Source organism: Malus sylvestris, chromosome 17 (genome assembly GCF_916048215.2).
Source record: "Malus sylvestris chromosome 17, drMalSylv7.2, whole genome shotgun sequence".
Classification (NCBI taxonomy): Eukaryota; Viridiplantae; Streptophyta; class Magnoliopsida; order Rosales; family Rosaceae; genus Malus; species Malus sylvestris.
In genome coordinates this window covers 6,675,633-6,804,402 of record NC_062276.1, presented here as the reverse complement: position 1 = coordinate 6,804,402, position 128,770 = coordinate 6,675,633, and the positions used below count along the sequence as shown (strand labels likewise).

Genomic DNA, 128,770 nt, shown 5'->3' with positions numbered 1-128,770 from the left:
TGTAAGAGAGGAGAAAGTTTGCTATAGATGATTGGTGGTTCATTATCTTCAGTCCCTGCAAGGTAAAATGCACTATTTTGACGTCTTCTATAACTTCTTCTAGAGTGCTTCTACAGTTCAGTTTGATTCTTGTGTTTATCGAATTGTAGTTTTGATACTTGTATGATTGGTGGTTCATAAGCCTAATCTATTTGACTTAAATTCTTGATAAGTTTAGTCATACAAGAAACCAAGCAATAAAAGACATATCCACCATTAACCCAAACCAGATGAGGTAGGAAAAACATTGCCAAAAGGAAACAACAAAGAGTCTAAGATTTTGGTTGGATCTACTACTATGACCGCCAGACCAGATATTTTACAAATCTTGAGACAAAATCCAAAGAAAAAAAAAAAAAAAAAAAAAACCCTTTGTGTAAATAAGAATATATGCTCAGTTATTTTTATTGGTTACTTAATCAGCTCCTAAATTTGTTGCATATCTCCCTTGGGTAGATTAAGCATGAAATTAGTATTACATGCGCTTGCTCGGTGGGATCATCTGTAGGCTGGAGTACAGGAGGTTTACTGAGAGGAAATAGACTGTTGGTCCATGGACAGCAAAACCCTTATCCTATAGGATAGGTATCAGCCAAACTATTGCATTTCACGTTCACTCTATCTCATTTTCTTAGTATAAAGTAGCACAAAATATAATTTGCAATGAAAATAAATGACAATTATAGGGAAATGGGGGGTTCTAATGACGTGTAAAATAGTGCGTGTATTGTAAACGCAGAAAAGTATATGTTGGGAATTCTCCTTCAATTAGTCGACATGATATCATGCTCACGACACACCGAAAAACATATTGGGAGACTTTGGAAGCAAACAAAAGACAAATTGAATCAGACTTGTGGGCAATAATTGGGACTTTTCCTTCAACATGATTAAGACTATGAGGACTTGTTTATTTGGTCGGTTCGGTCATGTTGCTTTCTTCCCTTATACTAGTCTCAATCCTCGCATTTGCAGGCCGCCGCCAAGTACTCAGATTCACACACACAGTCTAGTTCAATATATATTTATAAAAACTGTGGTCATAAATCATGCACCATTTCCATATCAGATAAGTACTAATAAGATTAGCTGTGTTTGTTTTGAGGAAACTTCTGTGCATTGGGTCGATTTTGACTAGACAAGGATTGTCTGCCCTCCACTTCCGGTGTCTTTTCCGTGCCCTTCTATTTGGGTCGATTTTGACTAGACAAGGATTTGTCTTATTATATCTATAAAAAAACAATATAAAATAATATAAAATGTTGACGTGACTTAACCGTAACAACACAAAATAGGAGGGCACGGAAAAGGCACTGGAAGTGGAGGGCAGACAATCTTTGTCCATTTCGACTATTATGGCCACCAAGTACGTACCTACATATTTACGTATACTTTAATTGGCTATCCTATAAAATGTGATATTTGGAGGAGGCCGGCAAAGGAGAGTCAATCATGATGAAGGAAAAGTCACAAAATGTGACCAGCTATTCATTTCGGCTTTTGCTTGCTTCCAAAGTCTCCTATTTATTTTTCGGCGTTTGTCGTGACCCATGATTCCATGTGGGCTAATTGAAGGAGGAAGTCCAACAAAACAACTCCAGCCCATCCAAATCAGGAGGGCTATTCGGTGGGTCCAACCGTCCAACCCCCCTAAACCAAGTAATCGGGCCATTCTCGGCCGCCTGTACACTTAAAGCGATATGACGTGAGGCTGACGCGTAAAGGTGACTTCAGCATGACGTTAGTCACGGAAGATGTCGTCTTCACAACCACTTTCCCCTTTCTGCAAAATCCCAAAAACCCAATACTTATAAAAAAAATTAAAAATTAAAAAAAAACCAAATAATTACAATCACAGAACCCAATTCATTTTCATAATTTCTGCTAAAAAATAAAACAACGTAATTATCATACATCGTGAGAATCGTGGGCAGGGGATTGGCCTCCTGCGTAGCTTTCCCAAAACCAGCTTGAACATCGCTTCTTCTATCGGCTCCCAGAATATGAAAAACAACCAACTTTAAAAACCCTGCAACCAAATCGAATTTTTTCTTCGATCAGTTTCCAGATCAGTACCAGGAGTCTCTCCTCAGCACTTCCCTAGGGATCCTAGGGATCCCGCAATCTTATTCGTTCATTTTATATCATGCAGTCAGTTTTCGTTAAGTACTATTCATATTTGAATTTTAAAATTTTAATTTTAAATCATTTCTAACCGCACGATATACGATGAACGGGTATGATTGTGGGATCGATCCCTAGGGAAGTGCTCAGGAGAGACTCCTGATTCTCCAGATCACAGGTGATCTCTGTGATGAAGGTTGGACTGGTAAAGACCAAGGACGGATAAAAAGAGGGAGGAGAGGGAGAGGTTTTGCAAGATGGACCGAGAAAAAAGATAACGCCAAAAACAATTTGGATGGGTCCGGGTTCTTTAACCTTTATTAATTTTCTAATGTAAATCTAAACAACCTACTAATAAAATTATGTTTATCAATCAAAACTCCATGAAATTATTATTCTAACCTTCTTATCCAAACTTAACAAAATAAAAAGACATGGCAATTTAGTAATTACATATCACTCAAATTTTTAGTTTTTTACATGAATCTCATAGCGGGGTAAAGGTAACATATCCTATTTTAAAAAGAGAGCTTTATATATAGACACAAAAACTTTTATTATATTTCAAGAAACTCCATTAGTTTTTAAACATGCCAAGAAAAGACAAAAACACAAAAACAACTAAAGCACAACCCAATAACATGGAAACAATGTTTTAAAATATCAGTCATACCCCTAAGGTTTTAGGGTTGTTAATACAACTTAACCCTCGCAGTTCCAACAAAATCAATATGTGCCATAATCTCAACTCATCATCGATTATTTCTACATAATCAATTTTGAAATTATATGCAAAATCAGTTTGTATCCTTTATTACTAGAATCAATTTAATCTATCCTTAATCATTTTTGCAGAATCAGTTCAACTCGTCATCAATTATTTGTGATAAAAACTCTTTTTATTAATAATCATGATACATGTCTATCAGGCCCTCCCTCGGGTACTAATACTGTATGGATATTGTATATGTAACCTGACTAAATTATTGTCAGTTGAATATATAAACACCACACACACGCACAAATTGACATATGCCAGCGAGAGAAGATAATGACATGATTGGTCGAATCTCTAAATCTAATGTGGAACAAATTGATACCCTTTCGTCACTTAGTATTACGATCTAGTAGTATTTATCTTCACTTGTAAATAAGAGGTTTTAAGTTCGATTCTCGCGAAAGACGAATTTGAACTACATTATTGTTAGTCCATTGTGAGACTAGACCTCCATTTTTTCTTAGTGTAGATAATATCATTTGTTCAAAAAAAAAAAAGAAGGAAAACTAATGAAAATAGTTTGAAAATTTTGAGTTTTAACGATAAGGACAAAATAAAAGGCAAAGTGAATAGTATCAAGATTTACGTTTTAGTGTAAAAAATATGATTTTTCGTTAAAATAAACAGTACTGGAAGCTTTTCGTTATAATTTCAAAAAAAAAATGATACCATTTCTACATGTAACAGTCATGAATTTAAGAACTAAGAAAGGAAAAGAAAAAAAAAAGGGAGAACCAGAATTTAGAACTGAACTTGCTTTAATTGAGTGGTGCTATTATTGGAATGCCAATTGTGATTCGTGAACTATGTTCCAAATGGGTTGACTTTGACTCTAATGACTGCGGCAATTGTATCCAAACTTCGTCTGATAACATGTGCAGTATGATTTATTAAGAAAAATTATTGGTAACTCATTATGAGGTTAATTTTTTTTTTTTTAGTGTAGATAATATCATTTGTTAAAAAAGAAAAGTAAATAAATAAATTGATACCCTTTCTACATGTCATGATTTTAAGAACTTGAAAGAAAATGATAAAAAAGGAGAGAACCAGAATTTAGAACAGAACTTGTTTTAATTGAGAAAATTTTAGTGTTTTAAATTAACTCATGTTATAATATTTCTAATAATTTAGTATAATATTCTATCTTAGGTTCATCAAAATTCAACCTCATCGCTAGTTCGTGGATTAAGTAGTTATACTAATTCAAATTGTGTTATAGAAAGTTTAGGATCCTTACCCTTTTTTAATTGGGTTTTAGCAATGATGGATTAGAAGTTAATAATATAATAGCCTGTTTGGTGGGTTAGATGAGATTGGACTTTAGTGATAGAATTGGATTGATAGAGAGATGTTAAAATAGGACTTGTAACCCATATATAAGAATATGTTAGATAACTCATTTTATTGGAAGTTTATAACTCATCATGTCCAGTCATGTTCTCTCATATTTTGACACAACAAACAAATGATTGCATCAAGTTCATTTTAATTGATCACAACCTATCGCAACAAGTCCATCAAACAGACCCTAATAGTCACGACGAGAAGTAAATCTAAATCTAAGAGAGTGATTATGTATCCATTGAGTGGTGCTATTCTGAGAATGCCCATTGTGATACGTGAACTATGTTCCAAGTGAGTTGGCATTGACTATAATGACTGCGGCAATTGTATCGAACCATCGTCTGAGAACAGGTGGAGGGGAAATTAGTTTCCGTATGCTTGTAGCTCTCTATAAATACCATACAAATTATATGCTTGATCTGCAAGACATAACAAAAGCAAAAAACAAGTGTGTGTACCTAAGTACTGTTAGTGTGTGAGTATCTAAAAACACAATATCGCATGGATTCTCAAGAAATTTTGGTTAAGAATCTGGTAATGAAAGTTAAACAAGAATTGTTTTCACCGGATGTTGATCTTGTTTCTCTTGTTCCTCCTTCTCCTTACGACATTGCGTGGCTGTCGATGATTCCGAATCCTCACCGAGGATCAGATGGACCCTTGTTCAAAGGATGCTTGGACTGGGTGCTCCAACACCAAACCACACGAGGCTTTTGGGGAGATGATGACCATGTTCCAACCATAGAGTCCCTCACTTCAACTCTAGCTTGCATTGTTGCACTTGCCATATGGGATGTTGGCCATGATGCCATTCAGAAGGGTACGTAAAAAAAAAGTAAATGATCAGATTTCGCAAACCCCGGAAAAATTTACTGTCGGATATACCCATTTATGCATTTGGAATAATTGGTTGTTCCAATTTTTTCTTATGTTTATTGTTTAGGGCTAGCATTCATCCATGCAACCACAGAGAAGCTACTGGAAGAGCAAAATAATTCTTTTCATGAGTGGTTTGTGATTGTTTTCCCAGCAATGGTGGAACTTGCAGAGAGCAAAGGACTGGATGTTCAATTTTCTCATGGTTCAACAGCGTTGGTAGAACAAGTCTTCCAAAAGAGACAACAAATATTCCAAATGCATAGGTATATATAATTTTTAGTTTTTATAATTTATTTAGAAATAATGAGAAAATACAAGAAAGAAATTAGGGATGAATAAGGATAGAGGATTGATGGCCGGTAGAACATGGAAGAAAAACACATTAAATGATACACAACATAAAAACTAAAAACTGAAAACAATTTTATCGTAGATTTTCTTTTTAATTTTTGTTTTCATTTTCTATCGCATTACATGTGCATTTCTCCCTCCTCCCACACTACTCAAGCTTATTGAATCTAGTTTTTGTCGAAATATTTATCAAATCGACCGTAGTTAAATATTTAATCTAGATTTTGTTGGGGCAGGTTGGTGCAAAGTGGTGATCAGCAACAGTACTATTCACCAGAACTCATGCAATACCTGGAAGCTTTGCCTGCTGAAGCATATGATATTAACCTCAATGAGACTCTACTATTATGCCAAAGTGAGGAAGATGGGCTGTTAATCCAATCCCCATCAGCTATTGCATATGCTTTTATGAAGACAGGACGCAAGGAGTTTTTGTCCAAATTGAATTCTATTGTCCAAAAATGCGGGTTCTCAGGTACGTAGGACATGCATGCATTTCAACTCCATCTATTCCCAAAATTTCCCGATAATGTTTATGTTTTTTTTTTTCTTCCTATGATGTGATTGCTGGTCTACGATGCGTAGTCTGTTGTCACCTGTACAAATGTCATAAAACTTAGCCCTGGTTTGATATTGAGGTGATTCTGAAAAAAAATGGCTATAAAAAAAGCTATGTTTGGTAAACATTCAGCTTTAGTTTTTTTTCACAGTTTTTTGTGAAAAAAAGCTAAAAACACAAAGCTGCAAAACCCAGCTTTTTTTTTACATTTGTTTTACATAAAAGTTTATCAAATACTATAATACTGCTTTTTTTTTTTTTCAAAAGCACTTTTACAAAAAAATTTACCAAACACTCTGCTGCTTTATTTCACAGCACAACAGAAGCAGTTTTTTTTTCAAAGCACATCAATATCAAACCATCCCTATATATACACACATACGAGATATGTCTGAGTATGCTATATTATTCTTTCAACTGTTAAACTGTTACTGAAAATATAAAAATAACGATCTAACGTTTAAAAATTGAAGTTATCGTACACTTGGTAGCATTGTAGAATTTTTCATATACACTGTACCAAAAAACAAATATCATTAAATGAAAAATTAATAGCAAGTGGATTGTAACTTAGTTGGTTAAGAGACATTTGTCCTTGCACCCAAAGTCTCGTGTTTGAATACCCCTCCCCATATTTACAAATAAAGTATATTATTTTAGCATCTATGAAAAAATGACTAATTAACCACATGAAATCAAAAGAGTAAGACAACTCTGTTATACGTGTACAGTTCCTGCGATCTACCCCATGGATGAAAACCTTCTAAGGGTTTGTCTTGTTAATCGGACTGAGAGGCTGGGACTGGCAGAGCATTTCATGGCAGAGATAACAACTATGCTGGGACAAGTTTACAGGTGACGTCCTAATATTCATCATTAAGCAATATACGCACACGATTAACTGGTTAATTAATTAATTTTTTTAAAAAAAAAAAACAGAAGTTACATCAGTTGCGAAGAGCCAAAGAGCAAGGAAAAGCATGCCATGCCACTTCAACTATATAAAGATTCACTTGCGTTTCGACTTCTCAGACTTCACGGTTATATTGTATCTCCTCGTAAGGATCAATTAATGCTTAATTGCTGTTATGTACATGCTTTCAGATTATAATATTTGTGATGACTTGAAACCTGGTTGTTTCTAGTCTCGTTATGATGTTGTAACTCTGTTGTGAGTGTGACACTCTAGGCATGCATTGTATAATTTTGTATATATCATATCGTTTATCATCAATAAAAAAATTGTTTATTTATTAATTTACATACCAAAATTTGTTAATATTTGCAGGGAAGTTCTGCTGGTTCCTTCATGACGAAGATATGATGGTGTACATAGAAGAGCACCATGAAACTTTTCTTAGTGCCATGTATAATGTATACAGGGCGACTGATGTGACCTTTACAGGAGAAAGTGAGCTTGAGGATGTTAAGGAATTCTCTAAAAGAATACTAGAAAAGGAAACAATAAGAATAAATATAATAACAATTGCAATAAGAAAATATATTCAATCATTATAATTAGTTATTTAATGATCATCTCCTAATTAATTTTGTTGCATATCTCCCTTGAGTAGATTACGCATGAAATTAGTATTCCATGGCTTGCTCGGTTGGATCATCTGGAGCACAGGAAGTTCATTGAGACGAAATTAGAGCCTGTTGGTCCATGGATAGGAAAGGGCTTATCCTGCAGGTAATTAAATTAATACTAATTAATTGAATAGATTAAGGCAGTCAAATCTCGGATTAAGCAGTTTAATTCATTAATACCTTGCAGATTATCATGTCAAAGCAATGCCATGCTGCTACAACTTGCTATGGAGAACTATACACTACGGCAGTCCATATTCAGAAATGAATTAAAGGAGTTAGAAAGGTTCGTACTCACTCTCTACACTTTCACTAAAGAATTTCCATTTTTTTTAAATTTTAATACTGGAATTAGTTAACCATGAAAACCTTTTTCTTTTTCCGTTGTGGGTGAAAAATTAATCATGCAGGTGGTCAAAGGACATTGGTCTTGTTGACATGGGGTTTGCTAGACAGAAAACCGCGTACTGTTATTTTGCAGTTGCTTCAACAGCATCACATTCTTCCCTGTCATATGTACGGTCCGCACTTGTGAAAGCCGCAGTCCTTGTTACAGTTGCTGATGATTTTTTTGACAAGGAAGGTTCGATGAATGAATTGGAAGCTCTTGCCAATGCCGTCGAGAGGTACAATATATTAACGTATGATTATTGTGTGCATGGGTTATGTGTTGAATTTCACATGCATGTTCTAAGACGGAAATAAATAATCCACGTATAGAAATTTAAAGTAATTCTTGTTATTATTTTAACTAATTAAATGTGTACATCGTACAGATGGCAGGAAAAAGGACTAGAAGGACATGGAAAAGCTATATTCAAGGCTCTAAAAGATATTGTTGATGACATTTCTTGGCAATTCTTCAAACAAAATGGATATGACATAAAGAGTTATCTTCAGGATCTAGTAAGATTTTTGGTAAAATAATTTAGTTGAAATAATTGTAAAAAATAAAAATAAAAATAAAAAAGTGTTACTTATTCTTCTTTTTACTCTTTGCCGAATGAATTTAGTGGCATCAAGCATTTGTAAGCTGGTTAAAGGAAGCAGAATGAAGCAAAAATGGGCATCCCTTGTCAATTGTTGAGTACCTCCAAGTAGCCACAAGCTCCATTGCTTCACAGACTATTATTCTTACAGCTGCTCTTCTACTTGATACACCTCCAGGATTAGAGATCCTAAAGTCCCCTCAAAGTCATCCACTTACAAATTCACTTATGCTTTTGACACGGCTTTTGAACGACATTCAAAGCTATCAGGTTTAGGAAGAGATATTTTTTATTGTGACCGTCACACTGCCATATAATATTATTAAGGAGTAATTAGGTTTTCATCCTTATTTTTACTACTCTATTGATTAAAACCTTATTACTTTTCAATTTTTGATCAAGGTCCTTTGTATTAATAATATCATTAATTATTTCAATAATAAAATATTTTTTATTTATAAATATATTCATTTAATATTAAAAATGTTACAATTAGTATATTTATATTTATGGCTAAATTTTTTATCATATATTTTTATTTTTAGTTTGTACCCATTTTTAATTTGCAACCCTTTTTTAATTTGTACCAATTTTCCTTTCAATTTTAATTTGTACCCATATATTAATTTCTTTTTGTGCCCATATTTTTTAAAGTTTTATTTGTATTGTACCCATATTTTTTTATTTATTTGTACCCATTTTTATTTTTGCTAAATGTACCCATTTTGAAGAATGTACCCATGTTTTGATACAATAATTTTTTGGTTATTTTTTATGAATGTACCCATGTTTACACACACACACAATAGTATATTTATATTTTAATATTTTTAATCCCACAAATTATGTTTTTTATTTAAAATCTCATTAATATAAACAACTATAATTTTAATTTTTAGTTTAAAAAATATAGTAACATACATAGAAATAAATTATCAATTAATTTTAGGGACTTGGATCAAAAATTGAAAACCAACAAAGTTTCAGTCAAAGATTGTTCATAACTAGGGACCGCATCCAAAGTCTCCCTATTATTAATGTACCTATTATAATAGTAGTAAACAACTATATTGTTATATTAGGGAGCCAGAGTATATCTTTAATAAAACATGCTTTGAAAAAAAAAATTTGTGTAAATAGATTAATGATAACTTCACGTAGTGGTGGGATAATCAGAGTGAAATATCTCTCGGACGAGAAATTCATAATGACCACGTTCTTGATTAGTTGTCACCATGTTAATTAGTATAATCTTAACTAATGGAGAAAACTGAATTTAATGATTTCATTGCAGAGGGAGCAAGAGGAGGGGAAGCCAAACCTTGTTCTGCTACACATGAAGGGAAATCCCAATTTGGGGGCTGAAGAATCAATTGGGATTATACAGAAGGTATTGGATGAAAAGAAGAAAGAGTTTCTAGAACAGGCTCTGGTGAATAATGGCATCAATGGGGATGATATGCCAAAGGCATGCAAAAAACTCCATCTCTCCTGCCTCAAAGCCTTTCATATGTTTTTCAATTCTACAAATGCATATGACTCCCCAACAGAATTGCTTGCGGACATCAACAAAGCGATTTATGATCCTTTGAGGATGGATGCACAAGGAATATTAAAGAAGGATAAACCTAAAAGCTTGGCTAGCTATGGAAAATCCCAGACTACTTGTGTTGTGAAAGTCCAAGGGAACTTAAGGAAAGAATTTGTGGCCAAACCTTACTTTGGATATGAGGTCTTGTCACTTAAGCTGAGAAAACCAACTATTTTACGAGATTTCGGAATTTCAAGGTTTGCATCTATTCCGGCTACTGGGGTTAACACTCTTCCTTTGGCTTCATGCACTCGTCATGTTAGTGCAGAAATAAATTATAAATTATTTACTTTGTAAAGCAGATGAATAAAAAGATGAGAGCGAAAAAGGCTAGTTAGTCACTTTAATAGAGTGAATTCCACTGAGATGATAGACTTTGAATGAGTTAATAAATAAGTTAGATTACTCCCAGTTTCAATGTTGCCAATTAGTTTTATGGTGGAGCTTATTATATCTGGCAAAATGATGCGTATACATGGTTTTGTTGATGTATAATAATGTTTATGAGTGGAATTGTACCTCTTATATAAAATAAAAAAATAAAAAAAATTTCTTTAGAGTGGAGTTCCATATAGTATTGTACATATTATTTTGCTTGCTTCCCCTTTTTGCTAGCAAACTATTATTGGTATTCTAAAAATTCAGTGGTGCACTCTTCTTAAGATTATCTTTCATTTTAAATGTAGAAAGTTAATTTAAAGTGCATAATTAGATTATTAGAATGCCTATAACAGTCCCCTAAAAGTAAATCAATTAGGAAGATAACTTATAACATATTTTTAAATCTTGTTTTACATACCAACCAGATTTCATCTTTAAATGAAGGCTGTCTAGGTAAATATATAATAAAGGAAAACTAATGAAAATGGTTTGAAAACTTTGAGTTTTAATGATAAGGACAAAATAAAGGGTAAAGTGAATAGTAACAGGATTGACTTTTTAGTGTAAAAATGTGGTTTTTCGTTAAAGTAAACAGTATCGGGAGCTTTTCGTTAAAGTTCTCATATAATAAAGGTCCTTAAAGCCTGATTTTGTTATTAATAAAGCACCTTAAAGCACCTTTGCCCACTCAAGATATTTAACAAGTAATCTAATCAGGGTTTAAGTTTCACAAGCGAAAGATTGCTCAACATATAATTTCTTCGAATTTCCATATGCTAAGCGGTTGTAAACAGAATGTATAAAAGGGATTTTCCCTCTCTTGTAATGTACTGTTGCATTTTCTGAGAAATACAAGTTGTCTTGTATTTTTAAGTTTCTTCTTTTTGATCGTCTGCATTTCTTCTTTCTGTAATATTGGTCTTAGTGTTAATATTGTTGAATATAAGTCAACAATCTGTGATAATTTATATATGCTAATAAATAATAAATGCAATAGAAACTAACAAAATATAAACTAGAATATGAATTATAAAACAGACAACTTGAAGATCGAGGCTTGCGTACCGCAATGTCCTTGAAACAGAAATTTCGTCCCTACTCTGTGCTTGTAGTTCTACGGACGTCTGCTTCACCAGGATTCAACGATCAAGTTAAAATTCCAGCACCGGAAAATTTAACTTCTGGCGAATTTAGTGTGGTTCTCTCAGTAAGAAGGTTTATGAATGTAGAAGATGAAGTTTATTATTTCTGTGTTCTAAATGCTATGCAGATGTATGTATATATAGCAGATAGATGCCTGTTTGCAACAGGTATGAGAATGGGGTGTGACTGTTGGGAGACATCTCTTCAGAAGGGTGCTTTGCTCTGTGTTCAGAAAGAACTCTCAGACTTCATCTGAAAGGATGAGTCTTTTCATAAAAAATTAATTAATTAATTAAATTCGAATTTAATTTAAAAATAATTAAGTAAATCCGAAAAATAATTAATTAAATAATTTAATTATTAGAGCCCAAGGCCCATCTTTGGACAATTAAATATATATTAATTATATATTAATTACCAATTAATTATTACACCCCAAAGCCCAACCCCAAAGGTGAGCCCAATTTTAGTCTCCAGGCCTATTACTCCAATCACTTTCTTTAAAGGACAAAACCTTATAAAGTGATAAAATCTTTTGGGAATGGCCAATGTGGGACAAGGAAATTTCTACTCAAACTACTCAAATTTCCAACAATACCCCACATTTGAGTTGAAATTTCATTCAAACTCCAACAATGACCCCACATTTGAATGCAAATGTAAATGCAAATGTGTGACTAGGCGGCATGACTCGGCTGCCTAAAACTGAGAGAGAATAGTCATGATATGCATCGGGTGAAGTGCCTTTTGGACTTGAACTTACCCTAGTGAAAACATATCGGGTTTACTTGGTGACGCAGTGGATGTGGAAGATCTTGAACTGTTCACCGCAGTAGTAAACCAAGACAATATGCTACACACATATCATGGCTGCCACACGTCAATTCATACAGTTGTGTTCATTTTGGCCCTGAACAGATCCCTGATTTCGTAGGAGCTTTAGAGAATTTAGCCATGTCAATTCTCATAAATGTGGCCCCATTTACTCCTATATAGGTGACATTAATTAAGAATAGTCTGCCATATTCCTCTTGATAACAAGATATTAATGTCATTAAATGTATAAAACATAACCCCTCAAACGTCAACAGACAACACACATTTTATCATAAGAATGGGTAAGTTGTGTGTTCAACTTTTGAATCAAACTCAACCAGTTTGCCTATTGAACCTAGACCATGGGATCTCCAATCAGCTAGGTTAGGTTTCCGCCCAGTTCGATTCATATGGCTTAAGACCCATTCCCCTCGATGTAAATAATATTTGCTCTCTTGGTAGGCCTTTTGTCAAAGGATCAGCTATATTTTCCTTTGACTTCACATAATCAATGGATATTATTCCATTGGAGAGCATCTTCTTAAGAGTATTGTGTCGACGTCTGATGTGACGTGACTTCCCATTGTATACATGACTTTTGGCCCTTGATTGGGCGGCCATACTATCACAATGTATACATATAGCCGTTACCGGCTTTGGCCACATTGGAATATCCTCCAGAAAATGTTTGAGCCACTCGGCTTCTTCGCCAGCCAAGTCTAAAGCTATAAACTCGGACTCCATGGTGGACCGAGCTATACATTTCTGTTTAGAGGATTTCCAAGATATTGCTGCACCTCCCAAGGTAAAAACATATCCACTTGTCGACTTGGATTCTGTAGTGTCAGAAATCCAATTGGCATCACTGAAGCCTTCTACAACAGGTGGATATTTTGTGTAGTGTAATCCGTAGTCAAGTGTATTTTTCAAATACCTTAACACTCTTACTAAAGCATCCCAATGCTCTTGTGCCGGATTACTTGTATATCTACTAAGCCTACTTACTGCATAAGCTAAGTCGGGCCTAGTTGAATTCATCAAGTACATTAGACTTCCAATTACTTGAGATTATTCAAGTTGAGATTTGGCATCGCCTTTATTTTTCTCCAACTTGCATCCAGCATCAAAAGGAGTCGCAGCAGGTTTGCAGTCAAATTGACCAAACCTTCGTAATATTTTTTCTGCATAATGGGATTGTGTAAGGACATATCCTTCACTATTTCTCTTAATTTGAATTCCTAAAATGACATCGGCTTGATCTAAGTCTTTCATGTCAAAACTTGAATTCAACATTTTCTTTGTTTTGTTTATTACATCTTTATTGCTTCCCATTATGAGCATATCATCCACATACAAGCAGACAATAACACAAGTTTTATCATTACCCTTAATGTAGACACATTTATCAGATTCATTTATTTTGAACCCATGTGTCAACAAAGTATGATCAAACTTCTCGTGCCATTGTTTTGGTGCTTGTTTAAGTCCATATAATGACTTAACTAATTTGCACACTTTGCTTTCTTGTCCTTTAAGCACAAACCCTTCAGGTTGTTCCATGTATATTTCTTCATCTAGTTCTCCATTTAAAAATGTTGTTTTTACATCCATTTGATGGATATCAAAGTTGTATACAGCCGCAATCGCTATTAACGTCCTAATTGACGTTATGCGAGAAACTGGAGAATAGGTGTCGAAATAATCCAACCCTTCTTTTTGGCGATAACCTTTGGCTACTAAACGTGCCTTGAACTTGTCAATGGTTCCATCCGCCTTGAGTTTCTTCTTGAAAATCCATTTATGACCAATTGGTTTACTACCGGGAGGTAAATCAACCAATTCCCATGTGTTATTTTCCATAATGGATTCCATTTCACTTTTAATTGCTTCCTTCCATAAAGGAGCCTCAGAAGAAGACATTGCTTTTTTAAAAGTTCTAGGTTCATTCTCAGACAAGAAAGAAATGAAATCTGGTCCAAAGTTTTTAGAAACTTTGATTCTTTTTCCTCTTCTTGGTTCCACATCATTTCCTTGGACACCAGAAGAAGAGGCTTCATCATGACTATGATCATGAACTCTCTTTGTATTAGAACCAGATTCCTTTTCTTTGTAAGGGAATATATCCTCAAAGAATTCTGCATCCGCTGATTCTAATATAGTGTTAACATGTATGTCAGAAATCGAAGATTTCACAACAAGGAACCTATAAGCAGCACTATTATTTGCATATCCAATGAATACGCAATCAATAGTTTTAAGTCCTAGTTTCGTTCTTTTTGGTAACGGAACTTGCACCTTTGCTAAGCAACCCCACACTTTGAGGGTTTTATAAGTGGGTTTATGTCCTTTCCATATCTCATAAGGTGACTCGTCAATCTTTTTTAGAGGAACCTTATTCAATATGGTATTTGCAGTAAGTAAAGCTTCACCCCACAAACTGTGTGGAAGCCCAGAACTATTTAACATGGAATTAATCATATCTTTGAATGTTCGATTTTTTCTTTCGGCAACACCATTTTGTTATGGTGTGTATGGAGCCGTTGTTTGATGTATAATTCCATGTTGTGCACAAAAATCTGAGAAGGCATTAGACTCATACTCTCCTCCTCTATCAGATCTAAGTGCTTTGATTTTTCTCTCAAATTGATTTTCAACTTCGGCTTTATATGTCTTAAACATATTCAAAGCTTCGTCCTTGCTATGAATCAAATAAACATAGCAATACTTACTGCAATCATCAATAAAAGTGACATAATAATTCTTTCCTCCACGAGTTGGTGTGGATTTAAAGTCACAAAGATCACTATGAATTAATCCAAGTAATTCATTTGATCTTTCCAGAATTGACTTTCTCGTTTGCTTAGCAAATTTCGATTCTGTACATGTTTCACACTTATGATTAAAATCAATTTCGAATTTAGGTAATAAGTCTAATTTAACCATTATATGCATGGAACGAAAATTAACATGTCCTAATCTAGCATGCCAAATATTAGAAGACTCAACAATATAAGTAGAAGCATTTATTTTATTAGCATCATCAATGGCAATTACATTGAGTTTCACAAGGCTATCAGCCACATAACCCTTTCCAACAAACATCCCACCCTTGGTAAGTACAAATTTGTTGGATTCCATTACAAGTTTAAAGCCCTTAGCAATTAGAATTGGTCCAGAAACCAAGTTCCTCCTCATTTCAGGAACATGCAGCACATTCAGCAAGGTCAAACTTTTCCCAGATGTGAATTTGAGTACCACCTTGCCATATCCCTCCACAATAGATGTGGTAGAATTGCCCATATACAGCTTTTCTCCAAGGGCAGCAGGGTGATATTCTGTGAACAGATTTCTGTCAGCGCAGATGTGCTTTGTAGCATCAGTATCCATCAACCATTCACTCACATTTGAGACCATGTTAACCTCGGACACAACAGCAGCCAATTCTTCATCGGTGGTTGCAATGTTAGCATGGTTGTTGTTTCCGTGGCCATGATTTCCATCCTTGCGATGATAACAATCTTGTGCCTTGTGACCAGATTTGCCACACACATAGCAGGCGCCCTTAATCTTCTTCAGATTCTTGCCTTTAGGAGCAATGGCAGATTGCACAAACTGCTTGATTTTCGGAGCAGGAGCCTTATTCTTTTTCGGCTTAGCCTTGGAGTTTCCTCCCTCAATATAATTCGCATTGGCTTCAATGGCTGCAAACCCTCCAGAACGGTCTGCCTTTCTGTGGTCTTCTTCCACACGTAGCCTCAGTATCAAATCCTCCATATTCATCTCACGACGCTTGTGCTTGAGATAAATTTTGAAGTCATTCCAGGAAGTTGGCAATTTCTCGATTATCGCCCCAACTTGGAAATGCTCATTGATCTCGCATCCCTCAGAATGCAGTTCATAGATCAACTTCTGGATTTCTTCGACCTGAGATACAACAGATTTTGAATCCACCATTGTATATTTGAGAAACTTACCGATAACAAATTTCTTTGAACCGGCATCATCAATCTTATACTTTTTCTCCAGGGATTCCCACAACTCCTTCGCTGTCTTGCACAGAGAATAAATGTCGTAGAGATTGTCATCCAAACTATTCAGGATATAGTTTCTGCAACAAAACTCGGAATGATTCCAAGCTTCAATTGCCATGACAGTCTCTCTTGTCATTGGATTCTCATTAGACTTCGGAGCTTCTTCCTTAACAACATGAGCGAGATTCATTGTTGTCAGGAAGAACAACATCTTCTGTTGCCATCTCTTGAAGTCCAAACCTTTGAACTTCTCAGGCTTTTCTGAGTACTTTGGCACAGCGCCATTCACATTTACAGATTGTTGATCCATAAATTTCTGTTTCAAGATTGTTGAATATAAGTCAACAATCTGTGATAATTTATTATTTATTAGCATATATAAATTATCACAGATTGTTGACTTATATTCAACAATAATTAAGTAAATCCGAAAAATAATTAATTAAATAATTTAATTATTAGAGCCCAAGAGCCCCAAGGCCCAAGGCCCATCTTTGGACAATTAAATATATATTAATTACCAATTAATTATTACACCCCAAAGCCCAACCCCAAGGGTGAGCCCAATTTTAGTCTTCAGGCCTATTACTCCAATCACTTTCTTTAAAGGACAAAACCTTATAAAGTGATAAAATCTTTTGGGAATGGCCAATGTGGGACAAGGAAATTTCTACTCAAACTACTCAAATTTCCAACAAATATGGTATCTCAGAGCCACTTTGCTTGCGTGATGGGTTCTTGGTGAATTTTTTTTCCGCTATGGTGTTCTTCGAGGTTTGGTGGTCTCTCTCCTCGACTTCAGTCATCTGGTAAATTGTAAATTTTGGGATTTTTTTTTCGGATCTTGTTTCTTTGTTCAAGATTGTAGTAGTAGCTTGTCTGAATTCAAGGCCGATGCCCAGACAGCTTGATTGATTAGATCATTTCAGATTGTATGCTATTGAAGCGTTCTTGAAGGCTGATGCCAATTTACATGATTTCTGTGATGAATTAAGGTCGATAACCAGTTGTTCATCCAGTATTGTTAGTTGATTGTTCTTCTTTGTGAAATTTTGGACGCGAAATTTGAGTTTTACATCTGGGTTTTTCTCCTATGTCGGTGATTTTTTCCGATTTCATCTTCTTGGTTTGTGGTTGTGATTCTTGATTGATATTGTTGCTACTTAATCATGTCTGAGTCAATGAAGCTTGAGAATCTTTTAGGGATGTTAACAATCAAGTTGAATGATGATAATTTCATTAAGTGGAATTTTCAGTTTTGCTCAGTGCTTCGTGGATATGATCTCTTTGATCATTTCACTGGTGAATTTGTGTGTCCTCCTAAATATGTGCTTAATTTTGAGAAGGGGGTGATAAGATCCAAATCTCTAGGCCCTTAATCAACCTGCAAGTAACACGGAGGATAGAGAATGAGAGGGGAGGAGGAGAGTGAGCAGAGCTCTGAAATGTTTTTTGTTTATATTTCTTTTTATCAAATTAACCATTGGGCAAAGCCATTACACATTGGACTATTTATAATACTCCCAAACCCACTGCCAGCTAACAGATTCTAACAACTTTCCTAATTACTTGTAATGGTCCCATTTAACTAACTAATTCAATGCCTAATTATGATTAAGCTAATTAGGGTCATAACATTGCCTACCCCTTAAGAACAACCTTGTCCTCAAGGTTAAAAAAGAAGAATTGGCTGTACTTCTCAATTGCTTGTTTCTCCCCAGTGAAAGCTGCAACTGTTCTAATGGAACCAACTGTTTGGTCTACCATATTGCCAGCTTCTACATAAGCAGATTGTCCGCGTGATGATATTTTTGACATGATAGTAGCCATGATTGCACCAGCAATGACAATGGCAGGAATGGTGGCCAGCAATACAACAGTGAGGCGCCACCCTTGGACAAAAGCAATCATAAAACCACCAAGAAAAGTTGAACGAAGTTGTATATACTTCCACACTACAAAAACAATGTTGCTTGCAAGCTCATCCAATATCATATTCTCTGCATAGTTTTTAATCCCAATTTTCCTTGCAAGTAGGCGTGCTGTCTCGTGTCTTGCATTCGCAACATCACATTTTCCCCCTAAAGTAATCAAAAACTCGCACAGCGTAGCGGGGCAACCTCCTGTTGCTAACATCAATGGAGTGTATCCATTGGCCTTAGAAGCACTCACATCAGAACCCTTCTTATCAGCACGCAACTCCAGCATTATTTCCTTTATTGCTAGCTTTGTGGTATTATAAGATTTCCCAATAATGGCAGGAAGTGTGGGTGCAGAAGAAACCATAATCACATGCCTCGCCAATTCAGCCATGTATTGAGTAATGGAGCTCTCTTGTACACTGGGAACATTTGTATCAACAATAAGGAACATAGCTTCCGTAATATTACCTCCATTGTGCTCTTTTGTCCCAGATTTCCCACGCTCCTTGAAATGCATTACATGAAATAAGAAAAATAAGATTGAAGCTGTTGTTGTTCCATCCTCCTGAAAAAGAAGCTTGACCGCAATCTCTAAATTGAAGGAACTTGTGAGATTGTTGGCAACCATGGAAATGACTTTCTTGAAGTAAGAGGTCTGTGCAATCAGTGACTTCCTTAGATTAAGTGGCAAGGCATCAGATAAGTAGGCGTCATCAAGGAAATGTTGATTCATCTCTACCAAATATAACATCTCCGTAACCATGAAACAATGATCTTCAAACAAAATGGCCCAAGTCTTGATATCAGGCACATTTTCATTTGTAGCTCTCTCTCCTTTGACAATACCCACACTAGCCTTTCTTACACCCAATAGCTCCAAGAGGAATTGTAATACTATAGTATCTAGTGCAGCATCACAAAATAATATGGCAATTTTCCAAGCATTATCTTGCTCAATAACCAAGGGTAGGAAAAGAACAGTAGGAAGCAGCTTCTGGAAATTATAAGGGAATAACTTTGCCTTGATTTTGAGAGGATCATTTCGGTGTTTACGGCTGAGTATTGCAAACACTTCCTCTTCTTGTCTGAAATGTCCATCTTGATGCCCCTTCAAGTTAGCATATTCTTCCAAGAGCCTGATCAAGGATGTAACAATTTGCACCAGCAAGAGCACGATTTGACCAAAAACACGATTGTTACATGCTTCTGTAATATTTTTAGCAAGTTGTAGACCTGTGTAGCAGACCACTTCTTGATACAACACAGGTTTCAGAGTGTTGGAAAAGATCCGGAGTTTGTTATCATTTTTACTGTTCTGAACAAATATCAATACATATAGGTTCTTCCCTTTACTGATTGTAGCATTGAGAGCACTAGTAGCAGGCATAGCTGAGTCCTCTTTGTGAAACTGAACAAACCCGAAACCCTTTCTCTTCCCATTTTCTTCTACTACCGTGAAAGAGAGGAGAATGCAGGGCCTCTCCATCAACCATATTTTATAATTCCTTTGATTGAACTTGTTCCTCTGATTAAAGACAACCCTTTGATAAGATATATTATCACAAGGATCAGTGAGAGTGTGACACCAACCTGGTTGTTGGAAAATATGGTCATTCGCTACACAATTGACAAAGAAAACAGCATCGAAGTGTACATCAACCCTATTACACAATTCCTGATTCAATTTCGATAACAAGCTGGTGAAAATAGAATAGTCAAGCTGGGAAATGGCCATGACTGTCAATGCACATCTATGTAACAATGATAAGCAGAGGAACTGCTTGAAAGCATTGATATGACCCAAGGTCCCATTCTCCTCAGTGAAACTAGCTGCAAGATCTTTAGTCAAAGAACGACAAACAAGTACAACAATATCCAAAGCTTCCAGGTTGCTACTCAATGACATATTCTCCGTATTATGCCTCTTAGACATATCATCAAACAGATGCAATGCATAGAAATTTTTCTTCACAATTTCACCCACAAGATACCAATTAACCCATCCATTAATTTCAGTCAACAAAACATCATACATCACCAAAATAACACCAAGATAATACGCCAGAATAAACAGCAGAAGCCAATGCCATTTGGCCTTCCCGATTGACAAATTGTAAATCAAAGAACGCAATACCTCATGGCGATTTTCGTGGTGTTCGTATTGGTTTCCTGGTCTGCTAGTTGAGAGAGACCTGTTGATTCGGTGGCTTTTGCGTTCCGTAGAGGAACACCCAGGCTCTGCACACTTGCTGCAACTGGCATGGCTTTCTCAAGATCTAGCAGTGGAATGGTGACTGTGGTTGCCACTGGATCAGTCGCATGTGGCTTGAAGACTGATTCATTACCAACTGGTAGCAACTGTACCACTGTGGCCATCTTCGGAACTTTGGCTGCAGAAGAAGCAGTCGATTATGGCCTCATTGTCGAAGTTGCCAGTGCTTGTAACAACGGTGAGGACGAAAGCAATGGTGGGACGGAATGGACTTCGATTGGCGATGGAATTCTCGGCGGATTGTCATCTCCTTGAAGTCCGGGATGACCGAGATTAATTGATTCAGTGTCATCGGAACTCGTCGGGGCTGGATCAGAAACTCCCCCAGCGGCGAGAGCCAAATCACGGCGTAACAGAGAAAGTTCATGGCGGATGGGTGCCAGAGCAAAATCTATAGCTTCACGGAACGCAGCGCGCATCGAGCGCATCGAAGCGTCGAATGAGTCGATTGCAGCTGAGAGGCTTGCATCCATGGTAGGAAAACGGGTCGGGTGGGCGTGCACAGGAGGGAAACCAGGATTCGAGAAGGATGATACCATTGATAAGATCCAAATCTCTAGGCCCTTAATCAACCTGCAAGTAACACGGAGGATAGAGAATGAGAGGGGAGGAGGAGAGTGAGCAAAGCTCTGAAATGTTTTTTGTTTATATTTCTTTTTATCAAATTAACCATTGGGCAAAGCCATTACACATTGGACTATTTATAATACTCCCAAACCCACTGCCAGCTAACAGATTCTAACAACTTTCCTAATTACTTGTAATGGTCCCATTTAACTAACTAATTCAATGCCTAACTATGATTAAGCTAATTAGGGTCATAACAGGGGGTTACTAAAGAAATTAGCACTACTTATAAAACGCTATGAATGCTACAGATGGTCTAAAGAGAGGAATGGAAATGATTGACACTGGAGCTCCTCTAAGTGTTCCAGTCGGTAGAGCGACTCTAGGACGAATTTTCAACGTTCTTGGAGAGCCGGTTGATAATTTAGGTCCTGTAGATACTCGCATAACATCTCCTATTCATACATCTGCGCTTGCCTTTATACAGTTAGATACAAAATTATCTATTTTTGAAACAGGAATTAAAGTAGTAGGCCTTTTGGGTTAAGACAGATATGCCATTGCTTAGTCTTCTTATTGCTACACTTAGTGATGATGCTATTGAGCATGTGGTTAGGTGTAAGACTTCTCATGAAGTTTGGACTGCTTTGCAAAATAGATATATGTCTATTTCTAGTGCTAGTGTTAATCACTTAATGGCAGAGTTGCATATAATTCAGAAAGGTGGTGATAATGTGGATAAATACTTGTTAAGGTTAAAGGTTATTAAAGACAAACTTACTGCAGCTGGTGAATAGATCATATATAATGATGTTGTTATAGCAGCTTTGACAGGATTACCAGCCGATTTTGATATGATTTGAACTTTTATTCTTGCCAGAGACATACCTATTACTTTGAAAGAATTCTGAGCTCAATTGTTAGGGGTAGAGAAGAATCTTGAAACTATGATGCAATCTCTTGTTCATAGTATGGCTGCTATGTATACTAATCCTGGTTTATCTGCATCTAGTGTTGTGTCAACTGCTTTTGCATCTTTTCCAAGCTCAAGGGTTGCTTAATTATGCTTCATTTCTCCAGAATTTTGGTTTTGGGTTTGTTGCTCCTAGACCATCTAATATGGGGTTTTCCCAAGCTCCAGTCTTTTCACAGAATAATTCTTCTTCTTTTTTTTGTTTTACATCTCCTGGAAATCAGTTTAATGGACAAGGGCATAACAGTTTTGGTGGTCAAGGACAAAATAACTACAATGGGCAAGGGAATTGATGTTTTGGTAATAATAATGGATATAGAGGCAAGGGTTCTAGTGGTTATAAATCCAAGTTTAATGGTCCTAAAAATGGTAACTTTTGGTCTGGCAACACATCTAATAGAAAAAGATTGTTCCTGAATGTCAAATTTGCATGAGGAAAGGCCATACTGTAGTCACTTAAATATATAGATCTGATAACACTCAAGTGGTTCAAAAATGTCAAATTTGTGGTAAAAATTGACATATTGCTATTGATTGCAGGCATCGAGGCAATTATGCCTATTAAGATGTTTCTTCTCAATTCGTGCATCCTAATTCTATGTCTCATGCTTTCTTTCCTCGTAATGGTGGATTTCAAGGCTTTTCTCCTTCTCAAGAGTATTTTAGTAACATTGCTCCTTCATTTCTACATCAGGGTCAGTCCTTTACAAGTGTTCCAGATTTTTCTGGAGTTCAAGGGTCTCCTGTTTCTTCCTCTATGACTGCTTTAACTGCACAACCTTCTCCTAAGGGTGAGTCTTGGGTGAGTTTTGGATAGTGGATACATGTGCTTCTCATCATATGAGCCCTGATATCACTCTTAAATTCTAATGTTCTTTATAATGGTGATAAGAAGATCATTGTTGGAAGTGGTGAAGGCCTAACTGTTCAGAATGGTCATGGCACATTACAATCTCACTCTCACACTCTTTATCATCGAAATATTTTGCATGTTCCAATGTTAACAATGAATCTTCTTTCAGTGAAATAACTGTGCAAAGATAACAATAGTTGATTATCTGTGATGATTTCCTATTCTTTGTGCAGGACAAGGCAACATGGGTGATACTTTACAAAGGAAAGAGTAGCCAAAATGAGTTGTTTAGGATTCCTGTACATGTGTTTCCAACTTTACTTCCTCAAGGTGATTCTATTGCTGCTGCATTCTTGGGAAAAGCTGTCAAGACTTCTTTATGGCATCACAGGTTGGGCCATCCTTCAAATGAGATTTTGGAAGCTATGCTCAGGGATTCTAATGTGTCTGTCTCTAGTGATGTAAATGTTCATGTCTGTTCACACTGTCTTAGTGGCAACATGAGTAAATTGCCTTTTTCAGGGAAGTTAGATAGGGTTGACATTCATTTTCATAAAATCCATACTGATGTGTGGGGTTCTTCACCAGTTGTATCAGTTAAGGGATTCAGATGTTATGTGTCTTTTGTTGATGAAGCAACAAGATTTATAGAGGTATTTCCTTTAATGAATAACTCTGAAGTTTTTGGTACTTTTGTAAGATTCTGTGCTTATGTGGACAATCAGTTTAATACAAAGATAAAGGTATTACAATCTGATGGTGATGGTGAATTCTTAAGTAATACTTTCAAGGATTATCTTGCTACTTATGGGATATTGCATTTTATACCTGGTTCTTATACACCTCAACAAAATGGCTTGGTGGAAAGGAAACACAGGCATATTGTTGAAAATGCTATCACTATGTTGAATGTTGCAAAGCTTCCTCTTAAATGTTGGTACCATGCAGTTTGGAAAACTAAAATTTTGAAAATGCAATCAGAGTTTGGAAAACTGTTTGATAAGAAACCTGATTTGTCTTCTATGAAAGTATTTGGTTCTACTATTTACTACCCTTATCTCAAGCCTTATACTGGGACACAAGCTTCAACCTAGATCAAGTCAATGGTTTTCTTGGGTTATTGCTTTGGTTACAAAGGGGCAGTTTGTTATAATCCCATTACAAATAAAATAGTGATATCAAGGCATGTCATACACGATGAAAGTTGTTTCCCTTTTGACATTGGTCATTCATCTTCAACATGTCCACGGTCAGATTCAGTTCAAACTTCCAATGTATCTACGAGACCTGTTGTGGTTAATCTGATGGTTTCACCTACAAATCAAGATGCATCCTTGTCTAGGAATTTAGTTTCATCTGCATCACCTACTAGCATTTATTCCCGAGACTCTAATGTGCCAAATCATGCACATGATCCTAATCTAGATGATGTTGCTTCCAGTTCTAATGGTACTCTTTCCAATCCCTATGTGTTGCCTGTCCTTTCTTTAAGACAATTGGAAGCTGTTTTGCCATTTACTACGTCTTCAGTATCCACTGCTTCAGTACAAGCAGATGTTCTTCAGGGTATTCAAACAGGGCTTAAATTTGGAACCATCACTAGAAAGGATTACACTGCACTTGCAACAGTTTTTCCTCAAGTTCAAACTTTGAAATTACATGATTATACTCATTTTTTTGGAGGATTTACCTTTGTTGCTGATATTACAGATTCTTCTAAACCCTCTAACTTCAGGGTTGCTTCTCAAATTCCTTATTGGCAACAAACCATGCAAAAGGAGTATGATGCTTTGCAAGCTCAAAATGACCAAGATTCCTTTTAGCCAAGCCCTTAATATCAAGCTTAAGTCAATTAAGGATACCAGGGTGGAGACCAATGCACATGACGAATAATGTGAACCTTACGAGGGATGAGTTGGATACCTAAAGAAAAAATGATACAAATATCCGAACCTTAAGAGTATCTAAGAATAAACTTACCAAGATGAGTGATCCCAAATTTTTTTTGACAAAACATTTAATTGACATTCAAAGGCAATGTAGAGGAACTGTTCAATCCTTGAAACTAAACTTATTGTGTGCTTTCCAAATAGTAGTAACGATTAAAAAATCCCACAAAAATGAAGATGAAAATGGTATAAACGAAAAACTAGTTTTTAGACAAATGACAATCCACATTTGTTGAAAATTTTCTCACATATTGGGTTAAATATCTATGACACCACACTTGTGTCTCTTACATTTACAAAAGATATTGAAGAAAAAATGTGATTCTATTTAACAATATAATATGACATTTTTATATTTGTAACCAGTGAACAGTCTTCATAAGTAGTTTTTCTAGGAATGACCGTGGCTCTAATTCCTTCATGATTCCAAAGCACCATTAAGAGTGGATATGCAACAGACTCAAAACAACTCATGTTCAATACTCTGATGAAGAACCTACTATATCAACCTCACAACGATCAAACTAAAATATAGTGAGACAACCGAACTCACATATAGCAAAAAAACTCAACTAAGCGAGACTGCAAAACACATACAACTCATATTGAGTTTTCGTTATGATTAACCTACTATATCGACCTCATAACAATCAAACTAACATATAGTGAGACCACCAAACTCACATATAGCATAATTTTCCAAGATGACAAAAACTCAACTGAAGCGAGACTGCAAAACACATACAACTCATATTGGGTTTTCGTAATGGTTACAAACACATACTTATTGAAAATATCCACCAGTCTACTCCACCTCTACAATGCCGGACTAGCCAACACCCCTGACAACTTCACCACTCCCTAAAGAAATCCACAACAACCTCGAGTTAATCAAAGCAAGGCATGTTAGAATATGAACATGAGAAAATGTATGTAGTCGATTATTTGGATTCAAAATTGTGTAGAAAAGTGACACATCCCGACCTGGAGTGTCCACCTGGACTCTGAATCGAGTTGTACTGGCCGGCACCAAGAATGTAACGAAGCCATAAAGTGTAGTGATGTGGAAAATGTGAGTAGATTTAAACCTAAAGTACCTAAATGTAAGACTGCGCATGTGAGCAGGAATGAACTCATTTCACACGTGATGTCAGAGTATAAGTAAAGTACAGTAAAGGTAAAAGAGGAATTATACCGTCGATAGTATACCCACAACAACATTTTGCCATAAATCCTAGTCGACACGAAAGCTCTACCACTAATACTTGGAGGAGCAAAAAACAAGGGTGAGTGGGCCTAAAAATAAAGTTTTGTAAAAACCTTTTTGAAACATAATAACCCCTCACCGTAAAACAAGTATAGTTTCCAAAATAGATATACTACGTATAGTATGAAAATACTTACCATAGCCAGAACTATCTCAAGAATGCAATACGTCACAAACTTTTGTAAATAAACACATGACATATGTAATCATATATTCTCACATAAACAAACATATCATATCGAGTGCTCATCGACATATGCTAACACACGAGTTCATGCAGAGGTATTCTGACATGAACATGATTGGGTGTAATAATGATTTATGCTCTAGTACTACAATCACGTGAAGACTGGCGCTATGCGCATCATATACGAGTTCTAATTGCCTATAGCAATCTAGGACAGGACTGGCATCTACAATGGATCTAAAGTGAGTGTACGGTGTGATGTGAACATACACGTGAAAGACTGGCCATGGCCCCGGGCGAGTACTAACACCAATGCAGCAATGATGAGCAGATAATGTAAATATGATCATGCAACAGTAATTCAACAATTCTAGTCAATATAATATTATTCTTCACCATAAATATAATTAAGGCATCCCCTTATAGTAAGCTTACATGTCCTCCCGTAGGATTATTTCATAATTTTCCAATAATAAGACATTTCTTATAAACATTAATTTAATTATGGCAATCATGTAGAAAATTCATTAATAAATATATATGTGGAAACTAACCAATACACACACACACACACACACACACACACACACACACACACTACATGAAAGAAAAGACCCACTCACAAATCATGTCGTTGGGTCGAACCCACCTCGCAGGCATCGAAGATCCTTGCGATACATTTCACCTAGATACGAAACCATGTATGTAAATATAACATACTAATGTAATTATGCGTTTTCGTACAAAGTATGGCTAATAAAAGAACTATTTTAAAATTGTCGAATTTCGAAAAGTGGACAACAGATTTGGATTCGGCATGTCGAGAAACCTAATGAGGGACCTCGAGTTCCTCCACATGCTGTCGCATGCGCTGCACACACCAGCACCACACACGCTTCACGCGCAGCCAATACAAACAGTACTAACCTTCCTCGCAAGTTCCTGCAGTTTTGTAGGTTTTTCCCCCGATTTTCAGAGCCAATTTCTAGCTCAAAACCTAACCATTTTTAGTGTTCTACCTATGTATGTGAAGCTTGTAATGAGGAGAGTATGATCATACCATCAATGTTCCACTTGGATTCTAAGAGCAGTTCCAGCGTGGGAGCCTTCCTCCCAGGCAATTCACTATTCAATCCACCCAGTGAACAGTAACTGCCCTTAATAAACAGTAACTGCCTTTTGCATCTCCAGTGTGGGAGCCTCCCTCTTGGCAATAGGCAATAAAATATTAATATTTTTTTATTTATAAAATAATACAAAATAATTTTATTTGTAATTTCGGATAAGATTTTTAATGAGTTTTTTATTATTTGGTATGTTTATGTAATTTTATTTGGTGTGTTTTTGTCACTTGAATAAATATTCTCTTAGTATAAATAACTTACCAAATTAAATAAATTTACTCTCACTTTAAATAAAGTACTAAATTCAATAAATTGGAAACAACATAACGTACTCTATTCAATAAATAATAAATTACAACCCAAAGTGATTGGAAAATTATGGGCTCCGATTACAAAAATTACTCTATTCATCATCACTTAACCAATTTTTGGTGCTAGGATGATCTTCTCTTGTCATGCTAGGACCCTCTTCTCTTGCTCTCGCTTCTCTTGCAACAAATAATACAAACAAATATATTGTTACTTGATCCGTGTAATTTTCCCCACTTCGAAGATTAGCACTAGCTTGTGCCAAGGCGTCTCTCCATGTACTAAACGATTGGCTAGGTAATTTCCAACGACTGGACATTGATTCTTTGGTTCTTTTCCCACCCATTTTCTCAAGATAATTGGTATGAATAAGACTCCACATTTCTCACAACTGCATCTCATTACCCGTAAGTGAACTATGAGTAACTTCAATCCAGCTAGTACACAACGCAACATCTTCAAGAAACGACCAATTCATATCTGCATCAGTAGTCATTTTGTTGAAAAAAATTGGATTGAAACTTTGAGAGAAAGATAGGAATTTGATTGAAAGTAGTTGAGAAAATATGAAATTGTGGTGTAAGGTAGATGATAATGAGAAGGTATTTATAGAAAAGTAAAAACAATTTTTTTTAAAAAAAATTCAGATTTTTTACAATTTTTTTAAATTTTTATTGAACTAATTAATCTCTGCCGTTGGATTTAAAAAAAAATGAATTCCAACACTTCAGATTGTGCCACGTGTCACAATGGTAACTTTTTTTAATTTTAAAACTATTTTTTATTTATTTATTTATTTATAAAGCAGAATAATATCAACCGTCGATCTCAGATCCAACGGTTGATATTAAATAAATTTTTTTATTACTATTGCAAATCGGACGACCCATTTTAAAGAGCCGTTGAGATCGAACGGACCGTGGGAAGCCACCTGGCTTCCCAATGGTAACTGAGGCAGACTGCATCGCGGGTCCCTAGGGTCTGAAATCTGTCGGCTGCTGCGCCCCCACGTGCTTGATAGAAAAAAATTTAAAAATGGGACTGACGCCAGACTGACGTTAGCCCTACGTCAGGTCCACCTCGGGCTCGAGGGCTGGCGATTCCTCATAGGCCTGTTGCTCGGGCCTGCCCAGTCCCTCGGGCTCCCCACACTGGAGGGCTTCAGCCGGGCTATCATGCCATGTTAACATAAATGCTTATAATTATTATTCATTCCATTTTCTCATAACAATTCAAATTATTCTCATCTAATCCATTCTAGTAAATAACAACAAAAAATTATCAAAATAACAACAAATTAAAATAACAATTAGAGTGCAAAAAAAATTAATTTAACATAATATATTCTTACATTACTCAATATTATAAGTTTATGTTATATTTAATATTGTTAATTTAACATAAATGCTTATAAATAATATTCATTCCATTTTCTCATAACAATTCAAATTATTCTCATCTAATCCATTCTAGTAAATAACAACAAATTAAAATAACAATTAGAGTGCAAAAAAAAATTAATTTAACATAATATATTCTTAAATTACTCAATATTATAAGTTTATGTTATATTTAATGTTGTTAATTTAACATAAATGCTTATAAATAATATTCATTCCATTTTCTCATAACAATTCAAGTGACAAAATTAATTAATTCGCCTAAATATGAATTAATTTAACAAAAATAATAGAAATTTATCTAACTACTTAAATTACAATTTTTAAATAAATAAACTTGTGTATTATACAATTTAAAAATTAAAGAATTTAGTGATAGAAACCTGAATTATAGAAGAATTCCGTCGTCGATCAATTCTTTATGTACTTAACCAGCTCAAATAAATTCCCTACAAAAATAAATTGTATCAAAAAATTAAACATAAGAGGAGAAAATAAAAATACTACAAGCAAGAAAAACTTACCTTTGTGAAGAATGAACTTGGAAGAACTCGGGAAGGTGAAAGAGAGAGAACACCAGAAGGTTTGTAAACCGTGAGAATGAGATAAATGCAAGAGAAGAAGAAGAAAACACGGGGGAGGGTATATAAAGACCATCAATCTGTCACTTACAACCAACACCAGGTTTCAAAATATTTTAAAAAATAAAATATATGTCGCTCAGAATCGACGCAGGATTTAAAATATATAAAAAAACCAATTAGTGTCGCTTCTATATGCGACACCCATACTTTATGTCGCTTAAAAGCGACACTGTTTTATTTAAAGCGACGCCAGTATTTAAAATTATTAAAATGTGTGTCGGTTATAAGCGACATTAAATGTTTACGTCGGTTTAAAAGCGACGCAGGCTTTCTAAATCCGACGTCATATTCAGTGGGTGTCGCAACTCTCTTGTGCGCCACTATATTATATTAAACTGACGCAACAACTGACACTATAGGGCCCTTTTGTAGTAGTGTAGTGACTTCGGCTAGATTGAGTTTGAGCTATGAATTCAGCCGAACAGACTACCACAGGGGTTCCGGCTAACATATCACATTTCTATGAAATTATTCTTACCCGAATTATTTACTCTATTATATCTTGGCATGGCATATATACATATGAATATGATTATGTGAAACATGAACTGAATTGATATGATTTCATATATATATATATATGTATGTATATGCTTACATCTTGATTCTAGGAAAATTATACATGTTTTACAGCGAGGGGTTAGATATGTTGATTAGTGAAATGTTTTTGTAAAACATTTGTTTTTGCCCACTCATGTTTTCTGTTTTGTGCCCCTCCAGGTTCTAAGTAAGTTGTTGTAGGTGGCTCGGGATCGTCGGCAGTTCTGACCTATTTGAATAATAGTAGGACATTCCTGGTATTGTGTAACTAGTACTTATCCTACTGGACTGCATCTAGACTTATTATGCTCTGATTAGGAGTGTTCACTGTTGTAACTAACTCCTATCATATTCGTTTAGTAGTGCACTCTAGTAATTTGGTTTTTAATTATTCGTATATTTGCTATCTTTATCGCTTCCGCACTGTGCACATGGCTACGTCACTCTCACGTGACGGCCATCATGCCTTGACCTCGGTCGGGGTGTGTCAACCTTAAAGCCTGATTTTGTTATTAATAAAGCACCTTAAAGTGCCTTTGCCCACTCAATATATTTAACAAGTAATCTAATCAGGGTTTAAGTTTCACAAGCAAAAGATTGCTCAACATAAAATTTCTTCGAATTTCCATATGGCTAACACAATCACTTGTCTCTTTCTGTACATCCTATTCCTATCATCAACTCTTATCACTACCTAGAGTGACCATGGCAAAACAAGGGTTGAGCATTAAGCTAATCCACCACGATTCCCCCGAATCACCCTTCTACCAACCCAACCTCACTCGATCAGAAAGAACTCGAAAACTCTTTCTCCTAACCAAAGCGCGCGCCAACTACATTCAAGAAGTCATCACCCATATCATACTATTGGATATAGATGACATGTACACTTGTGCCACGTGATTAGAAGCTTACAGGATATGCTAAGCGGTTGTAAACAGAATGTATAAAAGGGATTTTCCCTCTCTTGTAATGTACTGTTGCATTTTCTGAGAAATACTAATTAATTGAACAGATCAAGGCAGTCAAATCTCTGATTAAGCAGTTTAATTTATTAATACCTCGCAGATTATCATGTCAAACCAATGCCATGCTACTACAACTTGCCAGGGAGAATTACACACTACGGCAGTCCATGTTCAGAAATGAATTAAAGGAATTAGAAAGGTTCGTATTCACTCTCTACACTTTCACTTACTTCCATTTTTTTTTTAATTTTAACCGGAATTAATTAACCATGAAAACCTTTTTCTTTTTCTTTTTATGTTTTGGGTGAAAAATTAATCATGCAGGTGGTCAAAAGACATCGGTCTTGTTGACATGGGGTTTGCTCGACAGAAAACCGCGTACTGTTATTTTTCCGTTGCTTCAACAGCATCACATTCTTCCCTGTCATATGTACGGCTCGCAGTTGTGAAAGCTGCAGTCCTTGTTACAGTTGCTGATGATTTTTTTGACAAGGAAGGTTCGATGAATGACTTGGAGGCTCTTGCCAATGCCGTCGCGAGGTACAATATATTAACACATGATTTTTGTGTGCGCCGGTTATATAAAATTAGTCATGCAATATATAAATTGTTATGTGTTGGATCTCACATACATGTTATAAGATAGAAATTATATATAATCTGCGCATAGAAATTTAAAGTAACGCATATTATTATTTTTAGCTAGTTAAATGTGTACATCATACAGATGGCAGGAAAAAGAACTGGATGGACATGGAAAAGCTATATTCAAGGCTCTAAAAGATTTTGTTGATGACATTTCTTGGCAATTCTTCAAACAAAGTGGATATGATATAAAGAGTTATCTTCAGGACCTAGTAAGATTTTTGGTAAAATAATTTAGTTGACATAATTGTAAAAAAATAATAAAATGTGTTACTTATTCTTTTTTTGTACATTTTGCCGAGTGAATTTAGTGGCATCAAACATTTGTAAGCTGGTTAAAGGAAGCAGAATGGAGCAGAAATGGGCATCCCTTGTCAATTGTTGAGTACCTCCAAGTAGCCAAAAGCTCTATTGCTTCACATACTATTCTTCTTACAGCTGCTCTTCTGCTTAATACACCTCCAAAATCAGAGACCCTCAAGTCCCCTCAAAGTCATCCACTTACAAATTCACTTATGCTTTTGACACGGCTATTGAACGAAATTCAAAGCTATCAGGTATATGAGGAGAAATTTTTAATGTAACCGTCATATTGTCATATGATATTATTAATGCATCTTTTATGGTGAACACCAAAATTATTATATTAGGGACCTAGGTTATATCACTAATAAAACATGTTTTGATAAAAATAAATAAATGCACATAAATAGACTAAGGATAACTTCACATGGTGGTGGGATAACCTCGCGGACGAGAAATTCATAATGATCACATTCTTGATTAGCATCATGTTGATTTAATATAATCTTAATCAATGGGGAAAATTGAAATTAATGATTTCATTGCAGAAGGAGCAAGAGGAGGGGAAGCCAAACCTTGTTCTGCTACACATGAAGGGAAGTCCCAAATTGGGGGCTGAAGAGTCAATTAGGATTATACAGAAGATATTGGATGAAAAGAAGAAGGAGTTTCTAGAACAGGCTCTGGGGAATAAGGGCATCAACGGTGATGATATGCCAGAGGCATGCAAAGAACTCCACCTCTCCTGCCTCAAAGCCTTTCAGATGTTTTTCAATTCATCAAATGTATATGACTCCCCAACAGAATTGCTTGCTGACATCAACAAAGCAATTTATGATCTCTTGAAAATGGAGGCACAAGGAATATTAAAGAAGGATAAAACTAAAAGCTTGGCTAGCTATGGAAAATCCCAGACTACTTGTGTACTGAAAGTCCAACGGAACTCAAAGAAAGAATTTGTGGCCAAACCTTACTTTGGATATGAGGTCTTGGCACTTCAGCTGAGAAAACCAACTATTTTTTCGACATTCCAGAATTCCAAGGTTTGCATCTATTCCGGCTACTGGGGTTAACACTCCTCTTTTAGCTTCATGCACTCGTCGCATTAGTGCAGAAATAAATTATAAATTATTCTGTTTGTAAAGTGAGGAATAAAAAGATGACTGCGAAAGTGGCTAGTTAGTCACCTTAATGTAATTGTTGAGAATAAATATCATATTGATAGGATGAGAGATTTTGTATGTGCTTATAAATAAGTTGGATTACTTTCCAATCATCATATTGTCAATTAATTTTAATGTGGAACTTATTATATCTGGCAATGTACACGTTTGTGTTTGTGTTAATGTATAATAATTTTGATGAGTGGAATTGTACCTCTTATATATAAAAATAATCTTTATGAGTGGAATTGTCCCTCTTGCAGCCCCAATTGGAAGATAGTACGAAACCCAACTAAAAAAAATGAACAGAGGAGTTTTGTCTGTTGAGAAATTTGAGAAGGCAAGGTAAAGAAAGGAAATGTCTGAATTGCATTGCATTGTCCACCTTTAAAAGCACAAGAAATTCTTTTAATATGGACTCCACGCTGACTTTTCTCACTCACTTCGGTGCCTAAAAATTAAATAATAAAATTAAATGCACAAGAAAAATTGATGAATCCATATTATACCATATATTTTATCCTTATCTTAGTATAAATATATTAGGTATTTTGGTAGAATTTTGATACTTTGTTATATATTTTCAATGTAGGATATTCGACTTCCTTTGGAGCAAAAAGTGATCAAACGGATGAATTTTGGAGTGATTCCAATTGGAGGATGTTCGTGAGTTTTTCAAGATGATTGTATCAAAGTTTCAGATTTTTCTACCAAACCGTTTGACCGTGTCGTTGAAATAAAGGCCCAGCACGCAACTTTCCCAGATTGACGTTTCTTGATGTTTTGGGTATTTGGAGGTCAAGATGGTATATTTTGAGGAAGATTCATTCTGAGGATTTGTAGGGGACGTCTCCAGCTTCCAAGAAATCTTTTGGGACCAAATCAGAGTTGATTTGGTCGGTCGAAAGTTTGAGTTTTTGAGAAGTTCGAATTTTAGTTTAAATGAGAAACCCTTTATTTTCTGTTTTATTATTTTATTATGTTTTCTAGTTTTATTCTAAGACTTTTTAGGGTTTTATTTTGTAGTAGTATAAATAAGACTTTTTAGCTGTTAGGGTTAGAAGGGAAGGAGAGGAGGAAACGCAAAAACGACCATGTCTATCCCTAGAAACTCCCTATCAAGCAATAAGACCAAGATTCCTTTTAGCCAAGTCATTACTGCTAAGCTTAAGCCAAGGATACTAGGGTGGAGGCCAAAGCACATGACGAATAATGTGAGCCTTACAAGGGATGAGTTGAAAAACTGATACAAATATCCAAACCTTAAAAGTATCTAAGAATAAACTTATCAACACGAGTGATCTCAATTTTTTTGTCAAAAGATTTAATTGACATTCAAAGGCGATATAAAGAAACTGGTCGATCTTTAAAATTAAATTTATTGCGTGCTTTCTAAATAGTATTAATGATAAAAATCCCACAAAAATGAAGATGAAAATGTAAATAAAAACTAGTTTTGAGACAAATAATAGTCCACATGTCGAATATTTTCTTAAATATTGGGTTAAACTTCTATGACAACACAGTTGTGTCTCTTATATATACAAAGAGACTGAAGAAAAAATGTGATTCTATTTACCAATATAATAGGACATATTTATATTTGTAACCTATGAACAATCTTTATAAGTAGTTTTCTCGAAAACAAAATATAAAAGGACAAATTTCATTGCGTACTGGTTTACCCAAGGACACCATCTGTTGCACAAAGTATTTCGTAACAAAGCCTTTTCTTTGCCTCAACTTAGTGCAATTTTGTTGTGTCGTAACCTTAAAATTGACGCGACAATGGACATTAGTCCTTTAAAGTTTGACGCGACGAATGCCTTTGCCTCAAGACATCTGTTGTCTTCGCCGCATAATTGTTTGCTTCTCGACCTTTACCCAAAAATTTGTGCGACAAATTGATATTCCTTGGGAAAATACTTTTTCTGTAGTAGTGTATTCCTTCATGATTCCAAAGCACCATTAACAATGACTGCAACAAACGCAACAAACGCAACAAACTCATATTCAATACTCTGATGTTGAACTTACCACATATAGTGAGACTCTAGGACCACCAACTCACATATAGCATATTGCGAGATGATAAAAACTGTACCAAAGCGAGACTGCAAAATACAGACAACTCATATTGAGTTTTCTAATTGCTACAAACACAAACTTACTGAGAACGTCCACCAGTCTACCCCACCTCTACAATGCCGACTAGCCAACACCTCTGACAACTTCACCAATCCCTAAAGAAATCCACAACCACCTCGCATTAATCAAAGGCATGTTAGAATATGAGTATGAGAATGTATGTTATAGTCGATTATTTGGATTAAAATTGGTGCATAGAAGTCTAATAGAAAAAGGCTTTGAATTGTTCAAGACCTTATAGGATTGAAATGCACGCTTGATTTTGGATTAAGACCTATTATTAGTGCAAGCATTAAATTTTGTAAGAGAGGAGAAAGTTTGCTATAGATGATTGGTGGTTCATCATCTTCAGTCCCTGCAAGGTAAAATGCACTATTTTGACGTCTTCTATAACTTCTTCTAGAGTGCTTCTACAGTTCAGTTTGATTCTTGTGTTTATCGAATTGTAGTTTTGATACTTGTATGATTTGTGGTTCATAAGCTTAATCTATTTGACTTATATTCTTGATAAGTTTAGTCATACAAGAAACCAAGCAATAAAAGACATATCCACCATTAACCCAAACCAGATGAGGTAGAAAAAACATTGCCAAAAGGAAACAAAAAAAGAGTCTAAGATTTTGGTTGGATCTACTAGTATGACCGCCAGACCAGATATTTTACAAATCTTGAGACAAAAGCCAAAGAAAAAAAAAAAAAAAAAAACCCTTTGTGTAAATAAGAATATATGATCAGTTATTTTTATTGGTTACTTAATCAGCTCCTAAATTTGTTGCATATCTCCCTTGGGTAGATTAAGCATGAAATTAGTATTACATGAGCTTGCTTGGTGGGATCATCTGTAGGCTGGAGCACAGGAGGTTTTCTGAGAGGAAATAGACTGTTGGTTCATGGACAGCAAAACCCTTATCCTATAGGATAGGTAATCAGCCAAACTATTGCATTTCACATTCACTCTATCTCATTTTCTTAGTATAAAGTAGCACAAAATATAATTTGCAATGAAAATAAATGACAATTATAGGGAAATGGGGGGTTCTAATGACGTGTAAAATAGTGCGTATATTGTAAACGCAGAAAAGTATATGTTGGGAATTCTCCTTCAATTAGTCCACATGATATCATGCTCACGACACACCGAAAAACATATTGGGAGACTTTGGAAGCAAACAAAAGACAAATTGAATCAGACTTGTAGGCAATAATTGGGGCTTTTCGTTCAACATGATTAAGACTATGAGGACTTGCTTATTTGGTCGGTTCAACATGATTAAGACTATGAGGACTTGCTTATTTGGTCGGTTCGTACGTACCATCAGTAAGTTTACAATTAACCAAATGACATGCATGACATCAAGATTAGACAGAGTCATGTTACTTTCTCAATCCTCGCATTTGCAGGCCGCCTCCAATTACTCAGATTCACACACACAGTCTAGTTCAATATATATTTTTAAAAACTGTGGTCATAGATAATGCACCATTTCCATACAGATAAGTATTAATAAGATTAGCTGTGTTTGTTTTGAGGAAACTTCTGTGCATTGGGTCGATTTCGACTATTATGGCCACCAAGTAGGTCCCTACATATTTACGTATATTTTAATTGGCTATCCTATAAGTAATTAGCTATCATATCTATAGGACATAAAAGGATAATAAAAATTAAAAATGAAATAGTTATCAAATAAAGTTTAAATATAGGGAGACGAGCCTGGGATAATAAAAATTACAAGCGAAATAGTTATCAAATAAGAGGGTACATTTTTCATACTACATTTGTATTACCTTTATAACAAAAGTAGATACACGTGGATCTTATTTTTATTAAAAAGATAGTACAAATTTGATATGAAAAATGTGATAAAAGAATAATATCAAATGTTTGCCTTCATGCAAAATCGTATGTTGTGATTATGGAGTCACTATACTAGCCAGCTACCATACCACGTTAGGTTAATTAATCAGGAGGTACTTACAACTGTAGCAGTATGCTTGACCAACAAGCACGAAAAACCAGCGTAGATTTTTATTAGGATTTTCATTACAAACAATATTGCATTACAAATAGTTCTTGAAATTGATCCATTATATCAAGATGATCTTTGAAATTATAAATTCATCAATGTAATATCTGAAAATGGATGTCACAAATCAATAAGGTCCTTCTATCACAATTTTGTTATGTACTGATGTGGCACATATTTGGGTCCCACGAGTTTAATAAACTATTGTCATGTTTTTGTCACAAATAGTCCTTGAAATTGACCCACTGCATTAAGGTTGTCCCTGAAATTGAAAATTGATCAATGTAGTCTCCAACAATGGATGTTGCAAATCAATATGGTCATTCTGTCACAATTTGTCAAAAACTTTGTTATGTGCTAATGTGTTACATAACCGAGTCCCACAAATCTAATTAAATATTGTCATGTGGATTGAAAATCTGATGTTTTTGTTTATTACCCTTTATTTTAAGTTTTAATTGTTTCAAATTATTTCTTTATTTTGAATCAACTATCGACATGGCGATATTTTATTAAACTTGTGCGACCCAAATAATTTGTCACATCACATAACATAATTTTTTACAAAATTGTGACGGAATGACTATATTGATTTCTGACACATATTTTCAAAAACTACATTGATCGATTTTCAATTTTAGCGACCATCTTGATAAGGTGGGTCAATTTCAATGACGATTTGTGATAAAATTAGATTTGTGGGACCCAGTTATGTGCCATATGAGCACATAACAAAAATTTTCATAGAATTATGACAGAATGACCCATATTGATTTACGATACCCATTTTCAGGGACTATTGATTGATTTTCAGTTTCAATGATCATCTCGATTTTCAATTTCAATCGATTTTCAACTCACATAAGCATTTAAGCATTCCTTAACCACCATCATGCAATTCACCAGCACTAAGACTCATCACCAACTACTGGACCATCCTGCGGTAGTTATATATATCACTAGATTTTTTTTTTAACAAACGATGTTATCTAGACTAAAAAGGAGGGAGATAGTCTAAGTCTCATAATAAGGTATCAATAGCGAGAATAAACCTAAAAAAATTTTACTTACAAGTGAAGAAAAATGTTATTAGATGTAAATTAAGTGCGTGTGAATCTGATATTTGGAGGAGGCCGGCAAATGCAAGGATTATGAGTAGTGCAAAGGAGAGTCTTAATCATGTTGAAGGAAAAGTCACAAAATGTGATCAGCTATTCATTTCGGCTTTTGCTTGCTTCCAAAGTCTCCCATTTATTTTTCGGCGTGTGTCGTGACCCATGATTCCATGTGGGCTAATTGAAGGAGGAAGTCCAACAAAACAATTCCAGCCCATCCAAATCAGCAGGGCCATTCGGTGGGTCCAACCCCCCTAAATCAAGTAATCGGACCATTCTCGCCCGCCTGTACACTTAAAGCGATATGACGTCAGGCTACGCGTAAAGGTGACTTCAGCATGACGTTAGTCACGGAAGATGTCGTCTTCACAACCACTTTCCCCTTTTTGCAAAATCCCAAAAACCCAATACTTACAAAAAAAAAAATAAAAAATAAAAAAAAAACCCAAATAATTACAATCACAAAACCCAATTCATTTTCATAATTTCTGCTAAAAAATAAAACAACGGAATTATCATACATCGTGAGAATCGTGGGCAGGGGATTGGCCTCCTGCGTAGCATTCCCAAAACCAGCTTGAACATTGCTTCTTCTATCGGCTCCCAGAATAAGAAAAACAACCAACTTTAAAAACCCTGCAACCAAATCGAACATTTTCTTCGATCAGTTTCCAGATCACAGGTGATCTCTGTGATGAAGGTTGGACTGGTAAAGAGCAAGGACGGATAAAATGAGGGAGGAGAGGAAGAGGTTTCGCAAGATGGACCGAGAAAAAAGATAACGCCAAAAAATTTGTGGATGGGTCCGGGTTCTTTAACCTTTATTAATTTTCTAACGTAAATCTAAACAACCTACTAATAAAATTATGTTTATCAATCAAAACTCCATGAAATTATTATTCTAACCCTCTCATCCAAACTTAACAAAATAAAAAGACATGGCAATTTAGTAATTACATATCACTGAAATTTTTAGTTTTTTACATGAACCTCACAGCTGGATAAAAGTAACATATCCTATTTAAAAAAAAGAGCTTTATATCTAGAGAAAAAAACTTTTATTATATTTCAAGGAACTCCACTAGTTTTTAAACATGCCAAGGAGAGACAAAAACACAAAAACAACTAAAGCACAACGCAATAACATGGAAACAATGTTTTAAAATATCAGTCATACCCCTAAGATTTTAGGGTTGTTAATACAACTCAACCCTCACAGTTCCAACAAAATCAATATGTGCCCTAATCTCAACTCATCATCGATTATTTCTACAGAATCAGTTTTGAAATTATATGCAAAATCAGTTTGTATCCTTTATTACTATAATCAATTTAATCTGTCCTCAATCATTTTTCCAGAATCAGTTCAACTCGTCCTCAACTATTTGTGATAAAACCTCTTTTTATTAATAATCATGATACATGTCTATCAGGCCCTCCCTCGGGTACTAATACTGTATGGATATTGTATATGTAACCTGACTAAATTATTGTCAGCTGAATAAATAACCACACACACGCACAAATTGACATATGCCAGCGAGAGAAGATAATGACATGATTGGTCGAATCTCTAAATCTAATGTGGAACAAATTGATATCCTTTCGTCACTTAGTATTACGATCTAGTAGTATTTCTCTTCACTTGTAAATACGAGGTTTTAAGTTCGATTATCGCGAAAGACGAATTTGAACTACATTATTGTTAGTCCATTGTGAGGCTGGACCTTCATTTTTCCTTAGTGTAGATAATATCATTTGTTCAAAAAAAAAAAAAAAAAACTAATGAAAATAGTTTGAAAATTTTGATTTTTAACGATAAGGACAAAATAAAGGGTAAAGTGAATAGTATCAGGATTTACTTTTTAGTGTAAAAAATGTTATTTTTCGTTAAAGTGAACAGTGCCAGGAGCTTTTCGTTATAATTCCAAAAAAAAAATGATACCATTTCTACATGTAACAGTCATGAATTTAAGAACTAGAAAGGAAAAAAAAAAAAAAGGGAGAACCAGAATTTAGAACTGAACTTGCTTTAATTGAGTGGTGCTATTATTGGAATGCCAATTGTGATTCGTGAACTATGTTCCAAATGGGTTGACTTTGACTCTAATGATTGCGGCAATTGTATCGAACCATCGTCCGAGAACAGGTGGAGGGGAAATTAGTTTCCGTATGCTTGTAGCTCTCTATAAATACCATACAAATTATATTAGGGGTGGGTTCAAAAAACCGAAAATCGAAAAAAAACGAAAACCAAACCAAACCGAAGCCGAAAAAAATCGAACCGAAAAAATACCGAACCGAATTTGGCCAGTTCGGTTTAGGTTTTTGAGGTTCGGAAACCGAACCGGACCGAACCGAACCGAAAAAAAAATAATTTATATATAAAATATAAATACTAAAAAACGTGTTGGCGCCAGGGTTTGAACCCCTGACCTAGAGGTTGGGGATGGCTGTTTCAAGACAACTTGACTGTGAGATTGTTTTGTCAGAATTGTACCCGAACTATATTTATAGGTTTCTAATATGTAATGCTTTTATAAAATTTCTTAAGTTTACAAACCTAGCCGTCACTCTGTCTTCCATTTCAGTTTTTGCCTTTTCTCATACACTCTCTCTCTCCCCTCCGCTACTTTCTTCCTATCTCTCTGCTTCCTCAGTCTCTCTCTCTCTCTCTCTCTCTCTCTCTCTCTCTCTCTCTCTCTCTCTCCCTCCAAATCAATCTCTCTCCAGTCTTCTCCTGTTCTCCTCACGGATTCCTTCTTCCAAATCATAATTTTCCCTCGCCCCCTTTCGAATCGGAAGCAGAGGAGGATGGCAGAGGGAGTTCGAATCGGTTCAATCTCTTCCTTATTTTAACTATTAATTTAAAAAAGATTTATTTTTTTGGTTTGGTTGTGTTTAATTTGGTTGATTTAAATTTGGTTGTGTTTTATTTTTTTCGTTTGGTTGTGTTTATTTTTTTCGTTTGGTTGATTTTAATTTGGTTTTGTTTTTGTGTTGTGTTGTTGGTTAATTTTAATTTGGTAAATTAGGAGTTTTCTGTTTGTGGTTTATGAAATAGTTTTTCTACTGTTGGGTTTTTCTCCATAACCCGCAACAGCCCTCCCTTCACCAAAGATCCCCAATCTCTCTTATTTATTTGTCGATTTATAGGTTTTTATGCTGCACCTGTTTTGCTTTTCTTGATTGTGCATGGTAGTAGAAGGGTGAAATGGTAGATGTCAGCTGTAATGCATAATTCAAATTTCTTGAATGTAATTTGATTCACTTGGAAATTAAGAAATGCAAAGATTGTTGTTTAATTGCTGATGAGCAGCTTAAATCTCATACGTTTCCCGATGGTGCACTTAAATTTCTTGATTAGTTTAGATGTAATTTGCCAATAACCAGTTGTATATGTTTGTTTTAAGGTATCTCATTAAGTGCATTTGAGGACTGATTGAAGAATGTATTCAATTTTTTCGGCAATTCAGAATTCTTTTTGCTATTGAAGAAGACGAAGAACAGGAGGATAAAAAAAAATAAAAAAAAATAAAAAACCCGAACCGGGCCAAAACCGAAACCGAACCGGAAAAAACCGAACCGAAAAAAAAACCGAACCGAAAAAAAATTGAACCGAACCGAAATTTCGGTTCGGTTTCGGTTTTGACAAAAAACCGAACCGTTAAGAACCGAACCCAGCCCTAAAAACAAGTGTGTGTACCTAAGTACTGTTAGTGTGTGAGTATCTAAAAACACAATATCGCATGGATTCTCAAGAAATTTTGGTTAAGAATCTGGTAATGAAAGTTAAACAAGAATTGTTTTCACCGGATGTTGATCTTGTTTCTCTTGTTCTTCCTTCTCCTTACGACATTGCGTGGCTGTCGATGATTTCGAATCCTCACCGAGGATCAGATGAACCCTTGTTCAAAGGATGCTTGGACTGGGTGCTCCAACACCAAACCACACGAGGCTTTTGGGGAGATGATGACCATGTTCCAACCATAGAGTCCCTCACTTCAACTCTTGTTTGCATTGTTGCACTTGCCACATGGGATGTTGGCCATGATGCCATTCAGAAAGGTACGTAAAAAAAACGTAAATGATCAAATTTCGCAAACCCCGAAAAAATTTACTGTCGGAAATACCCGTTTATGCATTTGGAATAATTGGTTGTTGCAATTTTTTCTTATGTTTATTGTTTAGGGCTAGCATTCATCCATGCAACCACAGAGAAGCTACTGGAAGAGCAAAATAATTCTTTTCTTGAGTGGTTTGTGATTGTTTTCCCAGCAATGGTGGAACTTGCAGAGAGCAAAGGACTGCATGTTCATTTTTCTCATGGTTCAACAGCGTTGGTAGAACAAGTCTTCCAAAAGAGACAACAAATATTCCAAATGCATAGGTATATATAATTTTTAGTTTTTATAATTTATTTAGAAATAATGAGAAAATACAAGAAAGAAATTAGGGATGAATAAGGATAGAGGATTGGTGGCCGGTAGAACATGGAAGAAAAACACATTAAATGATACACAACATAAAAACTAAAAACTGAAAACAATTTTATCGTAGATTTTCTTTTTAATTTTTGTTTTCATTTTCTATCGCATTACATGTGCATTTCTCCCTCCTCCCACACTACTCAAGCTTATTGAATCTAGTTTTTGTCGAAATATTTATCAAATCGACCGTAGTTAAGTATTTAATCTAGATTTTGTTGGAGCAGGTTGGTGCATAGTGGTGATCAGCAACAGTACTATTCACCAGAACTCATGCAATACCTGGAAGCTTTGCCTGCTGAAGCATATGATATTAACCTCAATGAGACTCTACTATTATGCCAAAGTGAGGAAGATGGGCTGTTAATCCAATCCCCATCAGTTATTGCATATGCTTTTATGAAGACAGGACGCAAGGGTTTTTGTCCAAATTGAATTCTATTGTCCAAAAATGCGGGTTCTCAGGTACGTAGGACATGCATGCATTTCAACTCCATCTATTGGCCAAAATTTCCAAATAATGTTTATGTTTTGTTTTTTTCTTCCTATGATGTGATTGCTGGTCTACGATGCGTAGTCTGCTGTCACCTGTACAAATGTCATCAGATTTAACCCTGGTTTGGTACTGAGGTGATTCTGAAAAAAGTGGTTATTAAAAAAAGCTGAGAGTTTTTTTATATTTGGTAAACATTCAGCTTCAGTTTTTTTTCACAGTTTTGGGTGAAAAAAAGCCAAAAACACAAAGCTGCAAAACCCAGCTTTGAAAAACCAGTTTTTTTCACATCTTTTTTACATAAAAGTTTATCAAACACTATAATACTGCTTTTTTTTTCAAAAGTACTTTTACAAAAAAGTTTACCAAACACTCTGATGCTTCATTTCACAGCTGCTTATTCTCACAGTACAGCAGAAGCAGTTTTTTTTCAAAGCACAACAATACCAAACCAGCCCTATATATACACACATACGAGATATGTCTGAGTATGCTATATTATTCTTTCAACTGTTAAACTGTTACTGAAAATATAAAAATAAAGATCTAACGTTTAAAAATTGAAGTTATCGTACACTTGGTAGCATTGTCGAATTTTTCATATACACTGTACCAAAAAAAAATCATTAAATCATAAAATAACCAAGCAAGTGGATTGTAACTTAGTTGGTTAAGAGACGTTTGTCCTTGCACCCAAAGTCTCGTGTTTGAATACCCCTCCCCATATTTACAAATAAAGTAGATTATTTTAGCATCTATGAAAAAATGACTAATTAACCACATGAAATCAAAGAGTAAGACAACTCTGTTATACATGTACAGTTCCTGCGATCTACCCCATGGATGAAAACCTTCTAAGGGTTTGTCTTGTTAATCGTACTGAGAGGCTGGGACTGGCAGAGCATTTCATGGCAGAGATAACAACTATGCTGGGACAAGTTTACAGGTGACGACCTAATATTCATCATTAAGCAATATACGCACACGATTAACTGGTTAATTAATCAATTTTTTTTATAAAAAAAAAAAACAGAAGTTACATCAGTTGCGAAGAGCCAAAGAGCAAGGAAAAGCATGCCATGCCACTTCAACTATATAAAGATTCACTTGCGTTTCGACTTCTCAGACTTCACGGTTATACAGTATCTCCTCGTAAGGATCAATTAATGCTTAATTGCTGTTATGTACATGCTTTCAGATTATAATATTTGTGATGACTTGAAACTTGGTTTTTTCTAGTCTCGTTATGATGTTGTAACTCTGTTGTGACATTCTAGGCATACGTTGTATAATTTTGTATATATCATATCATTTATCAATAAAAAAAATCAGTTTATTTATTAATTTACATACCAAAATTTGTTAATATTTGCAGGGAAGTTCTGCTGGTTCCTTCATGACGAAGATATGATGGTGTACATAGAAGAGCACCATGAAACTTTTCTGAGTGCCATGTATAATGTATACAGGGCGACTGATGTGACCTTTACAGGAGAAAGTGAGCTTGAGGATGTTAAGGAATTCTCTAAAAGAATACTAGAAAAGGAAACAATAAAAGATTCTAAGAATCTGGTCGGGCCTTCTAGTATGAATGGCTTGCAAGACCAGGTATACATATTCAGAATAAATATAATAAAAATTGCAATAAGAAAATATATTCAATCATTATAATTAGTTATTTAATGATAATGATCATCTCCTGATTAATTTTGTTGCATATCTCCCTTGAGTAGATTACGCATGAAATTAGTATTCCATGGCTTGCTCGGTTGGATCATCTGGAGCACAGGAAGTTCATTGAGACGAAATTAGAGCCTGTTGGTCCATGGATAGGAAAGGGCTTATCCTGCAGGTAATTAAATTAATACTAATCAATTGAATAGATTAAGGCAGTCAAATCTCGGATTAAGCAGTTTAATTCATTAATACCTTGCAGATTATGTCAAAGCAATGCCATGCTGCTACAACTTGCTATAGAGAACTATACACTACGGCAGTCCATATTCAGAAATGAATTAAAGGAGTTAGAAAGGTTCGTACTCACTGTCTACACTTTCACTAAAGAATTTCCATTTTTTTTAAATTTTAATACTGGAATTAGTTAACCATGAAAACCTTTTTCTTTTTCCGTTGTGGGTGAAAAATTAATCATGCAGGTGGTCAAAGGACATTGGTCTTGTTGACATGGGGTTTGCTAGACAGAAAACCGCGTACTGTTATTTTGCAGTTGCTTCAACAGCATCACATTCTTCCCTGTCATATGTACGGTCCGCACTTGTGAAAGCCGCAGTCCTTGTTACAGTTGCTGATGATTTTTTTGACAAGGAAGGTTTGATGAATGAATTGGAAGCTCTTGCCAATGCCGTCGAGAGGTACAATATATTAATGTATGATTAGTGTGTGCATGGGTTATGTGTTGAATTTCACATGCATGTTCTAAGACGGAAATATATAATCCACGTATAGAAATTTAAAGTAACTCTTGTTATTATTTTAACTAATTAAATCTGTACATCGTACAGATGGCAGGAAAAAGGACTAGAAGGACATGGAAAAGCTATATTCAAGTCTCTAAAAGATTTTGTTGATGACATTTCTTGGCAATTCTTCAAACAAAATGGATATGACATAAAGAGTTATCTTCAGGATCTAGTAAGATTTTTGGTAAAATAATTTAGTTGAAATAATTGTAAAAAAAAAAAAAAAAAAGTGTTACTTATTCTTCTTTTTACTCTTTGCCGAATGAATTTAGTGGCATCAAGCATTTGTAAGCTGGTTAAAGGAAGCAGAATGGAGCAAAAATGGGCATCCCTTGTCAATTGTTGAGTACCTCCAAGTAGCCACAAGCTCCATTGCTTCACAGACTATTATTCTTACAGCTGCTCTTCTACTTGATACACCTCCAGGATTAGAGATCCTAAAGTCCCCTCAAAGTCATCCACTTACAAATTCACTTATGCTTTTGACACGGCTTTTGAACGACATTCAAAGCTATCAGGTATAGGAAGAGATATTTTTTATTGTGACCGTCACACTGCCATATAATATTATTAATGTACCTATTATATTAGTAGTAAACAACTATATTGTTATATTAGGGAGCCAGAGTATATCTTTAATAAAACATGCTTTGAAAAAAAAAATTCGCGTAAATAGATTAATGATAACTTCACGTAGTGGTGGGATAATCAGACTGAAATATCTCTCGGACGAGAAATTCATAATGACCACGTTCTTGATTAGTTGTCACCATGTTAATTAGTATAATCTTAACTAATGGAGAAAACTGAATTTAATGATTTCATTGCAGAGGGAGCAAGAGGAGGGGAAGCCAAACCTTGTTCTGCTACACATGAAGGGAAATCCCAATTTGGGGGCTGAAGAATCAATTGGGATTATACAGAAGGTATTGGATGAAAAGAAGAAAGAGTTTCTAGAACAGGCTCTGGTGAATAATGGCATCAATGGGGATGATATGCCAAAGGCATGCAAAAAACTCCATCTCTCCTGCCTCAAAGCCTTTCATATGTTTTTCAATTCTACAAATGCATATGACTCCCCAACAGATTTGCTTGCGGACATCAACAAAGCGATTTATGATCCTTTGAGGATGGATGCACAAGGAATATTAAAGAAGGATAAACCTAAAAGCTTGGCTAGCTATGGAAAATCCCAGACTACTTGTGTTGTGAAAGTCCAAGGGAACTTAAGGAAAGAATTTGTGGCCAAACCTTACTTTGGATATGAGGTCTTGTCACTTAAGCTGAGAAAACCAACTATTTTACGAGATTTCGGAATTTCAAGGTTTGCATCTATTCCGGCTACTGGGGTTAACAGTCTTCCTTTAGCTTCGTGCACTCGTCATGTTAGTGCAGAAATAAATTATAAATTATTTACTTTGTAAAGCAGATGAATAAAAAGATGAGAGTGAAAAAGGCTAGTTAGTCACCTTAGAGTGAATTTCACGTTGATAAGAGGGGATAGACTTTGAATGAGCTTATAAATAAGTTAGATAACTCTCAGTTTCCATGTTGCCAATTAGTTTTATGGTGAAGCTTATTATATCTGGCAAACATGGTTTTGTTGATGTATAATAATGTTTATGAGTGGAATTGTACCTCTTATATAAAAAAAAAAAAAATTAAAAAAAAAAAATTCTTTAGAGTGGAGTTCCAAAGAGTATTGTACATATTATTTTGCTTGCTTCCCCTTTTTGCTAGCAAACTATTATTGGTATTCTAAAAATTCAATGGTGCACTCTTCTTAAGATTATCTTTCATTTTAAGTGTAGAAAGTTAATTTAGAGTGCACAATTAGATTATTGGAATACCTATAACAATTCCCTAAAAGTAAATCAATTAGGAAGATAACTTGTAACATATTTTTAAATCTTGTTTTACATACCAACCAGATTTCATCTTAAACGAAGGCTGTCTAGGTAGATATATAATAAGGGAACTTTAACGAAAAGCTCTCGGTATTGTTCACTTTAACGAAAAACCACATTTTTACATTAAAAAGTCAATCCTGATACTATTCACTTTACCCTTTATTTTGTCCTTATAGTTAAAACTCAAAGTTTTCAAATTTTTTTCATTAGTTTTCCTATATAATAAAGCACCTTAAAGCCTGATTTTGTTATTAATAAAGCACCTTAAAGCACCTTTGCCCACTCAATATATTTAACGAGTAATCTAATCAGGGTTTAAGTTTCACAAGCAAAAGATTGCTCAACATATAATTTCTTCGAATTTCCATATGCTAAGCGGTTGTAAACAGAATGTATAAAAGGGATTTTCTGAGAAATACAAGTTGTCTTCTATTTGAAGTTTCTTCTTTTTGATCGTCTGCATTTCTTCTTACTGTTAATATGGTATCTCAGAGCCACTTTGCTTGCGTGATGGGTTCTTGGTGATTTTTTTTTCCCGCTATGGTGTTCTTCGAGGTTTGGTGGTCTCTCTCCTCGTCTTCAGTCATCTGGTAAATTGTAAATTTTGTTTCGGATCTTGTTTCTTTGTTCAAGATTATAGTAGTAGCTTGTCTGAATTCAAGGCCGATGCCCAGACAGCTTGATTGATTAGATCATTTCAGATTGTATGCTATTGAAGCGTTCTTGAAGGCTGATGCCAATTCACATGATTTCTGTGATGAATTAAGGTCGATAACCAGTTGTTCATCCAGTATTGTTAGTTGATTGTTCTTCTTTGTGAAATTTTGGACGCGAAATTTGAGTTTTACATCTGGGTTTTTCTCCTAAGTCGGTGATTTTTTCCGATTTCATCTTCTTGGTTTGTGGTTGTGATTCTTGATTGATATTGTTGCTACGTAATCATGTCTGAGTCAGTGAAGCTTGAGAATCTTTTAGGGATGTTAACAATCAAGTTGAATGATGATAATTTCATTAAGTGGAATTTTCAGTTTTGCTCAGTGCTTCGTGGATATGATCTCTTTGATCATTTCACTGGTGAACTTGTGTGCCCTCCTAAATATGTGCTTAATTTTGAGATGGGGGTTACTAAAGAAATTAGCACTACTTATAAAACGCTATGAGTGCTACAGATGGTCTAAAGAGAGGAATGGAAATGATTGACACTGGAGCTCCTTTAAGTGTTCCAGTCGGTGGAGCGACTCTAGGACGAATTTTCAACGTTCTTGGAGAGCCGGTTGATAATTTAGGTCCTGTAGATACTCGCATAACATCTCCTATTCATACATCTGCGCTTGCCTTTATACAGTTAGATACAAAATTATCTATTTTTGAAACAGGAATTAAAGTAGTAGGCCTTTTGGGTTAAGACAGATATGCCATTGCTTAGTCTTCTTATTGCTACACTTAGTGATGATGCTATTGAGCATGTGGTTGGGTGTAAGACTTCTCATGAAGTTTGGACTGCTTTGCAAAATAGATATATGTCTATTTCTAGTGCTAGTGCTAATCACTTAAAGGCAGAGTTACATATCATTCAGAAAGGTGGTGATAATGTGGATAAATACTTGTTAAGGATGAAGGTTATTAAAGACAAACTTACTGCACCTGGTGAAAAGATCATAGATAATGATGTTGTTATAGCAGTTTTGACAGGATTACCTGCCGATTTTGATATGATTTGAACTTTTATTCTTGCCAGAGACACACCTATTACTTTGAAAGAATTCCGAACTCAATTGTTAGGGGTAGAGAAGAATCTTGAAACTATGATGCAATCTCTTGTTCATAGTATGGCTACTATGTATACTAATGCTGGTTTATCTGCATCTAGTGTTGTGTCAACTGCTTTTGCATCTTTTCCAAGCTCAAGGGTTGCTTAATTATGCTTCATTTCTCCAGAATTTTGATTTTGGGTTTGTTGCTCCTAGACCATCTAATATGGGGTTTTCTCAAGCTCCAGTCTTTTCACAGAATAATTCTTCTTTTTTTGGTTTTACATCTCCTGGAAATCAGTTTAATGGACAAGGGCATAACAGTTTTGGTGGTCAAGGACAAAATAACTACAATGGGCAAGGGAATTGATGTTTTGGTAATAATAATGGATATAGAGGCAAGAGTTCTAGTGGTTATAAATCCAAGTTTAATGGTCCTAAAAATGCTAACTTTTGGTCTGGCAACACATCTAATAGAAAAAGATTGTTCCTGAATGTCAAATTTGCATGAGGAAAGGCCATACTGTAGTCACTTAAATATATAGATCTGATAACACTCAAGTGGTTCAAAAATGTCAAATTTGTGGTAAAAATGGACATATTGCTATTGATTGCAGGCATCAAGGCAATTATGCCTATTAAGGAGCTCCACCTCCTGATTCACTTAGTGCCAATTATGCCTCTCAAGATGTTTCTTCTCAGTTCGTGCATCCTAACTCTATGTCTCATGCTTTCTTTCCTCGTAATGGTGGATTTCAAGGCTTTTCTCCTTCTCAAGAGTATTTTAGTAGCATTGCTTCTTCATTTCTACATCAGGGTCAGTCCTTTACAAGTGTTCCAGATTTTTCTGGAGTTCAAGGGTCTCCTGTTTCTTCCTCTATGACAGCTTTAACTGCACAACCTTCTCCTAAGGGTGAGTCTTGGATAGTGGATACATGTGCTTCTCATCATATGAGCCCTGATATCACACTCTTAAATTCTAATGTTCTTTATAATGGTGATAAGATCATTGTTGGAAGTGGTGAAGGCCTGACTGTTCAGAATGGTCATGGCACATTACAATCTCACTCTCACTCCTTATCTTCGAAATATTTTGCATGTTCCAATGTTAACTATGAATCTTCTTTCAGTGAAATAACTGTGCAAAGATAACAATAGTTGGTTTATCTGTGATGATTTCCTATTCTTTGTGCAGGACAAGGAAACATGGGTGATACTTTACAAAGGAAAGAGTAGCCAAAATGAGTTGTTGAGGATTCCTGTACATGTGTTTCCAACTTTACTTCCTCAAGGTGATTCTACTGCTGCTGCATTCTTGGGAAAAGCTGTCAAGACTTCTTTATGGCGTCACAGGTTTGGCCATCCTTCAAATGAGATTTTGGAAGCTATGCTCGGGGATTCTAATGTGTCCGTCTCTAGTGATGTAAATGTTCATGTCTGTTCACACTGTCTTAGTGGCAAAATGAGTAAATTGCCCTTTTCAGGGAAGTTAGATAGGGTTGATATTCATTTTCATAAAATCCATACTGATGTGTGGGGTCCTTCACCAGTTGTATCAGTTGAGGGATTCAGATGTTATGTGTCTTTTGTTGATGAAGCAACAAGATTTGTAGAGGTATTTCCTTTAATGAATAACTCTGAAGTTTTTGGTACTTTTGTAAGATTCTGTGCTTATGTGGACAATCAGTTTAATACAAAGATAAAGGTATTACAATCTGATGGTGATGGTGAATTCTTAAGTAATACTTTCAAGGATTATCTTGCTACTTATGGGATATTGCATTTTATACCTGGTTCTTATACACCTCAACAAAATGGCTTGGTGGAAAGGAAACACAGGCATATTGTTGAAAATGCTATCACTATGTTGAATGTTGCAAAGCTTCCTCTTAAATGTTGCTACCATGCAGTTTGGAAAACTAAAATTTTGAAAATGCAATCAGAGTTTGGAAAACTGTTTGATAAGAAACCTGATTTGACTTCCATGAAAGTATTTGGTTCTACTATTTACCCTTATCTCAAGCCTTATACTGGGACACAAGCTTCAACCTAGATCAAGTCAATGGTTTTCTTGGGTTATTGCTTTGGTTACAAAGGGGCAGTTTGTTATAATCCCATTACAAATAAAATAGTGATATCAAGGCATGTCATACATGATGAAAGTTGTTTCCCTTTTGACATTGGTCATTCATCTTCAACATGTCCACGGTCAGATTCAGTTCAAACTTCCAATGTATCTACGAGACCTGTTGTGGTTAATCTGATGGTTTCACCTACAAATCAAGATGCATCCTTGTCTAGGAATTTAGTTTCATCTGCATCACCTACTAGCATTTATTCCCGAGACTCTAATGTGCCAAATCATGCACACGATCCTAATCTAGATGATGTTGCTTCCAGTTCTAAAGGTACTCTTTCCAATCCCTATGTGTTGCCTGTCCTTTCTTTAAGACAATTGGAAGCTGTTTTGCCATTTACTACATCTTCAGTATCCACTGCTTCAGTACAAGCAGATGTTCTTCAGGGTATTCAAACAGGGCTTAAAATTGGAACCATCACTAGAAAGGATTACACTGCACTTGCAACAGTTTTTCCTCAAGTTCAAACTTTGAAATTACATGATTATACTCATTTTTTTGGAGGATTTACCTTTGTTGCTGATATTACAGATTCTTCTAAACCCTCTAACTTCAGGGTTGCTTCTCAAATTCCTTATTGGCAACAAACCATGCAAAAGGAGTATGATGCTTTGCAAGCTCAAAATGACCAAGATTCCTTTTAGCCAAGCCCTTAATATCAAGCTCAAGTCAATTAAGGATACCAGGGTGGAGACCAATGCACATGACGAATAATGTGAACCTTACGAGGGATGAGTTGGATACCTAAAGAAAAAATGATACAAATATCCGAACCTTAAGAGTATCTAAGAATAAACTTACCAAGATGAGTAATCCCAAATTTTTTTTGACAAAACATTTAATTGACATTCAAAGGCAATGTAGAGGAACTGTTCAATCCTTGAAACTAAACTTATTGTGTGCTTTCCAAATAGTAGTAACGATTAAAAACTCCCACAAAAATGAAGATGAAAATGGTATAAACGAAAAACTAGTTTTTAGACAAATGACAATCCACATATGTTGAAAATTTTCTCACATATTGGGTTAAATATCTATGACACCACACTTGTGTCTCTTACATTTACAAAAGATATTGAAGAAAAAAATGTGATTCTATTTAACAATATAATATGACATTTTTATATTTGTATCCAGTGAACAGTCTTCATAAGTAGTTTTTCTAGTAATGACCGTGGCTCTAATTCCTTCATGATTCCAAAGCACCATTTAAGAGTGGATATGCAACAGACTCAAAACAACTCATGTTCAATACTCTGATGAAGAACCCACTATATCAACCTCACAACGATCAAACTAAAATATAGTGAGACCACCGAACTCACATATAGCAAAAAAACTCAACTAAGCGAGACTGCAAAACACATACAACTCATATTGAGGTTTCGTTATGATTAACCTACTATATCGACCTCATAACAATCAAACTAACATATAGTGAGACCACCAAACTCACATATAGCATAATTTTCCAAGATGACAAAAACTCAACTGAAGCGAGACTGCAAAACACATACAACTCGTATTGGGTTTTCGTAATGGTTACAAACACATACTTATTGAAAATATCCACCAGTCTACTCCACCTCTACAATGCCGGACTAGCCAACGCCCCTGACAACTTCACCACTCCCTAAAGAAATCCACAACAACCTCGAGTTAATCAAAGCAAGGCATGTTAGAATATGAGCATGAGAAAATGTATGTAGTCGATTATTTGGATTCAAAATTGTGTAGAAAAGTGACACATCCCGACCCGGAGTGGCCACCTGGACTCCGAATCGAATTGTACTGACCGGCACCAAGAATGTAACGAAGCCATAAAGTGTAGTGATGTGGAAAATGTGAGTAGATTTAAACCTAAAGTGCCTAAATGTAAGAGTGCGCATGTGAGCAGGAATGAACTCATTTCACACGTGATATCAGAGTATAAGTAAAGTACAGTAAAGGTAAAAGAGGAATTATACCGTCGATAGTATACCCACAACAACATTTTGCCATAAATCCTCGTCGACATGAAAGCTCTGCCACTAATACCTGGAGGAGCAAAAAACAAGGGTGAGTGGGCCTAAAAATAAAGCTTTGTAAAAACCTTTTTGAAACATAATAATCCCTCACCGTAAAACAAGTATAGTTTCCAAAATAGATATACTACGTATAGTATGAAAATACTTACCATAGCCAGAAGTATCTCAAGAATGCAATACGTCACAAACTTTTGTAAATAAACACATGACATATGTAATCACATATTCTCACATAAACAAACATATTATATCGAGTGCTCATCGACATATGCTAACACATGAGTTCATGCAGAGGTATTCTGACATGAACATGATTGGGTGTAATAATGATTTATGCTCTAGTACTACAATCACGTGAAGACTGGTGCTATGCGCATCATATACGAGTTCTAATTGCCTATAGCAATCTAGGACAAGACTGGCATCTACAATGGATCTAAAGTGAGTGTACGATGTGATGTGAACATACACGTGAAAGACTGGCCATGGCCCCGGGCGAGTACTAACACCAATGCAGCAATGATGAGTAGATAATGTAAATATGATCATGCAACAGTAATTCAACAATTCTAGTCAATATAATATTATTCTTCACCATAAATATAATTAAGGCATCCCCTTATAATAAGCTTACATGTGCTCCCGTAAGATTGTTTCATAATTTTCCAATAATAAGACATTTCTTATAAACGTTAATTTAATTATGGCAACGTTAATTTAATTATGGCAATCATGTAGAAAATTCATTAATAAATATATATGTGGAAACTAACCAATACACACACACACACACACACACACACACACACACACACTATATGAAAGAAAAGACCCACTCACAAATCATGTCGTTGGGTCGAACCCACCTCGCAAGCATCGAAGATCCTTGCGATACATTTCACCTAGATACGAAACCATGTATGTAAATATAACGTACTAATGTAATTATGCGTTTTCGTACAAAGTATGGTTAATAAAAGAACTATTTTAAAATTGTCGAATTTCGAAAAACGGACAACAGATTTGAATTCGGCATGTCGAGAAACCTAATGAGGGACCTCGAGTTCCTCCACATGCTGTCGCACGCGTTGCACGCACCAGCACCACACACGCTTCACGCGCCGCCAGTACAACAGTACTAACCTTCCTCGCAAGTTCCTGCAGTTTTGCAGGTTTTTCCCCCGATTTTCAGAGCCAATTTCTAGCTCAAAACCTAACAATTTTTAGTGTTCTACCTATGTATGTGAAGCTTGTAATGAAGAGAGTATGATCATACCATCAATGTTCCACTTGGATTCTAAGAGCAGTTCCAGCGTGGGAGCCCTCATCCCAGGCAATTCACTATTCAATCCACCCAGTGAACAGTAACTGCCTTTTGCATCTCCAGTGTGGGAGCCCTCCCCCTTGGCAATAGGCAATAAAATATTAATATTTTTTTATTTATAAAATAATACAAAATAATTTTATTTGTAATTTCGGATAAGATTTTTAATGAGTTTTTTATTATTTGGTATGTTTATGTAATTTTATTTGGTGTGTTTTTGTCACTTGAATAAATATTCTCTTAGTATAAATAACTTACCAAATTAAATAAATTTACTCTCACTTTAAATAAAGTACTAAATTCAATAAATTGGAAACAACATAAAGTACTCTATTCAATAAATAATAAATTACAACCCAAAATGATTGGAAAATTATGGGCTCCGATTACAAAAGTTACTCTATTCATCATCACTTAACCAATTTTTGGTGCTAGGATGATCTTTTCTTGTCGTTCTAGGACCATCTTCTCTTGCGCTCGTTTCTCTTGCACACCTCTTTCGTACCACGTCCGCTTTCTCCGAAAATATTGAGAATTTGGAGACTTCCCTTCTAAAGGCGTGTTCATAATTTCACGATCTCGTTAAGCCATTCGTTCTTCTCTAACATGTTCCCTTTCTTGCCTAAGTAGCTCTCTTTCTCTTTAATTAGCTTGAAATTCTCTCTCAATAGCTGCAACTTTTGCCTCCTCTCTAGCCTTATTAGCCTCAAATTTCGCCATTTCCTGCGCCAAAGTCAATTCACCTTGGCGAGCAAGTTCTTCCATGTATTTTGCATAATCATTCTTGGAAGCACTCCCTTTTCTCTTTGAAGCCTTCTTACCTTCAGGCCTAATTGGATAACGGGTCGAACCCGACGCTTGTTCAGGGAGGGGTGTTTCGGGCACTTCTTCTGCATCATCTTCATGAACTTGCAAGCCATGATCGGGTGTAGAGTGTAGAGGGGTGCTGTTCATGAAAACTTCTGGACCGATAGGCACAACTCTGAATTTAGGACAATCTTTGACAATATTCCAACATTCCCACCAGTTGAATGATTTATTTTTACTTTTGGTTTTGGCACCATACCAAGCTTGTGCTTGAAGTTGCTACAAATAAATAGGTAACAAATAAATAAATAATTATAATGAAAGTAGGTAACAAATAAACAAATAATAATACAAACAAATAATTATAATGAAAGTATGTAACAAATAAATAATACAAACAACTAATTATAATGTAAATTTGGGTATAGTACAAACAAATAAATAATATATTGTTACCTGATCCGTGTAATTTTCCCCACTTCGAAGATTAGCACTAGCTTGTGCCAAGGCGTCTCTCCACGTACTAAATGATTGGCTAGGTAATTTCCAATGATTGGACATCGATTCTTTGGTTCTTTTCCCACCCATTTTCTCAAGATAATTGGTATGAATAAAACTCCACATTTCTCGCAACTGCATCTCATTACCCGTAAGTGAACTATGAGTAACTTCAATCCAGCTAGTACACAACGCAACATCTTCAAGAAACGACCAATTCGTACCTGCATCAGTAGTCATTTTGTTGAAAAAAATTGGATTGAAACTTTGAGAGAAAGATAGGAATTTGATTGAAAGTAGTTGAGAAAATATGAAATTGTGGTGTAAGGTAGATGATAATGAGAAGGTATTTATAGAAAAGTAAAAACAATTTTTTAAAAAAAAATTCAGATTTTTTTTCAGATTTTTTAAAAAAATTTTAAATTTTTTATTGAACTAATTAATCTCTACCGTTGGATTTAAAAAAAAATGAATTCCAACACTTCAGATTGTGCCACGTGTCACAATGGTAACTTTTTCTAATTTTAAAACTATTTTTTCTTTATTTATTTATAAAGCAAAATAATATCAACAGTCGATCTCAGATCCAACGGTTGATATTAAATAAGTTTTTTTATTTTTATTACTGTTGCAAATCGGACGACCCATTTTAAAGAGCCGTTGAGATCGAACGGACCGTGGGAAGCCACCTGGCTTCCCAATGGTAACTGAGGCAGACTGCATCGCGGGTCCCTGGGGTCTGAAATCTGTCGGCTGCTGCGCCCCCACGTGCTTGACAGAAATTTTTTTTAAAATGGGACTGACGCCAGGCTGACGTTAGCCCTACGTCAGGTCCACCTCGGGCTCGAGGGCTGGCGATTCCTCATAGGCCTGTTGCTCGGGCCTGCCCAATCCCTCAGGCTCCCCACGCTAGAGGGCTTCAGCCGAGCTATCATGCCCTGTTTCGTCCACTGTCCCCCGAGTAGCAACCCACAGTGAAGTTGCTCTAATAGAAGAGGTAGGTGGATTGAACATGTTTATATAGTAGGTCTCTGCTCTCACAAATTGCATGCTTGATTTTGGACTAAGACCTATTATTAGTGCAAGCATTATGATTTTGTAAGAGAGGAGAAAGTTTGCTATAGAACGTTAGTGGCCTCATCATCTTCAGTCTCTGCAAGGAAAAATAAACTATTTTGATGTCTTCTATAACTTCTTCTTGATTGCTTCTACAAGTCAGTTTGGTTCTTGTGTTTATCGAATTGTAGTTTTAATACTTGTATGATTTGTGGTTTATGAGATTAGTTTGTTAATTTATATTTTTGATAAGTTTAGTCATACAAGGCAATCAAACAAAAAAGACATATCCACCATGAACCAAACCAGATGAGGTAAACAAAAACAAAACAAAAAACATTGCCAAAAGGAAACAGCAAAAGATTCTAAGATTTTGGTTGGACCTATACTGGTATGACTAGCTTTGCCAGACCAGGTATTTTACAAATCTTGAGACAAAAATCAAAGGAAAAAAAAAACGCTTGTGTAAATAAGAATGTATGCTCAGTTATTTTGATCAGCTCCTTGATTTGTTGCATATCTCCCTTGAGTAGATTAAGCATGAAATTAGTATTATCTGGAGACTGAAGCATGAAATTAGTTTTATCTGGAGACTGGAGCACAGGAGATTTACCAAGCGGAAAGAAACCGTTGGTCCATGGACAGGAAAAGCCTTAACCTCTAGGATAGGTAATCAACCAAACTATTGCATTTCGTGTTCAGACTCTATCTCATTTCTTTAGTATAAGAGCAGTTTCACTCCTTCGACAATAATTGATCAAGTGCATCTCCACTCCATAAAATGAATTAGCCAGACGATTTGAGATTGAAAAAGTAATAAAATAGGAGCATTTTTGCTCACTATCCTAAAGTTAGTGTATACTCACAATACACTTAATCATCAACTATGTGTCATTTCAATTAACCTTGTTAGTTTTTTCAAAATTGAAAAAGTACCGTTTAATGTGAAAATTAACTAGCATACACCATAGTTATGTTAGTGAGCAAAAATGTTATCTTAATAAAATATTAGCATATGCCTACACACTTTGTGTGTATCGAACATTTTTTGTTTTTGTTTTTAAAATTTGAAGGAGAGAGGGAGAGAGAAAACGTGGGTGAGAGTGGGAGTGTAAGGTTTTTGTTTTTTGTTTTTTTAATATTAGATATATCTCAATATCACCTGTAATTGACGTTTCAATAAAAACAATAAAATTTAGATATGTAAAATTACATTATTACCTATAATTGACGTTTCAATATCACCTGTAATTGACGTTTCAATAAAAACAGTAAAATTTAGATATGTAAAATTACATTATTACCTATTATTTTTTTGTGTGACAGAAGATTAAATAGTCTTTTCACTTTCTTTTGATTCACAAATAATGTTTTATTAATAGGCAATTTAGGGTTTTTTTTTGTCAAACGGTAGAAAATTGGATTAAATACAAATGGAAACATTTACATCAGAAGCCAAAGTGTTGAATAACCACCGCGGCTCAAAATAGTCCACCTATGAAGGCCGCCCTTTTTTGAAACAAAATAAGCCACTAGATGCGCTGTTCTAACAATCACGAGAAACAAATAGAAATTCTACTGACATTTGTTGTTTTAATCGTTGAATATTAACGTTTTATTAATTTAAATTTTATTTGGAGCGAATAAATCTACACCAAATTGTAAAAAATCAAATATAATTAAATGATATATTTAAATGTAAATAATACAGGAGGGGCATTATTAATTGTCCCTAATTCTATAAACATCTGCACCTAATATGTTTTCCACGCCATATTAGCTTACGTGGCAGAAAATGTATTAAGGGTGGATATAAGTACTTATCTACCCCTATTTACTAATAGCAACGCCACTTTTAGTTGCAAATCTAATATCCACCACTACTAACTATTAGGTGCAGAAAACCTCATTATTTGCCCCTATTTTAAACTTATATGTGCAAATGTTTGGCCTCTACTTGTTCTTGGTTTTGTAGTGCGTACAAGATACCTTCAAGCATAGCCTTTGGTGCAAAGCACCAGTAATCATCCCCACAAAACACTTAAAATCTGATTCTAACTGTATATCGGAAAAACTTTTCTCCACACATGAAAAAAAGCCGCCCTTGTTGCTTCCGCTTCCGCCATTAAATTGGAATTGCAAGGAAAGTTCCGGAACCCACCCACCCCCAAAAAACATACCTGCAAAATCCCTTACTACCCATCCAAAGCTCCCTCTCCCCTTGCTCCATGCTTCATCACAATTAAGCTTAAGGATACGGAAAGGTCACCGTTCCCAAGATGTGGGAAAAGATGTAGAAGTAAGCGTGGGATGCCTCACTACATCTACCAGCATTGACTGCCATTTTTTCATCTCCTAAAACTCATCTCAATGTTGTTGTAATATCATTACTGCATCCATGGGATGGACAGTCTTCTTTTCAAACACCATAGTGTTCCTACACTTCCATAGCCGCCATAGTATCCATTGTCTAATAGGTGGTTTAGATAATGAATACTAGTCGGATGCCCACAAGTTATATGCGTGTAATTAAATTTGTATATTATTTGTTATAAAAATATTTGTATCACTTTTGTTAAGAAAAAATATTAAAAAAAACAAAATAAAATTGGGCAGTGGAACTTGGAAGAAGAGGAGGATTTGAAGTGGGAGACGTGGGGTTAAAAAAGGAACTTCCCAATATTTTTTTAATTTTTAAATAGGGTGTCTAGTTGTGAAGTTTGTATAAAAAACAATAAAATTTTTGTTGCATATAATTATCAGATTGCCCATATTTTTATTTCTGTTTAGTTTTGATGCGAGGATTAGAATAATAATTTTTTGAAGTTTTGGTTGACAAACAGAATTCTATTAATAGGTAACTAGTCATATGCGCACACGTTATACGTGTGCTGTCACAACCTGTCCCGAAATATTACATTTTTAGACGTGAAATGTCAAATATGCCCTTGAGTGTTTATGGTGTTGTGTGATTTAAATTTTGGATTTGGACCAATTCGTTAAGTCCCAAATATTTTGGAACCAATTAGAACTAAAGGACTTAAGGTTCTAATTGTTTGGTTGGCTGTAGGAGGATTAGGACCACACATTCACACTTTCCCTCTTTCTCTCCCATTGACCCTCTCTTTCTCTCTCTTCCCTCTCGATTCTTCTCCATTTTCGTACCGTACGTATGGACGAAACTCAACCAACTTATCCCTTCACGGATTGTGGTTGTGGAGATCATTTTCAAGTTCCTTATGAGCCCAAGAACCCAGTGATACTATTATTTGGACGTGAAACCTTCAAAAACCCGAGAAACCATAACCTCCGATTTGAGGTACTGTTCATGCACACGTAAATGTGTAGTTTTCTAAGAGTTTTGAAGTCATAGGGAGCTTTAGATCATCTTCACGAGGCTCGGAGAAGAAAAATGAAGTGATTTAGACGTCAGGAAGCTCGGGAATAGGGAGTTGCAGGTTTAGTTGGAATATCGAAGGATTTTCTGGCGAGTTTTGTAGGTTTTAGAACTTTTGAAAGTTTCCGATGAACGGCGACGGCGATCGGCGAGGCTAACCGGAGAAGAAGATAGAATATTCCGTCAGAGTTGATGGAATATTTTGACGCCGTCAAGGGAGACTTATCCCGAGGACGAGCACAGTTAAGGGCGACTCGGGGGCTACGACCCTTCGACATACCAATGAGTGGGCTTTTGGTGTTCAGTATATACTTATATACTTGATATTTTTCCAGAAAATGCGTTTAAATGAAAGTATGCTTTGAAATGCCATGCATATAAATTTATATTCAGCATATGAATTAGTATATGATGCATAATATATAATTGTGGTGCTGTGGACGCTTAGGTAAGCCCAAGTGAGTTTATGAATTGTAAATGTGAATAACGGTTGTGATTAATTGAGAAGCATAGAGCTCATAAACATGCACCCCAGGTGATTGTGCTTTAGCCAGAGATATGATACAAGCCTGTTTATAATGTCACCTCCCGTACCCTATGCTCACATTGGATCCAATTTAGGTGCACAGTTTTGTCGTACAGACCATTATGGTAGTTCCGACTCGTAGGTGACTAGCGATTTATCGCACAGCTATCATGAAAGCGTAGTATTGAGCATAATTATATTACATCCAGTCTTGTCGTACAGACATTTTCAATGGTTCCAACTTCTGTGCAATGTAGTGTCGTATAGGTCATTTGCAATGACTTCGGCTAGATTGACTAATGAGCTATGAATTCAGCCGTACAGACTTCTGCAGAGGTTCCGTCTAATGTGTTATTTTCCATGAATTTATTTTCACCTGGGTTACTTATCCTGTTTATATCTTAGCATGATATACTTATGATTATGAATATGTGAAACATGATTTGAATTGATATATATATATATATATATATATATATATATATATATATATATGTTTATATTCTAATTCTGGGAAAAATTATACATGTTTTACGACGAGGGGTTATAGCATTTGAAAGTTAACTGTGTTCTCAAAACATTTGTTTTTGCCCACTCACATTTTCTGTTTTGCGCCCTTCCAGGTTTTAGGTAGACTTGTTGTTGGTGGCATTAAGGATCTCAGTGGTTCTAACAGAATAAAATATTTGTAGGATATCTTCTGGTACTGTATAACTAGTACTTGTCCTACTGGACTGCACCTAGACTTTCTATGCTCTGATTAGGAATATTTACTCTTGTATCTCACTCCTAGCACTTTCTGCTTATTAGTGCACATTAGTAGCTTTCGGTTTTTTACTTATTCGTATATTTCTTATCCTTATCGTTTCCGCACTGTGCACATGGCTACGTCACCATCACGTGACGACCAACATGCCTTGATCTCGGTCGGGGTGTGTCAGTTTGGTATCAGAGCCTAGGTTTAGCAGTCCTGTATATCTTGTGAATGATCTAATCATTGTGATGTCTTCTGTCAAACCTATGTCGCCTTGTAGAGAGCCACATCACTCAACTAAGCCTAGTTTCCCTCATATTGCTCAATTAGGGGAAGTTATAGCTAATGCTATTCAGTCTTCGTTCCGTCCTCCTTAAAGGACACATTTTGAGACTGTGTATAATATGAAGCTGAATCATTTCATGGGAAATGAAGGACATGCGGGAGCGGAGAAATGACTTAATCATGTCGAGAAGATTTCCTTGTGATGTAGAGTCAGGCGAATCTTCCTCCTGATAGGTGGGTCAAGACGACTACCTAGTTTTTGGGTTCGGAACCTGTATCCTGGTGCAGACATAAGTCATATTAGATGCCACTAAAGGTAGTAGCCGATTGGGAAGTGTTTAAATGGTTGTTTCGAAAAATGTCCATTCCCTTTGAGTACATTGATCGCAAGAAACAAGAGTTTACGCATCTGAAACAAGGAAAAATGTCAGCAAATGAGTATTACAAGAGGTTCACTGATTTTTCTCGATATGATCCGAAGGTTGCTGCTAATCCGGTTGAGATGCTTTGGCATTTTAGGTTGGGTACTAAGAAATGGCATTCTATAGCGACATCGACTCCTTGTGCCACTTACCAGGAGTTTTATGGGGTGTTACTGCGGATTGAGGACTCAGAGAACATGCCCAGTGAAAGTGAATATGAAGAAGAAAATAACGAGAACCAAAGGCGAGATGATAAAGGTAAAGGTCAATCATCTCAAGGACCTCGTAAGACCCAGAGTTTTATGAGAAGTGGTGTTAGTTCCAGATCTTCTAGTGGAAGTTTGAGCTCTAATGTGTAGAGGAGAGGTGGTAGATTTTTTAGGGGCCCGAGATTTCAGAGGCAGAGGGACTTTGGTGGTTCAGGTGGTTCAAGTGCTCCTTTATGCCGCAGGTGTAATAATAAGCATTTTGGGGAGTATAGGAGAGGCAGTAATGGATGCTATACTTGTGGACAGATGGGGCATAGGGCTGCATATTGTCCTCAGAATCAACAGAGGCCCCAATAGCCTTTCTTACCACCACCTGCGCTGACCCAGCAAGCTTCATGATCTAGTGGTTATGCTCAGACTGGTTGTGGGGGTGCTTATCATTATCAAGGCGACTCCGCTCCTTATACTTCAGGGCAATACCAGTACTCACATGACCCTCATTATCAAGGTGGTTACCCTTAGTATCAAGGAGGTTATATGCCATATTAGCCATATTCAGCAGGTGGATCCCAGGGGTACCAGGGGAGACAACCCCAGCAAGTAGAGATTGTTGTTAGCAGTGCGGGATTTTCGAGGCAATCTGGTCAGCCAAGGTAAGGACGAGGTATTCATGCTAGTAGAGGTTGTAGTAGACGACAACAGAATCAGGGACATATCCATAACATGACACTGCAAGATGCTCAGAACAATCTTGATTTAATCATGGGTACGTTAAATATTCTTGGTCATTTGCTAAAGTATTGATTGATTATAGTGATACGCATTATGTTGTTTCTCATTCATTTGCTCAAGTGACGCAACCTCATTCTACATCTCTAGGATATGATTTAGAGTTTTCTATGCCTAGAAGGGAGATATGTTATGTTGATCGGGTATATCCAGGATGTCCAGTGATGGTAGAGGATGTTGTTATGCCAGCTAACCTTATTCCGTTAGACATTGTTGATTTTGATGTGATTTTGGGCATTGATTGGTAACATTATAATCGTGCCAAGATAGATTGCTATGGAAAGGCAGTCACCTTTCATCGTCTTGGATTACCTGAAGTTACATTTGTATGAGAGCCTAGCGGGGTGAGGCATGGTGTTATTTTTGCCATGAAATCCAAAAGATTGTTATCGAAAGGTTGTCAGGGATATTTGGCTCATGTGGTGTTGAATGATGATGCTCTTAATAATATGGAGGATGTGCGTGTGGTCAGACATTTTTCGGATGTGTTCCCTGACGATTTACCTGGATTCCAGCCAGACAGAGATGTAGAGTTCGTTATTGATCTGCTTCCATATACTGATCCTATATCCTTGACTTCTTATAGAATGACTCCTGCTGAGTTGAGGGAATTGAAAGTTCAATTGCATGAATTGGTTGATAAGGGATTTATTCAACCTAGTACTTCACCTTGGGGAGCTCCAGTTTTATTTGTGAGGAAGAAAGACGGAATCTTAAGGCTATGCATTGATTTCAAACAATTGAATCGGGTAACAATTAAGAACCGTTATCCATTACCTCGTATAGATGATTTGTTTGATCAACTCCGAGGTGCCTATGTGTTCTCTAAGATTTACTTGAGGTCTGGTTACTACCAATTGAAAATTAGAAGAGAATATGTCCTTAAAACAACATTCAGGACTCGATATGGTCATTATGAGTTTCTTGTGATGCCATTCGGGTTAACTAACGCACCAGTAGCTTTCATGGATTTAATGAATCGAGTATTCCAGTCGTATTTGGACAGGTTTGTCATTGTCTTCATTGATGACATTATGGTATACTCTAAGTTTATAGCAGAGCATACTAGATATCTTAAATTGGTGTTGAAAAGTTTAAGGGAACACCAGTTATATGCTAAGTTTAGCAAATGCCAATTTTGGTTAGATCAAGTGACATTTTTGGGACATGTTATATCAGCTCAAGGCATTCGATTGGATTCTCAAAAAGTGGCAGCTGTGGAGAATTGGGAACAACCTCGAACCGTCACTGAGGTACGAAGTTTTCTTGGCCTTGCAGGCTATTGTAGACGGTTTGTTAAGGATTTTTCAGTGATTGCCTTACCATTGACGAGGTTGACCAGGAATGATATTAAGTTTAAGTAGGATGATAACTGTGAGCAAAGTTTTCAGCAGTTGAAGTATTATCTCACTCATGCACTTGTTTTAGCACTCCCGGATGATAGTGGTAATTTCGATGTCTACAGTGATGCTTCTTTGAATGGTCTGGGTTGTGTATTGATGCAACATGATAGGGTGATTGCTTATGCTTCGAGACAGTTGAAACCTCATGAGCAGAATTACCCTACTCATAATCTGGAGTTAACGGCTATCATCTTTGCTTTGAAGATTTGGAGACATTATCTTTATGGTGAGAAATGTAAGATCTTCACAGATCATAAGAGTCTTCAGTACCTTTTTACTCAAAGAGATCTTAATCTTCGGCAGCAGAGGTGGATTGAGTTATGTTTGTACCATACTTGACTAATCCCGAAACTACCTAGCACCGGTTAACGTTATACCGTCAATGACCCATAAGAGTTTCCCTCCAACCAAGAGGCCAATCACAGCGCGACAAGTGTCGACATCAGAAGCCAATCATAACGTGACACGTGTCAACATCGGAAGCCAATCACAACACGACACGTGTCAATGTCAAAACAAAGCTTGAAACTCTATTTTATAAAAAGAAAGATCATTCTCCTATAATATTTCCTAATGTCATTTGTACTAAATCATTCACTAGTACTCACTATCATTCATTAGTACTCACTAAATGAGAGCTTGAACCTATGTACTTTTGTGAACCCTTCACAATTAATGAGAACTCATCTACTCCGTAGACGTAGCCAATCTGGGTGAACCACGTACATCTTATGTTTGTTTCCTTATCTTTATCTATTTACATACTTATCCACACTAGTGATCGAAGAGATCTAGCGAAGGTCACAAACTTAACACTTTCTGTTGTACTAAAGTCCTCACTTATTTTGTGCATCAACATTTGGCGCTGTCTGTGGGAAACGACACTTATTCCCACTCTCTTTAGCTTTGTCAAGCTGGTTTCCACCATTCGTACACTTTCTTTTGACTAGGCATCCTTCTCCAACATAGGGAGCAAAGGAAGCCACAGCACACAGAATGACACCCTCTCGCACCTGGTGCGAAGCAACGAAAAAGAAAACAAAAGAAGTTTGCTCTTCAGGCTAAAGTCGATGAGCTGGAGGCTCAGAACAACAAGATAGCGATGAAGAATGAGATCTTCCAAGAGCAGTATGAAAAAGTCTTCGAGATGCTCCACGAGGCTAGATATACTAAAACACACAAGCTCATCATCCCTGTGGAAGTCAACCATCAACTGGGTGCCCCCTAACACGAAGGGTCATTTGCCCTCGACATGGGTATTCCTATTGAGGAGCGAGCTACTCATCGAAATGGCAACCAACATGAGACTTCTTTCAACCTAGCTGCTTCGACCCGAAGCAGAAGGAGTGGAAGAAGACATCTTCTTTCGCGACTGTCGAGACTTCCTAAAGCAACGTCGAGACAATCTCATCCATGTAAGCTCGAAGATCCATGACCCAAATGTCTCTGAAAGACTCGGTCCCATTCCATGTCCCAAGCCGGCTACCAATTTGGGGAAGGGGTAACAAGTCCTAGAGAAATACGAAGGTATAAAGGACTCAGATATGTTCCAACAAACATACCTTGGAAGTCAGTATAGCGAGTCTAGGGAAAAATCACATGCTCTTGATCAAACCTTCCTATTTCCAAAATGAGGTGGAGATTTATGAAAGAAAGCTCCAGTGGTACATGACTCTACTCAGGACCCTCTTGTCATACAGCTCCTTAAGGAAGTAAACAAGATGAAGGCCGAACGACAAGCTGAGATACATGATTGGAACCAACCTAGGCCTGACCCTCTTACAAGGAGGATCCTTGACACCCTCTCCAAGCAAAGACAAATAAGAAGCTTGGCTTTCAACTCTATACTGGAAATGAGGACCCGATTGAACACCTTAACCTCTTTGAGTCCACCATGGCATACCGGATGCACACCGACGAAGATCGATGTCTTCTCTTCCTCTCCACCCTCTCTGACAGATCTCTAAATTGGTATTACAATCTTCCACATGAGACGATAAACTCATTTGAGGAATTGAGGAAACTGTTTATTTCTCAACATATTTTTCAAACCGATCACTTGGATTTTACGGATGACTTATACACTATTTTCCAAAAGCCAGACGAGTCATTACGTATGTATGCTGGCCGCTTCAGCCATGAGTATTCCCGTTGTGCCGAGGCAGACGACAATACTGTCCTCAAAGCCTTCACGGCAGACCTACGTGACTGTTTTTTTAAGTACACGATCAATGCCAACACTTGGAAGACTTACTCTGAGGTGATGGCATAGGCTTATAACCATGCCTCCACCGAGGCAAGGACATACCAAGAGAAACCCCCAACAATCATCCCTTATTAGCAAGTGGGGAATGGAAGCCAAACCCACCCAAGTGAGAAGACTTCAACCTTCCAAACAGCAGCGGTGTCTCCCCCTGCCTTACTTAATACTTTGCCAAGTCAACAGACATACCAATCTCAGGGTAAAAGGAAAGATTTCCATCCTCACCAGTCTCATTTTAGTAAAAGGAGTAAGAGACACTATTGCGATAACCAAGGGTATCGCCACGATAATCCCCGACCCCAGGCAGTCAACACAGTGGGTCAAGCACATGTCAGGACAGGCCCTACCCCGAGGTATAAGGCATACACACCTTTGAACACCACATACGTGGCCATTTACCCCAGCATAGCACACCTGATACCGAAGCCAAAGACGAGGCACCCGGATTACAAGCCCACGAAGAACACGGGCACGTTTTGCTGCTACCACGAGCATAACGGCCATGACGGCGAGAAGTGTATCACCCTTCGTGATCATATTGAAGCATATTGAAGCTTTGGCACGTGAAGGAAAAATTGATCAATTCCTCATTCACCCTCAAATGGGTAACCGTAACCAACGCCAAGTGAATGTGATATATTCCATAAGTGGCGGCACACCCATATCTAAATCTTCCAACAGGGCCATGAAAAATAGTGGACGACCTTTAAGGCCTGGCCACCGAGCGTTTCACGTGGAAGACATCAGAGGAGGCAAGTATCAAAAGCCTAACTGAGATCCAATATGTTTCTACCCTGAGGAAAAAAGAGGTATCATCTACCATCACAACGACCCACTGATCGTGGAATCTCACATAGTCAACTTTGAAGTACGACGAATCCTGGTAGACACGGGAGCTTCAGTTAATATCATGTTTGCTAAAGCTTTCAGGGCACTTAATGTAGTTGAACACTTACTTGATCGCTCCATTTCTCCTCTGATAAGCTTCTCCGGTGATATCGTGCAACCTTTAAGGAGCATACACTTACCTTTCACCATTGGTACAGGCCCTTACACAGCTACCATTACCACTAACTTCCTGGTGGTTAATTGCACAACGACATACAATGTTATCTTCGAACGCATAGGCATCAATGATCTCAAGGCCATGGTATGTTGTTGATGAAATTTCCAACCCCCTATGGCAATGGTTACATCAGAGAAGATCAACTTAGTTCACGATCATGTTACAACACTTCGGTCAAGCAACAGCACCTGCCTGTGCCCAAGGAAACCCTTTCTATACATGACCAAGTCATAAAGACCAGTCCAGACAAAGCCAACTTGGATCTTCATGGTGGCAACAGTCAACCCGACGATCCTCGAGATGACTCTTTCACCCAGCAAGCACAACCCATTGAATAGTTGGAGAAGGTCTCTATCTCAAAAGATTATCCGGATCGCATGGTGAAGATTGGCACCACCTTGTCACCACCCATTCGGTTGGCATTGATCTCTTTTTTACAAGAGAATGTTAAGGTCTTCACCTGGTCGTACGAGCACAAGCCAAGCATCTCTCCCGATATCATCTGTCATCATTTAAGTATTGACCCCAAGACCAAGCCAGTGAGACAAAAGCGAAGATCTTATGACGCTGAATCGTACAAGGCAATGAAGGCAGAAGTTGAAAAACTCAAAGGCATAGGCTTCATCCGCAAAGTTAATTATCCAACGTAGGTAGCAAATGTTGTCCTTGTTAAGAAGAATTCGACCAAGGAAAATCTCCTGCTCTAAAAGGTCTTGTGGAGAATGTGTGTTGATTACACCGACCTAAACAAAGGATGCCCGAATGATAGCTTTCCTCTTCCTTTCATAAATAAACTTATAAACTCTACGGTAGGGTGGGAACTCCTGAGCTTCATGGATGCTTACTCAGGATACAAGCAAATCCTTATGAACCCTTCAGACAAAAAACACACAGCCTTCACTATTGACAGTGGACTATATTGCTATAAAGTCATGCCCTTCGACCTAAAGAATGCAGGAAGGACTTATCAAAGACTAGTCAATTCAATGTTCACCGAACAAATTGGGAAGAGCATGGAAGTTTACGTTGATGATATGTTATTCAAGAGCAAACATGCTGACCAACACATCACCAACGTATTTGAAACTTTCACCATTCTAAAGAGGTATCAAATGAGGTTAAACCCCAACAAATGTGCCTTCGACGTAGGCTCTGGCAAATCTTTAGGCTTCATGATAAGCCAACGAGGCATTGAGGCTAATCCAGAGAAGATCAAAGCAATCCTCGACATGAAGGAACCGGTACCTTCGAAAAACATAAAGAGTCTTACTGGCAATGTGGCAGCCTTAACTAGGTTCATCTCTAAGGCCACAGATAGATGTGCTCATTTCTTCAAAGCTCTTAAGGGAAGTAAAAAGTACATTACATAGACTGATGAATATGGCGAGGCATTCAAGAACCTCAATGACTACATGAGTAAAGCCCATCTGCCTTCCAAACCTAAGGTTGGTGACACTATCATTATTTATCTGTCGGTATCGGCTTCAGCAGTAAGTTCTGTTCTCATTCGAAATGATGGTAATGTCGAACAGCTTGTCTACTACGCTAGCAAGGCCTTACAAGATGCGGAGACACGATACTCCAACATTGAGAAACTGGCTCTAGCATTGGCATGTTTGCTCGAAAATTTCACCCTTACTTCCAAGCACACTCCATCAACGTGCTTACCAATCATCCTCTTCGACAAATACTTCAAAGTCTTGACACTTCGGGGTGAATGATCAAATGGGCGATAACATTGGGTGAGTTTGACATCTCCTACCAACCAAATCCAGCTGAGAAGTGCCAAGTAATGGCAGACTTCATCGCCGACTTCACATATCCTGTTGACATTGTTTCTACGCCTAAAGAAGTGGTTTCATTACCCTTGGAAGCTCATAAAATAGAATTAACAGCCCCAACATAGAGTCTATATGTTGATAGCTAGTCCAACCAACAGGGTTGTGGAGCAGGACTAGTTCTTACAACCCTTGACAAAGTGGTGATGGAGTATGTTCTTCGTTTCAAATTCAAGGCGTCGAACAATGAGGCCGAATATGAAACCCTCATAGCAGGCTTACGTTTGGCCAAACACCTTGAGGTTAAACGAATTGATATCTTCAGTGACTCCCAATTGGTGGTTAACCATGTCACCAACAACTTTGATGCTAAGGATAGCTTCATGGCAGCATATCTGGCACAAACACAATTGTTGCTCAAGCACTTCCACTACTAGATTACCCAAATTCCTTGAACGGTAAACAGTTATGCAGACGCTTTGGCTCGCCTCGCCTCAGCAGTGCAAGACAAAATTGGGTGAAAAATTTAGGTCAAATTGTTGGCAGCACCAAGCACCATGGGCGCGGAAGTGTGCAACTTACAACAGAGGGATAGTTGGATTACCCTGATTTATAAATTCCTTGTGTATGGCACCCTCCCAAATGATAAAGTCCAAACTAAGCATATTCGATACAAGGCTACCCGTTACTTGATCATTAATGACCAACTCTACAAGCGGGGTTTTAACCTACCATACCTAAGATGCCTTACGTCCGCGAAGGCAGAAATTGTCCTTCGGGAAATACATGAAAGAGTCTACGGAGATCATGCTAGATCTCGATCCCTAGCACACAAAGCTTTTCACCAAGGATATTACTGGCCAACACTCCACCAAGATGCCATCAGAATATCTCGCTCATGTGATAAGTGTCAACGCTATGCAACTATTCCTCACTCCCTTCCCGAGCCGCTCACTCTTATGATTAGCCCTTGGTCCTTCGCCCAATGGGGACTTGATTTAATTGGCCCAATGCCTGCAGGGAAGGGCAAGGTCTGCTATGCAATCGTTGTAGTTGACTACTTCACAAAGTGGGCCAAAGTAGAACCCTTGGCAACCATTACTGAGGCAAAAATATAAGACTTCGTATGGAAGAACATCCTTTGCAGATTCGACATTCCCAATGTTATAGTTACTAACAACGGGCGACAATTCAATAACAATAAGTTCAGGATGTTCTGTTCTAAGTTCAACATCAACTTATGTTTCACCTCCCTAGCTCATCCCTAATCTAATGGACAAGTTGAAGCCATCAACAAAATAATCAAGCGCACTTAGCTTGGACAAGGCTAAAGGCTGTTGGCCAGAATTTGTACCCCAAGTTCTTTGGTCATGCCGCACTTCATATCGGACTTCAACAAGAGAAACTTCATTCTCACTTGCTTTTGGTATAGAGGTAGTTGTCCCAGTTGAGCTTGAGCAAGCAACGTTCCGAATCCAGAACTACGTGCAAAGCGAAAATGACAAACAACTTACCCTTAACTTAGATCTAGTCGAGGAACACAAAAACTAGGCTCACTTGAGGAATGTCGCCTACAAGCAGCGCATCTCCAACTACTATGACTCAAGGGTCAAACCTGATTCTTTCAAAGTGGGGGACTGGGTATTGAAGAAAAGATTACTCTGCGACAGAGTCCCAAGTGAAGGAACACTTAGTCCAAACTGGGATGGACCGTTTGAAGTTGTTGGCGTCAGTCGCCCTAGCTCCTACAAGCTTAGAAGCTCTGATGGCAAGACCTTGGCCATCCATGGAACACTGATCACTTGAAGTACTATTACAAGTAAACTTACATTGTACAAGTGTTAAGCTTCAGCTGTTCGGCATCCTATGTAACGAAGACCATTTGGCACGAATTCAATAAAGAGGTGATTTAGACAACTCGGTCCTAATCCTCTTACATTTCTAGCAATGAAACACTCGAGTTCAAAGCTTCAACATGAATGCTTCCAACAAGAAATAAAGTCTAAGTATATGTCAACAAGACTATACAAATAAGCGAACAGTTTCACAGTATATTCGTTCAATCATACATTCCAACACATTTATACATAAGCCAACTGTGCTCTGAAAGGGTTCAACATACTTTGTGTCATTCAACACTTGTTACAATATGCATCGGCACCTTACCCTTATTCTCACCAACTAGGTGATGAAGGAACTTACCTTCGTGCCACCAACCAGGTGATGAAATGTACAACCCGTACTCTAATATTATTTGGCAACTTGCCACTCTTATCACCAACTAGGTGAAGAAGGAACTGATCTTCGTGCCACAAACCAGGTGATGAAATGTGATGAAGGAACTCACTTTCGTACCACCAACCAAGTGATGAAAGCAACTCACCATTCATTTCACCAACTAGAAAACGAGTGGTACAACTTGAACATCTGAACTTTTAGCATTCACAAATAATCAAAAACCCTTAAGCTTTACAACTCAACTAGGGGAGCACTTATGCCCAACAAGAGCTATAGTTACCAACAAAGTCTTATTGCAAGCCAACAACAACTTCAGTGCATGGTATACGAAGATCAAGCTATTCAGCCCTCTTGCATCTGCTTCAGATATTTCTCCTCTGTAACAATGCAAACATTACAACTCGTAGAAAGCTTCACACATTCTTCATCAAGACTGTTCGAAGTAAATTCAATTTATATGGTTCATCCAAACCTTCGACTACTACAAGGTGTGGCTTGTATATGTTGTCTCTCTTACATTTTCAAATTTCCAGTTTTCCAAAAAAGAAAGAAAAAAATCGAAAAAAGGGAAATTGGGAAATTTAACAAAACTTCATCAATGGAGGACAACCATAATTCTCAAAAGCTTCACACACTATTGATCAAGACATTGTGAAGCAAAACCAATTTATGGTGCCAACAAGAGCTTCATCAATGGAGGGTAACCATAATTCTTAAAAGCTTCACACACTCTTGATCAAGACAGTGTGAAGCAAAACCAATTTATGGTGCCAACAAGAGCTTCATCAATGGAGGGTAACCATAATTCTCAAAAGCTTCACACACTATTGATTAAGACAGTGTGAAGCAAAACCAATTTATGGTGCCAACAAGAGCTTCATCAATGGAGGGTAACCACAATTCTTAAAAGCTTCACATTCTTGATCAAGACAGTGTGAAGCAAAACCAATTTATGGTGCAACAAGAGCTTCATTAATGGAGGGTAACAACAATTCTCAAAAGCTTCACACACTCTTGATTAAGACAGTGCGAAGCAAAACCAATTTATGGTGTCAACAAGAGCTTCATCAATGGAGGGCAACCATAATTCTCAAAAGTTTCACACACTCTTGATCAAGACAGTGTGAAGCAAAACTAATTTATGACCACAATTCTCAAAAGCTTAACACACTCTTGATCAAGACAGTGTAAAGCAAAACCAACTTATGGTGCTAACAAGAACTTCATCAAATGAGTTCAACCACAATTCTCAAAAGCTTCACACACTCTTGATCAAAGGAGTTCAACCCACTGAACACTGAGAGCCAGAGAATCTTTAATAGCTAACTCATCAGACCGTTTGGAAAGTAGTTTGTTATCTTTGGGAGTGAGAGGTTCCCAGCCACCACCACAGCGGTCATATCATTCTTCATCACAGAGTCCCCAATGGTAAGAGGACCAGTAGGGGATAAGAAGGATGAGTGTCATATGTTGTCTTGAAGAGGCATGGCTGCCTCTTTACCAAATTTCAAGTCAAAACGACGGTCGGATGGGCCAGACATTTTCAGAAATGAGGTCTAATAAATCTCTGAAGTACGAAAATAAGGGGAAAATTCATACAAACAATAACTCTCTGAACGTACTTCTTGCACACAATTGGTGCCCCTATAAAAGAAAAGGCAGCAAGGCCGTTTGTTCAAAAATCGAAGAGACACCACTCTCCGGATTTCAAGAAGCAGATTTTCCTGAGTAAAATATGTCGACAATCCTCACACACAATATCAGCTCCTCGGGTACCACAGATAACTTTGCCAAATATCTCTGACAAAGTTTAGACACATAAATTTTGAAAGTCCAGCTACCCTACCATTACCCACAAAGGTAAAAGAGCAGCACCACTACTTGATAACTGAAAAATCCCTATGTGTGTCAACCTTTGTGCTTTGTAGCAAGGTAGATTGGCAAAAATGCCCAACCTTTACTCACATTGAGAAAACACTCCCAACAGGATTACTTTATCAAAAATCGAAGAAGCACCGCTCCCCGAATCTCGAAAGCCAAACTCCCACCAGGATTACTTTCTAAAAAATCAAAGAGGCACCGCTATTCGAATCTCGAGAGCTAGACTCCTACCAGTATTACTTTCTCAAAAGTCGAAGAGGCATCGCTATTCGAATCTCGAGAGCCAGATTCCCACCAGAATCGCTTTCTCAAAATCGAAGAGGCACCACTCTCTAAATCTCGAGAACCAGATCCCCAATAGGATTGCTTGTTCAAAAATCGAAGAGGCAACACTCTCCGAATCTCGAAAGCCAAATCCCTAACAGGATTGCTTGTTCGAAAACCGAAGAGGCACCGCTCTCCGAATTTCGAGAGGCAGATTTCCTTGGATAAAATTTTTCTGCAATCTTAACACGCAACATCAGCTTTCCAGATACCACAAACCACTTTTTCAAAGTGCTGTGACAAAATTAAAACACGTGATGCTTGCAGCTCCCACTACATTGTTATAACCAAGAAGGGTAAAGGAATAACATTACTACTTATTGTTGGGGAAACTCCTATATATGTCTACCTCCACCCTCCACGGACAGGCAGACTTGCAAAAATGCTTAACCATTCCTCATATCTGAGAGGGCACTCCCAATGAAGCCTCTCGAAATACTCAGCTTCCTTTCCTCCGATAATACCTCTGCAAACAAGCCACACCAGAGCAAGAGTATCTCATATCATCAGGGTTAAAAGCAAGAGTATCCCATATCATGCTTTTTCCCTGTCTTTTCCTTTGCCATTACTCTTACCTACAAGATAAGAAGAAAGATAGCAATCAGTCGGAACCTGAAATCAAACTTCTGATCTGGAACTGATTGCCCGGAACCTTTGCCCAGTTGCTCACCTAGCATTGCTCTCGAGTACTCATCCTCAACTGTTGTCAAGGTCATGAATCCTTTCAGCAAATACTTCAGAACATTTGATACGATATTGGCTATTTACACTGAAGTTGCTAAGCATGGATGAGTCGCTGAGAAGTAGTGCTCTGAAGGACCATTCAAATGCAAAGGTTGTGCACCACTTCTGTGATGCAAAAGATTGAAGCAGAAGGTTCAACGATGAGCTAGAACATATAACTATAGCACGACGCCCTCCCTGCAAAACCACATAATCTAGACGGAGGAGTCTAAGTCAAATCCAAGCTCGGCATCGTTGCCCTATCCGAATAGCTCAAGAAACTTCAACAACCTTTTGCTAGCAACGTCGCCAAAAAGCAAAGCCTCGCCATACCACATCCACTACTTTGTCAACAGTAAAAGTATCACATATCATCAAGGTCGAATGAACTCTTGACTTGATGGACTTGTTTTGACCGTCAAATTCTTGAGTCGGCCTTATACTCTGGAGGAAACTAGAAAACCCTCCAGCCCAGTTCAAGAATAAGCCTGTGGAAAGTTACTTCTTCAAAAGCAAATGTATCTCATATCATCTTTTCTCCTTTTTCTTCTCTTTATCCTTCATGCTACCTACAAGATAGGGAGAATGAGAACAATCAGCCGGAACTCGAAACCAAACTTCTGATCTGGGACTCATTGCTTGGAGCTCTGATTGCTTACCTTTCTGTCACCTGTTTCGACAGATCTCCTAGCTCGGCAACTTGGGGGACTCCTACTATATGGTTTGTATCGCGCTTGACCAAGCCTGAAACTACAAGTAAGCTTTAAGTGAAATTGATACATTACCTTGTGCATCTCCACCGGTTAAATATACCATCCCTGGATGGAGGAAGAGTACTTCCAGAGAAGATGCCACATCTAATTATGAGACAGATAAGGCAAGTGAAGACGATACCACACTTCGGTATTTAGAAGTTTCGTGATTACTCAACGGCTTGGATCTTGCAAGTCCCTAACCGAGGAGCTTCCCTCACTCGGGAACTTAGGGGAGCACTATTTGTACCATACTTGACCAATCCTGAAACTACCGAGCACCGGTCAACGTTATACCGTCAAGGACCCAAAAGAGTTTCCCTCCAACCAAGAGGCCAATCACAGCGGACACGTGTCGACATCAGAAGCCAATCATAGCGCGACACGTGTCAACATTAGAAGCCAATCACAACATGACACGTGTCAATGTCATAACAAAGCTAGAAACTCTCTTCTTTAAAATAAGATCATTCTCCCACAATATTTCCTAATGTCATTTGTACTAAATCATTCACTAGTACTCACTAAAGGAGAGCTTGAACCTATGTACTTCTGTAAACCCTTCACAATTAATGAGAACTCATCTACTCCATGAACGTAGCCAATCTGGGTGAACCACGTACATCTTGTGTTTGCTTCCCTATCTTTATCCATTTACATACTTATCTAAACTAGTGATCGGAGCAATCTAGCGAAAGTCACAAACTTAACATTTTCTGTTGTACCAAAGTCCTCACTGATTTTGTGCATCAACAAGTTACTTAGTGATTATGATTGCACGATTGATTATCATCCTGGTTGTGCAAATGCAGTGGCGGATGCACTTAGTAGAAAGACTCCAGCTAGACTTAATGTCATCTATGATTGTCATGTTCCTCTTCTTGTGGATTTAAGGTCCACTGGAGTGGACTTAGGAGTGGAAGATAGAGGGGAAACCTTACTTGCTAATTTTCAAGTCAGGTTAATTTTAATTAATCGTGTGCTGGAAGCCTAGATGAATGATGAAAAGACCCAGGAAATAATTCAAGTAAGAAATCAGGGGAAGACGAAAGATTTTAGAATTCAAGAAATTGATGGTATGCTTATGCAGGATAGCAGAATGTATGTGTCGAATAATGCAGAGCTAAAGAAAGAAATCCTTGATCAAACGCATATTTCAGCATATACAATGCATCCAAGAGGTACCAAGATGTATCATGTCATTCGACCATTTTATTATTGGACGGGTATGAAAATGGAAATTACCGAATATGTGAGTAGGTGTGCCATTTGCCAACAGGTTAAAGTTGAAAGGAAGAAGCTGTTTGGGGTTGATGCAGCCACTTCCCATTCCATAGTGGAAATGGGAAAATATTACCATGGATTTTGTGTACAAGCTTCCTCATACACAGAATGGTTATGACGGTATTTGGGTGATAGTTGATCGGCTTACTAAGTTAGCACACTTTATTCCAGTGAGGGAAAATTACTCATTAAGCCGATTAGCTAAGTTAGTCATATTGAAGATTATGAAGTACCATGATATTCCAATTGATATTATCTCGGACCAGGATCCTCGATTTACTTCTAAGTTCTGGATAGCATTCCAAGAAGCTATTGGTACAAGATTACTTTATAGTACGACATATCACCCTTAGACAGACGAACAATCTGAGAGGACTATTCAGACATTAGAAAATATACTGAGATCTTCAGTGCTGCAGTTTGGCGATGGTTGGCATGATTGTTTGGATTTGATGAAATTCGCCTACAACAACAATTACCATTCGAGTATTGGTATGGCACCTTTTGAGACACTTTATGGCAAGTCTTGTCGAACACCATTATGCTGGTCAGAAGTTAGCGAAAGAGCTTTGGTGGGCCTAGAGATTGTGGATGAAACTACCCAAAATATTCAGGTAATTAAGTCTAACCTGAAAGCGGCCCAAGATCGACAAAAGAGTATAGCAAACAGACATGCCACTGACCGGATGTATAATGTAGGTGATTGGGTGTTTTTGAAGCTATCACCATGGAGAGGTGTTGTGCGGTTTGGAAAGAAAGGCAAGTTAAGTCCTAGGTATGTCAGACTGTATTTAATCACTGAAAGAGTTGGTGAAGTTGCTTATATACTTGAGTTGCCTTCAGAGTTGTCTAAGATACACGATGTGTTTCATGTTTCCATGCTTCGACATTATGTCTCAGATCCTTCTCATGTGATACCTCCTCAACCTCTAGAAATTAATTCGGATTTAACTTACGACGATGAGCCAGTGACAATTTTGGATTGGAAAGATAAGGAGCTGAGGAATAAGACAGTGTGTTTGGTGAAAGTATTATGGAGAAATCACTCAGTGGAAGAGGCTACTTGGGAGACAGACAATCGGAAGAGAGAGATGTATACACGCTTGTTTTATGACTATTAGTGAATGTATTGTTGTGTATGAATTTCGAGGACGAAATTTTATAAGGTAGGTAGATTGTCACAGCCCGTCCCGAAATATTACATTTTTAGACGTGAAATGTCAAATATGCCCTTGAGCGTTTATGGTGTTGTGTGATTTAAATTTTGGATTTAGACCAATTCGTTAAGTCCTAAATATTTTGGAACCAATTAGAACTAAAAGAGTTAAGGTTCTAATTGTTTAGTTGGCTGTAGAAGGATTAGGACCACACATTCCCACTTTCCCTTTCTCTCTATCTCCCCCGTTGACCCTCTCTTTCTCTCTCTTCTATCTCGGTTCTTCTCCATTTTCATACCGTACGTACGGACCAAACTCAACCAACCTATCCCTTCACGGATCGTGGTTGTGGAGACCATTTTCAAGTTCCTTACGAGCCCAGGAACCCAGTGATACTATTATTTGGACGTGAAACCTTGAAAAACCCGAGAAACCATAACCTCCGATTTGAGGTACTGTTCATGCACACGTAAATGTGTAGTTTTATGAGAGTTTTGAAGTTATAGGGAGCTTTATATCGTCTTCACGAGGCTCGGATAAGATATATGAAGTGATTTGGACGTCGGGAAGCTCGGGAATAAGGAGTTGCAGGTTTAGCCAGAATATCGAAGGATTTTTCGACAAGTTCCGTCGATTTTAGAACTTTTGAAAGTTTCCGGTGAACGACGACAGCGATGGCGACCGGCGAGGCTAACCAGAGAATAAGATAGAATATTCCGTTAGAGTTGACGGAATATTTTGACGCCGTTAGGGGAGACTTATCCCGAGGACAAGCGCAGTCAAGGGCAACTCGGGGGCTAGGACCCTTCGACATACCAGTGAGTGGGCTTTTGGTTTTCAGTATATACTTATATACTTGATATTTTCCCAGAAAATGCGTTTAAATGAAATATGCTTTGAAATGCCATGCATATAAATTTATATTCAGCATATGAATTAGTATATGATGCATAATATATAATTATGGTGATGTGGACGCTCAGGTAAGCCCATGTGAGTTTATGAATTTTAAATGTGAATAACTGTTGTGATTAATTGAGAAACATAGAGCTCATAAACCTGCACCCGGGGTGATTGTGATTTAGCTAGAGATATGATACAGGCCTGTTTATAATGTCACATCCCGCACCCTATGCTCACATTGGATCCAATTTAGGTGCACAATCTTGTCGTACAGACCATTATAGGTGGTTCTGACTCGTAGGTGACTAGCGATTTATCGCACAGCTATCATGAGAGCGTAGTATTGAGCATAATTATATTACACCCAGTCTCGTCGTACAGATTTTTTCAGTGGTTCCGACTTGTGTGCAGTGTAGTGTCGTAAAGGTCATTTGCAGTGACTCTGGCTAGATTGACTAATGAGCTATGAATTCAACCGTACAGACTTCTGCAGCGGTTCCGGCTAATGTGTTATTTTCCATGAATTTATTTTCACCTGAGTTACTTATCCTGTTTATATCTTGGCATGGCATACTTATGATTATGAATATGTGAAGCATGATTTGAATTGATATATATATATATATATATATATGTATATATTTATATTCTAATTATGGGAAAAATTATACATGTTTTACGGTGAGGGGTTAGAGCATTTGAAAGTTAAATGTGTTCTCAAAACATTTGTTTTTGCCCACTCATATTTTCTGTTTTACGCCCCTCCAAGTTTTAGGTAGACTTGATGTTGGTGGCATTAAGGATCTCGGCGGTTCTGACAAAATAAAATATTCGTAGGATATCTTATGGTATTGTATAACTAGTATTTGTCCTACTGGATTGCACCTAGACTTTCTATGCTCTCGGTCGGGGTGTGTCATGTGTAATTTAAATCTGTTATAAAAATATTTATATCACTTCCTTAAAAAATTAAAAAAATTAAAAAAATTAAAAAAATAAATTGGGCATGGAACTTTGAAGAAGCGGTTGAGGGGGTGATTTTAAAGTGGGAGAAGTGGGTTTAAAGAAAAAAACCTTCTCCATTTTTTTTGGAAAAAATTACACATAAAGTATATTTTTAATACTTAATTTTATATTGAGACCACACTTTTTAAACATTTCAATGAGAGACAAAAATTAATACATACGGAAAATAACATCATTTGCTTTTTTTTCTTCTGAATTCTAAGTTACGAAAATACCCTTTATCTTTAGTGTCTTTTCACATTTCTCTCTCCTTTCCCTTTTCCCATTTCATAAAGTAAATAAACAGCAAAAAATGGATTGAGTTCCGAATTTATTGCAGGGATAGCCATAAAAGTTGAGAAAATTAAATTAAGGGAAAGAAAATCATGTATACGTATCATTTGTTTGGGTATCTAATCCCAAGAAAAATGTATTATCATAATGGAACAAGATTTATTGTGATGGGTAGCTCCACAGAGTTTCACAGTCACAATACTCCACACGACTTCGAAGCAACTAGGGTTGTTTTTTTTTTTTTTTTTTTTTTTGGAAAACAGCAACTAGGGTTTGCTTTGCTTTTTTGTTGTGTCGGAATTTAATTCCAAAAATAAAAAATAAAAACTTTTTTTTTTTTTTTTTTTTTTTGGAAAACAGCAACTTGGGTTGCTTTGCTTTTTTGTTGTGTCGGAATTTAATTCCAAAAATAAAAAATAAAAAACAATGTTACGAAGATAGTTGGTGATAGGCCTCCTAGCGGGTACGTCCTATTTTTTATTAAGAACTTTAACGAAAAGTTTTTGGTATTATTTATTTTAATGAAAAATTATATTTTTATACTAAAAAGTCAATCCTGGTACTATTCACTTTACCTTTTCTTTTGTCCTTATCGTTAAAACTCAAAGTTTTCAAACAATTTTCATTAATTTTCCTTTTTTATTTGACAATTTTGAAGCTTTGCCAGAAAGCTTCCACTTGTTAAAGCTTTGCTTCCCCTAATTCCAAAGCACAAGTTGACCTTTTCAATTAAGCAAAAATAAACAATTGGGTTAGCAAAATTCAAAATAACAAACGAGTGAAAAAAAACACACCTGGGTAAAGGAGAGTGATGAGTAGTAAGAGCAACATATATAGTTGATATACTATGTATGTATGAGAAAACAATTTCAAAGAGACATAAATTATATATAATTAAATTGTCCGTAAAGGGTATTGAATTGATTATCAAATAAAATTGTCACCTCTTCCTTCCGTCTCTCTCTCATCACTGTTTCCTTTTTCTTTCTCATATTTTTTTTTTGGAAGTTCTTTTGGCTTTTGACATCTCTCCAGCTTTGTTTCTTGATAGCTGATATCCTTAGAAAGAGTAACCAAAATGAGTATATGAGATTCTTTTTTTTTTTAACTAGTAAAAAATGTGGAAGAGACCATATAAATAGATTTTATTAGGGTCAAGTTATTTGAAACTGATTCTGCAAAAATGGTCAATGACGGGTTGAATGATTATGCAATAATGGTCGAAGACGAATTGAACTGATTCAGCAAAAATGGTCGAAAACGGGTTGACCTGAATCTGCAAAAAATGGTCGTCGATAACGGGTTGAATTAATTCTACAAAAAAATTTGATTATGGGTTGAGCTCATTCTATAAAAATGGTCGAAGACAGGTTGAACTGATTCTGCAAATATGGCTGAAGATTTATTGAACTGATTCTGCAAAAATTGTTAAAGACGGATTGAACTGATTCTTCAAAAATGATCGAAGACGGATTGAACTAATTCTGGAAAAAAAAATGGTTGAGGACGGATTAAATTGATTCTGCAAAAATGGTTGAGGGCAAGTTGAACTGATTCTAGTAATAAATGATACAAACTGATTCTGCGTATAATTTCAAAACTGATTCTACAGAAATATTCGAGGATGGGTTGAGATTATGACACATATTGATTTTGTTGGAATTGTGAGGGTTGAATTCTATTAACAACCCTAAAGCCTCATGGGTATGACTAATATTTTAAAACATTGTTTCCATATTACTGGGTTGGGCTTTAGTTGTTTTTATGTTTTTGTCTCTTCTTAGCATATTTAAAAACTAGTGGAGTTCCTTGAAATATAATAAAAGTTTTTGTCTCTATATATAAAGCTTCCTTTTTTATATAGGATATGTCAAAACTTTTACCCAGCTCTGAGGTTCGTGTAAAAAACTAAAAATTTGAGTGATATGTAATTACTAAATTGACATGTCTTTTAATTTTGTTGAGTTTTGATGAGAGGGTTAGAATAGTAATTTCAAGGAATTTTGATTGATAAACAAAGTTTTATTAATAGGTAGCTTAGATTTGCATTAGAAAATTAATAAGGGAGTTTTAACGAAAAGTCCGCGGTATTGTTCACTTTAAACAAAAAACCACATTTTTACACTAAAAAGTCAATCATGGTACTATTCACTTACCCTTTATTTTATCCTTATCGTTAAAAATCAAAGTTTTCAAATCATTTTCATTAATTTTCGTAGTTAATAAAGGTTAAAGGACCCGGACCCATCCACAAATATTTTGGCGTTATCTTTTTTCTTGGTCCATCTTGCGAAACCTCTCCCTCCCCTCCCTCTCCTCCCTCTTTTTCTCCGTCCTTGCTCTTTACCAATCCAACCTTCATCATAGAGATCATCTGTGATCTGGAAGCTGATCGAAATAAAAATTCGATTTGGTTGCAGGGTTTTTTTAAGTTGGTTGTTTTTCTTATTCTGGGAGCCGATAGAAGAAGCAATGTTCAAGCTGGTTTTGGGAAAGCTACATAGGAGGCCAATCCCCTGCCCACGATTCACACGATGTATGATATTTCCATTGTTTCTTGGATTTTTTATTTCTCAATTTTGTTTTTTTTTTTTTGTAGAAATTATGAAAATGAATTGGGTTTTGTGATTGTAATTATTTGGGTTTATTTATTTATTTTAAAATATTGGTTTTTTGGGATTTTGTAGAAAGTGGAAAGTGGTTGTGAAGACGGAGGTGGATTGTCTGCCCTCCCATTTCCATACTCTCCCCATGCCCTCCTGTTTGTGTGGTCATGGTTAAGCCACGTTAACATTTTATATTTCTATTACTTTTTGTTTTATTATTTCTATTAAAAATTAATATAAAATGTTGACGTTGCTTAACCGTGACCACACAAATAGGAGGGCATGGGAATAGTATGGAAATGGGAGGGCAAACAATCCACCTCCTGTGAAGACGACATCTTCCATGACTAATGTCATGCTGAAGTCACCCTTACGCGTCAACCTAACGTCATATCGCTTTTGGTTTTTTTATTTTTTTATTTTTTAATAAGAGCACTTCCACCAGAGGTGGGATAGGCCGACACACAACCAACAAAATGGCCCGACACCTAGGGAACTCTCTCTAGCCCAGCAGATTGCCTGGCACTCAGCCCAAGCTGGTCTCCAGGCAAGCCTAAAATTGACAGACTGAGCCAAGTTGAGGAGGAGGCCACGTGGCCCAGCGTAGGCCGTTGGATTTCCAACGGTAAAAAAAATTTGAATAATAATTTTGATCTGGACCATTCGATCACAGATCAACGGTCCACGTTTTTCAACCCAAATTTTTTTTTTAAAAAAGGCCACAACGGTCATAATTATGAGCGTTGGCCACGTGACACCTTATAGGCTGTTAGATTTGAATATTTTTCAAATCTAACGGTCCAGATTAATTAACTAAATTAAAAGTAATTAAAAATTATGAAATTTTTTTAAAAAATATAGAAAATTTTTAAATTTTTTTCCCTATGAAAATTTTTTTTCAACACATTTCAATATTTTCTACACTTTCTACATTTCAATATTTTCTGCACTTTCTACCTCGTCTTTCCCTTTTTCTATCGAAGTTAGCAGCACGTTTGGGCTATCTGACCCACAACTTCCATAACACGGCGGGAATGTTAGGCCATATGCCTTCTATGGTCATCATCCTCATCCTCCTCCATTGCGAAAGCCTCATCTCCACCTCCACCTTCCTCGAGATTGATCAATTCTTCTTGTTGTGCCAACAATCTTTTATTTTGCTCCTCAAATTGTTTATGCACTCTCCTTGAAGAAGACATTGTACAAAAAAAACTCAAGATTTGATAACGATGAAGAAAAATTCTGAGCTAAAAAGAATGATTGAGTTTGGTGTGAGGACGGATTTGGAGATGTAGGGTTTATATGGACAAAAAAAAGAAAGGATGATGTTTTGGACAATGCCACGTAGCACAACGTGATTGGTTGAAAATCTTATTGAAATTTTGGCTACATTATTGCAAACAAGAAGTGACACATGGCGCGCGGGATTGATTGAAAATCTTATTGGAAATCTATCCACAAAATAGTACGTTCGAATAATGACATGTGACATAATAAGATTGGTTGAAAATCATATCATAATCTTGGCTAAATTATTGTAAACAGATAGTGACACGTGACGCATCGGGATTGGTTGCAAATCTTAGCGGAAATCTATTCACAAAATAGTACGTTCGGATAATGACATGTGACGTGACGAAATTGGTTAAAAATCTTATCTGAAATTAAAACTATTTTATTTATTTATTCTTTTATAAAAAAAATTAAAAAATTTAAAATGGGTTGGGTGCCAATGCATTTTGTAGGGGTAGAGATCGTTTGTGCCAGTGCATTTTTTTAGAGGTGGAGATGCATTTGACCCATTACTATTCATTGGGATCTATCACTGTTCACTGAGTGGATAAATACGATGGGTGCTGGCGTATTTGTGTTGGGAGTGGAACTGCTCTAAGTATTGGTATATTGGGATTTTGCATAAAGGAGAAGTGGTTGTGAAGACGACATCTTCCGTGACTAATCACCCTTACGTGGCAGCCCGACATCATATCGCTTTAGGTGTACAGGTGCCCACCGCCCATCGAATGGCCCTGCTGATTTGGATGGGCTTGGACTTTGGAGTTGTTTTGTTGCCCACATGGAACCATGGGTCACGACACAAGCGGAAAAATATGTTGGAGACTTTGGAAGCAAGCAAAAGACATAATGAATAGACATTTTGTGACTTTTCCTTCAACATGATTAAGACTCTCACGTGCACTAGTCTCAATCCTCGCATTTGCCGGCCGCCTCCAAATATCAGATTCACACGTGCTTAATTTAGGTTGAGTGGAATTTCTATTCACTTGTAAATGAGAAAGCGAATTTAAATCATATTATTGCTAGCTTGAGATTAAGCCCATCATTTTCCCCCTTATTATAGATAATATCGTTTATTAAAAAAAAAGAATTTATTTTAATTTATTTTAAAGGTGAGGAATTTGAAGAAATTTGAGAGATTTCATAATGTATTTGAAGAATACACAATCTCACCTCTCCCCCTAAAATTTCGAAGGAATTAAATCAAAATTTTACGTAGAATTTATACAAATCAATTAAACCCATCAAAATCCATGAATTTATAAATTCTTTTAAATCACTCAAAATTTCAATTGAATACACACCCTATTGCATCAAGATACCTTCAAGCATAGCCTTTGGTGCAAAGCACCAGTAATCATCCCCACAAGACACTTAAAATCTGACTCCAACTGTATATCGGAAAATCTTTTCTCCACACATGAAAAAATAGCCGCCCTTATTGCTTCCGCTTCCGCCATTAAACTGGGATTGCAAGGAAAGTTCCCGAAACCACCCGCCCCCAGAAAAATACCTATAAAATCCCTTACTACCCATGCAAAGCTCCCTCTCCCCTTGCTCCATGCTCCATCACAATCAATAGCGGAGCCAGAAAATTTTTCTTGGGTGGGCTAACTAAAATTATTAGCATGTAATCTTATGAATTTTTTTTTTGCCTACATAAAATTATATAGTAATCTACGTAAAAGTAAGAACATGAAGTACTAATCCAAACAAGTTTATTAATTACTTTCCAACTAATTTTTACACAAATAAAACATGCATACAAAAAAGCAATAGAAAGAGAACAAATATTATCACTTTTGTTGATAACAAGTACCCAAAAGAAAAAAAGGTCAGGGGATACCAATTCAAGTCGTGCCGTAGATATATGGAATGAAATTGAAATCTTTTGTTATTATTAGAATCGATATTGTTGTTGAGCCCTTTTTATTAGTTACAAATACAAGAACCATGAAACATGGACTATTCCCATAATCTTTAACCCTAATAGACAAATTCAAGGACTAAAAAAAAATTAACCTAATAATTGAATCAAGAAATAAGTTAAATGAAGACATGAAGAGCATACCTAGTGTTGAATTTCATTAGAAAATAATTTTATGGTGATTCATAGTTTTTCTTTTCTTAGGGTAGAGGGTTTAATTTTTTTTGTTTTGAACGAATAGGGTAAAAAGCATGGGGAATAGGAGAAACCTAATTATGTATTAATTTACCATTTTTACTTTTAGCCTAAAAATAATAAAATAATATATAAGGTAATAAAAGTATTATTTATAAATTAAGAAATACATTAACTAATAATTTTGGCAGGATTTTGGTGGGCTATTATACATACAATAAGCAACAACAAACTCATATATAAACTATTATACCAGCCGTTTGTTAAAATCCTCCCTAGGCTACAGCCCACTGTAGCCGTAGGTGTAGCTCCGCCAGTGATCACAATTAAGCTTAAGTATACGAAAAGGTCACCGTTCTCAAGATGTGGGAAAAGATGTAGAAATAAGCGTGGATGCCTCACTACATCTACCATCATTGCCCATTTTTCATCTCCTAAAACTCATCTCAATGTTGTTGTAATATCATTACTGCATCCATGGGATGAACATTCTTCTTTTCAAACACCATAGTGTTCCTACAGTTCCATGGCTGCCATAGTATCCATTATCTAATAGGTAGTTTAGATAATGAATATAGAAAACTTCATTTTAATCTATGGCAAAAATAACGTTTAGATTAAAAGCATGAGTAAGATCGAAATCTAATTTTAGTCCCTTGATACATTAATAACCTCATTTATTAATTATATTTTGATTTTTTAATTATTTCTCTTTTTCTTCCTAATTTTTAATGTATTAATTTGATTTCATTTTCATTTCATTTATCGTAATATATTTTGTTATAAACATTTAGATAAACTAATTTTTGTTATACAATATATTTCAATGTACTTTGTCTTCTTCATTTAGGTACATTAAATTCATTATATTACATTTTGGTGCATACATTTAGGACACACATTTTGGTACATATATTTCGATACAAACATTTAGGTACATTAATTAAATATAATACATTTTGGTACTAACATTTAGGTGCATACATTTCAATACACACATTTAGGTACATTAGTTTAATATAATATATTTCGGTGCATATATTTTGATACATACATTTTATTACCAACATTTAAATACATTAGTTCAATATAATATATTTCAGTACACACATTTTGGCACTAACATTTAGGTACATTAATTGAGTCTTTCAAGTTTGAAGAATGTTAAATAAAATTAAGGGTGATTTTGTATAAAATTAATTAAAAGTTACGATATTAACAATAGGTCAATCAAATTTATTGGAATTATAAATAGGTCAATGAGACTTTAAGATACATTAAAATACCTCAATCAAATTAAAATTACAAATGATGCTATTACCATTTAAAACACCAAACTTTTCCATCTCCTTCATTGTAAATCGCGCCTCCCACCACCTTCAGACTTCAACCTCCCCGCCTCCCACCACCTTTAACCTCCATTTTTCGAACACTGCAACACAATGTCTGTTTCCTGCTCTGTGATTGTGCATTCAGATTCAAATAGGTTTGTAGATTCAGACACTTCGTTGTAGTGCCTGTTTCCTGTTCCTTGCTCTTTACCAGTCCAATCCCCTGCCCACGATTCACACGATGTATGATATTTCCGTTGTTTCTTGGATTTTTTATTTCTCGATTTTGTTTTTTTTTTTTTGTAGAAATTATGAAAATGAATTGGGTTTTGTGATTAGGGGTGGGCACTTGAAACCGAAAACCGCAATCGAAACATAAACCAAATCGAATCGCACCGAACGGTTTGGTTTTGCGGTTTCAAAACGGTTTCGATTTGAAACCGAACCGAATAGGGGAAAATGGTTTGGTTTCGGTTCCGGCCCTCCGAAACCGAAGCCGCATACCTTTATTAAATGTTAAATTCTAATTGGTTATTTTCATTGAGTAGAATTATTTTGTTGTGCTATGAATTCTATTGTCATCAACTGGGTAATGTGAATTTGTGATGGTATCAAACCCTAAACTTACGCCAATCATGAATTTGTGATGTAGCGAGGCAAGGAAGTAATTAAACAGATCGTCTGTTGGGCAAGTCCTTGACAATCTCATCTACAATTACAGTCTGACTTTTTGTGGGAAGGCTTTGGCTTTCTTCCTAAATTTGAACCGATTTGGGGCAGTGCTCTTCAAACTGCACTTGTATTTTGGATTTGTGAACATGAATTTATTAACTTGGTTGCCTCAAGTTGAATTATTTTGTTGTGGTGGATGTGAGTTTTGTTGTCATTAACTAGGTAACCATAATAGTTTTTTCAAATAATAAAACCAAACCAAAACCGTTTGAAATCAAATTGAACTGAACCAAATGGTTTGGTTTCATTTCGGTTTTAGCCTCAAAACCGCACTGAACCAAACAGCAAAAACTTGCGGTTGTGGTTTTGGTTTCACTCAAAACCGCACCAAACCGAACCCCGCCCATCCTTATTTGTGATTGTAATTATTTGGGTTTTTTTTATTTTTTTATTTTTTTTATAAGTATTGGGTTTTTGGGATTTTGCAGAAAGGGGAAAATGGTTGTGAAGACGACATCTTCCGTGACTAACGTGATGCTGAAGTCACCCTTACACGTCAGCCTGACGTCATATCGCTTTAGGTGTACAGGCGGGCGAGAATGGCCTGATTACTTGGTTTAGGGGGTTGGACCCACCGAATTGCCCTGCTGATTTGGATGGGCTGGAGTTGTTTTGTTGGACTTCCTCCTTCAGTTAGCCCACATGGAATCATGGGTCACGACACACGCTGAAAAATATATAGGAGACTTTAGACGCAAGCAAAAGATAAAATGAATCAGACGGTAGCTAGTCACATTTTGTGACTTTTCCTTCAACATGATTAAGACTGCCTTTTGCACTATTCTCAATCCTCGCATTGGCCGGCCGCCCGCAAATGTCAAGTCTCAATCCTCGCATTTTCCGGCCGCCTGCAAATGTCAGATTCACACACACTTAATTTAAGTGTAGTGATATTTTTCTTTATTTATAAGTGAAAAGTTTTAAGTCGATTCTCACTATTGAAACCCTATTATGAAGCTTAAACCATCTCTTTCTCCTTTAGTCTAGATAATATCGCTGTTAAAAAAAAACAAATCTAGTGATGTATATAACTATAGCAGGGGTGGTCCAGTGGTTGGTAATGAGTCTTAGTATTAGTGAATTGCATGATGGTAGCCAACGAAGACTAAAATGCTTGCGTGAGATTTTTCGATCCTCAAAAAGGTGAACTTCTATGGCAAAATCACCAACTGTTTTTTTTTTTTTTTTTTTAAATTCTAGTGATGTATATAGTTATAAAAACTGTGGCCATAAATCAAGGACCACTTCCATATTCAGAAAAGTACTTATTTTTGGGTATGCTTTTGTGCATTTAATCGATCTCCGCTATTATGGCCACTAAGTACGTACCTATACTTGGGTATACTTAATTAGCTATCATACCTCTAGTACATAAAAGTTAGAAAAATTGAGAACAAAATAATTATCAAGTAAAGTGAGGCATATTCAATAGGGATTTTAAAGAATTTTAATTATTTTAATAAATTGAGGAATATTTAATTAGAATATTAAATGTTTCTTTAAAATTTAATGTGTATTCAATCAGAACTTTATGATAGTTTATTAAAATACTTAAAAAATCTAAGTGTACTCAATTAGAATTTTAAAGAAGTTTATAACATTTCAGAGGTATTCAATTAATGATTTATCGTTTATTTACCACTTAGTTCAACAGTCTAGTGGTATTTCTTTACACTTATAAATGAGAATTTTTAGGTTTGATTCTCGTCGAATGTGAATATGAACCACACTATTGCTAGCCCACCATGAAGCTAAGCCCACCCTTCACCCCCTTAATGTAGATAAAATCGTTTATTAAAAAAAAGGGATTTATTTTTAAAAGGTGAGGAATTTGAAGAAATTGGAGAGATTTCATAACGTATTTGAAGAATGCACAATCTCACCTCCCCCTTGAGATTTCAAACGAATTGAATCAAAATTTTATGTAGAATTTCTACAAATCAATTAAACTCCATCAAAATCCAAGAATTCATAAATTCTGTTAAATCTCTCAAAATTTCAATTGAATACATTCTCTATTGCATTTGAAATGAAATTGAAAAGATTATTCATAAGAGTAATGTTGCACTTATATTTGTCCCACCTCTCTAATTAAGATATTGACCCACCAACACATGTCCATTCTATCTATATTAAAAAGATGGTACATATATCGTATGAAAAATACATTTCCATACAGTAAGCATAACATTTTTTTTTAATTTTAACATCAAATGTTACCCTTGAGGCAAAATCGAATGTCATGACTATGGAGTCACTAGTACTAGCCTCCTACTACGTGTCTACTCTGCTACATTACGTTGTACCTTGTGTTCACACAGAATAAAGTGTTACCACGTTGAAAAATCCATATATGTCGGCCAGATATATGTAGGCCAGATACCCTTAGCCCTCGGGCATCGACTTTTATTTTATTTTTGTGAAAAATACAAAACGGCACTAATTGCAGGTTACAAGCGTATTAAGTTAGGTAGGTTAATTCATTAGGAAGTACTTATAATTGTACTAGTATGCTTGTTGACCAAGAAGCACGAAGAAAGAACCGGCGCAGATTTTTCTAATAATCATGATTAACATGCCTCTGTCAGGCCCTCGGGTACTAATACTGTGTCCGGTCTTGAATAAACACTACACACACGCACACAAAAATTGACATATGCCAGCGAGAGAAGATAATGACTTGATCGGTCGAATCACTAAATTAATGTGGAGCGACCTTTTCTACATGTAACAGTTTTAATTAAGAGTTCCGTGTCTAAATTAAGGAGAGAACTAGAACTAAATAGAACTAAACTTGTTTTAATTGGAAGGAAAGAAAAAAAAAATAGGAGAGAACTAGAATTTAGAACTAAACTTGTTTTAATTGGGAGTTTCGTGTTTTAAATTAACTCATGCTATAATAAGTCTTATATAATTTAGTATACTATATCTTAGATTCGTGAAATTCAAACTCGTGGCTAGCTCGTGGATTAATGAGTTATACTAATTCAAATGGTGTGATAGAAAGTTTAGCATACATTTTCAGTTGGGTTGTACTAGAAGTCAAAATAGTCACGACGAGAAGAAAACCTAAATCTAACAAAGTGATTATGGGCTCGTTTAGAAATGCTTTTAGTATGGATTAAAGTGCTTTTGGCCCCTCATATGAAGAAAAAAATGAAAAAAATGGGATAGGATGCCCAAACAAAGCCATTTTAAAGCAAAAAAAATGCAATGAATGGGGTCAATTCATGGTGAAAAAGAAGGAAAAAGGCTCAACTACTTAGGCCATCTACAACCGAAGGGCCGAAAATAGTCCGAAAATCGTCTCCAACAGAGAGATAGGCTAGAGGGCTCATGGGCCCCATAGAATCTGAAAAGGCCAAAGGGCCAATCGGCAGGGTTGGATTTTGCATTATTCCTGTTGGTTATATCTGACAGGATTGTATTTATTTATTGTCGGTTATATCCGATAGGAATGGTAGGAATTTTTTTTTTGGGCCTTTTTATTTTTTTATGAATTTAAAAAATTCTTTTTTTTTTCCTATAAATACACAATTTCTCACATAATTTTCACCATCCATACTATCTCACTTCATTCTATTTCAATTCTTCACATAAATTTAAATAATAAATTATGTTTGGCCCTTGGTTGGAGATAGTTTTTTGTGACAAGGCTAAAACGAGCCATATAGCCCTTGATTGGAGATGGAGGCAAATATGACCATGTACTGTTCATTAAAATATTAATTTCTTGGAGGGACAGAGGATTAAAACGAGCTATCTAGCCAGCATTCGGTTGGAGATGGCCTTACATATCTCTTTTTCTCTCTTTTTTTAGCCCCCTCTTACATGGTCGAATGGTTTTTTTAGCTCTAGTCTTTGATAGTCTGAGAGCGTGACAACAACATTTCTCAAAATATCTGATCTTTGAGATTTTATTAATAATTGATTTCAAAAATGTTTCCACTAAAGATGCTTTCAGTCATTTTAAAAGTATTTCCAAACGAAACCTATGTATCCATGTAGTGGTGTTATTATCGGAATGCCATTGTGAACTATGTACCAAATGGGTTGACTTCAACTGACTCTAATGACTGCCACAATTGTTTCGAAACATTGTATTGAGAACAAAAGTAGTGTATGATATTTTTTGGTTTACGCACGCGGGAAATTAGTTTGTGTATGCTTGTAGCTCTCTATAAATACCACAGAAATTATATGCTTGATCTGCAAGACATAACAAAAGCAAAAAACAAGTGTACGTACCTAAGTATCTGTGAGTGTGTCAGTATCTAAAAACACAATATCGCATGGATTCTCAAGAAACTATGGTTAAGAATCTTGTAATGAAAGTTAAACAGGAATTGTTTTCACCTGATTTTGATCTTGTTTCTCTTGTTCCTCCTTCTCCTTACGACATTGCGTGGCTGTCAATGATTCCGAATCCTCACCGAGGATCAGATGAACCCTTGTTCAAAGGATGCTTGGACTGGGTGGTCGAACACCAAACCACAGGAGGCTTTTGGGGAGATGATGACCACGTTCCAACCATAGAGTCCCTCACTTCAACTCTTGCTTGCATTGTTGCACTTGCCACATGGGATGTTGGCCATGATGCCATTCAGAAAGGTACGTAAAAAAAAAAAGTAGTTGATCAAATTTCGCAAACCCCGGAAAAATTTACTGTCGAAAATACCCGTTTATGCAGTTGGAATAATTGGTTGTTACGATTTTTTCCTATGTTTATTGTTTAGGGCTGGCATTCATCCATGCAAGTACAGAGAAGCTACTGGAAGAGCAAAATAATTCTTTTCTTGAGTGGTTTGTGATTGTTTTCCCAGCAATGGTGGAACTTGCAGAGAGCAAAGGACTGCATGTTCATTTTTCTCATGGTTCAACAGCACTGGTAGAACAAGTCTTCCAAAAGAGACAACAAATATTCCAAATGCATAGGTATATATAGTTTTTTGTTTTTATAATCTATTTAGAAATAAAGATAAAATACAAGAAAGAAATTAGGGATGAATAAGGATAGGTGATTAATCAATGGTGGGTAGAACATGGAAGAAATACACATTAAATGATACACAACATGAAAATTAAACATAGAAAAGAATTTTATCATAGATTTTCTTTTTTAGTTTTGGTTTTCATTTTCTATTGCACTACATGTGTATTTCTGCCTCCTCCCACACTGCTGCACTTTCTTCCTATATCAAATCAAAAGCTTATTGAATCTAGTTTTTGTCGAAATTTTTATCAAATTGACGCCTAAATATTTAATCTAGTTTTCGTTGGGCAGGTTGGTGCAAAGTGGTGGTCAGCAACAGTACTGTTCACTAGAACTCATGCAATACCTGGAAGCTTTGCCTGAAGCATATGATATTAACCTCAATAAGACTCTACTACTATGCCAAAGTGAGGAAGATGAGCTGTTAATCCAATCCCCATCAGCTATTGCATATGCTTTTATGAAGACAGGACGCAAGGTGTTCTTGTCCAAATTGAATTCTATTGTCAAGAGATGCGGGTTCTCAGGTACGTAGGACATACATGCATGCAATTCAACTCCAACTATTGCCCAGATTCCCAATAATGTTTGTTTATGTTTTGTTTTTTTCTTCCTATGATGTGATTTTTGGTCTACGAAGCGTAATGTGCTGTCACCTGTACAAATGTCATAACACTATTATGTACACACACACACGAGATATGTCTGAGTATACTATATTATTCTTTTAACTGTTAAACTGTTCTTAAAATATAAATATAAATATAAAGATCTCACGTTTAAAAAGTTAAGTTATCGTACACTCGGTAGCATTGTAGAATTTTTGATATACACTTTACCAAACAAAAAAAAAAAAAATCATTAAATGACAAGTTAACCACACAAGTGGTTTGTAACTTAGTTGGTTAAACAACATTCGTCCTTGCACCCAAAGTCTCGTGTTCGAATATCCCTCCCCATATTTACAAGTAATGTAGATTATTTTAGCATCTGTAAAAAAAATTGACAAAATTAACCACATGAACTCAAAGAGTAATACAACTCTAGTATACGTGTACAGTTCCAGCGATCTACCCCATGGATGAAGACCTTCTAAGGGTTTGTCTTGTTAATCGGATTGAGAGGCTGGGACTGGCAGAGCATTTCATGGCAGAGATAACAAGTATGCTGGGACAAGTGTACAGGTGACGACCTAATATTCATCATTAAGCAATATACGCACACTATTAATCTGGTTAATTAATTAATTTTTTTTACCCAGAAGTTACATCAGCTGCGAAGAGCCAAAGAGCAAGGAAAAGCACGCCATGCCATTACAACTATATAAAGATTCACTCGCATTTCGACTTCTCAGACTTCACGGTTATACAGTATCTCCTCGTAAGGATCAGTTAATGCTTAATTGCTGATATGTACATGCTTTCAAATTATAATATTTGTGACGACTTTGAAACCTAGTTGTTTCTAGTTTCGTTATGATGTTGTAACTCTGTTGTGACACTCTGACATACGTTGTAAAATTTTGTATATGTCATATTGTTTATCAAAAAAATCAGTTTATTTATTAATATACATACCAAATTTGTTAATATTTGCAGGGAAGTTCTGCTGGTTCCTTCATGATGAAGATATAATGGTGTACATAGAAGAGCACCATGAAATTTTTCTGAGTGCCATGTATAATGTCTACAGGGCAACTGATGTGACATTTAGAGGAGAAAGTGACCTTGAGGATGTTAAGGAATTCTCTAAAAGAATACTAGAAAAGGAAACATTAAAAGATTCTAAGAATCTGGTTGGGCCTACTAGTATGAATGACTTGCAAGACCAGGTATATATTATTCAAAATAAATATAAGGGATTTTTGAACATTATTTCTCGTAAAAGATTAAAATTTAAAAAAACCTGATGCTAGATTAAATATTCAATTTAATCTTTTGAGTGTACTTTTATCAAAATTTACATTCAATTTTTCTATTTAATGTGTATTTTTATTTAATCTCTCCATATTAAATTTTAATTTTATTAATATGCACATATTTAATTTTTTTAATTAGAAATGAACGTAAATGAGAAAATATTAAAAAAAAATTGTGATACAAAAATATATAGATACTACATAAGTGTACATAAATGATTGTGACAAAATATATAAAATTGACTTTTTTGTACCAAAATATTTGTACCTACATGATTATACCGAAATATATTATAATGAACCTAAATGTATGTACTGAAATGTATTATATTGAATTAATGTACCTAAATGTCAATACCGAAATGTATGTACCAAAATGTACGAACCTAAATGTCAATACCGAAAATGTATGTACCTAAATATCAATACCAAAATGTATGTACCTAAATGTATTTACCGAAATAATAATTTAATTAATGTATCAAATGTGTGTATCAAAGTGTATGTAACGAAATGCATTATATTGATCGAAATGCATTATATTGAATCAATGTAACTATACATGTTTGTACCGATAGATATACCAAAATATTCAAATGTATTAATGTACCTAAATGAACATACAAAATTGTTATCGGAATATATATTATAAAAAATTTAGTTGCCTAAACGTAGACATTAAAATATATTTTGATGAATGAAATAAAAATTAAATTTAAATGTAATTAATACATTAAAATAAAAATAAAAAGATAAAATAAAACATCAAAATACAACTAATGAATGATATGATTAAATGTGCTAGGGACTAAAATTGGATTTTAATCTTACATATGGTTATAATCTAAAACTCATCTTTTTTAAGGATTAAAATGAAGTTTTCTATAAATATAATAAAAATTGCAATAAGAAAATATATTCAATCATTATAATTAGTTATTTAATGATCATCTCCTAATTAATTTTGTTGCATATCTCCCTTGAGTAGATTAAGCATGAAATTGGTACTCCATGGCTTGCTCGGTTGGATCATCTGGAGCACAGGAAGTTCATTGAGAGGAAAGAGCCTGTTGGTTCATGGACAGGGAAGGGCTTATCCTGCAGGTAATTAGATTAATACTAATTAATTGAATAGATTAAGACAGTCAAATCACTGATTAAGCAGTTTAATTTATTAATACCTTGCAGATTGTCATGTCAATGCAATGCCATGCTGCTACAACTTGCTATGGAGAACTATACACTACGGCAGTCCATGTTCAGAAATGAATTAAAGGAGTTAGAAAGGTTCGTACTCACTCGATCTCTATATTTCCATTTTTTTAAAATTTAATACTGGAATTAGTCAACCATGAAAACCTTTTTCTTTTTCTGTTGTGGGTGAAAAATTAATCATGCAGGTGGTCAAAGGACATTGGTCTTGTTGACATGGCGTTTGCTCGACAGAAAACCGCGTACTGTTATTTTGCAGTTGCTTCAACAGCATCACATTTTTCCCTGTCATATGTACGGCTCGCAGTTGTGAAAGCCGCAGTTCTTGTTACAGTTGCTGATGATTTTTTTGACAAGGAAGGTTCGATGAATGAATTGGAAGCTCTTGCCAATGCCGTCGAGAGGTACAATATATTAACGTATGATTTTTTTTTTTTTTGTCAAATATTAATGTATGATTATTGTGTGCACGGGTTATGTTTTGAATCTCGCATGCATGTTCTAAGCGGAAATATATAATCCACGTATAGAAATTTAAAGTAACTCTTGTTATTATTTTTAACTAATTAAATGTGTACATCACACAGATGGCAGGAAAAAGGACTGGATGGACATGGAAAAGCTATATTCAAGGCTCTAAAAGATTTTGTTGATGACATTTCTTGGCAATTCTTCAAACAAAATGGATATGACATAAAGAGTTCTCTTCAGGATCTAGTAAGATTTTTGGTAAAATAATTCAGTTCACATAATTGTAAAAAAATAATAAAATGTGTTACTTAATCTTCTTTTCTCTCTTTGCCGAATGAATTTAGTGGCATCAAACATTTGTAAGCTGGTTAAATGAAGCAGAATGGAGCAGAAATGGGCATCCCTTGTCAATTGTTGAGTACCTCCAAGTAGCCAAAAGCTCCATTGCTTCACAGACTATTCTTCTTTCAGCTGCTCTTCTGCTTGATACACCTCCAGGATTAGAGATCCTCAAGTCCCCTCAAAGTTATCCACTTACAAATTCACTTATGCTTTTGACACGGCTTTTGAACGAAATTCAAAGCTATCAGGTATATGATTTATTGGGACCGTCATACTGTCATATAATATTATTAATGTACCTGATATAATAGTAGTGAACGACTAGATTGTTACATTAGGCACACAAGGTATATCTTTAATAAAACATGTTGTGACAAAAATAAATAAATACACATAAATCGATTATTGATAACTTCACGTGGTGATGGGATAATTAGACCGAAATATCTCCCAGACGAGAAATTCATAATGACCACATTCTTGATTAGTTGTCACCATGTTAATTTAGTATAATTTTAACTAATGGGGAAAATTGAATGATTTCATTGCAGAAGGAACAACAGGAGGGGAAGCCAAACCTTGTTCTGCTACACATGAAGGAAAATCCCAATTTAGGGGTTGAAGAATCAATTGGGATTATACAGAAGGTATTGGATGAAAAGAAGAAAGAGTTTCTAGAACAGGCTCTGGTGATTAATGGAATCGATGGTGATGATATGCCAAAGGCATGCAAAAAACTCCACCTCTCCTGCCTCAAAGCCTTTCAGATGTTTTTCAATTCTACAAATGCATATGACTCCCCAACAAAATTGCTTCCTGACATCAACAAAGCAATTTATGATCCCTTGAAAATTGATGCACACGGAATATTACGGAAGGATAAAACTAAAAGTTTGGCTAGCTATGGAAAATCCCAGACTACTTGTGTTGTGAAAGTCCAAGGGAACTTAAGGAAAGAATTTGTGGCCAAACCTTCCTTTGGACATGAGGTCTTGTCACTTAAGCTGAGAAAACCAACTATTTTTACGACATTTCGGAATTCCAAGGTTTGCATCTATTCCGGCTACTAGGGGTAAAACTCCTTCTTTAGCTACATCCACTCGTCTTGTTAGTGCAGAAATAAATTATAAAATTGTTCAGATTGTAAAGCAGAATAATAAAAAGATGAGTGCGAAAATGGCTAGTTAGTCACCTTAATGTAATTGTTGAGAGTGCATTACACATTTACGGAGAAGAGACTTTGCATGGACTTATAAATAAGTTGGATTACTCTCCAGTCTCCATATTGCCTATTAGTTTTATGATGAATCTTACTATATCTGGCCGTTGTTGCATATACATGTTTATGTTGATGTATAATAATTTTTATGACTGGAATTGTACCTCTTACATATATAAATAATTTCTTTGGAGTGGAGTTCTATAGAGCATTGTACATATTATTTTGCTTGCTTCCCCTTTTTGCTAACAAATTATTATTGGAGTAAACTGTCGATTTGCCCCCTAAACTTTCACAGAACTTTCGATTTCCCCCCTGAACTTTTCGATTGGAAAATTTCCCCCCTGAACTAATTTTTTTAGCCAATTTGCCCCCTACCGTTAGTTTTTCAAACATTCCATCCAAATTTCTGTTAAGTGAGACCATGTGCACAACATATGAGGGTAGTTAAGTCATTTCACTCTTAAAAATGATTAAAAAACTGAAAATTTCCCTCTAATTCATATCCTCAATTTTATTTTTCACTCATTCCTATGTATAAAAAATGACATACGGTGTTATTGTCTTCATGGCATGAACATTCTAGTAATTTTACATTATTAAAAAAATGATTAAACAAAAACAGATCGAAGAAAAGAAAAAAAAAATACAAAAACCCCAGCCACCACCACTTCCTTTCCGCACCCCCATCACCCACCCCTACGACATCCTCCCCCTACCCTCATCTCCCTCAACCGTAACCCCACTCCCTGATTTGGCCCCACCCTCTGCAACCCCAATGACCCAACCCTCTTCCTGCATCACAAATCTCTCTCTCTCTCTCTCTCTCTCTCTCTTCCCACTTTCTTCGTTCCTTGCATTGTTCGTAGAATAACAAATAGAGAGGGGAAGGAGGAGTCTCTGTGTGTGGGAAGGGGGAGGACCGGATATGGTGGTTGATGGGTCTCAGGGGTGGGAGGAGGTGGTAATAGTGGGTACAAGGAGATCGGCGGTAGAGGTAAAAAATAGAGGGAATTTTTTTTTTAAAATTTATTTTCAGTTTTTTAATCATTTTTAAGAGTGAAATGACTTAACTACCCTCATATGTTGTGCACATGGTCTCACTTAACATAAATTTGGATGGAATATTTGAAAAACTAACGGTAGGGGGCAAATTGGCTAAAAAAATTAGTTCAGGGGGGAAATTTTCCAATCGAAAAGTTCAGGGGGGAAATCGAAAGTTCGGTGAAAGTTTAGGGGGCAAATCGACAGTTTACTCTTATTATTGACATACAAAAAAATTAGTTGTCCACTCTTTATAAGAGTATTTCTCTTTCTAAATGCAAAAATTTAGAGTGCATAATTAGATTTTTAGAAGGCCAATAACAATTTCCTAAAAGTAAATCAATTAGCTAGGAAGATAACTTATAACATAATTTTAAATCTTGTTTTACATACCAACCAGATTTATCTTAAGAATGGGTACATTTTAAGATTAAAATTTTGAAAAAATTACATGAATGAGTACATATAAGATTAAAAAATTGAAAATATTTTTTTAAAAGACTAATCGGTACAAACTTATTCTAATTTTTTATTGTCACAGCCTGTCCAGAAATATTTATTTTTGACAGCGTGAAATTACTTATTTACCCTTGGACGTTTTGTGTGGTTATGTGGGTTAAGTTTTATTTGGACCAATTCAAAGATTTTCCTAAGTTTTTGGAACACTTAAGACTTAAATGTTTGTTTTGTGTATTGAAGGACCATGTAGGACCACCACACACCGACACACACACTCAACCTTTCCCCGTGCACTTTCTCTCTTCTCCTTTTTGATTTTTTTGCTACGTCCGTACAAGTGTAAGGACAAATCTCGAACTCTCTCATTCAGACGCGGATCGACGTCAAGAAGGTAAGATTCGAACTCCTTGCAAACTTTTGAGTTCGTATATGCTATTTTTAGAACTTGAAAGCTTCAAAAACCCCGAGAACTCTAACCTCAGATTTCATGCACTGTTCATGCACTAATTAATGTGAGGTTTTTAGGAGTTTTTAAGAACTTAGGGAGCTTTGAATCATCCTCGCGAAGCTTGGAGAAGAAAAACCAAGCGATTTGGACGTTGGGAAATCGAGTTCGACGAGTTTTAAGTTTTTGCTGGATTATTGAGCTTTCTCCGGCGAGTTTTCATGGATTTCAAGCCTTGAAATTGGTAAGGATGTGTTCTTCTAGTTATAAGCTTTAAATTGAGACCAATTTCATGAGTTTTAGTTAAGAAATGAAAGAGATATAAGGATTTTAAGATTTTCCCAGTTTCCGGTGACGGCAACTGTCACCGGAGTTCGAAGGTAGAAGACAGAGAATATTCCATCAAACTTGACGGAATATTCTAACGCCGTCAGGTAGAATTAATGGTTTCTGTTACTTTTTAACGGAATATTCCTAACTGCAGTTAGGATTCCGTCAGGGTTACCCGCGCGTGTGGGCGCGTCTGGCCGTGCCTTGGCCGGTGCGTGGCGGCGTGTGGGTGGTCAGAAATTTTTTCTAAAAATATGGGGATGTTCGTGAGGTTGTGTAGATCACGTTGATATATTCAAACATCCCATTTAAGCAATGTATGAGAAGTTATTAGCTAGTATTGGTTATGTGCTTTAAATTAATATTTTTATAGTTGTTTTGCATATAGGGGAGACTTATCCCGAGGACAAGCGCAGTCAAGGATGACTCGGAGGCTACGACCTTTCGACATACCAGTGAGTGGGCTTTTGGTTTTCAGTATATATTTATATACTCGATATTTTCCCAGAAAATGAGTTTAAATGAAAGTATGCTTTGAAATGTCATGCATATAAATTTATATTCAGCATATGAATTAGTATATGATGCATAATATATAATTGCAGTGTTGTGGACGCTCAGGTAAGCCCAGGTGAGTTTATGAATTGTGAATGTGAATAACGGTTGTGATTAATTGAGAAGCATAAAGCTCATAAACCTGCATCCCGGGTGATTGTGATTTAGTCAGAGATATGGTACATGCATGTTTATAATGTCACCTCTCGCACCTTATGCTGACATTGGATCCAATTTAGGTGCACATTCTTGTCATACAGACCATCATAGATGGTTCCGACTCATATGTGACTAGCAATTTATCGCATAACTATCATGAGAGAGTAGCATTGAGCATAACTATATTACACCCAGTCCTGTCGTACAGACCATTACAGTGGTTTCGACTCGTGTGCAATGTAGTGCCGTATAGGTCACTTGCAGTGACTCCGGCTAGATTGATTAATGAGCAATGAATTCAGCCGTATAGACCTTGCAGGGGTTCCGGCTAATATGTTATATATCCATGAATTTATTTTCACCTGAGTTACTCATTCTGTTATATATTTGGCATGGCATACTTATGTTTGTGGTTATGTGAAGCATGATTTGAATATATATATTTATATTCTATTTTTGGGAAAAATTATATATGTTTTACGGCGAGGGGTTAGAGCATTTGATAAATGAAATAGTTTGAAAAGCTTTGTTTTTGCCCACTCACGTTTTCTATTTTGCGCCCCTTCAGGTTTTAGGTAAGCCTGATCGTTGGTGGCTCACGAGGATTGAACAGAGGTTCTGACAAACTATCACAATGTAGGACATCTTTGGGTGTCGTTTAATTAGTACTTATTTTCTGGACTGAACTTAGGCTACTTATGCTCTGATTTGTGAATTCACACATTTTCTAGCACTTACCTTAGCTAGTACTCTTATGAATTGGTTTTTAATTATTCGAATTCTTTATTATCCTTCTTGATTCCGCACTGTGCACTTGGTTATGTCGCCCTCACGTGACGGCCAACATACCCCAATCACCCTCAATCTATATAGCAATTAATCTAATCAGCGTTTAAGTTCCACAAGAAAAAGATTGCTGAACATATAATTTCTTCGAATTTCCATATGGCTAACACAATCACATGTCTCTTTCTGTACATCCTATCATCAACTCTTATCACTACCGAGAGTGACCATGGCAAAACAAGGGTTGAGCATTAAGCTAATCCACCACGATTCCCCCGAATCACCCTTCTACCAACCCAACCTCACACAATAAAAAAGAACTCGAAAACTCTCCTAACCAAAGCGCGCGCCAACTACTTCCGCCAAGGTTTGCAAGCCGCCAATCACATTTATTCTTCCAATGTTGTGCGTCAAATAGTTGACCATCAACTGGAAACTACAACATTGCCAAACTAAGCATAGGCACATTCAAGAAGTCATCACCCATATCTTACTTTCTTCTCATGGACACGGGAAGCGACCTTACATGGATCCAATGCCAAGGGTGTAACGATCCAGGACACCATTGCTTTGTGTAAAGACAACCAATTTTTAATCATTCACAATCCTCTTCTTATCGGAGAATTGCTTGTGGTAGCCACCCCCTTTACCGTCGTGGAATATGCCATGGAAACTTTTGCTAGTACCATGAAGAGTACGGTAGTGGTAGCAGTTCTGAAGGTGAGCTTGCATTAGAAACCCTTACATTTGATTCAGACCCAAGGTTCCAAAAAGAGAAGATTTCAAACATTGTTTTTGGGTGTGGTACTAAACAGACAGTTATGGATCACTGGGGCAAGGAGGGAGGTAATGTTGCGGGTATATTAGAGTTAGGATGGTCGCCTCGATCCCTTGTCACGCATTTAGGCTCTACAGCACAGGCAGGTTCTCATATTACCTCCAAAAACTTGCCCCTAACGATCATTGTCACACTACATATCTCTGATTTGGTAAAGATATACCAACTAATCTGTACTTTCGCAATACGGAAATGTAACATAATCCTGTCTCACTTATTGGTCTAATTGTTGCTTACTTTTATTAACTTGACAGACATTAGTGTTGCAGGCACACCTTTGCGAATTCCACCCGAAACCTTTCTTTGGAAAAGGTCCCGTGGGGGAAACCATAATTGCCTCAGGAGCTCCTTACTCGTGGATAACATTAAACCAGCATACGAAATCTTGGAACAAGCATTGGTGAATCGCTTCTCTAGGATGATAGGCATAAGACCAAAAGGAGTAAGGCAGGGATATGCCAATCTTCCAATAATTACATTCCATTTGGTAGGTGCCGATCTAGTGGTGCAGCCTCCGAGTGCATATGTCGTGAAAATCGATCAAAGGAAATTTGAGTATTTTTGCTTGGCAATGATACCGGAAAGTGATGGAGAAGGTGTAATCACCATAGGTGCATACCAGCAACAAAATTACCGTTTCATATATGATCTTAACAGAAAGACATTGCGTTTTGGACCCCAAGATTGTGTTAAAAATCCATGAATTGTGCTAATCATTAGCAATTATTATACTAAAAATTTCATAGAAGTTTCAACCTCCCTTGAATTGAACATACATATGTGTGACTGTTTTCCTGAACTTTTTCATGTCGATTTGTCATGATTTGAATATCACTGAGATGTTATGGCTCGAACTGATGTACAGCTGCAACTGCATAACCATGAACAAATAAAATATCTAAATCCATCTTAATTAGCTAAAAATTTCTGTAGTGAAAATATTCGAACCATCTTTGCCATTAATTAGGTCATAATCTGCATAAAAACTCTTACATATGTATAAACCATCTCTGGTTTAAATAAGTTTCAAAGAAGTTTGCATTATGATAAGGCTCCATTTGGATGAAATGATTTGGATTTCTTAACGAGGTTGAATTTGCTACAAAAACTAGAAAACATTAGATTGTGTTTTGTAGTACATTTCTAGACGCTAAATTCTCCTTATTATTGCACACTATTGTGTATGAATGTTCAAGGCCGTGCCTGAAATTTTGGGGTCTTGTACAAAATTTATAAAGGGAGCCAATCTTAAGACAGTCTTCCAGAAAAAAAGTTGAACAATGTATTGATGATGCTAAAAAGCAATAATTAAAACTGAAATAAACTTTAAAATTTACACTAATTATCAGTTTCTAGATATCATTAAATGTAAAGAAAGCTACAAAAATTACATATTACTAAATAATCAACAATTGGTTCAATCTTAAGAAACCGAATGAGTAAAAGCTTCAAAAAAGTCTAACATTGAAGTTTCACTTAAAATGGTTCTTCGTGCATTCTTTGTTGCAAAATCATCAATTAAATATTCATAATCAATTTTGTCTAAAAAACCATTTTCAATCGATATCAAAGCAAGCATATTTAATCTTTCCTGCAACATATATAATTGCAAGTATGATTTGTAATTGTTGTAGAGCCCACTAAAGTATCATTTTTTTAGTACATCGATATTTTTACACTATGGGAGGGGAAGTTCGGCTAAGTCACACAATGGGCAGCCTAATTTGGTATCGAATTTGTCATTCACAAGATTCGAACCTAAACCCTCTCACTTGTAAGCGAAGAGGAATACCACCATACTGTAATACTGAGTGACACAAACACAAAGTATCATTAGATTGCTAGAAAATCAAAAGGTGGGATAGTTTTTTTTTTTTTTTTTAATAAGAAAAGTGGGAAAATTAGAAAAGAGGGAATTGTAAGTCCCACTTGAAATTCTTTTCTTTTTTTTCGTTCACATTCAGGTATAGTAATGCTGTGTATTAGATAGCAAAAATTTTTTGGGAGCCTCTTAAAGTTTGGGACCCTATTTGGTCGAACACTTCAGTTGTGGAAGATGGATATACCAGCTGTGGATGTCATTCATGCTATAACTATCTATTCATGTCTAATTAATTAATAATGGGGAAAAAAAATTAGATTTCTCTTTAAGTTGTGCATACCCATAAATTAATGATTTACAAAAGAAAGATGACAACATTCATTACTTGTGGATTTTGAGATCTTTCCTTAAACATTATGTGCAACAAATCAGATTCTCTCTTAAAAAGGAATCACCTTTTAAGTTTTCCTTCCCCCATCACATAAGCCATGTGAATCTGTGATCTAGGTTTAAGTTTCACAAGTAAAAGATTGCTTAACATACAATCTAAATTTCCATGGCCAACGCAGTCAAGTTTCACTAGTAAAAGATCAATGTTTTAAGAAATTAGTATTGAGACTAGTCTAAGCAGTTTTTTAGACGGGCTATCTGTTAAACTGTCCCACATCGGTGGGGTGAAGAAAACCAAAGGGGTTTAAATAGTATTACCCCACTTTAACTAATACCGAGGCCTTTTGTGGTAAAACCCCACACCTGAGGATTGTGCAGGTGGTTAAGTGGGGACAGTATCGGTGTCGTTAGAGTGGGACGGGCCCAGCGATCCAAAAATTCCAACATGGTATCAGAGCCCACGGTTGCGGGCCCGTGCAAGCCAACGAGCTTGTCACCACCCGGAAGGAAACAAGTCTAAGCTCTTAATATAGAGACGACCGCTGAGTTCCAATTGAAAACAAGTGGGCCCAACGTCAGCCGACCTCTGAGTTTCAATTACCGATGTGGATCTCCACGTGTGAACCACTAAATGAGGTTACACGTGAGGGGGAGTGTTAAACTGGGCGTGAATCTGTGAAGCTCACAGTGAAGAGCTCGAACTGACCGTTGAGTTCTCACTGAAGAAAACGCGGAGAAGAAAGTGTAGTGATCTTAGATCTCGTCTCACATGGCTGGATCGAGTGGAGCTGATCTTCGTGCACCGGTTTTCAATGGTGAAAACTTTGATTTCTGGCAGATTCGGATGAAGACAATATTCCGATCGCACGAGCTATGGGATATCGTCGAAAATGGTGTCGAAACTTCGACGAAGAAGGATGAAGAACTTACTGTAGTTGAAAGCAAGTTATTGAAAGAGAATATAGTCAGAGATGCGAAGGCACTTGGAATCATTCAAGGCGCGGTTTCGGATCAGATCTTTCCGAGAATCGCAATCCAAGAGACTGCAAATGCTGCTTGGAATGTGCTGAAACAAGAATTTGTGGGAGATAAACAGGTACGGGCTGTGAAACTCCAAGGCTTACGCCGGGATTTTGAATATACTATAATGGGTGAAAATGAAGCTTTCTCTGCATATCTAGTTAGGTTATTTGATTTGATTAGTCAAATGAGAAGCTATGGTGAGGAGATAAGTAATCAGAGAATCGTTCAAAAGTTGCTAATAAGTTTACCTAGGTCCTATGATAGTATTGCTTCTGTGATTGAAAATACTAAGGATCTAGATATTGTTGATGTTCAAGATGTGGTAGCTATTCTCAAAGGTTATGAGCAAAGAATTGATCGGCATGATGAATCTCATACTGAGAAAGCATTTGTTAGTCTCAGTATTGCTCCAAAACAGAATAAGTACAATGGGAATCAAGGGTTCAAACCACAGAAGAATTGGAAGTCTAAATGGAAGAAAGGAGATCATAGACCTGCAAATCAAACTGGAAAAGTTGCAGGTACTTCTGAAGGAGCTAAGAATCCCTGTATTCATTGTGATAAATTGCATTTTGGTGAATGTTGGTTCAAAGATAAACCAAGGTGTCATAGTTGTCATAAGTTGGGGCATATTGCAAGAGATTGCCGAGTCAAGAAGGAGAAGACTAATCAACATGTGAATTTTGTTAATCAAGTCAATGATACTCCTACCATGTTCTATGTCTGCAATAATGTTAATGTGAAGAAAAATGAAGATATATGGTATGTAGATAGTGGTTGTAGTAACCATATGACTGGAAGGGAGGAGTTACTGATTGACATTGATAGAAATATGACTGCTAAGGTAGAGATGGGTACAGGACAGCTCATTGAAGTCACAGGGAAAGGAAGTTTAGTAGTTGATACCAAAATGGGAAGGAGATATATCAAAGAAGTGATGTTAATTCCAGGGTTAAAAGAAAATTTGCTCAATGTAGGGCAAATGATGGAACACGGTTACTTTCTTGTGTTTGGAGGTACAACTGCAGAGATATATGATGATAGTTCAATGTCTAATCTGATAGCTAGAATACCAATGAAGGGAAATAGAAGTTTTCCTTTGAGACTTATACCTGAGATGCAGGTTGCTCTAAAGACTAGTGTGTTTCAGTCTTCTAAAATCTGGCATAGGAGGTTAGGACATTTGAATTTGAGCAGTTTGAAACAACTCAAAGAGCATGATATGGTGTTGGGTTTGCCGGATCTTGAAATGACAAATGAGATATGTGAAGGGTGTGCTTTTGGGAAGCATTGCAGAGATGCATTTCCAAAGGAAGCATCATGGAGGGCCACACAACCTCTTGAACTCATTCACTCTGACATTTGTGGACCCATGCAGATTTCTACAAAGGCTGGAAATAAGTATTTTCTCACCTTCATAGATGACTGCACTCGGATGTGTTGGGTTTACTTCTTAAGGAACAAGTCAGAGGTGTTTAGTGTATTCAAGAAATTCAAGCTCACAGTTGAATTGCAAAGTGGATATAAATTGAAGAAGTTGAGAAGTGACAGAGGAGGAGAATATGTATCTGTTGAATTCAGGGAATTTTGTGAAGAAATGGGCATGGAAAGACAGTTTACAGTGGGATACACACCTCAGCAGAATGGAGTAGCTGAGAGGAAGAATAGAACCATAGTTGAGATGTCAAAGTGTATGATGATTGAAAAGGGTGTCCCATTTGAATTCTGGGCAGAAGCTGTTAATACATCAGTGTATATTTTGAACAGATGTCCTACCAAGTCTCTTGATAAGAAGACTCCTTTCGAGGCATATAGTGGAAGAAAACCAGGGATCAAACACTTAAAGATTTTTGGTTCTGTGTGTTATGCATACATTCCAAGACAGGTTAGACAAAAATTGGATGAAACAAGTACTAAATGCATATTTTTGGGATATGGCACATGTGAGAAAGGGTATAGACTCTATGATCCTATCTCAAAGAAAATAATTGTGTCAAGAGATGTAATAGTCAATGAAAATGCTTGCTGGGATTGGGAGTCACAATCTGAGAAAATCATCAGTGTATCCATACCTGGAAAGAAATTGTGTGAACAAAATGTGGAAGGAAATTCAAGTGATAAGAGTGATGAAAATGATGAATTCTTAGCATCTTCATCTGAAGCAAATGAGTCAATTGAAAATGATTCAAGACTGGTGCAAATGCAGAGTAACACAGGTCCTCAAGACTATGATCATACTCCTTTGAAGTTCAAAAGTTTGACAGAAATATATGCAAAATGCAATCTGTGCATTATTGAGCCTGAGAACTTTGAGGAAGCAGTAAAAGATGAATCATGGCAGAAGGCAATGGAAGCAGAAATAGGCATGATAGAGAAGAATTGCACCTGGGAACTTGTTGATAGACCATTTGATAAGCCGGTTATGGGTGTCAAGTGGATCTATAAAACAAAATTGAACCTAGATGGGTCTATACAGAAGAATAAGGCAAGGTTAGTGGCTAAGGGATACTCTCAAAAGCCTGGAATCGATTTCAATGAGACATTTGCTCCTGTGGCAAGGCTTGACACTATTAGAACTTTAATTGGGCTTGCTGCACATAAAGGATGGAAGCTTTTCCAACTTGATGTGAAGTCTGCATTTCTGAATGGAGTTCTAAATGAGGAAGTATATGTAGACCAACCACTTGGCTTTGTGATTAGAGGCAAGGAAGACAAGGTTTACAAGCTCAAGAAAGCTTTGTATGGGTTGAAACAGGCACCAAGGGCCTGGTACAAAGAAATTGATTCTCATTTCTGCAACTCTGGTTTTCACAGAAGTCCAAGTGAAGCAACTCTCTACATCAAAGCAACTGAGGCAGGAATACTTATTGTTTCTCTGTATGTAGATGACATCATATACACAGGAAGTTCAGCTGCATTGATGAATGAGTTTAAAACAGAAATGATGGGAAAGTATGAAATGTCTGATTTGGGACTATTGCATCATTTCTTGGGGCTTGGAGTCATTCAAACTGAGAGTTGTATTTTTCTGCATCAAAAGAAATATGCAAGGACTCTGTTGGAGAAATTCGGATTGAAAGAATGCAAACCTGTTGCAACTCCACTTGCAACAAATGAAAGATTAAGCAAAGAAGATGGAAGTGAAATAGCTGATGAAAGTCTTTACATGCAGATAGTTGGTAGTTTGTTATATTTAACAGCTACAAGACCTGATATCATGTTTGCTGCAAGTCTACTTGCTCGGTTCATGCATAATCCAACCAGGAAACATATGGGAACTGCAAAGAGAGTGCTAAGATATATTCAAGGCACACTGGACTATGGAATTGCATATGAAAAAGGCAAGGATGCTGTGCTTATTGGATATTGTGATAGTGATTGGGCAGGAAGTGAAGATGACATGAAGAGCACCTCCGGATATGCTTTTAGTTTTGGTTCTGGAGCATTTTCTTGGGCCTCAATCAAACAAAGCAGTGTAGCTTTGTCCACTGCAGAGGCAGAGTATGTTAGTGCTGCAGAGGCAACTGCACAAGCCATCTGGTTAAGGTTTGTCTTATCAGATTTTGGAGAGGAACAAGTGGAACCTACTCAAATTCTATGCGATAACACTTCAGCTATTGCAATCTCTAAGAATCCAGTGGCTCATCATAAGACAAGACACATAAACAGAAGATTTCATTTCATCCGAGATGCACTGCAGAATTGTGAAGTTGATCTGATTTACTGCAAAACTGAAGAACAAGTTGCAGATATCTTTACAAAAGCATTGGCAAGAGATAGATTTGAGTATTTGAGGAAGGCTTTAGGAGTGATTTCAGCTAAACACTTAGAAGGGAGTGTTAGTGTTTAAGTGTTTTTTAGCTGAAATAAAACATTTCAGTTTACCTGTTTTTAATTATAGCCTTTGGATTACATTCCAAATGGATGCTCTAGATTAAGTGAGAATTAATGATATAGAGTGACAACTGTAGCTATCTCATAGGATAGATGAAATGAATGGTTGTGATGTATTTTCTCTGATATGATAGAGAAATGTGCTAATGCTCTGTAATGTGAGTGCTTTCGGTAATGTCCATTCGATTGCCAGAAAGAAGAGAAATGAAACTTCTTGTTCACTCATCTTTGTGAATACTCTCTGCAACTCTTTGTTTTCTTTTATACAAGAAAGCTCCCAAAACAGCATCAAATCTATAAACTAACATGGTATCAGAGCCCACGGTTGCGGGCCCGTGCAAGCCAACGAGCTTGTCACCACCCGGAAGGAAACAAGTCTAAGCTCTTAATATAGAGACGACCGCTGAGTTCCAATTGAAAACAAGTGGGCCCAACGTCAGCCGACCTCTGAGTTTCAATCACCGATGTGGATCTCCACGTGTGAACCACTAAATGAGGTTACACGTGAGGGGGAGTGTTAAACTGTCCCACATCGGTGGGGTGAAGAAAACCAAAGGGGTTTAAATAGTATTACCCCACTTTAACTAATACCGAGGCCTTTTGTGGTAAAACCCCACACCTGAGGATTGTGCAGGTGGTTAAGTGGGGACAGTATCGGTGTCGTTAGAGTGGGGCGGGCCCAGCGATCCAAAAATTCCAACACTATCAACATCTCTGCCTAGCGAGAGTGGGCTGTAGACTAGCCTAGGCGTTTGGGAGGTGCGCGTAGACGCCTGAGGCGTTGTCGAGGAACCACTTGAAAGCCACCTTATTTGGATCCAATGCCAAGGGTGCAGAGATCAAGGAAACCATTGCTTTTACCAAAGACAACTGATTTCAATAATTTGCAATCCTGAAACATGCCTTGGAAATTTTTGCTCATACCGTTTGGAGTGAAAAGAGTACCATGAATTTAGACTACTCATCAGATGTATGTACCATAAATTAACATTTTGCTAGGACACAATCAGGTCATCGAGGGACTTTAATTGATTCGGGGAGTAATTACTCATGGATTGTTCGACCAGCTGCCTACGAAATGTTGGAACGAGCACTGGTGAATTACTTGTTAGGATTCCTGGCATAACATTGTAACCAGATTTTATCTTGTAAATGTTAGAAGAAACTTCTTATGCAGTCTATTTTATTTTACCTTTGATGCAACTTTGCATTTCAAGTTCGAACATTCATTTGATGCTTAAAAAAACCAAAAACAAAAACAAAAATTGTAATCAATATTTTACTTAAGCAAGTGATCATTTACTACAATGGTGGGAAATAATTAAGTATTTTTGAATTAGATATTGTAGAAATTTCTAACATGTGAAACATCTCAAATGCCATGCATGTATGTTATGAAACACAACACAATCGACACGATCAACGATAAAATTTTACTCTTAACGATATAGAAATTTTGAGTCAAAGGGAAAACAGTAGAACCAAGCATTTGTAAATTTGTAATGTATGGCAAAGAAAGCAAGCACGATCGTTTTCTCTGATCCACTGAAAAATCGAGAGCCGTGTGTTACTTTCCCGATCAATCAAACACTAGAGTCCCAACAAAAACTCCCACGTAAAAACATAGCCATTTACATCACATTGGATTCCTCAAGTTCTCTGAAAGCTCTCTCGATTAACCCAACAAAATGGCTACCCTTAACACGATCGCAGCTCACAACCTCCCTTCACCCTCAACCTCCTCCTTCGCCACCCAATCTCACAAACCCAATTCGCTTTCACTCTTCTTCTGCACCCAAACCTCCAGCAAACCCCACCCACCACGGCTTCCGGCCTTCCCGACCAGGAAAAAACGAAGCTGGATTGTTAGATCGATCACGGAGGACAGAGAGGTGGTTCCCTTGAAGAAGAAGGATACAGGGGAACAAGATAGCAGCTTGCTGCTTAATGGGTCGGGAGAATTTCAGGCTCTTTCGACATCATCGGAGGAGAAAGGAGAGGGGGATGATTTGGATAAGCTGACGAGCAGAGCTATTAATGCGTTAATTGTTCTGGGATTTGGGACCCTTGCGGTCTCTAAGTTGCTCACAATCGACCACGATTATTGGCATGTAAGTTATCTCATTCATGTGTATATGTGTATAGGTGTACATATTGGTACGTGTGTTCATGGATTATGTGCTCATATGAATCTTGGAAGGGTTTCCTCTGATGGGTTTACCTTAATTTGTTGGTTAATTGATTAAAGTTTTCAGCTTTAATTCTGGAATTGGTTGATCCTTAATACTTTAATCTATACTTAGTTAAGTTTCACTGCCGGATTTGGAACATCTTTTAGTAGAATGATGAGCCGAATCGAAATTGTTATCTGTGAATTCATGGATTTTGATGCAAATAAGCTGCAGAATGTTTAAAGGGTTTTCTTTTTTGTCTTAATTTGGTAATTTGCTTTAAGTTTCCAGCTTTGTTTTTGGAATGGGGTTGATCCTTAATACTTCAGAAGTTAACCTATACATGGTTGAATGATGAGCTGAATCGAAATCGAGTTCTTTTTCTTCTCTATATTGAATAAGATGGTTGCCTCAGTAAGTTGTTGTATTTTGGATGTCAAAGCTTAATTTTCGAGACGTTTTTTCAGGGATGGACACTTTATGAGATACTAAGATATGTACCGGAACACAATTGGATTGCATATGAACAGGCTCTCAAAGCAAATCCTGTTTTTGCCAAAATGGTGATAAGTGGGGTTGTCTATACTCTAGGAGATTGGATTGCTCAAGTAAGTCTCTCTTCAGATAAGATTAGATAAAGTTCATCTCAATCATGACTTGTTTTTGTGGCTTCTAAGTTGTTTCCTATTGTATGTGAAGTGTTTTGAAGGGAAGCCGCTTTTGGAGTTTGACCGGAAACGTATGTTCAGATCAGGCCTTGTTGGCTTTACTTTCCATGGATCTCTTTCCCATTATTATTACCAATTTTGTGAGGTGATGGTTCTGGTCTATATTTGCTTATTTCTAGCTTGTTTGATGGGTTTCTATGAATGGCTAAAATTATCGACTCTGATTTTCAGGCTCTTTTTCCTTTGGAGGATTGGTGGGTGGTCCCTGCCAAAATAGCCTTTGATCAAACAGTGTGGTCAGCGATTTGGAACAGCATCTATTTTGTGGTTTTGGGGTTCTTGCGTTTCGAATCCCCAACCAAGATTTTTGATGAACTTAGGGCTACATTTGTGCCCATGCTGACTGTGAGAAACTCTTCTAAATCTTCCTTAACAGTTTTGCATGTCTTGTTTTTGTTTTTGTGATTGTCTTTTGCTTGTTTTGAATGGATTACGAGATTATTTTCTTACCAGATAGAGTTGGATTTCTGAAAAAACATTGAGGATATGTTCACTTGTATCTGATTCAAGTTCTCTGACTCAGTTATCATTGCTTGTTTTGCTTCATATGCTGCTTAAGTTTAATAATATTTCATATCACAATAACAGATAAACGGAATATGTCGTAAAGTACAAAAGTATAGCTAAAAGATGAAATTTGAGCTAATGGGTCTCCAACAGTAGAATTGCTTCTTTCACTTGTACTTATGCAATCATACCAGCAGAGCTTAGTGTTATACCTGAAAAAAGTATATACAAAGATCAAGGGGATAGAGGAAAAAAGGAAATTCATTTTTTCAGATATTAGTTTACGTTAGGAACTAGCAAGTAAAATCAAGTAGAAATTGTTATAATGCTGTATTTGATCTAAATGCTTGTGGTGGTTTGAGTTTTTAGTGAATACAGGTTTAATTGGTATGTTATAAGTTGTAACCTACTTATATCTGTGAGTCAACTGGCATGACAGGCGGGATGGAAGCTTTGGCCATTCGCTCATGTCATTACCTATGGCCTGATCCCTGTTGAACAAAGGCTTCTTTGGGTGGACTGTGTGGAGCTAATTTGGGTTACTATTCTCTCAACGTAAGCCTCCAATCTTAGTTCTTTTATGTGGCGAGAATTTCTGTGTGCGAACCCCTACCCTGAGAAGTGTAATCTGCCCTATTTTGTATGCATTTTAATTTCAACATGCATATATCGTCTCTCACTGATTAAATTTTCTTTGGGTAGTTATTCAAATGAGAAGGCAGATTCTAGTTTATCTGAGGCATCTTCTGGAGCAGATTCTGCTTCTTCGTCAAGCAGTTCTTCAAAGGTACGTCATGTTAGCAGTCAGTGAAGGGCATATTTCAGAATATCAATACATGTTTAGGTCCAATAATGAATTCTTCAAATAATGAATTTGTGATTCCGTGGGCAGGACTAAATTTTGAAAAGCATGGACCCCATTAGGGTGTGGAAGTCAAAAATTCGATACTATAAGTGCGAGTAACATACTCGTTGAAAGGGGAGATCGTCATCCATTGGATGTGCAGACCCCCATATACTAGGAAGCGGCATGGGATAGCTTGGGAGACCAGCAATTATTGGTTATCCGAACCAAACACATACGACACGAAGAATTATTTGTCCCTCAGGTGTGTTATATATTCGTTCTCAAATTCAGTCAGATCTCCCTGGCGATCTCGTGCTATGTATATGTATTGGAGTAGCTGTAAATTTCAACAGGTACTGCAACTCATGTTGCAGCTTGGAGAAACTGTATACTTGTAATTATAGTGCCACAAAGATGAGTAAGAAGATTGAGATTTTGCAACTACATTTTGTTCGAGGTTGAAGTTGAAATGACTGCCTTTTTCGGAAAGTTTTGAGAACACTGCTTGGCTCCTTCCTCGGAATGAGCTTCATCTTCCTTACGAATCCTAGTTTCACGTATATGCCGCAATAATTTATATAGTTCGGTTGTTTATTACCGAACTGGCCTTTCATATTCGGTGGTTATTACAGACCACCCTTGTAGCCCAATGTGGCTTTGAAAGGCCCATTTCTCGTTTTACATCACATGCAGTGCACGTGACCTCCCAACATTTCACAGAGCGCGCGGGATTCAACCAGCGTTAACCGAAACCAACCTCCTCCGCCTCCCTCAAACAAGTAGCAGCATCCCCAACATTTTCAAAATTACAGAACGAACCCCGGATCTGAAAAATCTCTTGCACCTAGATCCCAGAACCCCCTTTTAGATCCTCGCCCGCGTGAACCGGGTCAGAAAACAACAATGGCGAAGGTCAAAGAATTGCGCCAAGAATCCAAGGACGCCAGCGTTGCGAAGAGTGAGAAGAAGAGGAACCATGGCTCCACCGAGTTCTTCGTCTTCGTTGATTACCTCTTCCTCTCCATATTCTTCGCGTTCCTCTCTGCTTCATCATCTTTAAGATTACATCGGATTCTTTCTATCTCTAGTCACCCACATTCTTTCGAATCAGGTCCATCCTCTAATCCCTCTTCTCAATTTCCCTGATGGGTTTTGTCAATTTTGGGTATTTTGAATGCAATTCGTGTAATGGGTTTGCTTTGCGATTTCTTGATTGTTGTGGGTTCGACCCGTTTTGGTTGATTTGAGTAAGAAAAAGATAAAAATATCTGATAATGAATTGAAGGAGCGGCTAAATAGATAGCGTAATTATAAATGTTGAGCCTTTAATATGTGTCCATGATGCAATTGGATGTAGCTTGAGCAATTGTTCTAATCTAATATAAACTAGGGGGACGGGGATTCAAACTTGGGTGGAAAAGGGGAAGCACACTGATCTAACCAACTTAGTTAGGCGAGGCCGCGGTTGTAATTGTAATTGAATGGATAGGTAGAGGAATCAACAGGACTTTGAATGCATGGAAACCGAAATGAAATCTGGTATCAGTGGAGCTGCAATTTGTTCTCATCTTGGTGCAATGGCAAGTGCCTTCGCCCATGAGCGGTAGGTCTCGGGTTCGAGACTTGGGAGCAGCCTCTCCATAAATGGGGGTAAGGCTAGCCGACATTCACTTCTCCCAGACCCTGCGTAAAACGGGAGCCTTGTGCACTGGGTACGACCTTTTTGGGTAGTTGTTGGATTGATGATTGGCGTGTTCAATGTGAAAAATATGTGGTTGGTGGTGGAATGTATTCTAGGCAGAAATATGGCTATTTAATGCCAAAAATAGTAAGTTTGTGCACATGTTGTTATGAATCCACGTAAATAGTGAAATTGTCAGTTCCATAGATTTACATGGCTGGGATTAACATATAAGCAGCTTGGAAAGTTAATCAACTTCCAGATAAAATTCACTCAAAGATTTAAATGCCGTTTTGTGTCAATTGGTTTATGGTTATATCTAAACCCGTGTGTGTTTTGTTTCTGAGCATTTTTCGGTAAAATGTTGTTGGAAGTTCGTAGTGCTCTATCGATAAAATGAACATTGATGTGATTTCAACTTAGAAGTATATGCAGGTTTCACTTCAGGATTGTTGATTAGTACCTAGCTGTTGTTTATGCCCTTGCAGCTGTTTCGTTTAGTGACATCTCTGGGGATTATGTGACAGGTTCAGGTCCAAGCTTGAAGAACTTCACGGGTGTTTGCATCGTCGGATTCATGATGTGTTAGGGTGAATCGGAGAAAAAAACATGTTCCCTTTTGATCGAATGTAATTTAGCAACAATTGCTTTTTGTGGCCTCTATTTCTGGGAACAGACACATGTATTTAAGTGTAATATTCGTATATGAATTAAGATGATGGATTATGTCTTTGTATTAAGTACTAGATGGTGTTTGTCAATTGGTTTCATACCAAATTTAATTAATGTCGGATTTGAATTATTCTTTTTGCTTTTCTGGTGTAATTTATTTCTAATTAGTAGGTCTAGTTGCTTCTTCTATAGGTCCACCTCATAAAAATTTTGTCCACCACAAGAATAATAGTAGGGAAGTGATATCTGCACTCACGTTATCTTCTTTTGCGCTCCTTTTTCTTGGCCGTTATAGAGAATAAATCAGAAGGAGAAAACAGGAGTGTGAAAATCATTGCCCGCAAATTAAGTTTCCCTTTCCCTCACACATACAGACACAAAAACATGGCTAAAGAGTAAAGAGAATAACAACTGCTGAGCAGCATTCATTGATTCGCATCAGAAGTGCAACATAAAAACAGCAAAACATAGATTTATTAACTTCACTACTTTATTCGAAGCTAGAAAAGCAGCATGCTGTTCTCTCAAGAATCTAGCTCTCTCAAACTAAACAACAAATGACAGTAGAAGAAAAACACACATACAACTAGTCGACTGATACAGAATCGTGACCTAGCACGCTTATTCGAAGCTCATTTGGAAACGAATTCAGGGATTTGGAGTAACTGGAGTGCTCGGAGTGCTCCCGCCACCATTCCCGGGGGTTGGAACCTCATTACCGGGGTTTGGGACGAATGTGTCATCACCGCCTGGAACATAGTTGTTACTACTCGGGCTTCCACCACTTCCACTTCCACCAGTGCTGCCGGTGCCGCCCATGCCAGGGAACGGAGCAAAATGCTTCAATGGTGGTAGCATCACACGCCCAATGCCAGGAATGAGAAGACTTCCGTCATGGTCAAGTAACCACTGAGGTTGTTTCTTTTCATCTTTGTTGGAGATTGTTGGCACATTTCTCCCGGCAACTGCTCCTCCTACTAGGTCAAGGAGGATAACGGAAACGGAGATGAGAGCAAAGAACGAAAGGCGGGTTTTGTAAGCCATTATCGGAGCAATGGTAGAGGGAGGGAGAGATGAGAGAGAAGGGTAGGTCTTGCTGAAGTTAGCTTGGTGATTTGAATGTAGAAGAAGGGCTCTTCTTATAGCTGAGGATTTCTGGCAAGTTGGGTGAACAGTTTGTCGGTGAGTTAAGAAGCCATGGATAGAGAGGAGATATACAAATGTATACGTGCATGGAGAGAGAAGTGATGATGAGTCATTGAGTTGGTTTTTTCTTAGGTCGATCATTTTTATGCGCTTTCAAGGACTGGGTAGTGTTTGGTTAAAATTAAATGACCACGGCCTTGCGAAATTCCAGAATACAACAATTTATGATATATATTGCGAAATTTGACGATTGGACGTATGCTTTGATATTCAGTGACAGAATAACTAGTGAATGTAACCTACTTATAAGGTAATGTATACTTTACATTGATGTACAGTACACCGATTTATGACATACATTGTAGAATTTAACAGCTAATGTGCGCTCCGATATTCAAAATAATTTATTGGGTGAATCGGATCCGCTGAAAATGTAATATATATTGATGTAAAGTTCAAAAACTTCAGGGGGTTTTTTCTTAGTTACCAAGATTGAGTTATACTTTAAACGTAATAAAATCTGCCTATATGTTCCAGCAACTCCTGCGGCCATTAATGATGTGCAGATCTGCCTACATTCCTCTGTGAATGTGAATCAAAGAGTAGTTACCATTAATTTCAGCTGCTTTTTTCTGTGTCTTCATCTTCTTAATTTACAATATCACTGTCGCTTTTGAGTTCATAAACTGCAAATTATTTTACTGCTGCCAACTTTGAAAGCCCTGGTACTTTGAGCCATAAAGGAGCCCGCCATTTAAGGTTTCATCTTTATCTTTTGCAGACCTACTTTTTTTCTGGTTTGTTCTTTCCTTTTCTTCACTGACAAGGTATTTAATGGGGTCATTTTCCACATTGCAATTTTCCATCTACCCCTTTATTGTTGTTGCATCAGTTATCTGCCATAGGAAAATTTTTACAAGTGGCACCTATATGTTAGGTATTGCTGCAAAATTATGCCACTTAATTGGAAAGTTGAGTAATTTGTCACCTCAATTTTGATGCTGTAATGGCCACCTACGACACTTATCCATTTTTTTTGTCCAAAAGGTTGCCAGTGTCAAAATGATTCTTTAAACATAAGGTGCATCGATATTTCAGACCTCAAAATATCTTTTAGAGGTATATATCAGTTTATCCCCTGAACTTATATAAAGGTGTCAATTTCTTCCTTGAACTTTAATTTTAGCCGATTACTCCTGAACTTTTATAATTAGCCAATTTCCCCTTAAACCTTAACTTTAGCCAATTACCCCCTAAATTTTTATAAATAGCCAATTTCCCCCTCCTAGCGTTAGATTTTAAATTTTTCATCCAATTTTCATCCATCCAATTTTTCATTCTTTTTGCCCCCATGCAGTTGTCATGTGTTGTCCGCGTGACCAAAATTGATTAAAAATTGGATGAAAAAAAAATCTAGCGGCATGGGTGAAATTGGCTATTTACAAAAGTTCAGGGAGGTAATCAGCTAAAATTAAAGTTTAAGTAGGAATTGGCTAATTATAAAAGTTCAAGAGTAGTCAGCTAAAATTAAAATTCAAAGAAAAATTATGACCTCTATACAAGTTTACAGGACAAATCGACAAATATGCTTGTCTTTTAAAGAATTTTAAGAATCACATGCTAACTTTTTAGACGAAAAAGTAGATGGAGTCAGACTAGGTGATATAGAGCAACAAAAAGTTGATGGAGTCAGACAAGGCGGCAATGGGTTTGAACAATTCAATAGCTGAATCTCACAATGCATCAATGTCTTGCGTACGTACATTACGCTGCGGGATCGTTTCAACCGTCGGATATGATGGTTTCATTTTTAAACGTAGACGTTCGGTTGAGCAATGTATTGCATAAATTTCCAGTAGAAATGTGGAACGTAAAAATCTAGGCTGCATCTACATCTGATCTGGACTAAAGAATGTACATAAAACTTAGAAACACAGAATTATATTTGCCTCAGCTACCTGAAGAGAACAGTTTCCTTACTTTTGTGCCTTCTGCAACAAATGCTGAGGAAATGGAAACCCAGAAAGACTTATCTTTTGGATTTTAATGAGGGCAAAAGATGCCATAATACAATAAACGCTAGCCGGTTTCGTTTACATTTGAATCACAATTTCTAAGGCCTTTCTTCGGAAAATCTAGGAAGTTGAACGAGGGAATTCACGCGTGTCACGCCTTCCAAACCCAACCAGTTCTCTTCAGCTGCCACTGTTTCTTCATTCCCTTCAATCTCAACCGGTAGTCTACCATGAGCATCACTTTCATCAGATGACCTGACAGTGAAATTCCTCTGCAAAGATGGCTCCGACTTCTGGCCATCATCTGATTCAACTGCATTGCCGGAGTGATTGCTTTGAAGGGTTGCAGATGAAAAGCCTTGTTCCTCATAATCAGATTCCGAGTCCATTTTCCCATCCAGAAACAAGCAAACGACTGCACAGTCATCCATCTTTGAAGTCGGGTATTTGAGTTTCCATTCGCGAGCAGCTGAGTCAACCACAGTCCTTGCTGCTGATGCCCGGGTTGGGGCTGAGGAGACTATCTCAACAACCTCTTCATTGCTTAAGACATCCCAAACCTATAAATATACAAGTTAAAGATCATCGAGTGAAGTTAAATACGAAATTTTAGGTTTACTATATTTCACATCTAATGCCACGCTACACTATCAACAATCAAGCTTATAAATTACAAGTAAAGCAAGACATTAATAAGCAGAGCATTCTCGTAGGTGCGCAGCAATCACTTATAAATACCGATCATGTTATCTCCAGCTTGCCTTAGGTTCTCCATATAACTTTTAAGGGATTAAAATTTCCATAGAGAAAACAGGGAAAGAGGACATTAATAAGTCCTCAAAGGTCTGAACAATTTCACATTCTGCGACCCCTGCTCGTGTGGAAGGTACAGGAGATATTTCATTCCTCATTAAACTATAATGTACACAGTACAAGAACATGCTGAGATGTAAGCACTCTTTTGTCACTCGTGTTTTTAGAATCCAGATGCTTTGGACTTTCTTACTGGATCTTTACATCTCATAAGAACTATCGACACTCCTTGATAATGTTTGGTGATTTAAATGTGACTTGTCTGTAATTCTATCACTTCATATTTGGTTCCTGTAAGCCATTTCAAGAGCAAATGGATATTCCTCATCATTGTACGATTACTATGTGAATTTTTAACTTTCTTTGCATTATTAAAGCCAGCAGTGCCGTGTAGAAATAATCAACAAATATCAAACCAAAAAGAACAAACAATATCGAAATAAACTATAGAGAATTTAGAAATAAACTATAGAGAATATCGAAATAGGATATTATCAAAGACGAAATTTTTACCCCGTCAGAAGCAAGAACAATGAACTGGTCTCTGTCAGTAAGTATCCGGTGTGAGAACTCAGGTATTGAGATCACTCCATACTCCTTTAAACAGAAATCGCCGAAGGCTCGAGCCATAGCTAAACCAGGGGCATCATCAAAAGGCAACCACACTCGAGACACTTCAGGCTCATCATGCAAAGCAAACACCCTACCCTTACACCGTTTAATTCTTTCAGCTTCCCCTATGACATTTACATAAGCATCAACCAAGTAAGGTTCAAATAACAAGAAGGCAACCAAAGCATCAGTGACAAGAAATTTAGAATATTGTTCACACTTGGCAGATCAGGCTTTAAGTCAACAGTTAACTGGATTGCCACCATGGAATCACTACTGTCCCTTGATCCCAGGATTGCTCGGGAATCCCCGATATAACCCATGAAAAGATTTGACCCCTGAAAAGTGAAGCAATCAAAAACAAAGCAAACGAAATAGGCAAAATTAAGAGTGCAGATGGTGTTTGCTGCCGTACCTGTTTGACTAGAGTGACAGCAGTGCTACCACTGCAGAAGCAGTCCAAATTAGGATGAGACCTCAGCTCCTTGTCCATAGCTTTATATGACTTCAGGAAAGCGTCTCTCCATGATAAATTCAATTTTTCCTCATCCAAACCATCCTTCTCAGTATCTCCACAATCTGACTTCTTTAGGTTCCCCTTGAAACACGTTTTACTGGACCCTTGGTATGAATACAAGAAGGATAGCAGCTTCATTGGCAATGCATCCCTTACTTTGCGAGCAACAAGATGGCCGTGTGGACCATGGCCGTCAAAAACACCACAGAATATCGCATCATCGGACATGAAATCCTTCAAAAGAATATAAAATCAAGAGTTCAGCAATCATAAATTATCTTACCAACATGTTCAATTAGTATTCCCACTGCAGAGGAGAAACTTACTTCCCACACAAGCATGGCATCTTGGTTTATGCCTTTGCGGCCCTGCTGTGTGAATATGCAAGAAGTCTGGCTCTTTCCGTTGGTAAAAATGCGGTTTGGCAAGGTGTGTAAATTCTGAAGAGTATATGCATGGTCAGAGAATGTCTTCTTCGTTCTCTTTCGACCGCTAAATTGAATCCCCAAGCATGGGGGTGTGACTGCCTCTCTGTTGCTGTTGCTGCTACGAGTACCCTGACTACTAGTCGAAACACAACCCCCCATTTCCTCAGCTCAACATAGACGACATCTGACTGAATAAAGGATAAGTCCTACTTTAGCCAACCAGATCGCACATGAAATTCTGAAACTTGACAAAAATGGTCAACCGAGCAAATGAATATCCAAATGCCAAAGATTCCCACAAATCCAAACCACCAGCCATTTTACAAGCCCATATAGAAAAATGAGGTCATTTTATCTTGGTCAATGCAGTCCGTGGATGTAACGTGAATCGATAATAAAACTAGCTGAAGAGAACAAGAAGACATTAGTTAATTACTTTTTTAATCTCTGGCAACACATAATGCAAAAATGGCTGCTTCTGCTTGTAAAGAACTAAACAAAACAAACAAGATGTATTAAAACAACACAATTCCATGTTTCAAGGAATAGAAATACTTAAAAAGGCCGTCCACATCCTATTGCCCTTCATGAGGAATCACACTGATAATAACCAAGTGGTAGGATTTTGAGCAAATTGATTTATATAAAATAGGTGCCAAAGACCCGTCGATTATGATATAACTTAGATTAGAATGTCGCTAAAACAAATAGAAGCTAATCGAGACACAACAAAACAGAAAATCGGGTACACAAAACCGAGAAATGCCATAAAAACACCAAATTTACCCTGTATTCTGCCAACTATGAGATTCGGACTCATCAAAATTCAATACAACAACAACAAAGCCTTTTCCCACTAAGTGGGGTCGGCTATATGAGATGCACTTAAAAGATTCTTAATAAAACAGAACTAAATTGAGATGCAAAAACCAGAAGAACAATGTGACTATTGAAAATCTTGCCCAATTATGTATACCAACAAACAAACTCAGAGAAACCCAACTGTTTCTAGGTCATTAAGAAACAATCAAGATTTTCTGAATTAAAGTGCATACCAATTAAGGAAACCAGAAAGAAATATTCTTGACAACTTGGAATTTTTTAGTACATGTTAAATCTACCTCCATTTTCACAGCAACCAAACAACAAAGCATAGACTACTTCGGAGGAGGAGAGAGGGGGAGAGAGAGAGAGAGAGGTAAAGGCAAAATATTGAAATTGGTACAAAGTTACGAACTGTTGTTTTCCCACTAGAGAGAAATCCGAGAGAGATAAAGCAAATTTTTTTTTTTGAAAGCGAGATAAAGCAAATTTTGAAAAAGCAGGAAAAAGACGAGAGGAATGCTCTTTTGTCAAATAACATAATCATTTAGGTATAACTATTTATCGTACAAAGAATGAAAGTAAACAAACAAAGCATACACAGGGTTAATCCTTGTTTGGTTCCTGAGAAAATATCAAAGAAAATCCGTAAACTTTTGAGCATAAGAGATCACTCAAATATTACATGATCATTCATAAGGGCAAACAAAGCAGAAAAACCCAATATCACAAACAACCATCAAAATCAAATGGTATGTTTAGTTTTCTATGAGAATGCAGTAAAAGTTTCAGTCTTTACAAAGCAAAGCACCAAAAAAAATGAAATTTGAGATGTTTCTCTCTCTCTCTCTCTCTCTCTCTCTCTTACCCAGTATCAATAGAGATCAAAACCCAAAAAAGATAAGTAGATGGATTAGAGTGCAGATAGACAGAGAAGTTGTACACGCAGATCTTTGATTAGTCAGTGATTATTGCTCCAAATCACCCATAATTTCGAAGCAAACAGAGATGAGCATTATTGATCACAGATAATGGAAAGCAAATGGTTTAAACAAACAAACATTTGAGAATTAGAAATAAAATTGGATTGTTCGAGAAAAATTGAGAAAACGGTAGTGAGTTTTTTACCTTTTTGTTGAATTTTCTTAGCCTAGATTGGAGCTTTGGGATCAGAGTGAAGAAAACCAGAACAGAAAAGAAGTGGGGGGGGGGAGGGGAGAGAGTTGAATATTTATATGGTGGAGACTGGAGGAGGGTGGTGCATTAATTGCAAAAGCAGCGCAGAACCGAAAGGAGAGAAAGAGAGGTTACTGTGGAGTAGCCGTGCACCTCCCCGCTAAGGACAAGGATTGTCTGCCCTCCTAGTTGTGGTGCCCTTCATGCCCTTCTATTTTGTGCGGTCATAGTTAAGCCACGTTAATATTTTATATTTTTATTATTTTTTATCTTATTATCTTATTAAAAAATTAATATAAAATATTAACGTAGCTTAACCATGACCGCACAAAATAGAAAAGCATGAAAGGGCATCACAACTAGGAGGGCAGACAATCCAAGTCCCGCGGCTAAAACGATGATTGAAATCAATCTCAGATTCTCATGATGCAACTGCCACTATTTAATACACTTTCCTCATGGCGCGTCCGATCATCCTTATCCCTTTTTTCTTTTCATTTCTTTCTTCTTCTTTTTTTCTTTTTTCTTCATTCTACCCAACACTAAAAAGGATTAGGATCCTAGTCGAAACCTTTTTCTGAAATTCCGAAAATCAATTATTATGTACATTCATCATATATTGTATGGTCCGAAGCTATTTAAAATTAAATATAGTATCTAATGAAAAATAATCACACTATATATGATGAACGAACACGATTGATTGATCTCTAGATCTCCACAAAAGAATCCAGAGAGGATCCTCATCCAAACTAAAAGGCTAAATACACTGAAATAATGATCTTCAAATTTTTATGCTTGTAAGACCGACTCTAATAATTGAGTTAAAATCTAAAATTTAAGTTATAAACTCATCAAAATCATCTCTAACTACGGGGCCTAAAGCAAGTTTGGGCATATTTAGCTCAATAAACCGCCCAAACCTATTTTTTGGCCCATCACTGAGCGTGGACGTGCCAAACTCAAACCTACTCTCGGCGCGCTAACGCGCCCAACAGTTCATATTCGAACTTACTTTTTTATTTTAGTTTATAAATTAATTAAATCCAAAATTATTTTGGGGTAGGTTTAGTGATTTTATTTTTTTTGGTCAATAGGTTTAGTGATTTTACATTACTTATTAGAATCTAAATATTTTTAGGTTAAAATGTTCATAAAAATAAATTAGGTTAATCTACATAAATTTTATTTTATAAAAATTACCGAAAAGAAAAACTAACATAAGCTTAAATAATCTTTAACATTTTAAGCTAAATCATTGGAGAAGAAACATTGTTTTTAGATTAAACTGTAATAAGTCAAAAGTAGTTACATGGTTAATCAAAATGTAAATGATAAAAACTACATGCTAATAACATAAGGGTGCTTATGTACGGCTTATTTTTCTTAGCTTAGTATCTCTTCAATTGGATTTCGATTGGAAATTTTAGTCAAACTATTTAAATTTTGTATTCACTACATGCAAGTTGTTTTAAGGGTGTTTTTGTTATGTTATGTCAATTTGTGGTTAATCTGCAGCAGCAGTAAGTGTTATTTTGGTGGCTAATTCAAAATTTTATCTTTTGTTGGTTGTTCTTGATTTTCTAAATCATATCCGCTTTGTGTTCGGTTTTGTCTCGAAAATTATGTAAATTATGTCGTATTGCATTGTTTTCATGACCTGGTCTTGGTTAATCTTTAATGTTAGGAGACTAAATTTGTTAATAAAATTGGCAAACTAAATGATGTATCACTAATATAAATAAGCACATTTATCAAATTTGAAGTAATAATTTAATCATTAATTTTCATATCATTTAGTTTTTAAATTTTCTTTCTAGCATTACGCTAATTTTTATCAACCAAATTCATAAGCATGTTTACCAACAGTAGAAAAAACACGAAAATATAACAAGAAATTGAATACATATATATATTATGCGCCAGTATTCTGGGGTGAAGAGTGTGAAGGCTTGAAACCTGAAACTGAGTCTTGATGAAAAGACATAAAAGTACACGCCAAACTGACTCAAACTCGGGACACAAGACGTGGCCGAATGTCTCACCCTTAAAAGTAAGAGTAAACTGCCGATTTGTCCCCTGAACTATCACCCAACTTTCGATTTGCCCCTGAACTTTTTAATTGGAAAATTAAGGACTTAAACTAATTTTTTTGGCCAATTTGCCCCTGCTGTTAATTTTTCATTCATTCCATCCAAATTTCTGTTAAATGGAAGCATATGCACAACATGTGTGGGTAGTTTGGTCACTTCATTCTTTAAAATAATTGAAAACCTTAGATTTCTAAAATATAAACCTATGCAAATATGTGTGATTCTATAGCTTTTCTGTCTGAAGGTCTAGTGAAATGACGCTTTTGTCTACAAATGAGAGTTACGTGGTTTGCACATGATAAGAGTTAACGTTAATTTGGATGAAATTTATGAAAAACTAACGGTAGGGGGGAAATTGGCCAAAAAAATTAGTTTAAGTCCTTAATTTTCTAATCAAAAAGTTCAGGGGGCAAATCGAAAGTTGGGTGATAGTTCAGGGGGCAAATCGGCAGTTTACTCTAAAAGTAATAACTTAAACAAAAGTTGCCAACTTGCCCAACTCTTCTTCGGATTAAGATTTTCTTCTCTTTTTTTTATCTATTTTCATTTTCTTTTCTTACTTTCTCTATTTTGTTTTTCTTTTTTTATAAAAAAATTAATATAAAATGTTAACGTGGTTTAACTATGACCGTTTAGATAGGATGAGAGGGAAGGAAAAGAAAAAAAAAGAGGGGAGAGAATCCTACTCTGTTGGAACCAAGAAGTATGGACATTGAATATTGTATAATAAACTCAAGCACATGCAGCACGGGCAGCATATATTCTTGTTCTGTCAGCTTTCTATCTCCACATCATGTGTGGTCTTCGACAAAGACAAGCACGGGCAGCATGGAGAAGGTTATGGAGCTGTTAGTATTATAAGTCCTCTCAGTTTTTTATCTTTGTGTTGTCCCAAGAGTTTTGTATAGGGATGGGTGGTTGTAACCGGTTCTTTACTACTCATATATATGAGTTAGTTGTTAACTCTTAATACATACGAAAGACATATATTTTTGAACATAAAAATCTACATGGTATCAGAGCGGGTCTTTCTTTAACCTGTCTCTGGCCATTTCTTTCCGCTGCTTCTCTCCTTCAACCTTGAGCCATGGCTGAAGAAGATTCAGTAAATGTTGAGGATAAAACCTCCCGTAATTC

At 36.5% G+C, this 128,770-nt stretch overlaps 5 protein-coding genes and 3 pseudogenes across 7 annotated transcripts; 6 read left to right on the top strand and 2 right to left on the bottom strand.

Annotated features, from left to right (window-relative positions):
• Window positions 1-4,789: 4,789 nt before the first annotated feature.
• Window positions 4,790-10,580, top strand: LOC126611721 (S-linalool synthase-like; annotated as a pseudogene).
• A 21,272-nt stretch (window positions 10,581-31,852) lies between these two features.
• Window positions 31,853-33,614, top strand: LOC126610091 ((E,E)-geranyllinalool synthase-like). Its single transcript, XM_050278059.1, has 4 exons — window positions 31,853-32,133; window positions 32,321-32,450; window positions 32,550-32,795; window positions 33,090-33,614. Exons 1-4 carry the CDS (start codon window positions 31,946-31,948, stop codon window positions 33,612-33,614), a joined length of 1,089 nt encoding a protein of 362 aa, XP_050134016.1. The 5' UTR covers window positions 31,853-31,945.
• A 7,955-nt stretch (window positions 33,615-41,569) lies between these two features.
• LOC126610089 (S-linalool synthase-like) lies at window positions 41,570-99,845 on the top strand (annotated as a pseudogene).
• LOC126610090 (S-linalool synthase-like) lies at window positions 42,752-48,086 on the top strand (annotated as a pseudogene).
• Window positions 99,846-104,104: 4,259 nt separating the features above from the next.
• Window positions 104,105-104,979, top strand: LOC126611719 (uncharacterized). Its single transcript, XM_050280101.1, has 3 exons — window positions 104,105-104,158; window positions 104,254-104,362; window positions 104,531-104,979. Exons 1-3 carry the CDS (start codon window positions 104,105-104,107, stop codon window positions 104,977-104,979), a joined length of 612 nt encoding a protein of 203 aa, XP_050136058.1.
• Window positions 104,980-112,968: 7,989 nt separating this feature from the next.
• LOC126610087 (uncharacterized) lies at window positions 112,969-116,102 on the top strand. The gene is made up of 7 exons (XM_050278057.1): window positions 112,969-113,516; window positions 114,044-114,184; window positions 114,276-114,389; window positions 114,476-114,649; window positions 115,251-115,366; window positions 115,514-115,598; window positions 115,704-116,102. The coding sequence occupies exons 1-7, from the start codon at window positions 113,094-113,096 to the stop codon at window positions 115,707-115,709; spliced, it is 1,059 nt and encodes a 352-aa protein (XP_050134014.1). The 5' UTR covers window positions 112,969-113,093; the 3' UTR covers window positions 115,710-116,102.
• Window positions 116,103-118,659: 2,557 nt separating this feature from the next.
• LOC126611718 (putative cell wall protein) lies at window positions 118,660-119,055 on the bottom strand. Its single transcript, XM_050280100.1, has one exon. It carries the CDS (start codon window positions 119,053-119,055, stop codon window positions 118,660-118,662), a length of 396 nt encoding a protein of 131 aa, XP_050136057.1.
• A 2,027-nt stretch (window positions 119,056-121,082) lies between these two features.
• LOC126610086 (probable protein phosphatase 2C 52) lies at window positions 121,083-125,629 on the bottom strand. Of its 3 annotated transcripts, none has more exons than XM_050278053.1 (6): window positions 125,493-125,629; window positions 123,441-123,946; window positions 123,013-123,348; window positions 122,818-122,935; window positions 122,499-122,722; window positions 121,083-121,732 (listed from the first exon to the last, which is right to left on the bottom strand). In XM_050278053.1, the coding sequence occupies exons 2-6, from the start codon at window positions 123,699-123,701 to the stop codon at window positions 121,271-121,273; spliced, it is 1,401 nt and encodes a 466-aa protein (XP_050134010.1). In that variant the 5' UTR covers window positions 123,702-123,946; window positions 125,493-125,629; the 3' UTR covers window positions 121,083-121,270. The 3 variants fall into 3 exon arrangements, with proteins under 3 accessions (XP_050134010.1, XP_050134013.1, XP_050134011.1); XM_050278056.1 differs by lacking the exon at window positions 125,493-125,629 and adding an exon at window positions 124,598-124,883; XM_050278054.1 differs by lacking the exon at window positions 125,493-125,629 and adding an exon at window positions 124,664-124,883.
• Window positions 125,630-128,770: the final 3,141 nt, after the last annotated feature.

Bases quoted from the DNA above. Each gene is read 5' to 3' on its own strand.
- LOC126610091 (XM_050278059.1), top strand. From the start codon at position 31,946: ATGGGGTTTGCTCGACAGAAAACCGCGTACTGTTATTTTTCCGTTGCT. The intron at 32,451-32,549 runs GTAAGATTTTTG...GAGTGAATTTAG, and splicing joins AGAGTTATCTTCAGGACCTA to TGGCATCAAACATTTGTAAG. The intron at 32,796-33,089 runs GTATATGAGGAG...ATTTCATTGCAG, and splicing joins ACGAAATTCAAAGCTATCAG to AAGGAGCAAGAGGAGGGGAA.
- LOC126611719 (XM_050280101.1), top strand. From the start codon at position 104,105: ATGGAAACTTTTGCTAGTACCATGAAGAGTACGGTAGTGGTAGCAGTT. The intron at 104,159-104,253 runs GTGAGCTTGCAT...GGTACTAAACAG, and splicing joins TAGTGGTAGCAGTTCTGAAG to ACAGTTATGGATCACTGGGG. The intron at 104,363-104,530 runs GTTCTCATATTA...TTAACTTGACAG, and splicing joins AGGCTCTACAGCACAGGCAG to ACATTAGTGTTGCAGGCACA.
- LOC126610087 (XM_050278057.1), top strand. From the start codon at position 113,094: ATGGCTACCCTTAACACGATCGCAGCTCACAACCTCCCTTCACCCTCA. The intron at 113,517-114,043 runs GTAAGTTATCTC...ACGTTTTTTCAG, and splicing joins TCGACCACGATTATTGGCAT to GGATGGACACTTTATGAGAT. The intron at 115,367-115,513 runs GTAAGCCTCCAA...TTCTTTGGGTAG, and splicing joins TGGGTTACTATTCTCTCAAC to TTATTCAAATGAGAAGGCAG.
- LOC126611718 (XM_050280100.1), bottom strand. From the start codon at position 119,055: ATGGCTTACAAAACCCGCCTTTCGTTCTTTGCTCTCATCTCCGTTTCC.
- LOC126610086 (XM_050278053.1), bottom strand. From the start codon at position 123,701: ATGGGGGGTTGTGTTTCGACTAGTAGTCAGGGTACTCGTAGCAGCAAC. The intron at 123,349-123,440 runs GTAAGTTTCTCC...ATTCTTTTGAAG, and splicing joins ATGCCATGCTTGTGTGGGAA to GATTTCATGTCCGATGATGC. The intron at 122,723-122,817 runs GTGTGAACAATA...TAAATGTCATAG, and splicing joins CTTAAAGCCTGATCTGCCAA to GGGAAGCTGAAAGAATTAAA.